This window comes from Oncorhynchus kisutch, linkage group LG3, assembly GCF_002021735.2.
Source record: "Oncorhynchus kisutch isolate 150728-3 linkage group LG3, Okis_V2, whole genome shotgun sequence".
In the NCBI taxonomy this organism is placed as follows: Eukaryota; Metazoa; Chordata; class Actinopteri; order Salmoniformes; family Salmonidae; genus Oncorhynchus; species Oncorhynchus kisutch.
In genome coordinates this window covers 53,991,851-54,131,651 of record NC_034176.2, presented here as the reverse complement: position 1 = coordinate 54,131,651, position 139,801 = coordinate 53,991,851, and the positions used below count along the sequence as shown (strand labels likewise).

Genomic DNA, 139,801 nt, shown 5'->3' with positions numbered 1-139,801 from the left:
GAGCTGGAATGTGATCTCGAACACGGTGGTGGGGTCCGGGAGACCACCGATTGTGATCAGGGTCTTTACAGCAAAGTAGTAACACCGGATATAACTGGGCACACAGACAGACAGAGGTACAGTATACACACAGATGTCAGACAGATACATGCACACACACATCTGGGATAAATACACATTTTAAAGGTGATAGCAGAAGAGGACTTAGAAAAAGCTGTTTTATATTGTGGTAATGTGGTTGGTATGAGGTTTTGGGCTGTTTAGTGACTGTTTAGCGGTATTCTCCTCACCTGTTCCCTCTGCCGTCGTAGACCCACTTAGTGGACCCCAGCCCCTCATAGTCAGAACCCCAATAGAACAGACAGGCGTTGATGTGGAGAGAATACAACAGTTAGGAAGTGGTCAGGATCCCTCTGAGAGAGGGAGAGAGCGAGAGGAGGGGGAATGAGAAAAAGTTATTTGAGCTCAGTAAGGGCTACAGCACCCTCTGCTGGCTAAATATGCGTATTGTGTTTTGAGTGTGTTGGCTTAGTTTTCTCTGCTGAGTGTTTACGTGCTGAGCGAATGTCCCGTGTAGAGTATGTATGTGTGGTTGATGGTCAAAGTGTGTTCTATGTGTCCCTCTCTGGTACCTGTAGATGTAGGCTTTCTTCATTACTGCTTCCAAACGGTCGCTGAACTCAAAGAAAGCCATGTACTGAAACAGAGAGAGAGAGAGAGAGAGAGAGACAACAGAGAGGCATCAATAATCAAACACTAATCACTAAGATCTAAGCACTACAAAGAATGTATGTGTATGTGTGTGTACCTTCAGTGGGCGGGGGAATCTGAGGAGGGAGTTAACGCCAGTAAAGTAGTAAAATATCTCCATGGGGAACATACTGATACAATCCATCTGAAAGACAAATAATTCTAAACCAACACTCCTCACATCCAACTTAGAAATGTAGAGTTACTAGCCTAGTCAACAAGGAGAAACAGTGTAGCTTCAGCCTCACCTTGAATTCGCTCTGTTGTCATGTAGTTGTCTCTCATGTCCTTTTTGTCACTCTGTAGGAAAATATAAGAAATTAGAACATCATTTTGTTCCTTGTATTTATAAATATGTACATGTATGTGTGTTTTCAAATTTTTTTCTGACTCTGTGTGTATGACTGTCTGTGTTGGCATGCATTTTCTAGTAATACTTGCCATAGAGGGCCTGTTTGTGTGAGGGCCTGTTTGTGTATATGTGAATCTCTGTATACGCATGTGCATATGTGGTCGCCTACAGGATACATGAGTATCCAGATCCCCTTACCACAATATCTCCTCTGCGTACAAACTCCAGGCGGGGCTGAAAGACCAGGATGTCGTTGATGTAAATAAGGTCACAGGTATAGTCCATTAACAGCCACCAGTAGATGTTGTCTGCAGTCTGGTAGGGGAAGGCCCGGCGCACAGGGATCAGCCACACGTTCCAGTTCCACGCCATCATCACAAAGAACAGCCACACCACGTAGACCAGGTCTACAGGGAGACAATAGGCACAAACAGAGCAGAGCAGAGTCAACTACAACGTGAATATAAAAACTCAGTAGGGGATAAAAGGCATATTATGATTTCATTACATTAGTATCAGGGCCGAAGATCAGGTTGGTAAAGATAGTTCATATTTTATTGTCAAGATCCAGTTGTGATGTGAGACTGTAACAGGCGCACTCATTCGCCAGTTGGTCATGTCGGTAAAGTATTGTGTTGTATAGGAATGTATAATGGTACAGGGGTATATGGTAGTCAAATTGGTGAGGGATACTATCCACTATTATATAGTTTGGGTCCTGGATACTGATTGGCTGAAAGCCGTGCTATATTAGATTGTATTCCACGGGTATGACGGCAAATTATTTGTTTACCGTTCTAATTATGTTTATAATTGCGAAAAGGCACCTCTTGGGTTTGTAGCATATGGCTAATATACCATGGCTAAGGGCTGTATGCAGGCAATCTGCGTTGCGTCGTGCCTAAGAACAGTCCATAAACGTGGTATATTGGCAATACACCACACCCCCTAGTGCCTCATCGCTTAAATACAAAATTACTTGTTCACTGTATAATTACAGTGCCTTGTGAAAGTATTCACCCCCTTGGCATTTTTCCTATTTTGTTTCCTTACAACCTGGAATTAAAATAGATTTGTTGGGGGTTTGTATCATTTGATTTACACAACATGCCTACCATTTTGAAGATGCAAAAATATATTTTTTTATTGTGAAACAAACAAGAAATAAGACAAAAAAATTGAAAACTTGAGCATGCATAACTATTCACCCCCCAAAAGTCAATACTTTGTAGAGACACCATTCTATAGGCTTGGCACATCTAGCCACTGGGATTTTTGCCCATTCTTCAAGGCAAAACTCCCAGTCCCTGCCGATGAAAAACATCTCCACACCACCATGCTTCACTGTGGGGATGTTGTTCTCGGGGTGATGAGAGGTGTTGGGTTTGTGCCAGACATAGTGCTTGCCTTGATGGCCAAAAAGCTCCATTTTAGTCTCATCTGACCAGAGTACCTTCTTTCATATGTTTGGGGAGTCTCCCACATGCCTTTTGGCGAACACCAAACATGTTTGTTCTTTTTTTCTTTAAGCTATGGCTTTTTTTCTGGCCACCTCCATAAAGCCCAGCTCTGTAGAGTGTACGGCTTAATGTGGTCCTATGGACAGATACTCCAATCTCCTCTGTGGAGCTTTGCAGCTCCTTCAGGGTTATCTTTGGTCACTTTGTTGCCTCTCTGATTAATGCCCTCCTTGCCTGGTCCATGAGTTTTGGTGAGCGGCCCTCTCTTGGCAGGTTTGTTGTGGTGCCATATTCTTTCCATTTTTTAATAATGGATTTAATGGTGCTCAGTAGGATGTTAAATGTTTCGGATATTTTTTATAACCCATCCCCGATCTGTACTTCTCCACAACTTTGTCCCTGTCCTGTTTAGAGAGCTCCTTGGTCGTCATTTATTGAATGAATTATGTGACTTCTGAAGGTAATTGGTTGCAGCAGATCTTATTTAGGGTCTTCGTAGCAAAGGGGGTGAATACATATGCATGCACCACTTTCCGTTGTAATTTTATTATAATTTATTTTTTTCATTTCACTTCACCATTCTGGACTATTTTGTGAATGTCCATTACATGAAATTTAAATTACAGGTTGTAATGCAACAAAATAGGAAAAATGGCAAGGGGGGTGAATACTTTTGCAAGGCACTGCAACTTTAAACATCTGCTATCTGAGCAGCTAACCGATCGCTGCAGCTGTACATAGTCCATCGGTAAATAGCCCACCCAATCTACCTACCTCATCCCCATACTGTTTTTATTTATTTACTTTTCTGCTCTTTTGCACACCAGTATCTCTACCTGCACGTGACCATTTGATAATTTATCACTCCAGTGTTAATCTGCTAAATTGTAATTATTCGCCTACCTCCTCATGCCTTTTGCACACAATGTATATAGACTTTTTTTTTCTTTTTTTTCTACTGTGTTATTGACTTGTTTATTGTCTACTCCATGTGTAACTTTGTGGTGTGGTCTGTTCACACTGCTATGCTTTATCTTGGCCAGGTCGCAGTTGTAAATGAGAACTTGTTCTCAACTAGCCTACCTGGTTAAATAAAGGTGAAATAAAAAAAGTATTTAAAAAAAATAAAAACGTTGATAACCAGTTCATAATAGCAGTAATGCACCTCAGTCATTTGTGGTATATGGCCAATATACCACGGCTAAGGGGTGTACAAAGGCACTCATTGCGATGAGCATAAGAACAGCCCTTTGCCGTGGAATTTTGGCCATACACAGTACCACACCTCCTCGGGCCTTAGTGTATAAGTATAATATGTTATAACTCACCAGTATAGAGGTCGATGCTGGATGGGAAACGATAGTCCACTATGGTTTGAAGCCAACTAGGAAGTGGGAGCATTTTGGGAAGTTTGAGGATTTTGATTCGGTATCCATACAAGTCCCAGTACTCCTCCACCTCTTCCTCCTCCACCGGGCCTGGGATGTCCTTCATATCCTCTTCTGTGGGCAGGGGAGGAGGGTGCCTTGGCCGGGGCCGGGAGTCAAAAGTTATAGGTTATGTGAAAAAGGATGTGGGTCAGGCTTGCATTTGTGTATTTTAGAAAATCGTATGGCAATTGTCTATTTTGCTTGTTGTAAGGTCAAGGGTCAGGGTCACAAGTTAAAGGTCATGTTTAGTGGTAACCTACAGGCTTGGGGGCTGTCTTCCTCAGAGTCATCAGGGTCCATCAGTTTTTCCTTCTTGTGTACCGTCCTCGCCTTAAACAGCTTGACCAGTGTAGTCCCTCCCTCTTGGATATTCACACTGCCATAGCTGGCCACTGATGCTGGACGATCCCTGCAGTGCATGACATCATCAGTGAGTGAGCGAGTGTGTGTGCAAGTGTAAATGCGTGTTTGCATCACAGGAGTTTGGTGGCACCTTAATTGGGGAGGATGGGCTCATAGTAATGGTATCAAATACATCAAATGCGTGGCTTCCATAACGAGGGGTGGCAGGTAGCCTAGTGGTTAGAGTGTTGGTCCAGTAACTGCAAGGTTGGTGAATCGAATCCCTGAGCTGACAAGGTATAACTTGTTCTGCCACTGAACAAGGTAGTTAACCCACTGTCATTGTAAATAATAATTTGTTCTTAACTGACTTCCTAGTTTTAAAAAATTGAAAATATATATGATTGATTCCATTTACTCCGTTCCAGCCATTGTTAAGAGCTGTCCTCTGCTCAGCAGCCTCCACTGGTTTTGCATGCATGTTGTGCATTTGCCTGTGTGGCATCACTCACTCATCTTCCACAGTCAGGAGGCTGGTCTGCATCTCCAAGTCATCAACAACACAAACATCATCCTCTTCAGCACTTCTCTCTTCTACCAGGAGGAGCAAGCCACTGAGGGGAAGGCGAAACAAGGTTAGGCAATAGGAGACAAAGAGAAAAGGGCAGAATAGCTGCACAAACAAAGCTGTCATAACTTACTCTGTAGCCAAAGCTTTGCTGAATGTGTGAGAAAAAGAGAGAGAGTAATATTAGGGTCATCCTAGGAAAATCACTACAGAGCAAGTCTGTACAGCTAGACTCAGCAAAAAAGAAAAGTCCCTTTTTCAGGACCCTGTCTTTCAAAGATAATTCATAAAAATCTAAATAACTTCACAGATCCTCATTGTAAAGGGTTTAAACACGGTTTCCCATGCTTGCTCAATGAACTATAAACAATTAATGAACATGCACCTGTGGAACGGTCATTACGACACTAACAGCTTACAGACGGTAGGCAATTAAGGTCACAGTTATGAAAACTTAGGACACTAAAGAGGCCTTTCTACGGACTCTGGAAAACACACAAAAGAAAGATTCCCAGGATCCCTGCTCATCTGTGTGAACGTGCCTTAGGCATGTTGCAAGGAGGCATGAGCACTGCAGATGTGGCCAGGGCAATAAATTGCAATGTCCATACTTTGAGACGCCTAAGACAGCGCTACAGGGAGACAGGACAGACAACTGATCGTCAACACCTGCACAGGATCAGTACACCCGAACATCCGAACATCACATCTGCGGGACAGGTACAGGACGGCAACAACAACTGCCCGAGTTACACCAGGAATGCACAATCCCTCCATCAGTGCTCAGACTGTCGGCAATAGGCTGAGAGAGGCTGGACTGAGGGCTTGTAGGCCTGTTGTAAGGCAGATCCTCACCAGACATCACCGGCAACAACATCGCCTATAGGCACAAACCCACCGTCTCTGGACCAGACAAGACTGGCAAAAAGTGCTCTTCACTGACGAGTCGAGGTTTTGTCTCACCAGGGGTGACGGTCGGACTGACGTTTATCGTCGAAGGAATGTACTCTGGAGCGGGATCGATGTGTAGGTGGAGGGTCCGTCATGGTCTGGGGCGGTGTGTCACAGCACCATTGGACTGAGCTTGTTGTCATTGCAGGCAATCTCAACACTGTGCGTTACAGGGAAGACATCCTCCTCCCTCATGTGATACCCTTCCTGCAGGCTCATCCTGACATGACCCTCCAGCATGACAATGCCACCAGCCATACTGCTCGTTCTGTGCGTGATTTCCTGAAAGACAGGAATGTCAGTGTTCTGCCATGGCCAGTGAAGAGCCCGGATCTCAATCCCATTGAGCACGTCTGGGACCTGTTGGATTGGAGGGTGAGGGCTAGGGCCATTCCCCCCAGAAATGTCTGGGAAATTGCAGGTGCCTTGGTGGAAGAGTGGGGTAACATCTCACAGCAAGAACTGGCAAATCTGGTGCAGTCCATGAGGAGGAGATGCACTGCTGTACTTAATGCAGCTGGTGGCCACACCAGATACGAACTTACTTTTGATTTTGACCCCCCCATTATTCCATTCCTGTCGATGGCACGTCTGTGGAACTTGTTCAGTTTATGTCTCCGTTTTTGAATCTTGTTGCATTCATACAAATATTTCCACATGTTAAGTGTGCTGAAAATAAACGCAGTTGACAGTGAGTGGACGTTTATTTTTTTGCTAAGTTTACCTATAATCATCAGATAGACTTTTGAAGCAGCAGAGTGTATAGTCAGTTTACCTGAAGCTTGGTCATGGGGACGAGAGGCACGGTCAGAGAGATGGACAGGGGGTCCTGGGAGGTGATGATCTGGGGGATGTTGCAACTCCCTCCCATCACTACGTCTCTGTCCACATCCTCTACTTTAACTGCTAGCAGCACATTCCCTCTGTCCCTACCAACGTTCTCTGAAGAACACAAAGTAGGATTCTAGAACTTTGATACACATCAACATTCCAGAACTCTCTGAGGAATCCCCGACAGATTATTCTAGAACTCTAGACAACCCAGAACTATCAGATTAAAATTCTAGAAACAACCCTTGAAAGTGTCCTAGAACTTTTGTAGGAAGTCGAAAACATTCTAGAAACCAAGGGGTTTGCTTAGCCCAGGGATAACTTGGGTACAACAGTAAAGAGGCTATTATCAATTAACAGATGACTTCTTCATGAGTGTGTTTTGATTTGTTTGGCACTTTTTTGGTTGCTACATGATTCCATATTTGTTATTTCATAGTTTTGATGTCTTCCCTATTATTCTATAATGTAGAAAAAGGTTTTTTTTAAATAAAGAGGCTATTGTCATCGATGTGAAAGAACGACACAACACAGCACGGCATGGCACAACACGACACAGCATTGCACAACACAGAACAGAACAGCACGGCACAGGACATTTCACCCTTTAGAGGGTTCGGTTCACCTTAGCAGTGGGTGGATGGCTGCTGCTCTTCCCGATGAAGCAGGGGGGATTGTAGAGAGCATGATGGCAGAGATGTGGAGGTCGGGGGTCAAGGGGTGAGGATGGGGTCAGGAAGTCTCAGGATAGGTGAAACTTGATTTGGTGCTCTGAGGAGAAGGTTGATCTAATTTGACACTCATTTTATGAATCTAACTACAGGTCTGCAGGGAGGGAAAGGCGTTGGGATAGAGGAAGGGAGTGCTACTCCTTGGAGGCATCCTCCTGGGGTTGGGGTTGGGACACTGTGTTTGGGTTAAGTCTGTTGAGGATAATTTGGCAGTACTGTTGTGCCTGCTTGGGTAGCTTGGACATGTCATGTTTTAGCAGGGTTAGCTTTTCTGTCAGGGCGAGCATGGACAGTCTAGGAGGGGTCAGGTTGTCATAGCGTAGCAACTGGGTGAGACTGTCTAGGTACTGGCAGACGTGGGGGATATGCACAAGCAGGCTCCTGATTGGAGAGCAACTGGAGGGCACTGGGTGGAGACACCGTCAGACAGCCAATCAGATCAAAACAATCGAGCAAAACTGGAAGTCATGATTAGATGGAAAATGTTAGAGTAGTAGTTAGTAGTAGTAGTTTTAATGTCTGGTAGTTGTGCCGTCATATAAACTATAAATACAAAAGTATGTGGACACCCTTTTAAATTAGTCGATTCAGCTCTTTCAGCCATACCCGTTGCTGACAGGTGTATAAAATCAAGCACACAGCCATGTAATTTTAAGATTCATAGACAAACATTGGCAGTAGAATGGCCTTAATAAAGGGCTTAGTGACCTTCAACGTGGCACCATCATACAGTAGGATGTCACCTTTCCAACAATTCAGTTCGTCAGATTTCTGCCCTGCTAGAGCTGCACCGGTCAACTGTCAACTATTGTGAAGTGGAAATGTCAAGGAGCAATAACAGCTCAACCGCAAAGTTTTAGGCAACACAAGCTCACAGAGCGGGACCGTTGAGTGCTGAAGCGCGTAGCGTGCCTGTCCTCGGTTGCAACACTCACTACCGAGTTCCAAACTGCCTCTGGAAGCAACGTCAACACAAGAACTGTTCGTCGGGAGCTTAATGAAATGGGTTTCCATGGTCGAGCAGCCTCACACAAGCCTAATATCACCATGTGCAATGCCAAGCATCGCCTGGAGTGGTGTAAAGCTCACCGCCATTGGACTCCGTAGCAGTGGAAACACGTTCCCTGGAGTGATGTATCACGCTTCACCATCTGGCATACCAGGAGAACGCTACCTGCCCCAATGCATAGTGCCAACTGTAAAGTTTGGTGGAGGAGGAATAATGGTTTGGGCTGTTTTTCATTGTTCGAGCTACGCCCCTTAGTTCCGGTGAAGAAAATTTTAGCGCTACAGCATACAATGACATTCTATATGATTCTTTGCTTCCAACAATGTGGCAACAGTTTGGGGAAGGCTTTTTCCTGTTTCAGCATGACAATGCCCCCGTGCACAAAGCGAAGTCAATACAGAAATAATTTGTTGAGATTGGTGTGGAAGAACTTGACAGGCCTGTACAGAGTCCTGACCTCAACCCCATTGAATACCTTTGGGATGAATTACAACGCAGACTGTGAGCCAGACCTAATCGCCCAACATCAGTGCCCGACCTCACTAATGCTCTTGTGGCTAAATGGAAGCAAGTCCCTGCAGCAATGTTCCAACATCTAGTGGAAATCCAGGGTTGAGGTCAAGCCCCATATACTACCCACCACTGCGACCTGTACGCTCTCGTTGGCTGGCCCTCGATACATATTTGTTGCCAGACCCACTGGCTCCAGGTCATCTATAAGTCGTTTCTAGGTAAAGCCCCGCCTTATCTCAGCTCACTGGTCACCATAGCAACACCCACCCATAGCACAGACTCGAGCAGGTATATTTCACTGCTCATCCACAAAGCCAACACCCCATTTGGCTGCCTTTCCTTCCAGTTCTCTGCTGCCAATGACTGGAACCAATTGCAAAAATCACTGAAGCTGGAGACTTCTATCTCCCTCTCTAACTTTAAGCATCAGCTGTCAGAGCAGCTTACCAATCACTGTACCTGTACACAGCCCATCTGTAAATAGTACACCCAACTATGTCATCCCCATATTGTAATTTTTTTGGTTGTTGCTCTTTTGCACCCCAGTATCTCTTCTTGCACATCATCATCTGCACATCTATCACTCCAGTGTTAATGCTAAATTGTAATTATTTCGCCACTATGGCCTATTTATTGCCTTACCTCCCTAATCTTACTACATCTTACTACATTTGTACACACTGAACAGAGATTTTTCTATTGTGTTATTGACTGTACGTTTGTTTATCCCATGTGTAACTCTGTGTTGTTGTTTTTGTCGCACTGCTTTGCTTTATCTTGGCCAGGTAGCAGTTGTAAATGAGAACTTGTTCTGAACTGGCCTACCTGGTTAAATAAAGGTGAAATAAAAATAAATATATAAAAAGCCTTCCCAGAAGAGTGGAGACTGTCATAGCGGCAAAGGGGAGACCAACTCCATATTAGTGCCCATGATTTTTGGAATGAGATGTTCGATGAGCAGGTGTCCATAAACTTTTGTCCATGTAGCATATGTGCACTACTGTTCAGCATTGATAAATATTCTCATATTACATGAAGCAGAAAGACTCACCTTCACACCCTCCTTCGTCGACACCTTCCTCTTCCTGTAATGAGAGCAGTGAACAGAAAAAAACATTCTCCAAAGTAATAGCATTGGTAACACACATGTAACTACAGTGTAATAACAATGTTACCTGTTGACAGTTAAAATGTTCCCTACCTGAGGAGTGGCAGTAGGCGGAGCCTTCTGGTTGGCTGGTTCTGGCTGGTCGGTCAATGCCGGGGCCTATGTCGCTGGGGGAGACTGTTTCTTTGTCGGTTCTGGCTCTGGTTCTGGCTCTGGTTCAGGGGAAGACTCTCTGGGGGTAGACACTGGGAGGCTTGGATCGACTGGCTCTGCCTCTGCCTCAACCTCAGGCAACTCCTCAGCTGGACATACTTCCACCAGGCACCTGGAGAGGGAGTGTGGTCCAATCAGTGCAGCTTTACTGTGTGAGATAGCCAATAGGAGTAGCGTTAAACACTGAGAAAACCTATCAATACAGTCTTAGTGCTGGAAGTGAAGCAGAGAAAATAATCAGGACAAACACACATCCACCTAGCTCTGGTTCAGGGCGTTAGAGCTGCTTGCTAGAAGGATCAGCGTTAACATAGGCATATGCACTCTGGGCATCCAGAGTAAGAAAATGTCTCACAATTGCAGATAATTAATTATTTCACTGGTAAGGAAATGATTTATATCTGTCACTGAAACAGATACAGCCATAATTCAACAACAATGTCGACAGATTGTTCCCTGTTACACAACTCACTCTGAACCCATTGGAAAATCTCTCTGAAGTTCTCTAAAGCCTATGTGGTCTCCTTCTTCCGTGACTGTTTGCCACTTAATTGTGGCAAACACAATGTAATATACAGTGCGTGGTCTCACCTTCACAACAAATAATCCTTAACTCTCATTCTGGAGATTAACGGTTGGTTTGGAGGAAAACCGTCTGAGTTTGATATGAACTATGACTGCCCAGACAATCACAAACTCAGGATAAATTGTCAAGACAACCATCGACAACAAGATTAGACAGATATGAATGGAAGGATTTAGAACAATGTTGCCATAGCAGCATTGAATTATCAAGATAATATTTGTCAATCGGGAGTGTGAGGATGTATACTGGGGAGAGGAATATATTGTTGTTTGTTTTTGAATTGGTCTGTTTGACATTGGGTTAGATCTCCACTATGTTTACATGAATTAAACAATTGTTTTGTGTAGAAAAAAAAGGACTAAATTAAACATATCCCTAGTCATCCTTAGCCTCGCTGTCGACCCTCCAATGAGAATCCAGTATCTGGCTCGCGGGACTAAGTCATTCTTAATGGTCTAAATTTGATTTTAGAACCTACCTTTTCAGGTCCGCTCTGATTCAATGAGGAATTGGTGGCACAAGACAATACAAGAGACATGTCCAACTGAAGCTGTAATAGTGTAAACAATATTGTACATACAGTGCCTTTAGAAAGTATTCACACCCCTTGACTTTTTCAATTTGTTTTGTGTTACAGCCTGAATTCAAAATATATTAAAATGAGATGTTGTGTCACTGGCCTAAACACAATACCCCATAATGTCAAAGTGGAATTCTGTTTTTTATTTTATTTTTTACAAATTAATAAAAAATGAAAAGCTGATATGTCTAGCGACGATAGGTATTCAACCTGTTTGTTAACTAATTTCAGGAGTAAAACATTTATACTAAGCTAACATATGGAATATATTTTGAATCTTAGGACCCCGTCATATAAATATATGTATTTTATTACAAATTATTTGATAAAATATTACTACTATAGCTCATAGAAAAGCATTGAATACACATTCATAAATGGCAAAAAAGATAGTTAATTTTTTTAATGATAAGGGATAAGGTTTTGAAGTGTGTGTCCTATATCTAGGAGATATAAGAAATCTTAGGAAATCTTAAATATTTTTGGGATACATATACTGTATAACAGCTTATTTTGGTTGGCACAAAGCTACCTTCCATTAATTTGTGTGGGTTACCTTCATTCGAGTCCTGAGATACTTGTGGGGATCATAGAGCATAAACGGAGCATCGTGTTCATGAGAGTTTCCCCTTTCCACAGGTTGTAGCCCAAATTGTTCAGATTTGGCACATCACCATTACAGACTTCAAATGCGTCCCTTCATATTTTCAAGCATGGTGGTGGCTGCATCATGTTATGGGTATGCTTGTCATCGGCAAGGACTAGAGATTTTTTTTTTTATAAAAAGAAACAGAATAGAGCTAAGCACAGGCACAATCCTAGAGGAAAACCATGTTAAGTCTGCTTTCCAACAGACACTGGGAGACAAAGTTTCCTTTCAGCAGGACAATAAAATAAAACACAAGGCCAAATATACACTAAAGCTGTTTACAAAGACGACATTGAATGTTCCTGAGTGGCCTAGTTACGGTTTTGACTTAAATCGACTTGAAAATGGCTGTCTAGCAATGATCAACAACCAACTTGACAGAGCTTGAAGAATTTTAAAAAGAATAATGTGCTTCACCGTATGAATGGTGCCAGGTTTCCTCCAGACGTGACGCTTGGCATTCAGGCCAAAGAGTTCAATATTGGTTTCATCAGACCAGAGACTCTTGTTTCTCATGGTTTGAGAGTCCTTCAGGTGACTTTTGGCAAACTCCAAGCGGACTATCATGTGCCTTTTACTGAGGAGTGGCTTCTGCCTGGCCACTCTACCATAAAGGCCTGATTGGTGGAGTGCTGCAGAGATGGTTGTCCTTCTGGAAGGTTCTCCTATCTCCACAGGGGAACTCTGGAGTCTAGGTTGCGAAGAGTCCGTGCAAGATAGTTTGGGTACCATGAGTTGACTATTTAGCAGTCTGGCTATTTAGCAGTCTTATGGCTTGGGGGTAGAAGTTGTCTCGGAGCCTGTTTGTCCGAGAGCCGATGCTCCCGGATGGTAGCAGGGTGGAACAGTCTATGAATTGGATGGCTGGAGTCCTTGGCAATTTTTCAGGTATTCCTCTGCCACTCTGATATAGAGGTCCTGGATAGCAGGGAGCTCGGCCCCAGAGATGTACCGGGCTGTCCGCACCACCCTATGTAGAGCTTTACGGTCAAGGTGGTGCAATTGCCATACCAAGCGGTTATGTAGCCAGTCAAGATGTTCTCGATGGTGCAGCTGTAGAACTTTTTGGTGTAGCCTAATCACGAGGCAAGCCTAAAGTTGGGATCACGCTGCAAATCTGTCAGTGAACATCATACAACGAAAACAGGTATTTCGCAGTATTTAAAATACAATCCTGGGTAAACACAGATTGGAAAGCCAGTGACTCCTGCTGAAAAGAGAAGACGAATCTGCCTGTAGGCTACTAAATATGTTATCAACTTCCAACCAGGCCCATTGAGCGACCAATATTGTTTTACAAAGTAAAACAAGATAGTTGTTTTTGACATGGGCATCAGCCATCACCGGTGAGTGAGCTGCAGGTGAGTCAGTGAAACTGGAAAGCTTTTTTAGGACTATAATTTCCCCTAATATTGTACAATATTTACATCTCCACTCACCTAGACTATTAATGGATTCAAGACACGGCCCAAATGTTTCATCTCAGATTCTCCGTTTGCCAGTGTCAAAGTAGTCATTTAGATCATCTGCTATATAGAATCCAGCCCAGGACCTCCACATCCGGCTTCCTCACTAATTTGCACATGCGCACGCACACGCACACGCACACACACACACACACACACACACACACACACACACACACACACACACACACACACACACACACACACACACACACACACACACACACACACACACACACACACACACACACAGTAGTTCTGTACCTGATACCTGGTCCTGTTTGGTGGAGGGGGGAAGGATAAGGATGAACAGAGTCACAAACGGCACTGTGAGATTGAACTTAACACGATCTTGCAGTAACGTTCACACAAATCTGTAGTGGATCTTACCTCAGTGTTGGCTCTGCCTAGCCGGCGTGTCCCAGCAGGCTGGGGAAGAGAATGATCAAAATCATGGGTGATCCATGTCAACACTCCAGCCTCACCACTACACAGAGACGGAGAGAGGGGGTGGTAAAACAGTTGAAGACAATACAAAACATTAAATTACATAGACTGACCAAGTGAATGGAGGTGAAAGCAATGATTCCTTATTGATGTCACTTGTTACATCCAGTGTAGATTAAGGGGAGGAGAGATTATTACAGAAGGATTGAGCCTTGAGACAATTGAGACATGGATTGTTTATGTGTGCCATTCAGAGGGTGAATGGGTGAGACTAAATATTTATGTGCCTTTGAACGGGGTATGGTAGTAGTTGCCACCAGTTTGTTTCAAGAACTGCAACGCTGCTGCGTTTTTCACGCTCAACAGATTCCCGTGTGTATCAAGAATGGTCTACCACCCAAAGGACATCCAGCCAACTTGACACAACTGTGGGAAGCTTTGGAGTCAACATGGGCCCGCATCCCTATGGAAAGCTTTCTACACCTTGTAGAATCCATGCCCTGACAAGTTGAGGCTACTCTGAGGCTAAAAGGGAGGGGTGCTGACATTATGTAGCACCCCTGAAAATGCATATCTCGAAATTCATAACATTGTCATGACTGACCACGAGTATCCAAATAAGACAGAACCGGTTTGCAACGAATAACTTCAATCGGACCCCCTTTCCCCCGTAGAGGGGGAAGGAAAGAACTAGTGGGGATTGACACTCACATCCTGTTGTAAATCAAGGGAGGAGATCCAGGCCTGTGCTTGCCAAATTCACCAAAGGAATGTGTTTTGTCTCAACAGACCTTTTCCCGCTGAAGCTCTAACATGTTAGAAAGCGAATACTGGAACAATATTTTGAACATAGAACTTGGGGAATGGTCAGAGGTGGTACATAGAACACTAATGTAATTTTGCTTGTTATCATATAGCCTCGGCACCTACATACAGCTGAGTGACTCACTCATTCATGGCTTTGGATCAAAATATATAAGTACCAACATTCTTTCTGATAGTCTAGAAGTGAAAAATAGAAAATAGAAGTGATTATAAAAAGTCACGACTCTACAAGTGATCGCTAGTTTTGGTCTCAAATAAGCACGGTCTGTGAAGAGCGTTTAAAACCTCTTAAGCATCTCTACAGATCGGTGTCCCAACCTCAGGACGGTTGAGCTAATGTGCGCTAATGTGATTAGCATGATGTTGTACGTAACAAGAACATTTCCCAGGACATAGACATATTCGATATTGGCAGAAAGCTTAAATTCTTGTTATTCTAACTGCACTGTCCAATTTACAGTAGCTATTACAGTGAAAGAATACCATGCTATTGTTTGTGGAGAATGCACAGTTATTGTCACATCCTGACCATAGTTTGCTTTGTATGTTTCTATGTTTTGGTTGGTCAGGGTGTGATCTGAGTGGGCATTCTATGTTGGATGTCTTGTTTGTCTATTTCTATGTCTGGCCTGATATGGTTCTCAATCAGAGGCAGGTGTTAGTCATTGTCTCTGATTGGGAACCATATTTAGGTCGTCTGGGTTTCACTGTGTGTTTGTGGGTGATTGTTCCTGTCTCTGTGTTTTGCACCAGATAGGACTGTTTTGAGTTTTCACATTTTATTGTTTTTGTAGTTTATTCATGTATAGTTTTCCTTTATTAAACAAACATGAATCATCATCATGCTGCATTTTGTTCCGCCTCTCCTTCAACTAAAGAGAACCGTTACAGTTATGAACTTGAAAATATATTATTAAACCAATTAGGCACAATTGGGCCGTCTTGATACAACATTTTCAACAGAAATGCAATGGTTCATTGGATCAGTCTAAAACTTTGCACATATGCTGCTGCCATCTAGTTGCCAAAATCTAAATTGTGCCTGGGCTGGAATAATACATTATGCGCTTTCTCTTGCATTTCAAAGATGATTGTACAAAGAAAAATACAAAAAAATGGTTGTTTTTCTTTGTATGATCTTTTACCAGATATAAGATGTTATATTCTCCTACATTCATCTCACATTCCCACGAACTTCAAAGTGTTTCCTTTCAAATGGTGTCAATAATATGCATATCCTTGCTTCAGGTCCTGAGCTACAGGCAGTTAAAATTGGGTGTGTCATTTTAGGTGAAAATTGGGTGTGTCATTTTAGGTGAAAATTGATCTTTTTAACTAAAATAAGGAATGTTTGCTAAAAAAAAGACACCAGGAATATATAGACCTAGAACTATGAACACTTAAAAAACGAGAGTCGGGGTTAGTGCTTTGTGTATATTATTGGTTATCCTGACCTGGATGCATGTATTATTGTCTCAAAAAGGATTAAAAAATATATTTTTATTTCCCCTTTATTTAACCAGGTAGGCATATGACCACCTTTTCTTGCGCATGTCATTTTCCTTTCATAATGCATCCTTTTAGAGAGAAAATTTAAACAGCGACAGTTTAAACAGTTTAAATTATGAGCAAAAAATATTCCATTTTATTTGGAATGGCAAGCCAGAGAAAATGAAAATGGCCTATTGTCTCACCCCATGTTCAAGAATGGCCTTTTTCCCTTGATTCAGATTACAACCGTTCACCTTCTGATATTTGAAAACGAAATCATCTCCAAAATATCATTATTTTTTAAACAAGGACTTGAAAATGAGATTGTGAACTCTGCAAACAATGTTTCCAGTCCGAGAATGAGAATGGTAAATTACTCTAATTAATACATTCATTCAATACATTGGAATACAAAATAAGTAATCCATCCACCCATTGTGGGCTATTAGCAGGACAATGGACTCTTGCAAAGAAGGAGGGTAGGGAGGGAATTGTATCGTCAATTTCTCAAGACAAAACATCTTGATGGCCGTCACCAGTTCATCTTTGCTTGTAACTGTAGGCTTGGCAGAGTTAGGGATGAATGTTTTCAGTTGATGCCAAACAAGTTCGATGGGGTTTAAATCAGGAGATCTACAAGTAGAGATTTTAGATATACTGTAGGTGTTGTAGGTCTTTTATTTATTTTATTTAACCTTTATTTTACTAAATAAAGGTCTACTTACTCTGCTGGAGTCTTGACCCAGTTTATGCCCTGATTTGCAATGAGGACCCTTATTTAGGCCCTTTTCCGGCTTACAGACATCATTTTCATCAAGCCAGCTTCTTTCTATGGTGTTACCCGTTCCAGGGTTAGGACTGTAACCACCAGAGGACTTGAAAATTAGCCGGAGCTGAGAGGATCACCAAAACTAAAAGTATTTGCGTTTCCTTGCTTTAAAAAAAAGTTTATATAGCCTATCAATGTGTAGGTATACAGTACTGTGTAATAAAACAGATCATTGTGTACTAAACACGTGAATGTGTTTTTGCAGAGCATACAACCGTGCGCACATCCATCCGTGGAGATCAGTGGACGAAGGGCTGAGCCGCACCGAAAAAATACATGGTTCCACGGAATACCAACGGGGATGAATCCCGATTCAAATGTGGCTTCTTCATCAACATCTTTATGCTTTCGTTAATAAAATAATGATAAAAATACTGTTTCAAAATGAAGATGTTTATTTCGTTATGGATCCATGGAATATGACTGTATGACACAAAGGCAACCTGCCTAAATGACTACAGACCCGTAGCACTCAACGTCCGTAGCCATGAAGTGCTTTGAAAGGCTGGTAATGGCTCACATCAACACCATTATCCCAGAAACCCCAGACCCACTCCAATTTGCATACCGCCCAAACAGATCCACAGATGATGCAATCTCTATTGCACTCCACACTGCTCTTTCCCACCTGGACAAAAGGAACACCTACAGTGGGGCAAAATATTATTTAGTCAGCCACCAATTGTGCAAGTTCTCCCACTTAAAAAGATGAGAGAGGCCTGTAATTTTCATCATAGGTACACTTCAACGATGACAGACAAAACGAGAAAAAAAATCCTGAAAATCACATTGTAGGATTTTAATGAATTTATTTGCAAATGATGGTGGAAAATAAGTATTTGGTCACCTACAAACAAACAAGATTTCTGGCTCTCACAGACCTGTAACTTCTTCTTTATGAGGCTCCCCTGTCCTCCACTCGTTACCTGTATTAATGTCACCTGATTGAACTTGTTATCAGTATAAAAGACACCTGTCCACAACCTCAAACAGTCACACTCCAAACCCCACTATGGCCAAGATCAAAGAGCTGTCAAAGGACACCAGAAACAAAATTGTAGACCTGCACCAGGCTGGGAAGACTGAATCTGCAATAGGTAAGCAGCTTGGTTTGAAGAAATTATCTGTGGGAGCAATTATTAGGAAATGGAAGACATACAAGACCACTGATAATCTCCCTCGATCTGGGGCTCCACGCAAGATCTCACCCTGTGGGGTCAAAATGATCACAAGAACGGTGAGCAAAAATCCCAGAACCACACGGGGGGACCTAGTGAATGACCTGCAGAGAGCTGGGACCAAAGTAACAAAGCCTACCATCAGTAACACACTACGCCGCCAGGGATTCAAATCCTGCAGTGCCAGACGCGTCCCCCTGCTTAAGCCAGTACATGTCCAGGCCCGTCTGAAGTTTGCTAGAGAGCATTTGGATGATCCAGAAGAAGATTGGGAGAATTTCATATGGTCAGATTAAACCAAAATACAACCTTTTGGTAAAAACTCAACTCGTCGTGTTTGGAGGACAAAGAATGCTGAGTTGCATCCAAAGAACACCATACCTACTGTGAAGCATGGGGGTGGAAACATCATGCTTTGGGGCTGTTTTTCTGCAAATGGACCAGGACGACTGATCCGTGTAAAGGAAAGAATGAATGGGGCCATGTATCGTGAGATTTTGAGTGATAACCTCCTTCCATCAGCAAGGGCATTGAAGATGAAACGTGGCTGGGTCTTTCAGCATGACAATGATCCCAAAAACACCGCCCGGGCAACGAAGGAGTGGCTTCGTAAGAAGCATTTCAAGGTCTTGGAGTGGCCTAGCCAGTCTCCAGATCTCAACCCCCATAGAAAATCTTTGGAGGGAGTTGAAAGTCCGTGTTGCACAGCAACAGCCCCAAAACATCATCTGCATGGAGAAATGGGCCAAAATACCAGCAACAGTGTGTGAAAACCTTGTGAAGACTTACAGAAAACGTTTGACTTCTGTCATTGCCAACAAAGGGTATATAGCAAAGTATTGAAATAAACTTTTGTTATTGACCAAATACTTATTTTCCACCATAATTTGCAAATAAATTCATAAAATTTTTTACAATGTGATTTTCTGGATTTTTGGGGGGAATTTTGACTGTCATAGTTGAAGTGTACCTATGATGAAAATTACAGGCCTCTCTCATCTTTTTAAGTGGGAGAACTTGCACAATTGGTGGCTGACTAAATACTTTTTTGCCCCACTGTATGTGAGAATGCTGTTCATTGACTACAGCTCATCGTTCAACACCATAGTACCCTCAAAGCTCATCACCAAGCTAAGGACCCTGGGACTAAACACCTCCCTCTGCAACTGGATCCTGGACTTCCTGACAGGCTGCCCCCAGGTGGTGAGGGTAGGTAGCAACACATCTGCCACGCTGATCCTCAACACTGGAGCTCCCCAGGGGTGCGTGCGCAGTCCCCTCCTGTACTCCCTGTTCACCCACGACTGCATGGCCAGGCACGACCCTATTAACATCATTAAGTTTGCTGACGACACAACAGGGGCAGGCCTGATCACCGACAATGACGAGACAGCCTATAGGGAGGAGGTCAGAGACCTGGCTGGGTGGTGCCAGAATAACAACCTATCCCTCAACGTAACCAGGACTAAGGAGATGATTGTGGACTACAGGAAAAGGAACACCGAGCATGTCCCCATTCTCATCGACGGGGCTGTAGTGGAACAGGTTGAGAGCTTCTTATTCCTTGGTGTCCACATCAACAACAAAACTAGATTGGTCCAAACACACCAAGACAGTCGTGAAGAGGGCACGACAAAGCCTATTCCCCCTCAAGAAACTAAAAATATTTGATATGGGTCCTGAGATCCTCAAAAGGTTCTACAGCTGCAACATCGAGAGCATCCTGACCGGTTGCATCACTGCCTGGTACGGTATTTGCCTGGCCTGCAACCGCATGGCACTCAAGAGGGTAGTGCGTACAGCCTAGTACATCACTGGTGCAAAGCTGCCTGCCATCCAGGACCTCTACACCAGGCAGTGTCAGAGGAAGGCCCTAAAAATTGTCAAAGACCCCAGCCACCCCAAGTGATACCGGAGTGCCAAGTCTAGGACCAAAAGGCTTCTCAACAGTTTTTAACCCCAAGCCATAAGACTCTTGAACAGGTAACCAAAACCAGAGTGCCCTCCCTTCTGACCTTCTCCACCAATGTGTACAATCAAATGCTTGAAACGGTACTGCTGAGAGTTGAACTCAAGATCTCCTGTTTACTAGACAGGAGCTTTAACCAACTAAGACACAGCACCCGTTTGTTTGTATGACATCTATTGCAGATAAGAACTCCCACACCTATTTGAATCAAACCAGTCTCATTCATTTAACCCATATCTCTGTCTAGCAAAAACACGTCACAAAAAAAAATTCATTTACTTATATTGGAATCGATACGGACACCTTCAATTGTCAAGCAACAGGGTTTCTTAAGCTATGTTTTGGGACCTCCCTTCTGAACTTATCCACCATTGTGTACAATCAAATGCTTGAAAAGGTACTGCTGAGAGTTGAACTCTGGATCTCCTGTTCACTAGACAGAGGCTTTAACCAACTAAGCCACAGCACCCATTAATATAATATCTATTGCAGATATGAATTCCCACACCAATTTAATCAAACCAGTCATTCAGTTAATCCATATCTCTGTCTAGCAAAAACACGTCACAAAACAAATGTCATTTACTAATATTGGAATCGATACGGACACCTTCAATTGTCAAGCAACAGGGTTTCTTAACCTATGTTCTGGGTCCCAAAGTGGGCCTGAGCATGTGAAAGGTGGGTAGCGAGATATCAGTAAACATTTGTAATCGCATACTATTTCTTCTTAATTATGGTCATTCGAGGACAGTACCATTTTCACTTGGGTCTCGAGATGAATAAACTCAAGAACTTCTGGCATGGATTCTTAAACAACGATTTTGGACCCAAAGCGGTTATTAACATGTGATAGGTGGGTCGCAAGATATCAGTAAACATTCAGAATCATACATTATGTCATTATTATGTTGGTTGTTCGAGGACACTACAATTCACATTTGGGTGTCGAGCTTGAAAATGGTAAACTCCTCTAACACAGGAGATAATGTGATAATGTAAGTAATTAACCTACCATGAAATGGGGTCTTGGTCGAATAGCACAGTTGTTGAGTTTCTTCGTTTACACAGTAAGTTTAATCTCGTTCAAAATACTACCCTTTTGAAATGACATTGCAGTGCGCTGATCCGGATTTGGACTGGGGTTGCTGAGGCCACAACTCAGAGTAGTAACCGCTATACGATCACTGCTGGCTTCAAGAGCTGGCGTGTAGAGCCTACTCATCCTTTGAAAGTGACGTGTCACAAGCTGGCTGAACTCTTTTCATTTGGGCCTCGGTAATGAATAAACTGAAGACCCAGTTGCTTTCCACAGTCGGTACGTTTAACTCATTCAAAAAGAGCCCTTTTTCCATAACATTGGAATATCTCAATTGCATCCTCACTTGCCTAATTCTCTAAACCCATTGGTGAGAAAACCAGAATTCCCTCCCCTCTGACCTTCTCCACCAATGTGTACAATCAAATGCTTGAAGAGGTACTGCTGAGATTTCAACTCAGGATCTCCTGTTTACTAGACAGGCACTTTAACCAACTAAGCCACAGCACCCATTTATATGACCTCCTATTGCAGATAAGAACTACCACACTTATTTGAATCCAACCAGTCTCATTCATTTAACCCATATCTCTGTCTAGCAAAAACACGTCACAAAAAAAATGTCATTTACTATTATTGGAATCGATACGGACACCTTCAATTGTCAAGCAACAGGGATTCTTAAGATATGTTTTGGGACCTCCCCTCTGACCTTCTCCACCAATGTGTACAATCAAATGCTTGAAAAGGTACCGCTGAGAGTTGAACTCAGGATCGCCTGTTTACTAGACAGGCGCTTTAACCAACTAAGCCACAGCACCCATTAATATAATATCTATTGCAGATAAGAATTCCCACACCAATTTAATCAAACCAGTCATTCAGTTAACCCATATCTCTGTCTAGCAAAAACACGTCACAAAACAAATGTCATTTACTAATATTGGAATCGATACGGACACCTTCAATTGTCAAGCAACAGGGTTTCTTAACCTATGTTCTGGGTCCCAAAGTGGGCCTGAGCATGTGAAAGGTGGGTAGCGAGATATCAGTAAACATTTGTAATCGCATACTATTTCTTCTTAATTATGGTCATTCGAGGACAGTACCATTTTCACTTGGGTCTCGAGATGAATAAACTCAAGAACTTCTGGCATGGATTCTTAAACAACGATTTTGGACCCAAAGCGGTTATTAACATGTGATAGGTGGGTCGCAAGATATCAGTAAACATTCAGAATCATACATTATGTCATTATTATTTTGGTTGTTCGAGGACACTACAATTCACATTTGGGTGTCGAGCTTGAAAATGGTAAACTCCTCTAACACAGGAGATAATGTAATAATGTAAGTAATTAACCTACCATGAAATGGGGTCTTGGTCAAATAGCACAGTTGTTGAGTTTCTTCGCTTACACAGTAAGTTTAATCTCGTTCAAAATACAACCCTTTTGAAATGACATTGCAGTGCGCTGATCCGGATTTGGACCGGGGTTGCTGAGGCCACAACTCAGAGTACTAACCGCTATACGATCACTGCTGGCTTCAAGAGCTGGCGTGTAGAGCCTACTCATCCTTTGAAAGTGACGTGTACAAGCTGGCTGAACTCTTTTCATTTGGGCCTCGGTAATGAATAAACTGAAGACCCAGTTGCGCTTTCCACAGTCAGTTGCGCTTTCCTGTTTAACTCATTCAAAAAGAGCCCTTTTTCCGTAACATTGGAATAGCTCAATTGCATCCTCCTCACTTGCCTAATTCTCTAAACCCATTGGTGAGACAATCAGAGTTCCCTCCCCTCTGACCTTCTCCACCAATGTGTACAATCAAATGCTTGAAGAGGTACTGCTGAGATTTGAACTAAGGATCTCCTGTTTACTAGACAGGCGTTTTAACCAACTAAGCCACAGCACCCATTTATATGACCTCCTATTGCAGATAAGAACTACCACACTTATTTGAATCCAACCAGTCTCATTCATTTAACCCATATCTCTGTCTAGCAAAAACACGTCACAAAAAAAATGTCATTTACTAATATTGGAATCGATACGGACACCTTCAATTGTCAAGCAACAGGGATTCTTAAGATATGTTTTGGGACCTCCCCTCTGACCTTCTCCACCAATGTGTACAATCAAATGCTTGAAAAGGTACTGCTGAGAGTTGAACTCAGGATCGCCTGTTTACTAGACAGGCGCTTTAACCAACTAAGCCCCAGCACCCATTAATATAATATCTATTGCAGATAAGAATTCCCACACCAATTTAATCAAACCAGTCATTCAGTTAACCCATATCTCTGTCTAGCAAAAACACATCACAAAACAAATGTCATTTACTAATATTGGAATCGATACGGACACCTTCAATTGTCAAGCAACAGGGTTTCTTAACCTATGTTCTGGGTCCCAAAGTGGGCCTGAGCATGTGAAAGGTGGGTAGCGAGATATCAGTAAACATTTGTAATCGCATACTATTTCTTCTTAATTATGGTCATTCGAGGACAGTACCATTTTCACTTGGGTCTCGAGATGAATAAACTCAAGAACTTCTGGCATGGATTCTTAAACAACGATTTTGGACCCAAAGCGGTTATTAACATGTGATAGGTGGGTCGCAAGATATCAGTAAACATTCAGAATCATACATTATGTCATTATTATTTTGGTTGTTCGAGGACACTACAATTCACATTTGGGTGTCGAGCTTGAAAATGGTAAACTCCTCTAACACAGGAGATAATGTAATAATGTAAGTAATTAACCTACCATGAAATGGGGTCTTGGTCAAATAGCACAGTTGTTGAGTTTCTTCGCTTACACAGTAAATTTAATCTCGTTCAAAATACAACCCTTTTGAAATGACATTGCAGTGCGCTGATCCGGATTTGGACCGGGGTTGCTGAGGCCACAACTCAGAGTACTAACCGCTATACGATCACTGCTGGCTTCAAGAGCTGGCGTGTAGAGCCTACTCATCCTTTGAAAGTGACGTGTACAAGCTGGCTGAACTCTTTTCATTTGGGCCTCGGTAATGAATAAACTGAAGACCCAGTTGCGCTTTCCACAGTCAGTTGCGCTTTCCTGTTTAACTCATTCAAAAAGAGCCCTTTTTCCGTAACATTGGAATATCTCAATTGCATCCTCCTCACATCTTCACTTGCCTAATTCTCTAAACCCATTGGTGAGAAAATCAGAGTTCCCTCCCCTCTGACCTTCTCCACCAATGTGTACAATCAAATGCTTGAAGAGGTACTGCTGAGATTTGAACTCAGGATCTCCTGTTTACTAGACAGGCGCTTTAACCAACTAAGCCACAGCAACCATTTATATGACCTCCTATTGCAGATAAGAACTACCACACCTATTTGAATCCAACCAGTCTCATTCATTTAACCCATATCTCTGTCTAGCAAAAACACGTCACAAAAAAATGTCATTTCCTAATATTGGAATAGATACGGACACCTTCAATTGTCAAGCAACAGGGTTTCTTAAGATATGTTTTGGGACCTCCCCTCTGACCTTCTCCACCAATGTGTACAATCAAATGCTTGAAAAGGTACTGCTGAGAGTTGAACTCATGATCACCTGTTTACTAGACAGGCGCTTTAACCAACTAAGCCACAGCACCCATTAATATAATGTCTATTGCAGATAAGAATTCCCACACCAATTTAATCAAACCAGTCATTCAGGTAACCCATATCTCTGTCTAGCAAAAACACGTCACAAAACAAATGTAATTTACTAATATTGGAATCGATACGGACACCTTCAATTGTCAAGCAACAGGGTTTCTTAACCTATGTTCTGGGTCCCAAAGTGGGCCTGAGCATGTGAAAGGTGGGTAGCGAGATATCAGTAAACATTTGTAATCGCATACTATTTCTTCTTAATTATGGTCATTCGAGGACAGTACCATTTTCACTTGGGTCTCGAGATGAATAAACTCAAGAACTTCTGGCATGGATTCTTAAACAACGATTTTGGAACCAAAGCGGTTATTAACATATGATAGGTGGGTCGCAAGATATCAGTAAACATTCAGAATCATACATTATGTCATTATTATTTTGGTTGTTCGAGGACACTACAATTCACATTTGGGTGTCGAGCTTGAAAATGGTAAACTCCTCTAACACAGGAGATAATGTAATAATGTAAGTAATTAACCTACCATGAAATGGGGTCTTGGTCAAATAGCACAGTTGTTGAGTTTCTTCGCTTACACAGTAAGTTTAATCTCGTTCAAAATACAACCCTTTTGAAATGACATTGCAGTGCGCTGATCCGGATTTGGACCGGGGTTGCTGAGGCCACAACTCAGCGTACTAACCGCTATACGATCACTGCTGGCTTCAAGAGCTGGCGTGTAGAGCCTACTCATCCTTTGAAAGTGACGTGTACAAGCTGGCTGAACTCTTTTCATTTGGGCCTCGGTAATGAATAAACTGAAGACCCAGTTGCGCTTTCCACAGTCGGTACTTTTAACTCATTCAAAAAGAGCCCTTTTTCCGTAACATTGGAATATCTCAATTGCGTCCTCCTCACATCTTCACTTGCCTAATTCTCTAAACCCATTGGTGAGAAAATCAGAGTTCCCTCCCATCTCCACCAATGTGTACAATGAAATGCTTGAAGAGGTACTGCTGAGATTTGAACTCAGGATCTCCTGTTTACTAGACAGGAGCTTTAACCAACTAAGTCACAGCACCCATTTATGTGACCTCCTATTGCAGATAAGAACTACCACACCTATTTGAATCCAACCAGTCTCATTCATTTAAGCCATATCTCTGTCTAGCAAAAACACGTCACAAAAAAAATGTAATTGACTAATATTGGAATAGATACGGACACCTTCAATTGTCAAGCAACAGGGTTTCTTAAGATATGTTTTGGGACCTCCCCTCGGACCTTCTCCACCAATGTGTACAATCAAATGCTTGAAAAGGTACTGCTGAGAGTTGAACTCAGGATCGCCTGTTTACTAGACAGGCGCTTTAACCAACTAAGCCACAGCACCCATTAATATAATATCTATTGCAGATAAGAATTCCCACACCAATTTAATCAAACCAGTCATTCAGTTAACCCATATCTCTGTCTAGCAAAAACACGTCACAAAACAAATGTCATTTACTAATATTGGAATCGATACGGACACCTTCAATTGTCAAGCAACAGGGTTTCTTAACCTATGTTCTGGGTCCCAAAGTGGGCCTGAGCATGTGAAAGGTGGGTAGCGAGATATCAGTAAACATTTGTAATCGCATACTATTTCTTCTTAATTATGGTCATTCGAGGACAGTACCATTTTCACTTGGGTCTCGAGATGAATAAACTCAAGAACTTCTGGCATGGATTCTTAAACAACGATTTTGGACCCAAAGCGGTTATTAACATGTGATAGGTGGGTCGCAAGATATCAGTAAACATTCAGAATCATACATTATGTCATTATTATTTTGGTTGTTCGAGGACACTACAATTCACATTTGGGTGTCGAGCTTGAAAATGGTAAACTCCTCTAACACAGGAGATAATGTAATAATGTAAGTAATTAACCTACCATGAAATGGGGTCTTGGTCAAATAGCACAGTTGTTGAGTTTCTTCGCTTACACAGTAAGTTTAATCTCGTTCAAAATACAACCCTTTTGAAATGACATTGCAGTGCGCTGATCCGGATTTGGACCGGGGTTGCTGAGGCCACAACTCAGAGTACTAACCGCTATACGATCACTGCTGGCTTCAAGAGCTGGCGTGTAGAGCCTACTCATCCTTTGAAAGTGACGTGTACAAGCTGGCTGAACTCTTTTCATTTGGGCCTCGGTAATGAATAAACTGAAGACCCAGTTGCGCTTTCCACAGTCGGTACTTTTAACTCATTCAAAAAGAGCCCTTTTTCCGTAACATTGGAATATCTCAATTGCGTCCTCCTCACATCTTCACTTGCCTAATTCTCTAAACCCATTGGTGAGAAAATCAGAGTTCCCTCCCATCTCCACCAATGTGTACAATGAAATGCTTGAAGAGGTACTGCTGAGATTTGAACTCAGGATCTCCTGTTTACTAGACAGGAGCTTTAACCAACTAAGTCACAGCACCCATTTATGTGACCTCCTATTGCAGATAAGAACTACCACACCTATTTGAATCCAACCAGTCTCATTCATTTAAGCCATATCTCTGTCTAGCAAAAACACGTCACAAAAAAAATGTAATTGACTAATATTGGAATAGATACGGACACCTTCAATTGTCAAGCAACATGGTTTCTTAAGATATGTTTTGGGACCTCCCCTCGGACCTTCTCCACCAATGTGTACAATCAAATGCTTGAAAAGGTACTGCTGAGAGTTGAACTCAGGATCGCCTGTTTACTAGACAGGCGCTTTAACCAACTAAGCCACAGCACCCATTAATATAATATCTATTGCAGATAAGAATTCCCACACCAATTTAATCAAACCAGTCATTCAGTTAACCCATATCTCTGTCTAGCAAAAACACGTCACAAAACAAATGTCATTTACTAATATTGGAATCGATACGGACACCTTCAATTGTCAAGCAACAGGGTTTCTTAACCTATGTTCTGGGTCCCAAAGTGGGCCTGAGCATGTGAAAGGTGGGTAGCGAGATATCAGTAAACATTTGTAATCGCATACTATTTCTTCTTAATTATGGTCATTCGAGGACAGTACCATTTTCACTTGGGTCTCGAGATGAATAAACTCAAGAACTTCTGGCATGGATTCTTAAACAACGATTTTGGACCCAAAGCGGTTATTAACATGTGATAGGTGGGTCGCAAGATATCAGTAAACATTCAGAATCATACATTATGTCATTATTATTTTGGTTGTTCGAGGACACTACAATTCACATTTGGGTGTCGAGCTTGAAAATGGTAAACTCCTCTAACACAGGAGATAATGTAATAATGTAAGTAATTAACCTACCATGAAATGGGGTCTTGGTCAAATAGCACAGTTGTTGAGTTTCTTCGCTTACACAGTAAGTTTAATCTCGTTCAAAATACAACCCTTTTGAAATGACATTGCAGTGCGCTGATCCGGATTTGGACCGGGGTTGCTGAGGCCACAACTCAGCGTACTAACCGCTATACGATCACTGCTGGCTTCAAGAGCTGGCGTGTAGAGCCTACTCATCCTTTGAAAGTGACGTGTACAAGCTGGCTGAACTCTTTTCATTTGGGCCTCGGTAATGAATAAACTGAAGACCCAGTTGCGCTTTCCACAGTCGGTACTTTTAACTCATTCAAAAAGAGCCCTTTTTCCGTAACATTGGAATATCTCAATTGCGTCCTCCTCACATCTTCACTTGCCTAATTCTCTAAACCCATTGGTGAGAAAATCAGAGTTCCCTCCCATCTCCACCAATGTGTACAATGAAATGCTTGAAGAGGTACTGCTGAGATTTGAACTCAGGATCTCCTGTTTACTAGACAGGAGCTTTAACCAACTAAGTCACAGCACCCATTTATGTGACCTCCTATTGCAGATAAGAACTACCACACCTATTTGAATCCAACCAGTCTCATTCATTTAAGCCATATCTCTGTCTAGCAAAAACACGTCACAAAAAAAATGTAATTGACTAATATTGGAATAGATACGGACACCTTCAATTGTCAAGCAACAGGGTTTCTTAAGATATGTTTTGGGACCTCCCCTCGGACCTTCTCCACCAATGTGTACAATCAAATGCTTGAAAAGGTACTGCTGAGAGTTGAACTCAGGATCGCCTGTTTACTAGACAGGCGCTTTAACCAACTAAGCCACAGCACCCATTAATATAATATCTATTGCAGATAAGAATTCCCACACCAATTTAATCAAACCAGTCATTCAGTTAACCCATATCTCTGTCTAGCAAAAACACGTCACAAAACAAATGTCATTTACTAATATTGGAATCGATACGGACACCTTCAATTGTCAAGCAACAGGGTTTCTTAACCTATGTTCTGGGTCCCAAAGTGGGCCTGAGCATGTGAAAGGTGGGTAGCGAGATATCAGTAAACATTTGTAATCGCATACTATTTCTTCTTAATTATGGTCATTCGAGGACAGTACCATTTTCACTTGGGTCTCGAGATGAATAAACTCAAGAACTTCTGGCATGGATTCTTAAACAACGATTTTGGACCCAAAGCGGTTATTAACATGTGATAGGTGGGTCGCAAGATATCAGTAAACATTCAGAATCATACATTATGTCATTATTATTTTGGTTGTTCGAGGACACTACAATTCACATTTGGGTGTCGAGCTTGAAAATGGTAAACTCCTCTAACACAGGAGATAATGTAATAATGTAAGTAATTAACCTACCATGAAATGGGGTCTTGGTCAAATAGCACAGTTGTTGAGTTTCTTCGCTTACACAGTAAGTTTAATCTCGTTCAAAATACAACCCTTTTGAAATGACATTGCAGTGCGCTGATCCGGATTTGGACCGGGGTTGCTGAGGCCACAACTCAGCGTACTAACCGCTATACGATCACTGCTGGCTTCAAGAGCTGGCGTGTAGAGCCTACTCATCCTTTGAAAGTGACGTGTACAAGCTGGCTGAACTCTTTTCATTTGGGCCTCGGTAATGAATAAACTGAAGACCCAGTTGCGCTTTCCACAGTCGGTACTTTTAACTCATTCAAAAAGAGCCCTTTTTCCGTAACATTGGAATATCTCAATTGCGTCCTCCTCACATCTTCACTTGCCTAATTCTCTAAACCCATTGGTGAGAAAATCAGAGTTCCCTCCCATCTCCACCAATGTGTACAATCAAATGCTTGAAGAGGTACTGCTGAGATTTGAACTCAGGATCTCCTGTTTACTAGACAGGAGCTTTAACCAACTAAGTCACAGCACCCATTTATGTGACCTCCTATTGCAGATAAGAACTACCACACCTATTTGAATCCAACCAGTCTCATTCATTTAAGCCATATCTCTGTCTAGCAAAAACACGTCACAAAAAAAATGTAATTGACTAATATTGGAATAGATACGGACACCTTCAATTGTCAAGCAACAGGGTTTCTTAAGATATGTTTTGGGACCTCCCCTCGACCTTCTCCACCAATGTGTACAATCAAATGCTTGAAAAGGTACTGCTGAGAGTTGAACTCAGGATCGCCTGTTTACTAGACAGGCGCTTTAACCAACTAAGCCACAGCACCCATTAATATAATATCTATTGCAGATAAGAATTCCCACACCAATTTAATCAAACCAGTCATTCAGTTAACCCATATCTCTGTCTAGCAAAAACACGTCACAAAACAAATGTCATTTACTAATATTGGAATCGATACGGACACCTTCAATTGTCAAGCAACAGGGTTTCTTAACCTATGTTCTGGGTCCCAAAGTGGGCCTGAGCATGTGAAAGGTGGGTAGCGAGATATCAGTAAACATTTGTAATCGCATACTATTTCTTCTTAATTATGGTCATTCGAGGACAGTACCATTTTCACTTGGGTCTCGAGATGAATAAACTCAAGAACTTCTGGCATGGATTCTTAAACAACGATTTTGGACCCAAAGCGGTTATTAACATGTGATAGGTGGGTCGCAAGATATCAGTAAACATTCAGAATCATACATTATGTCATTATTATTTTGGTTGTTCGAGGACACTACAATTCACATTTGGGTGTCGAGCTTGAAAATGGTAAACTCCTCTAACACAGGAGATAATGTAATAATGTAAGTAATTAACCTACCATGAAATGGGGTCTTGGTCAAATAGCACAGTTGTTGAGTTTCTTCGCTTACACAGTAAGTTTAATCTCGTTCAAAATACAACCCTTTTGAAATGACATTGCAGTGCGCTGATCCGGATTTGGACCGGGGTTGCTGAGGCCACAACTCAGAGTACTAACCGCTATACGATCACTGCTGGCTTCAAGAGCTGGCGTGTAGAGCCTACTCATCCTTTGAAAGTGACGTGTACAAGCTGGCTGAACTCTTTTCATTTGGGCCTCGGTAATGAATAAACTGAAGACCCAGTTGCGCTTTCCACAGTCGGTACGTTTAACTCATTCAAAAAGAGCCCTTTTTCCGTAACATTGGAATATCTCAATTGCATCCTCCTCACATCTTCACTTGCCTAATTCTCTAAACCCATTGGTGAGAAAATCAGAGTTCCCTCCCCTCTGACCTTCTCCACCAATGTGTACAATCAAATGCTTGAAGAGGTACTGCTGAGATTTGAACTCAGGATCTCCTGTTTACTAGACAGGCGCTTTAACCAACTAAGTCACAGCACCCATTTATGTGACCTCCTATTGCAGATAAGAACTACCACACCTATTTGAATCCAACCAGTCTCATTCATTTAACCCATATCTCTGTCTAGCAAAAACACGTCACAAAAAAAATGTAATTGACTAATATTGGAATAGATACGGACACCTTCAATTGTCAAGCAACAGGGTTTCTTAAGATATGTTTTGGGACCTCCCCTCTGACCTTCTCCACCAATGTGTACAATCAAATGCTTGAAAAGGTACTGCTGAGAGTTGAACTCAGGATCGCCTGTTTACTAGACAGGCGCTTTAACCAACTAAGCCACAGCACCCATTAATATAATATCTATTGCAGATAAGAATTCCCACACCAATTTAATCAAACCAGTCATTCAGTTAACCCATATCTCTGTCTAGCAAAAACACGTCACAAAACAAATGTCATTTACTAATATTGGAATCGATACGGACACCTTCAATTGTCAAGCAACAGGGTTTCTTAACCTATGTTCTGGGTCCCAAAGTGGGCCTGAGCATGTGAAAGGTGGGTAGCGAGATATCAGTAAACATTTGTAATCGCATACTATTTCTTCTTAATTATGGTCATTCGAGGACAGTACCATTTTCACTTGGGTCTCGAGATGAATAAACTCAAGAACTTCTGGCATGGATTCTTAAACAACGATTTTGGACCCAAAGCGGTTATTAACATGTGATAGGTGGGTCGCAAGATATCAGTAAACATTCAGAATCATACATTATGTCATTATTATTTTGGTTGTTCGAGGACACTACAATTCACATTTGGGTGTCGAGCTTGAAAATGGTAAACTCCTCTAACACAGGAGATAATGTAATAATGTAAGTAATTAACCTACCATGAAATGGGGTCTTGGTCAAATAGCACAGTTGTTGAGTTTCTTCGCTTACACAGTAAGTTTAATCTCGTTCAAAATACAACCCTTTTGAAATGACATTGCAGTGCGCTGATCCGGATTTGGACCGGGGTTGCTGAGGCCACAACTCAGAGTACTAACCGCTATACGATCACTGCTGGCTTCAAGAGCTGGCGTGTAGAGCCTACTCATCCTTTGAAAGTGACGTGTACAAGCTGGCTGAACTCTTTTCATTTGGGCCTCGGTAATGAATAAACTGAAGACCCAGTTGCGCTTTCCACAGTCGGTACGTTTAACTCATTCAAAAAGAGCCCTTTTTCCGTAACATTGGAATATCTCAATTGCATCCTCCTCACATCTTCACTTGCCTAATTCTCTAAACCCATTGGTGAGAAAATCAGAGTTCCCTCCCCTCTGACCTTCTCCACCAATGTGTACAATCAAATGCTTGAAGAGGTACTGCTGAGATTTGAACTCAGGATCTCCTGTTTACTAGACAGGCGCTTTAACCAACTAAGCCACAGCACCCATTTATATGACCTCCTATTGCAGATAAGAACTACCACACCTATTTGAATCCAACCAGTCTCATTCATTTAACCCATATCTCTGTCTAGCAAAAACACGTCACAAAAAAAATGTAATTTACTAATATTGGAATAGATACGGACACCTTCAATTGTCAAGCAACAGGGTTTCTTAAGATATGTTTTGGGACCTCCCCTCTGACCTTCTCCACCAATGTGTACAATCAAATGCTTGAAAAGGTACTGCTGAGAGTTGAACTCAGGATCGCCTGTTTACTAGACAGGCGCTTTAACCAACTAAGCCACAGCACCCATTAATATAATATCTATTGCAGATAAGAATTCCCACACCAATTTAATCAAACCAGTCATTCAGTTAACCCATATCTCTGTCTAGCAAAAACACGTCACAAAACAAATGTCATTTACTAATATTGGAATCGATACGGACACCTTCAATTGTCAAGCAACAGGGTTTCTTAACCTATGTTCTGGGTCCCAAAGTGGGCCTGAGCATGTGAAAGGTGGGTAGCGAGATATCAGTAAACATTTGTAATCGCATACTATTTCTTCTTAATTATGGTCATTCGAGGACAGTACCATTTTCACTTGGGTCTCGAGATGAATAAACTCAAGAACTTCTGGCATGGATTCTTAAACAACGATTTTGGACCCAAAGCGGTTATTAACATGTGATAGGTGGGTCGCAAGATATCAGTAAACATTCAGAATCATACATTATGTCATTATTATTTTGGTTGTTCGAGGACACTACAATTCACATTTGGGTGTCGAGCTTGAAAATGGTAAACTCCTCTAACACAGGAGATAATGTAATAATGTAAGTAATTAACCTACCATGAAATGGGGTCTTGGTCAAATAGCACAGTTGTTGAGTTTCTTCGCTTACACAGTAAGTTTAATCTCGTTCAAAATACAACCCTTTTGAAATGACATTGCAGTGCGCTGATCCGGATTTGGACCGGGGTTGCTGAGGCCACAACTCAGAGTACTAACCGCTATACGATCACTGCTGGCTTCAAGAGCTGGCGTGTAGAGCCTACTCATCCTTTGAAAGTGACGTGTACAAGCTGGCTGAACTCTTTTCATTTGGGCCTCGGTAATGAATAAACTGAAGACCCAGTTGCGCTTTCCACAGTCGGTACGTTTAACTCATTCAAAAAGAGCCCTTTTTCCGTAACATTGGAATATCTCAATTGCATCCTCCTCACATCTTCACTTGCCTAATTCTCTAAACCCATTGGTGAGAAAATCAGAGTTCCCTCCCCTCTGACCTTCTCCACCAATGTGTACAATCAAATGCTTGAAGAGGTACTGCTGAGATTTGAACTCAGGATCTCCTGTTTACTAGACAGGCGCTTTAACCAACTAAGCCACAGCACCCATTTATATGACCTCCTATTGCAGATAAGAACTACCACACCTATTTGAATCCAACCAGTCTCATTCATTTAACCCATATCTCTGTCTAGCAAAAACACGTCACAAAAAAAATGTCATTTACTAATATTGGAATAGATACGGACACCTTCAATTGTCAAGCAACAGGGTTTCTTAAGATATGTTTTGGGACCTCCCCTCTGACCTTCTCCACCAATGTGTACAATCAAATGCTTGAAAAGGTACTGCTGAGAGTTGAACTCAGGATCGCCTGTTTACTAGACAGGCGCTTTAACCAACTAAGCCACAGCACCCATTAATATAATATCTATTGCAGATAAGAATTCCCACACCAATTTAATCAAACCAGTCATTCAGTTAACCCATATCTCTGTCTAGCAAAAACACGTCACAAAACAAATGTCATTTACTAATATTGGAATCGATACGGACACCTTCAATTGTCAAGCAACAGGGTTTCTTAACCTATGTTCTGGGTCCCAAAGTGGGCCTGAGCATGTGAAAGGTGGGTAGCGAGATATCAGTAAACATTTGTAATCGCATACTATTTCTTCTTAATTATGGTCATTCGAGGACAGTACCATTTTCACTTGGGTCTCGAGATGAATAAACTCAAGAACTTCTGGCATGGATTCTTAAACAACGATTTTGGACCCAAAGCGGTTATTAACATGTGATAGGTGGGTCGCAAGATATCAGTAAACATTCAGAATCATACATTATGTCATTATTATTTTGGTTGTTCGAGGACACTACAATTCACATTTGGGTGTCGAGCTTGAAAATGGTAAACTCCTCTAACACAGGAGATAATGTAATAATGTAAGTAATTAACCTACCATGAAATGGGGTCTTGGTCAAATAGCACAGTTGTTGAGTTTCTTCGCTTACACAGTAAGTTTAATCTCGTTCAAAATACAACCCTTTTGAAATGACATTGCAGTGCGCTGATCCGGATTTGGACCGGGGTTGCTGAGGCCACAACTCAGAGTACTAACCGCTATACGATCACTGCTGGCTTCAAGAGCTGGCGTGTAGAGCCTACTCATCCTTTGAAAGTGACGTGTACAAGCTGGCTGAACTCTTTTCATTTGGGCCTCGGTAATGAATAAACTGAAGACCCAGTTGCGCTTTCCACAGTCGGTACGTTTAACTCATTCAAAAAGAGCCCTTTTTCCGTAACATTGGAATATCTCAATTGCATCCTCCTCACATCTTCACTTGCCTAATTCTCTAAACCCATTGGTGAGAAAATCAGAGTTCCCTCCCCTCTGACCTTCTCCACCAATGTGTACAATCAAATGCTTGAAGAGGTACTGCTGAGATTTGAACTCAGGATCTCCTGTTTACTAGACAGGCGCTTTAACCAACTAAGCCACAGCACCCATTTATATGACCTCCTATTGCAGATAAGAACTACCACACCTATTTGAATCCAACCAGTCTCATTCATTTAACCCATATCTCTGTCTAGCAAAAACACGTCACAAAAAAAATGTCATTTACTAATATTGGAATAGATACGGACACCTTCAATTGTCAAGCAACAGGGTTTCTTAAGATATGTTTTGGGACCTCCCCTCTGACCTTCTCCACCAATGTGTACAATCAAATGCTTGAAAAGGTACTGCTGAGAGTTGAACTCAGGATCGCCTGTTTACTAGACAGGCGCTTTAACCAACTAAGCCACAGCACCCATTAATATAATATCTATTGCAGATAAGAATTCCCACACCAATTTAATCAAACCAGTCATTCAGTTAACCCATATCTCTGTCTAGCAAAAACACGTCACAAAACAAATGTCATTTACTAATATTGGAATCGATACGGACACCTTCAATTGTCAAGCAACAGGGTTTCTTAACCTATGTTCTGGGTCCCAAAGTGGGCCTGAGCATGTGAAAGGTGGGTAGCGAGATATCAGTAAACATTTGTAATCGCATACTATTTCTTCTTAATTATGGTCATTCGAGGACAGTACCATTTTCACTTGGGTCTCGAGATGAATAAACTCAAGAACTTCTGGCATGGATTCTTAAACAACGATTTTGGACCCAAAGCGGTTATTAACATGTGATAGGTGGGTCGCAAGATATCAGTAAACATTCAGAATCATACATTATGTCATTATTATTTTGGTTGTTCGAGGACACTACAATTCACATTTGGGTGTCGAGCTTGAAAATGGTAAACTCCTCTAACACAGGAGATAATGTAATAATGTAAGTAATTAACCTACCATGAAATGGGGTCTTGGTCAAATAGCACAGTTGTTGAGTTTCTTCGCTTACACAGTAAGTTTAATCTCGTTCAAAATACAACCCTTTTGAAATGACATTGCAGTGCGCTGATCCGGATTTGGACCGGGGTTGCTGAGGCCACAACTCAGAGTACTAACCGCTATACGATCACTGCTGGCTTCAAGAGCTGGCGTGTAGAGCCTACTCATCCTTTGAAAGTGACGTGTACAAGCTGGCTGAACTCTTTTCATTTGGGCCTCGGTAATGAATAAACTGAAGACCCAGTTGCGCTTTCCACAGTCGGTACGTTTAACTCATTCAAAAAGAGCCCTTTTTCCGTAACATTGGAATATCTCAATTGCATCCTCCTCACATCTTCACTTGCCTAATTCTCTAAACCCATTGGTGAGAAAATCAGAGTTCCCTCCCCTCTGACCTTCTCCACCAATGTGTACAATCAAATGCTTGAAGAGGTACTGCTGAGATTTGAACTCAGGATCTCCTGTTTACTAGACAGGCGCTTTAACCAACTAAGCCACAGCACCCATTTATATGACCTCCTATTGCAGATAAGAACTACCACACCTATTTGAATCCAACCAGTCTCATTCATTTAACCCATATCTCTGTCTAGCAAAAACACGTCACAAAAAAAATGTCATTTACTAATATTGGAATAGATACGGACACCTTCAATTGTCAAGCAACAGGGTTTCTTAAGATATGTTTTGGGACCTCCCCTCTGACCTTCTCCACCAATGTGTACAATCAAATGCTTGAAAAGGTACTGCTGAGAGTTGAACTCAGGATCGCCTGTTTACTAGACAGGCGCTTTAACCAACTAAGCCACAGCACCCATTAATATAATATCTATTGCAGATAAGAATTCCCACACCAATTTAATCAAACCAGTCATTCAGTTAACCCATATCTCTGTCTAGCAAAAACACGTCACAAAACAAATGTCATTTACTAATATTGGAATCGATACGGACACCTTCAATTGTCAAGCAACAGGGTTTCTTAACCTATGTTCTGGGTCCCAAAGTGGGCCTGAGCATGTGAAAGGTGGGTAGCGAGATATCAGTAAACATTTGTAATCGCATACTATTTCTTCTTAATTATGGTCATTCGAGGACAGTACCATTTTCACTTGGGTCTCGAGATGAATAAACTCAAGAACTTCTGGCATGGATTCTTAAACAACGATTTTGGACCCAAAGCGGTTATTAACATGTGATAGGTGGGTCGCAAGATATCAGTAAACATTCAGAATCATACATTATGTCATTATTATTTTGGTTGTTCGAGGACACTACAATTCACATTTGGGTGTCGAGCTTGAAAATGGTAAACTCCTCTAACACAGGAGATAATGTAATAATGTAAGTAATTAACCTACCATGAAATGGGGTCTTGGTCAAATAGCACAGTTGTTGAGTTTCTTCGCTTACACAGTAAGTTTAATCTCGTTCAAAATACAACCCTTTTGAAATGACATTGCAGTGCGCTGATCCGGATTTGGACCGGGGTTGCTGAGGCCACAACTCAGAGTACTAACCGCTATACGATCACTGCTGGCTTCAAGAGCTGGCGTGTAGAGCCTACTCATCCTTTGAAAGTGACGTGTACAAGCTGGCTGAACTCTTTTCATTTGGGCCTCGGTAATGAATAAACTGAAGACCCAGTTGCGCTTTCCACAGTCGGTACGTTTAACTCATTCAAAAAGAGCCCTTTTTCCGTAACATTGGAATATCTCAATTGCATCCTCCTCACATCTTCACTTGCCTAATTCTCTAAACCCATTGGTGAGAAAATCAGAGTTCCCTCCCCTCTGACCTTCTCCACCAATGTGTACAATCAAATGCTTGAAGAGGTACTGCTGAGATTTGAACTCAGGATCTCCTGTTTACTAGACAGGCGCTTTAACCAACTAAGCCACAGCACCCATTTATATGACCTCCTATTGCAGATAAGAACTACCACACCTATTTGAATCCAACCAGTCTCATTCATTTAACCCATATCTCTGTCTAGCAAAAACACGTCACAAAAAAAATGTAATTTACTAATATTGGAATAGATACGGACACCTTCAATTGTCAAGCAACAGGGTTTCTTAAGATATGTTTTGGGACCTCCCCTCTGACCTTCTCCACCAATGTGTACAATCAAATGCTTGAAAAGGTACTGCTGAGAGTTGAACTCAGGATCGCCTGTTTACTAGACAGGCGCTTTAACCAACTAAGCCACAGCACCCATTAATATAATATCTATTGCAGATAAGAATTCCCACACCAATTTAATCAAACCAGTCATTCAGTTAACCCATATCTCTGTCTAGCAAAAACACGTCACAAAACAAATGTCATTTACTAATATTGGAATCGATACGGACACCTTCAATTGTCAAGCAACAGGGTTTCTTAACCTATGTTCTGGGTCCCAAAGTGGGCCTGAGCATGTGAAAGGTGGGTAGCGAGATATCAGTAAACATTTGTAATCGCATACTATTTCTTCTTAATTATGGTCATTCGAGGACAGTACCATTTTCACTTGGGTCTCGAGATGAATAAACTCAAGAACTTCTGGCATGGATTCTTAAACAACGATTTTGGACCCAAAGCGGTTATTAACATGTGATAGGTGGGTCGCAAGATATCAGTAAACATTCAGAATCATACATTATGTCATTATTATTTTGGTTGTTCGAGGACACTACAATTCACATTTGGGTGTCGAGCTTGAAAATGGTAAACTCCTCTAACACAGGAGATAATGTAATAATGTAAGTAATAACCTACCATGAAATGGGGTCTTGGTCAAATAGCACAGTTGTTGAGTTTCTTCGCTTACACAGTAAGTTTAATCTCGTTCAAAATACAACCCTTTTGAAATGACATTGCAGTGCGCTGATCCGGATTTGGACCGGGGTTGCTGAGGCCACAACTCAGAGTACTAACCGCTATACGATCACTGCTGGCTTCAAGAGCTGGCGTGTAGAGCCTACTCATCCTTTGAAAGTGACGTGTACAAGCTGGCTGAACTCTTTTCATTTGGGCCTCGGTAATGAATAAACTGAAGACCCAGTTGCGCTTTCCACAGTCGGTACGTTTAACTCATTCAAAAAGAGCCCCTTTTCCGTAACATTGGAATAACTCAATTGCATCCTCCTCACATCTTCACTTGCCTAATTCTCTAAACCCATTGGTGAGAAAATCAGAGTTCCCTCCCCTCTGACCTTCTCCACCAATGTGTACAATCAAATGCTTGAAGAGGTACTGCTGAGATTTGAACTCAGGATCTCCTGTTTACTAGACAGGCGCTTTAACCAACTAAGCCACAGCACCCATTTATATGACCTCCTATTGCAGATAAGAACTACCACACCTATTTGAATCCAACCAGTCTCATTCATTTAACCCATATCTCTGTCTAGCAAAAACACGTCACAAAAAAAATGTAATTTACTAATATTGGAATAGATACGGACACCTTCAATTGTCAAGCAACAGGGTTTCTTAAGATATGTTTTGGGACCTCCCCTCTGACCTTCTCCACCAATGTGTACAATCAAATGCTTGAAAAGGTACTGCTGAGAGTTGAACTCAGGATCGCCTGTTTACTAGACAGGCGCTTTAACCAACTAAGCCACAGCACCCATTAATATAATATCTATTGCAGATAAGAATTCCCACACCAATTTAATCAAACCAGTCATTCAGTTAACCCATATCTCTGTCTAGCAAAAACACGTCACAAAACAAATGTCATTTACTAATATTGGAATCGATACGGACACCTTCAATTGTCAAGCAACAGGGTTTCTTAACCTATGTTCTGGGTCCCAAAGTGGGCCTGAGCATGTGAAAGGTGGGTAGCGAGATATCAGTAAACATTTGTAATCGCATACTATTTCTTCTTAATTATGGTCATTCGAGGACAGTACCATTTTCACTTGGGTCTCGAGATGAATAAACTCAAGAACTTCTGGCATGGATTCTTAAACAACGATTTTGGACCCAAAGCGGTTATTAACATGTGATAGGTGGGTCGCAAGATATCAGTAAACATTCAGAATCATACATTATGTCATTATTATTTTGGTTGTTCGAGGACACTACAATTCACATTTGGGTGTCGAGCTTGAAAATGGTAAACTCCTCTAACACAGGAGATAATGTAATAATGTAAGTAATTAACCTACCATGAAATGGGGTCTTGGTCAAATAGCACAGTTGTTGAGTTTCTTCGCTTACACAGTAAGTTTAATCTCGTTCAAAATACAACCCTTTTGAAATGACATTGCAGTGCGCTGATCCGGATTTGGACCGGGGTTGCTGAGGCCACAACTCAGAGTACTAACCGCTATACGATCACTGCTGGCTTCAAGAGCTGGCGTGTAGAGCCTACTCATCCTTTGAAAGTGACGTGTACAAGCTGGCTGAACTCTTTTCATTTGGGCCTCGGTAATGAATAAACTGAAGACCCAGTTGCGCTTTCCACAGTCGGTACGTTTAACTCATTCAAAAAGAGCCCTTTTTCCGTAACATTGGAATATCTCAATTGCATCCTCCTCACATCTTCACTTGCCTAATTCTCTAAACCCATTGGTGAGAAAATCAGAGTTCCCTCCCCTCTGACCTTCTCCACCAATGTGTACAATCAAATGCTTGAAGAGGTACTGCTGAGATTTGAACTCAGGATCTCCTGTTTACTAGACAGGCGCTTTAACCAACTAAGCCACAGCACCCATTTATATGACCTCCTATTGCAGATAAGAACTACCACACCTATTTGAATCCAACCAGTCTCATTCATTTAACCCATATCTCTGTCTAGCAAAAACACGTCACAAAAAAAATGTAATTTACTAATATTGGAATAGATACGGACACCTTCAATTGTCAAGCAACAGGGTTTCTTAAGATATGTTTTGGGACCTCCCCTCTGACCTTCTCCACCAATGTGTACAATCAAATGCTTGAAAAGGTACTGCTGAGAGTTGAACTCAGGATCGCCTGTTTACTAGACAGGCGCTTTAACCAACTAAGCCACAGCACCCATTAATATAATATCTATTGCAGATAAGAATTCCCACACCAATTTAATCAAACCAGTCATTCAGTTAACCCATATCTCTGTCTAGCAAAAACACGTCACAAAACAAATGTCATTTACTAATATTGGAATCGATACGGACACCTTCAATTGTCAAGCAACAGGGTTTCTTAACCTATGTTCTGGGTCCCAAAGTGGGCCTGAGCATGTGAAAGGTGGGTAGCGAGATATCAGTAAACATTTGTAATCGCATACTATTTCTTCTTAATTATGGTCATTCGAGGACAGTACCATTTTCACTTGGGTCTCGAGATGAATAAACTCAAGAACTTCTGGCATGGATTCTTAAACAACGATTTTGGACCCAAAGCGGTTATTAACATGTGATAGGTGGGTCGCAAGATATCAGTAAACATTCAGAATCATACATTATGTCATTATTATTTTGGTTGTTCGAGGACACTACAATTCACATTTGGGTGTCGAGCTTGAAAATGGTAAACTCCTCTAACACAGGAGATAATGTAATAATGTAAGTAATTAACCTACCATGAAATGGGGTCTTGGTCAAATAGCACAGTTGTTGAGTTTCTTCGCTTACACAGTAAGTTTAATCTCGTTCAAAATACAACCCTTTTGAAATGACATTGCAGTGCGCTGATCCGGATTTGGACCGGGGTTGCTGAGGCCACAACTCAGAGTACTAACTGCTATACGATCACTGCTGGCTTCAAGAGCTGGCGTGTAGAGCCTACTCATCCTTTGAAAGTGACGTGTACAAGTTGGCTGAACTCTTTTCATTTGGGCCTCGGTAATGAATAAACTGAAGACCCAGTTGCGCTTTCCACAGTCGGTAGGTTTAACTCATTCAAAAAGAGCCCTTTTTCCGTAACATTGGAATATCTCAATTGCATCCTCCTCACATCTTCACTTGCCTAATTCTCTAAACACATTGGTGAGAAAATCAGAGTTCCCTCCCCTCTGACCTTCTCCACCAATGTGTACAATCAAATGCTTGAAAAGGTACTGCTGAGATTTGAACTCAGGATCTCCTGTTTACTAGACAGGCGCTTTAACCAACTAAGCCACAGCACCCATTTATATGACCTCCTATTGCAGATAAGAACTACCACACCTATTTGAATCCAACCAGTCTCATTCATTTAACCCATATCTCTGTCTAGCAAAAACACGTCACAAAAAAAATGTAATTTACTAATATTGGAATAGATACGGACACCTTCAATTGTCAAGCAACAGGGTTTCTTAAGATATGTTTTGGGACCTCCCCTCTGACCTTCTCCACCAATGTGTACAATCAAATGCTTGAAAAGGTACTGCTGAGAGTTGAACTCAGGATCGCCTGTTTACTAGACAGGCGCTTTAACCAACTAAGCCACAGCACCCATTAATATAATATCTATTGCAGATAAGAATTCCCACACCAATTTAATCAAACCAGTCATTCAGTTAACCCATATCTCTGTCTAGCAAAAACACGTCACAAAACAAATGTCATTTACTAATATTGGAATCGATACGGACACCTTCAATTGTCAAGCAACAGGGTTTCTTAACCTATGTTCTGGGTCCCAAAGTGGGCCTGAGCATGTGAAAGGTGGGTAGCGAGATATCAGTAAACATTTGTAATCGCATACTATTTCTTCTTAATTATGGTCATTCGAGGACAGTACCATTTTCACTTGGGTCTCGAGATGAATAAACTCAAGAACTTCTGGCATGGATTCTTAAACAACGATTTTGGACCCAAAGCGGTTATTAACATGTGATAGGTGGGTCGCAAGATATCAGTAAACATTCAGAATCATACATTATGTCATTATTATTTTGGTTGTTCGAGGACACTACAATTCACATTTGGGTGTCGAGCTTGAAAATGGTAAACTCCTCTAACACAGGAGATAATGTAATAATGTAAGTAATTAACCTACCATGAAATGGGGTCTTGGTCAAATAGCACAGTTGTTGAGTTTCTTCGCTTACACAGTAAGTTTAATCTCGTTCAAAATACAACCCTTTTGAAATGACATTGCAGTGCGCTGATCCGGATTTGGACCGGGGTTGCTGAGGCCACAACTCAGAGTACTAACTGCTATACGATCACTGCTGGCTTCAAGAGCTGGCGTGTAGAGCCTACTCATCCTTTGAAAGTGACGTGTACAAGTTGGCTGAACTCTTTTCATTTGGGCCTCGGTAATGAATAAACTGAAGACCCAGTTGCGCTTTCCACAGTCGGTAGGTTTAACTCATTCAAAAAGAGCCCTTTTTCCGTAACATTGGAATATCTCAATTGCATCCTCCTCACATCTTCACTTGCCTAATTCTCTAAACACATTGGTGAGAAAATCAGAGTTCCCTCCCCTCTGACCTTCTCCACCAATGTGTACAATCAAATGCTTGAAAAGGTACTGCTGAGATTTGAACTCAGGATCTCCTGTTTACTAGACAGGCGCTTTAACCAACTAAGCCACAGCACCCATTTATATGACCTCCTATTGCAGATAAGAACTACCACACCTATTTGAATCCAACCAGTCTCATTCATTTAACCCATATCTCTGTCTAGCAAAAACACGTCACAAAAAAAATGTAATTTACTAATATTGGAATAGATACGGACACCTTCAATTGTCAAGCAACAGGGTTTCTTAAGATATGTTTTGGGACCTCCCCTCTGACCTTCTCCACCAATGTGTACAATCAAATGCATTGAAAAGGTACTGCTGAGAGTTGAACTCAGGATCGCCTGTTTACTAGACAGGCGCTTTAACCAACTAAGCCACAGCACCCATTAATATAATATCTATTGCAGATAAGAATTCCCACACCAATTTAATCAAACCAGTCATTCAGTTAACCCATATCTCTGTCTAGCAAAAACACGTCACAAAACAAATGTCATTTACTAATATTGGAATCGATACGGACACCTTCAATTGTCAAGCAACAGGGTTTCTTAACCTATGTTCTGGGTCCCAAAGTGGGCCTGAGCATGTGAAAGGTGGGTAGCGAGATATCAGTAAACATTTGTAATCGCATACTATTTCTTCTTAATTATGGTCATTCGAGGACAGTACCATTTTCACTTGGGTCTCGAGATGAATAAACTCAAGAACTTCTGGCATGGATTCTTAAACAACGATTTTGGACCCAAAGCGGTTATTAACATGTGATAGGTGGGTCGCAAGATATCAGTAAACATTCAGAATCATACATTATGTCATTATTATTTTGGTTGTTCGAGGACACTACAATTCACATTTGGGTGTCGAGCTTGAAAATGGTAAACTCCTCTAACACAGGAGATAATGTAATAATGTAAGTAAATAACCTACCATGAAATGGGGTCTTGGTCAAATAGCACAGTTGTTGAGTTTCTTCGCTTACACAGTAAGTTTAATCTCGTTCAAAATACAACCCTTTTGAAATGACATTGCAGTGCGCTGATCCGGATTTGGACCGGGGTTGCTGAGGCCACAACTCAGAGTACTAACTGCTATACGATCACTGCTGGCTTCAAGAGCTGGCGTGTAGAGCCTACTCATCCTTTGAAAGTGACGTGTACAAGCTGGCTGAACTCTTTTCATTTGGGCCTCGGTAATGAATAAACTGAAGACCCAGTTGCGCTTTCCACAGTCGGTACGTTTAACTCATTCAAAAAGAGCCCTTTTTCCGTAACATTGGAATATCTCAATTGCATCCTCCTCACATCTTCACTTGCCTAATTCTCTAAACACATTGGTGAGAAAATCAGAGTTCCCTCCCCTCTGACCTTCTCCACCAATGTGTACAATCAAATGCTTGAAGAGGTACTGCTGAGATTTGAACTCAGGATCTCCTGTTTACTAGACAGGCGCTTTAACCAACTAAGCCACAGCACCCATTTATATGACCTCCTATTGCAGATAAGAACTACCACACCTATTTGAATCCAACCAGTCTCATTCATTTAACCCATATCTCTGTCTAGCAAAAACACGTCACAAAAAAAATGTAATTTACTAATATTGGAATAGATACGGACACCTTCAATTGTCAAGCAACAGGGTTTCTTAAGATATGTTTTGGGACCTCCCCTCTGACCTTCTCCACCAATGTGTACAATCAAATGCTTGAAAAGGTACTGCTGAGAGTTGAACTCAGGATCGCCTGTTTACTAGACAGGCGCTTTAACCAACTAAGCCACAGCACCCATTAATATAATATCTATTGCAGATAAGAATTCCCACACCAATTTAATCAAACCAGTCATTCAGTTAACCCATATCTCTGTCTAGCAAAAACACGTCACAAAACAAATGTCATTTACTAATATTGGAATCGATACGGACACCTTCAATTGTCAAGCAACAGGGTTTCTTAACCTATGTTCTGGGTCCCAAAGTGGGCCTGAGCATGTGAAAGGTGGGTAGCGAGATATCAGTAAACATTTGTAATCGCATACTATTTCTTCTTAATTATGGTCATTCGAGGACAGTACCATTTTCACTTGGGTCTCGAGATGAATAAACTCAAGAACTTCTGGCATGGATTCTTAAACAACGATTTTGGACCCAAAGCGGTTATTAACATGTGATAGGTGGGTCGCAAGATATCAGTAAACATTCAGAATCATACATTATGTCATTATTATTTTGGTTGTTCGAGGACACTACAATTCACATTTGGGTGTCGAGCTTGAAAATGGTAAACTCCTCTAACACAGGAGATAATGTAATAATGTAAGTAACCTACCATGAAATGGGGTCTTGGTCAAATAGCACAGTTGTTGAGTTTCTTCGCTTACACAGTAAGTTTAATCTCGTTCAAAATACAACCCTTTTGAAATGACATTGCAGTGCGCTGATCCGGATTTGGACCGGGGTTGCTGAGGCCACAACTCAGAGTACTAACTGCTATACGATCACTGCTGGCTTCAAGAGCTGGCGTGTAGAGCCTACTCATCCTTTGAAAGTGACGTGTACAAGCTGGCTGAACTCTTTTCATTTGGGCCTCGGTAATGAATAAACTGAAGCCCCAGTTGCGCTTTCCACAGTCGGTACGTTTAACTCATTCAAAAAGAGCCCTTTTTCCGTAACATTGGAATATCTCAATTGCATCCTCCTCACATCTTCACTTGCCTAATTCTCTAAACACATTGGTGAGAAAATCAGAGTTCCCTCCCCTCTGACCTTCTCCACCAATGTGTACAATCAAATGCTTGAAGAGGTACTGCTGAGATTTGAACTCAGGATCTCCTGTTTACTAGACAGGCGCTTTAACCAACTAAGCCACAGCACCCATTTATATGACCTCCTATTGCAGATAAGAACTACCACACCTATTTGAATCCAACCAGTCTCATTCATTTAACCCATATCTCTGTCTAGCAAAAACACGTCACAAAAAAAATGTAATTTACTAATATTGGAATAGATACGGACACCTTCAATTGTCAAGCAACAGGGTTTCTTAAGATATGTTTTGGGACCTCCCCTCTGACCTTCTCCACCAATGTGTACAATCAAATGCTTGAAAAGGTACTGCTGAGAGTTGAACTCAGGATCGCCTGTTTACTAGACAGGCGCTTTAACCAACTAAGCCACAGCACCCATTAATATAATATCTATTGCAGATAAGAATTCCCACACCAATTTAATCAAACCAGTCATTCAGTTAACTCATATCTCTGTCTAGCAAAAACACGTCACAAAACAAATGTCATTTACTAATATTGGAATCGATACGGACACCTTCAATTGTCAAGCAACAGGGTTTCTTAACCTATGTTCTGGGTCCCAAAGTGGGCCTGAGCATGTGAAAGGTGGGTAGCGAGATATCAGTAAACATTTGTAATCGCATACTATTTCTTCTTAATTATGGTCATTCGAGGACAGTACCATTTTCACTTGGGTCTCGAGATGAATAAACTCAAGAACTTCTGGCATGGATTCTTAAACAACGATTTTGGACCCAAAGCGGTTATTAACATGTGATAGGTGGGTCGCAAGATATCAGTAAACATTCAGAATCATACATTATGTCATTATTATTTTGGTTGTTCGAGGACACTACAATTCACATTTGGGTGTCGAGCTTGAAAATGGTAAACTCCTCTAACACAGGAGATAATGTAATAATGTAAGTAAATAACCTACCATGAAATGGGGTCTTGGTCAAATAGCACAGTTGTTGAGTTTCTTCGCTTACACAGTAAGTTTAATCTCGTTCAAAATACAACCCTTTTGAAATGACATTGCAGTGCGCTGATCCGGATTTGGACCGGGGTTGCTGAGGCCACAACTCAGAGTACTAACCGCTATACGATCACTGCTGGCTTCAAGAGCTGGCGTGTAGAGCCTACTCATCCTTTGAAAGTGACGTGTACAAGCTGGCTGAACTCTTTTCATTTGGGCCTCGGTAATGAATAAACTGAAGACCCAGTTGCGCTTTCCACAGTCGGTACGTTTAACTCATTCAAAAAGAGCCCTTTTTCCGTAACATTGGAATATCTCAATTGCATCCTCCTCACATCTTCACTTGCCTAATTCTCTAAACACATTGGTGAGAAAATCAGAGTTCCCTCCCCTCTGACCTTCTCCACCAATGTGTACAATCAAATGCTTGAAGAGGTACTGCTGAGATTTGAACTCAGGATCTCCTGTTTACTAGACAGGCGCTTTAACCAACTAAGCCACAGCACCCATTTATATGACCTCCTATTGCAGATAAGAACTACCACACCTATTTGAATCCAACCAGTCTCATTCATTTAACCCATATCTCTGTCTAGCAAAAACACGTCACAAAAAAAATGTAATTTACTAATATTGGAATAGATACGGACACCTTCAATTGTCAAGCAACAGGGTTTCTTAAGATATGTTTTGGGAACTCCCCTCTGACCTTCTCCACCAATGTGTACAATCAAATGCTTGAAAAGGTACTGCTGAGAGTTGAACTCAGGATCGCCTGTTTACTAGACAGGGGCTTTAACCAACTAAGCCACAGCACCCATTAATATAATATCTATTGCAGATAAGAATTCCCACACCAATTTAATCAAACCAGTCATTCAGTTAACCCATATCTCTGTCTAGCAAAAACACGTCACAAAACAAATGTCATTTACTAATATTGGAATCGATACGGACACCTTCAATTGTCAAGCAACAGGGTTTCTTAACCTATGTTCTGGGTCCCAAAGTGGGCCTGAGCATGTGAAAGGTGGGTAGCGAGATATCAGTAAACATTTGTAATCGCATACTATTTCTTCTTAATTATGGTCATTCGAGGACAGTACCATTTTCACTTGGGTCTCGAGATGAATAAACTCAAGAACTTCTGGCATGGATTCTTAAACAACGATTTTGGACCCAAAGCGGTTATTAACATGTGATAGGTGGGTCGCAAGATATCAGTAAACATTCAGAATCATACATTATGTCATTATTATTTTGGTTGTTCGAGGACACTACAATTCACATTTGGGTGTCGAGCTTGAAAATGGTAAACTCCTCTAACACAGGAGATAATGTAATAATGTAAGTAACCTACCATGAAATGGGGTCTTGGTCAAATAGCACAGTTGTTGAGTTTCTTCGCTTACACAGTAAGTTTAATCTCGTTCAAAATACAACCCTTTTGAAATGACATTGCAGTGCGCTGATCCGGATTTGGACCGGGGTTGCTGAGGCCACAACTCAGAGTACTAACTGCTATACGATCACTGCTGGCTTCAAGAGCTGGCGTGTAGAGCCTACTCATCCTTTGAAAGTGACGTGTACAAGCTGGCTGAACTCTTTTCATTTGGGCCTCGGTAATGAATAAACTGAAGCCCCAGTTGCGCTTTCCACAGTCGGTACGTTTAACTCATTCAAAAAGAGGCCTTTTTCCGTAACATTGGAATATCTCAATTGCATCCTCCTCACATCTTCACTTGCCTAATTCTCTAAACACATTGGTGAGAAAATCAGAGTTCCCTCCCCTCTGACCTTCTCCACCAATGTGTACAATCAAATGCTTGAAGAGGTACTGCTGAGATTTGAACTTAGGATCTCCTATTTACTAGACAGGCGCTTTAACCAACTAAGCCACAGCACCCATTTATATGACCTCCTATTGCAGATAAGAACTACCACACCTATTTGAATCCAACCAGTCTCATTCATTTAACCCATATCTCTGTCTAGCAAAAACACGTCACAAAAAAAATGTAATTTACTAATATTGGAATAGATACGGACACCTTCAATTGTCAAGCAACAGGGTTTCTTAAGATATGTTTTGGGACCTCCCCTCTGACCTTCTCCACCAATGTGTACAATCAAATGCTTGAAAAGGTACTGCTGAGAGTTGAACTCAGGATCGCCTATTTACTAGACAGGCGCTTTAACCAACTAAGCCACAGCACCCATTAATATAATATCTATTGCAGATAAGAATTCCCACACCATTTTAATCAAACCAGTCATTCAGTTAACCCATATCTCTGTCTAGCAAAAACACGTCACAAAAAAAATGTTATTTACTAATATTGGAATAGATACGGAGACCTTCAATTGTCAAGCAACAGGGTTTCTTAAGATATGTTTTGGGACCTCCCCTCTGACCTTCTCCACCAATGTGTACAATCAAATGCTTGAAAAGGTACTGCTGAGAGTTGAACTCAGGATCGCCTATTTACTAGACAGGCGCTTTAACCAACTAAGCCACAGCACCCATTAATATAATATCTATTGCAGATAAGAATTCCCACACCATTTTAATCAAACCAGTCATTCAGTTAACCCATATCTCTGTCTAGCAAAAACACGTCACAAAACAAATGTCATTTACTAATATTGGAATCGATACGGACACCTTCAATTGTCAAGCAACAGGGTTTCTTAACCTATGTTCTGGGTCCCAAAGTGGGCCTGAGCATGTGAAAGGTGGGTAGCGAGATATCAGTAAACATTTGTAATCGCATACTATTTCTTCTTAATTATGGTCATTCGAGGACAGTACCATTTTCACTTGGGTCTCGAGATGAATAAACTCAAGAACTTCTGGCATGGATTCTTAAACAACGATTTTGGACCCAAAGCGGTTATTAACATGTGATAGGTGGGTCGCAAGATATCAGTAAACATTCAGAATCATACATTATGTCATTATTATTTTGGTTGTTCGAGGACACTACAATTCACATTTGGGTGTCGAGCTTGAAAATGGTAAACTCCTCTAACACAGGAGATAATGTAATAATGTAAGTAAATAACCTACCATGAAATGGGGTCTTGGTCAAATAGCACAGTTGTTGAGTTTCTTCGCTTACACAGTAAGTTTAATCTCGTTCAAAATACAACCCTTTTGAAATGACATTGCAGTGCGCTGATCCGGATTTGGACCGGGGTTGCTGAGGCCACAACTCAGAGTACTAACCGCTATACGATCACTGCTGGCTTCAAGAGCTGGCGTGTAGAGCCTACTCATCCTTTGAAAGTGACGTGTACAAGCTGGCTGAACTCTTTTCATTTGGGCCTCGGTAATGAATAAACTGAAGACCCAGTTGCGCTTTCCACAGTCGGTACGTTTAACTCATTCAAAAAGAGCCCTTTTTCCGTAACATTGGAATATCTCAATTGCATCCTCCTCACATCTTCACTTGCCTAATTCTCTAAACACATTGGTGAGAAAATCAGAGTTCCCTCCCCTCTGACCTTCTCCACCAATGTGTACAATCAAATGCTTGAAGAGGTACTGCTGAGATTTGAACTCAGGATCTCCTGTTTACTAGACAGGAGCTTTAACCAACTAAGCCACAGCACCCATTTATATGACCTCCTATTGCAGATAAGAACTACCACACCTATTTGAATCCAACCAGTCTCATTCATTTAACCCATATCTCTGTCTAGCAAAAACACGTCACAAAAAAAATGTAATTTACTAATATTGGAATAGATACGGACACCTTCAATTGTCAAGCAACAGGGTTTCTTAAGATATGTTTTGGGACCTCCCCTCTGACCTTCTCCACCAATGTGTACAATCAAATGCTTGAAAAGGTACTGCTGAGAGTTGAACTCAGGATCGCCTGTTTACTAGACAGGCGCTTTAACCAACTAAGCCACAGCACCCATTAATATAATATCTATTGCAGATAAGAATTCCCACACCAATTTAATCAAACCAGTCATTCAGTTAACCCATATCTCTGTCTAGCAAAAACACGTCACAAAACAAATGTCATTTACTAATATTGGAATCGATACGGACACCTTCAATTGTCAAGCAACAGGGTTTCTTAACCTATGTTCTGGGTCCCAAAGTGGGCCTGAGCATGTGAAAGGTGGGTAGCGAGATATCAGTAAACATTTGTAATCGCATACTATTTCTTCTTAATTATGGTCATTCGAGGACAGTACCATTTTCACTTGGGTCTCGAGATGAATAAACTCAAGAACTTCTGGCATGGATTCTTAAACAACGATTTTGGACCCAAAGCGGTTATTAACATGTGATAGGTGGGTCGCAAGATATCAGTAAACATTCAGAATCATACATTATGTCATTATTATTTTGGTTGTTCGAGGACACTACAATTCACATTTGGGTGTCGAGCTTGAAAATGGTAAACTCCTCTAACACAGGAGATAATGTAATAATGTAAGTAAATAACCTACCATGAAATGGGGTCTTGGTCAAATAGCACAGTTGTTGAGTTTCTTCGCTTACACAGTAAGTTTAATCTCGTTCAAAATACAACCCTTTTGAAATGACATTGCAGTGCGCTGATCCGGATTTGGACCGGGGTTGCTGAGGCCACAACTCAGAGTACTAACCGCTATACGATCACTGCTGGCTTCAAGAGCTGGCGTGTAGAGCCTACTCATCCTTTGAAAGTGACGTGTACAAGCTGGCTGAACTCTTTTCATTTGGGCCTCGGTAATGAATAAACCGAAGACCCAGTTGCGCTTTCCACAGTCGGTACGTTTAACTCATTCAAAAAGAGCCCTTTTTCCGTAACATTGGAATATCTCAATTGCATCCTCCTCACATCTTCACTTGCCTAATTCTCTAAACACATTGGTGAGAAAATCAGAGTTCCCTCCCCTCTGACCTTCTCCACCAATGTGTACAATCAAATGCTTGAAGAGGTACTGCTGAGATTTGAACTCAGGATCTCCTGTTTACTAGACAGGCGCTTTAACCAACTAAGCCACAGCACCCATTTATATGACCTCCTATTGCAGATAAAAACTACCACACCTATTTGAATCCAACCAGTCTCATTCATTTAACCCATATCTCTGTCTAGCAAAAACACGTCACAAAAAAAATTTCATTTACTAATATTGGAATAGATACGGACACCTTCAATTGTCAAGCAACAGGGTTTCTTAAGATATGTTTTGGGACCTCCCCTCTGACCTTCTCCACCAATGTGTACAATCAAATGCTTGAAAAGGTACTGCTGAGAGTTGAACTCAGGATCGCCTGTTTACTAGACAGGCGCTTTAACCAACTAAGCCACAGCACCCATTAATATAATATCTATTGCAGATAAGAGTTCCCACACCAATTTAATCAAACCAGTCATTCAGTTAACCCATATCTCTGTCTAGCAAAAACACGTCACAAAACAAATGTAATTTACTAATATTGGAATCGATACGGACACCTTCAATTGTCAAGCAACAGGGTTTCTTAACCTATGTTCTGGGTCCCAAAGTGGGCCTGAGCATGTGAAAGGTGGGTAGCGAGATATCAGTAAACATTTGTAATCGCATACTATTTCTTCTTAATTATGGTCATTCGAGGACAGTACCATTTTCACTTGGGTCTCGAGATGAATAAACTCAAGAACTTCTGGCATGGATTCTTAAACAACGATTTTGGACCCAAAGCGGTTATTAACATGTGATAGGTGGGTCGCAAGATATCAGTAAACATTCAGAATCATACATAATGTCATTATTATTTTGGTTGTTCGAGGACACTACAATTCACATTTGGGTGTCGAGCTTGAAAATGGTAAACTCCTCTAACACAGGAGATAATGTAATAATGTAAGTAATTAACCTACCATGAAATGGGGTCTTGGTCAAATAGCACAGTTGTTGAGTTTCTTCGCTTACACAGTAAGTTTAATCTCGTTCAAAATACAACCCTTTTGAAATGACATTGCAGTGCGCTGATCCGGATTTGGACCGGGGTTGCTGAGGCCACAACTCAGAGTACTAACTGCTATACGATCACTGCTGGCTTCAAGAGCTGGCGTGTAGAGCCTACTCATCCTTTGAAAGTGACGTGTACAAGCTGGCTGAACTCTTTTCATTTGGGCCTCGGTAATGAATAAACTGAAGACCCAGTTGCGCTTTCCACAGTCGGTACGTTTAACTCATTCAAAAAGAGCCCTTTTTCCGTAACATTGGAATATCTCAATTGCATCCTCCTCACATCTTCACTTGCCTAATTCTCTAAACACATTGGTGAGAAAATCAGAGTTCCCTCCCCTCTGACCTTCTCCACCAATGTGTACAATCAAATACTTGAAGAGGTACTGCTGAGATTTGAACTCAGGATCTCCTGTTTACTAGACAGGCGCTTTAACCAACTAAGCCACAGCACCCATTTATATGACCTCCTATTGCAGATAAGAACTACCACACCTATTTGAATCCAACCAGTCTCATTCATTTAACCCATATCTCTGTCTAGCAAAAACACGTAACAAAAAAAATTTAATTTACTAATATTGGAATAGATACGGACACCTTCAATTGTCAAGCAACAGGGTTTCTTAAGATATGTTTTGGGACCTCCCCTCTGACCTTCTCCACCAATGTGTACAATCAAATGCTTGAAAAGGTACTGCTGAGAGTTGAACTCAGGGTCGCCTGTTTACTAGACAGGCGCTTTAACCAACTAAGCCACAGCACCCATTAATATAATATCTATTGCAGATAAGAATTCCCACACCAATTTAATCAAACCAGTCATTCAGTTAACCCATATCTCTGTCTAGCAAAAACACGTCACAAAACAAATGTCATTTACTAATATTGGAATCGATACGGACACCTTCAATTGTCAAGCAACAGGGTTTCTTAACCTATGTTCTGGGTCCCAAAGTGGGCCTGAGCATGTGAAAGGTGGGTAGCGAGATATCAGTAAACATTTGTAATCGCATACTATTTCTTCTTAATTATGGTCATTCGAGGACAGTACCATTTTCACTTGGGTCTCGAGATGAATAAACTCAAGAACTTCTGGCATGGATTCTTAAACAACGATTTTGGACCCAAAGCAGTTATTAACATGTGATAGGTGGGTCGCAAGATATCAGTAAACATTCAGAATCATACATTATGTCATTATTATTTTGGTTGTTCGAGGACACTACAATTCACATTTGGGTGTCGAGCTTGAAAATGGTAAACTCCTCTAACACAGGAGATAATGTAATAATGTAAGTAAATAACCTACCATGAAATGGGGTCTTGGTCAAATAGCACAGTTGTTGAGTCTCTTCGCTTACACAGTAAGTTTAATCTCGTTCAAAATACAACCCTTTTGAAATGACATTGCAGTGCGCTGATCCGGATTTGGACCGGGGTTGCTGAGGCCACAACTCAGAGCACTAACCGCTATACGATCACTGCTGGCTTCAAGAGCTGGCGTGTAGAGCCTACTCATCCTTTGAAAGTGACCTGTACAAGCTGGCTGAACTCTTTTCATTTGGGCCTCGGTAATGAATAAACCGAAGACCCAGTTGCGCTTTCCACAGTCGGTACGTTTAACTCATTCAAAAAGAGCCCTTTTTCCGTAACATTGGAATATCTCAATTGCATCCTCCTCACATCTTCACTTGCCTAATTCTCTAAACACATTGGTGAGAAAATCAGAGTTCCCTCCCCTCTGACCTTCTCCACCAATGTGTACAATCAAATGCTTGAAGAGGTACTGCTGAGATTTGAACTCAGGATCACCTGTTTACTAGACAGGCGCTTTAACCAACTAAGCCACAGCACCCATTTATATGACCTCCTATTGCAGATAAGAACTACCACACCTATTTGAATCCAACCAGTCTCATTCATTTAACCCATATCTCTGTCTAGCAAAAACACGTCACAAAAAAAATGTTATTTACTAATATTGGAATAGATACGGACACCTTCAATTGTCAAGCAACAGGGTTTCTTAAGATATGTTTTGGGACCTCCCCTCTGACCTTCTCCACCAATGTGTACAATCAAATGCTTGAAAAGGTACTGCTGAGAGTTGAACTCAGGGTCGCCTGTTTACTAGACAGGCGCTTTAACCAACTAAGCCCCAGCACCCATTAATATAATATCTATTGCAGATAAGAATTCCCACACCAATTTAATCAAACCAGTCATTCAGTTAACCCATATCTCTGTCTAGCAAAAACACGTCACAAAACCAATGTCATTTACTAATATTGGAATCGATACGGACACCTTCAATTGTCAAGCAACAGGGTTTCTTAACCTATGTTCTGGGTCCCAAAGTGGGCCTGAGCATGTGAAAGGTGGGTAGCGAGATATCAGTAAACATTTGTAATCGCATACTATTTCTTCTTAATTATGGTCATTCGAGGACAGTACCATTTTCACTTGGGTCTCGAGATGAATAAACTCAAGAACTTCTGGCATGGATTCTTAAACAACGATTTTGGACCCAAAGCGGTTATTAACATGTGATAGGTGGGTCGCAAGATATCAGTAAACATTCAGAATCATACATAATGTCATTATTATTTTGGTTGTTCGAGGACACTACAATTCACATTTGGGTGTCGAGCTTGAAAATGGTAAACTCCTCTAACACAGGAGATAATGTAATAATGTAAGTAACCTACCATGAAATGGGGTCTTGGTCAAATAGCACAGTTGTTGAGTTTCTCTTCGCTTACACAGTAAGTTTAATCTCGTTCAAAATACAACCCTTTTGAAATGACATTGCAGTGCGCTGATCCGGATTTGGACCGGGGTTGCTGAGGCCACAACTCAGAGTACTAACTGCTATACGATCACTGCTGGCTTCAAGAGCTGGCGTGTAGAGCCTACTCATCCTTTGAAAGTGACGTGTACAAGCTGGCTGAACTCTTTTCATTTGGGCCTCGGTAATGAATAAACTGAAGCCCCAGTTGCGCTTTCCACAGTCGGTACGTTTAACTCATTCAAAAAGAGCCCTTTTTCCGTAACATTGGAATATCTCAATTGCATCCTCCTCACATCTTCACTTGCCTAATTCTCTAAACACATTGGTGAGAAAATCAGAGTTCCCTCCCCTCTGACCTTCTCCACCAATGTGTACAATCAAATGCTTGAAGAGGTACTGCTGAGATTTGAACTCAGGATCTCCTGTTTACTAGACAGGCGCTTTAACCAACTAAGCCACAGCACCCATTTATCTGACCTCCTATTGCAGATAAGAACTACCACACCTATTTGAATCCAACCAGTCTCATTCATTTAACCCATATCTCTGTCTAGCAAAAACACGTCACAAAAAAAATGTAATTTACTAATATTGGAATAGATACGGACACCTTCAATTGTCAAGCAACAGGGTTTCTTAAGATATGTTTTGGGACCTCCCCTCTGACCTTCTCCACCAATGTGTACAATCAAATGCTTGAAAAGGTACTGCTGAGAGTTGAACTCAGGATCGCCTGTTTACTAGACAGGCGCTTTAACCAACTAAGCCACAGCACCCATTAATATAATATCTATTGCAGATAAGAATTCCCACACCAATTTAATCAAACCAGTCATTCAGTTAACCCATATCTCTGTCTAGCAAAAAACACGTCACAAAACAAATGTAATTACTAATATTGGAATCGATACGGACACCTTCAATTGTCAAGCAACAGGGTTTCTTAACCTATGTTCTGGGTCCCAAAGTGGGCCTGAGCATGTGAAAGGTGGGTAGCGAGATATCAGTAAACATTTGTAATCGCATACTATTTCTTCTTAATTATGGTCATTCGAGGACAGTACCATTTTCACTTGGGTCTCGAGATGAATAAACTCAAGAACTTCTGGCATGGATTCTTAACAACGATTTTGGACCCAAAGCAGTTATTAACATGTGATAGGTGGGTCGCAAGATATCAGTAAACATTCAGAATCATACATTATGTCATTATTATTTTGGTTGTTCGAGGACACTACAATTCACATTGGGTGTCGAGCTTGAAAATGGTAAACTCCTCTAACACAGGAGATAATGTAATAATGTAAGTAAATAACCTACCATGAAATGGGGTCTTGGTCAAATAGAACAGTTGTTGAGTTTCTTCGCTTACACAGTAAGTTTAATCTCGTTCAAAATACAACCCTTTTGAAATGACATTGCAGTGCGCTGATCCGGATTTGGACCGGGGTTGCTGAGGCCACAACTCAGAGTACTAACCGCTATACGATCACTGCTGGCGTCAAGAGCTGGCGTGTAGAGCCTACTCATCCTTTGAAAGTGACGTGTACAAGCTGGCTGAACTCTTTTCATTTGGGCCTCGGTAATGAATAAACCGAAGACCCAGTTGCGCTTTCCACAGTCGGTACGTTTAACTCATTCAAAAAGAGCCCTTTTTCCGTAACATTGGAATATCTCAATTGCATCCTCCTCACATCTTCACTTGCCTAATTCTCTAAACACATTGGTGAGAAATCAGAGTTCCCTCCCTTCTGACCTTCTCCACCAATGTGTACACATCAAATGCTTGAAGAGGTACTGCTGAGATTTGAACTCAGGATCTCCTGTTTACTAGACAGGCGCTTTAACCAACTAAGCCACAGCACCCATTTATATGACCTCCTATTGGAGATAAGAACTACCACACCTATTTGAATCCAACCAGTCTCATTTCATTTAACCCATATCTCTGTCTAGCAAAAACAACGTCACAAAAAAATGTCATTTACTAATATTGGAATCGATACGGACACGTTCAATTGTCAAGCAACAGGGTTTCTTAACCTATGTTCTGGGTCCCAAAGTAAGGGACCTCCTATTGCAGATAAGAACTACCACACCCCATTTTAGATTCCAACCAGTCTCATTCATTTAACCCATATCTCTGTCTAGCAAAAACACGTCACAAAAAAAATGTCATTTATTAATATTGGAATAGATACGGACACCTTCAATTGTCAAGCAACAGGGTTTCTTAAGATATGTTTTGGGACCTCCCCTCTGACCTTCTCCACCAATGTGTACAATCAAATGCTTGAAAAGGTACTGCTGAGAGTTGAACTCAGGATCGCCTGTTTACTAGACAGGCGCTTTAACCAACTAAGCCACAGCACCCATTAATATAATATCTATTGCAGATAAGAATTCCCACGCCAATTTAATCAAACCAGTCATTCAGTTAACCCATATCTCTGTCTAGCAAAAACACGTCACAAAACAAATGTCATTTACTAATATTGGAATCGATACGGACACCTTCAATTGTCAAGCAACAGGGTTTCTTAACCTATGTTCTGGGTCCCAAAGTGGGCCTGAGCATGTGAAAGGTGGGTAGCGAGATATCAGTAAACATTTGTAATCGCATACTATTTCTTCTTAATTATGGTCATTCGAGGACAGTACCATTTTCACTTGGGTCTCGAGATGAATAAACTCAAGAACTTCTGGCATGGATTCTTAACAACGATTTTGGACCCAAAGCGGTTATTAACATGTGATAGGTGGGTCGCAAGATATCAGTAAACATTCAGAATCATACATTATGTCATTATTATTTTGGTTGTTCGAGGACACTACAATTCACATTTGGGTGTCGAGCTTGAAAAATGGTAAACTCCTCTAACACAGGAGATAATGTAATAATGTAAGTAATTAACCTACCATGAAATGGGGTCTTGGTCAAATAGCACAGTTGTTGAGTTTCTTCGCTTACACAGTATGTTTAATCTCGTTCAAAATACAACCCTTTTGAAATGATATTGCAGTGCGCTGATCCGGATTTGGACCGGGGTTGCTGAGGCCACAACTCAGAGTACTAACCGCTATACGATCACTGCTGGCTTCAAGAGCTGGCGTGTAGAGCCTACTCATCCTTTGAAAGTGACGTGTACAAGCTGGCTGAACTCTTTTCATTTGGGCCTCGGTAATGAATAAACTGAAGACCCAGTAGCGCTTTCCACAGTCGGTACGTTTAACTCATTCAAAAAGAGCCCTTTTTCCGTAACATTGGAATATCTCAATTGCATCCTCCTCACATCTTCACTTGCCTAATTCTCTAAACCATTGGTGAGAAAATCAGAGTTCCCTCCCCTCTGACCTTCTCCACCAATGTGTACAATCAAATGCTTGAAGAGGTACTGCTGAGATTTGAACTCAGGATCTCCTGTTTACTAGACAGGCACTTTAACCAACTAAGCCACAGCACCCATTTATATGACCTCCTATTGCAGATAAGAACTACCACACCTATTTGAATCCAACCAGTCCTCATTCATTTAACCCATATCTCTGTCTAGCAAAAACACGTCACAAAAAAAAATGTCATTTACTAATATTGGAATAGATACGGACACCTTCAATTGTCAAGCAACAGGGTTTCTTAAGATATGTTTTGGGACCTCCCCTCTGACCTTCTCCACCAATGTGTACAATCAAATGCTTGAAAGGTACTGCTGAGAGTTGAACTCAGGATCGCCTGTTTACTAGACAGGCGCTTTAACCAACTAAGCCACAGCACCCATTAATATAATATCTATTGCAGATAGAATTCCCACGCCAATTTAATCAAACCAGTCATTCAGTTAACCCATATCTCTGTCTAGCAAAAACACGTCACAAAACAAATGTCATTTACTAATATTGGAATCGATACGGACACCTTCAATTGTCAAGCAACAGGGTTTCTTACCTATGTTCTGGGTCCCAAAGTGGGCCTGAGCTGTGAAAGGTGGGTAGCGAGATATCAGTAAACATTTGTAATCGCATACTATTTCTTCTTAATTATGGTCATTCGAGGACAGTACCATTTTCACTTGGGTCTCGAGATGAATAAACTCAAGAACTTCTGGCATGGATTCTTAAACAACGATTTTGGACCCAAAGCGGTTATTAACATGTGATAGGTGGGTCGCAAGATATCAGTAAACATTCAGAATCATACATTATGTCATTATTATTTTGGTTGTTCGAGGACACTACAATTCACATTTGGGTGTCGAGCTTGAAAATGGTAAACTCCTCTAACACAGGAGATAATGTATAATGTAAGTAATAACCTACCATGAAATGGGGTCTTGGTCAAATAGCACAGTTGTTGAGTTTCTTCGCTTACACAGTAAGTTTAATCTCGTTCAAAATACAACCCTTTTGAAATGATATTGCAGTGCGCTGATCCGGATTTGGACCGGGGTTGCTGAGGCCACAACTCAGAGTACTAACCGCTATACGATCACTGCTGGCTTCAAGAGCTGGCGTGTAGAGCCTACTCATCCTTTGAAAGTGACGTGTACAAGCTGGCTGAACTCTTTTCATTTGGGCCTCGGTAATGAATAAACTGAAGACCCTAAGTTGCGCTTTCCACAGTCGGTACGTTTAACTCATTCAAAAAGAGCCCTTTTTCCGTAACATTGGAATATCTCAATTGCATCCTCCTCACATCTTCACTTGCCGAATTCTCTAAACCCATTGGTGAGAAAATCAGAGTTCCCTCCCCTCTGACCTTCTCCACCAATGTGTACAATCAAATGCTTGAAGAGGTACTGCTGAGATTTGAACTCAGGATCTCCTGTTTACTAGACAGGCGCTTTAACCAACTAAGCCACAGCACCCATTTATATGACCTCCTATTGCAGATAAGAACTACCACACCTATTTGAATCCAACCAGTCTCATTCATTTAACCCATATCTCTGTCTAGCAAAAACACTTCACAAAAAAAATGTCATTTACTAATATTGGAATAGATACGGACACCTTCAATTGTCAAGCAACAGGGTTTCTTAAGATATGTTTTGGGACCTCCCCTCTGACCTTCTCCCACCAATGTGTACAATCAAATGCTTGAAAAGGTACTGCTGAGAGTTGAACTCAGGATCGCCTGTTTACTAGACAGGCGCTTTAACCAAACTAGCACAGCACCCATTAATATAATATCTATTGAAGATAAGAATTCCCACGACCCAATTTAATCAAACCAGTCATTCAGTTAACCCATATCTCTGTCTAGCAAAAACACGTCACAAAACAAATGTCATTTACTAATATTGGATCGATACGGACACCTTCAATTGTCAAGCACAGGGTTTCTTAACCTATGTTCTGGGTCCCAAAGTGGGCCTGAGCATGTGAAAGGTGGGTAGCGAGATATCAGTAAACATTTGTAATCGCATACTATTTCTTCTTAATTATGGTCATTCGAGGACAGTACCATTTTCACTTGGGTCTCGAGATGAATAAACTCAAGAACTTCTGGCATGGATTCTTAAACAACGATTTTGGACCCAAAGCGGTTATTAACATGTGATAGGTGGGTCGCAAGATATCAGTAAACATTCAGAATCATACATATGTCATTATTATTTTGGTTGTTCGAGGACACTACAATTCACATTTGGGTGTCGAGCTTGAAAATGGTAAACTCCTCTAACACAGGAGATAATGTAATAATGTAAGTAATTAACCTACCATGAAATGGGGTCTTGGTCAAATAGCACAGTTGTTGAGTTTTCTTCGCTTACACAGTAAGTTTAATCTCGTTCAAAATACAACCCTTTTGAAATGACATTGCAGTGCGCTGATCCGGATTTGGACCGGGGTTGCTGAGGCCACAACTCAGAGTACTAACCGCTATACGATCACTGCTGGCTTCAAGAGCTGGCGTGTAGAGCCTACTCATTCCTTTGAAAGTGACGTGTACAAGCTGGCTGAACTCTTTTCATTTGGGCCTCGGTAATGAATAAACTGAAGACCCAGTTGCGCTTTCCCACAGTCGGTACGTTTAACTCATTCAAAAAGAGCCCTTTTTCCGTAACATTGGAATATCTCAATTGCATCCTTCCTCACATTCTTCACTTGCCTAATTCTCTAAACCCATTGGTGAGAAAAATCAGATTCCTCCCTCCCCTCTGACCTTCTCCCACCAATGTGTACAATCAAATGCTTGAAGAGGTACTGCCTGAGAATTTGAACTCAGGATCTCCTGTGTTACTAGACAGGGCGCTTAACCAACTAAGCCACAGCACCCCATTTAGATGACCTCCTATTGCAGATAAGAACTACCCACACCTATTTGAATCCAACCAGTCTCATTCATTTAACCCATATCTCTGTCTAGCAAAAACACGTCACAAAAAAAATGTAATTTAATTATTGGAATCGATACGGACACCTTCAATTGTCAAGCAACAGGGTTTCTTAAGATATGTTTTGGGACCTCCCCTCTGACCTTCTCCACAATGTGTACAATCAAATGCTTGAAAAGGTACTGCTGAGAGTTGAACTCAGATCGCCTGTTTACTAGACAGCGCTTTTAACCAACTAAGCCACAGCACCCATTATATAATATCTATTGCAGATAAGAATTCCCACACCAATTTAATCAAACCAGTCATTCAGTTAACCCATATCTCTGTCTAGCAAAAACACGTCACAAAACAAAATGTCATTTACTAATATTGGAATCGATACGGACACCTTCAATTGTCAAGCACAGGGTTTCTTGACCTATGTTCTGGGTCCCAAAGTGGGCCTGAGCATGTGAAAGGTGGGTAGCGAGATATCAGTAAACATTTGTAATCGCATACTATTTCTTCTTAATTATGGTCATTCGAGGACAGTACCATTTTCACTTGGGTCTCGAGATGAATAAACTCAAGAACTTCTGGCATGGATTCTTAACAACGATTTTGGACCCAAAGCGGTTATTAACATGTGATAGGTGGGTCGCAAGATATCAGTAACATTCAGAATCATACATTATGTCATTATTATTTTGGTTGTTCGAGGACACTACAATTCACATTTGGGTGTCGAGCTTGAAAAATGGTAAACTCCTCTAACACAGGAGATAATGTAATAATGTAAGTAAATAACCTACCATGAAATGGGGTCTTGGTCAAATAGCACAGTTTGTTGAGTTTCTTCGCTTACACAGTAAGTTTAATCTCGTTCAAAATACAACCCTTTTGAAATGACATTGCAGTGCGCTGATCCGGATTTGGACCGGGGTTGCTGAGGCCACAACTCAGAGTACTAACTGCTATACGATCACTGCTGGCTTCAAGAGCTGGCGTGTAGAGCCTACTCATCCTTTGAAAGTGACGTGTACAAGCTGGCTGAACTCTTTTCATTTGGGCCTCGGTAATGAATAAACTGAAGACCCAGTTGCGCTTTCCACAGTCGGTACGTTTAACTCATTCAAAAAGAGCCCTTTTTCCGTAACATTGGAATATCTCAATTGCATCCTCCTCACATCTTCACTTGCCTAATTCTCTAAACACATTGGTGAGAAAATCAGAGTTCCCTCCCCTCTGACCTTCTCCACCAATGTGTACAATCAAATGCTTGAAGAGGTACTGCCTGAGATTTGAACTCAGGATCTCCTGTTTACTAGACAGGCGCTTTAACCAACTAAGCCACAGCACCCATTTATATGACCTCCTATTGCAGATAAGAACTACCACACCTATTTGAATCCAACCAGTCTCATTCATTTAACCCATATCTCTGTCTAGCAAAAACACGTCACAAAAAAAATGTCATTTACTAATATTGGAATAGATACGGACACCTTCAATTGTCAAGCAACAGGGTTTCTTAAGATATGTTTTGGGACCTCCCCTCTGACCTTCTCCACCAATGTGTACAATCAAATGCTTGAAAAGGTACTGCTGAGAGTTGAACTCAGGATCGCCTGTTTACTAGACAGGCGCTTTAACCAACTAAGCCACAGCACCCATTAATATAATATCTATTGCAGATAAGAATTCCCACACCAATTTAATCAAACCAGTCATTCAGTTAACCCATATCTCTGTCTAGCAAAAACACGTCACAAAACAAATGTCATTTACTAATATTGGAATCGATACGGACACCTTCAATTGTCAAGCAACAGGGTTTCTTAACCTATGTTCTGGGTCCCAAAGTGGGCCTGAGCATGTGAAAGGTGGGTAGCGAGATATCAGTAAACATTTGTAATCGCATACTATTTCTTCTTAATTATGGTCATTCGAGGACAGTACCATTTTCACTTGGGTCTCGAGATGAATAAACTCAAGAACTTCTGGCATGGATTCTTAAACAACGATTTTGGACCCAAAGCGGTTATTAACATGTGATAGGTGGGTCGCAAGATATCAGTAAACATTCAGAATCATACATTATGTCATTATTATTTTGGTTGTTCGAGGACACTACAATTCACATTTGGGTGTCGAGCTTGAAAATGGTAAACTCCTCTAACACAGGAGATAATGTAATAATGTAAGTAATTAACCTACCATGAAATGGGGTCTTGGTCAAATAGCACAGTTGTTGAGTTTCTTCGCTTACACAGTAAGTTTAATCTCGTTCAAAATACAACCCTTTTGAAATGACATTGCAGTGCGCTGATCCGGATTTGGACCGGGGTTGCTGAGGCCACAACTCAGAGTACTAACCGCTATACGATCACTGCTGGCTTCAAGAGCTGGCGTGTAGAGCCTACTCATCCTTTGAAAGTGACGTGTACAAGCTGGCTGAACTCTTTTCATTTGGGCCTCGGTAATGAATAAACCGAAGACCCAGTTGCGCTTTCCACAGTCGGTACGTTTAACTCATTCAAAAAGAGCCCTTTTTCCGTAACATTGGAATATCTCAATTGCATCCTCCTCACATCTTCACTTGCCTAATTCTCTAAACCCATTGGTGAGAAAATCAGAGTTCCCTCCCCTCTGACCTTCTCCACCAATGTGTACAATCAAATGCTTGAAGAGGTACTGCTGAGATTTGAACTCAGGATCTCCTGTTTACTAGACAGGCGCTTTAACCAACTAAGCCACAGCACCCATTTATATGACCTCCTATTGCAGATAAGAACTACCACACCTATTTGAATCCAACCAGTCTCATTCATTTAACCCATATCTCTGTCTAGCAAAAACACGTCACAAAAAAAATGTCATTTACTAATATTGGAATAGATACGGACACCTTCAATTGTCAAGCAACAGGGTTTCTTAAGATATGTTTTGGGACCTCCCCTCTGACCTTCTCCACCAATGTGTACAATCAAATGCTTGAAAAGGTACTGCTGAGAGTTGAACTCAGGATCGCCTGTTTACTAGACAGGCGCTTTAACCAACTAAGCCACAGCACCCATTAATATAATATCTATTGCAGATAAGAATTCCCACACCAATTTAATCAAACCAGTCATTCAGTTAACCCATATCTCTGTCTAGCAAAAACACGTCACAAAACAAATGTCATTTACTAATATTGGAATCGATACGGACACCTTCAATTGTCAAGCAACAGGGTTTCTTAACCTATGTTCTGGGTCCCAAAGTGGGCCTGAGCATGTGAAAGGTGGGTAGCGAGATATCAGTAAACATTTGTAATCGCATACTATTTCTTCTTAATTATGGTCATTCGAGGACAGTACCATTTTCACTTGGGTCTCGAGATGAATAAACTCAAGAACTTCTGGCATGGATTCTTAAACAACGATTTTGGACCCAAAGCGGTTATTAACATGTGATAGGTGGGTCGCAAGATATCAGTAAACATTCAGAATCATACATTATGTCATTATTATTTTGGTTGTTCGAGGACACTACAATTCACATTTGGGTGTCGAGCTTGAAAATGGTAAACTCCTCTAACACAGGAGATAATGTAATAATGTAAGTAATTAACCTACCATGAAATGGGGTCTTGGTCAAATAGCACAGTTGTTGAGTTTCTTCGCTTACACAGTAAGTTTAATCTCGTTCAAAATACAACCCTTTTGAAATGACATTGCAGTGCGCTGATCCGGATTTGGACCGGGGTTGCTGAGGCCACAACTCAGAGTACTAACCGCTATACGATCACTGCTGGCTTCAAGAGCTGGCGTGTAGAGCCTACTCATCCTTTGAAAGTGACGTGTACAAGCTGGCTGAACTCTTTTCATTTGGGCCTCGGTAATGAATAAACTGAAGACCCAGTTGCGCTTTCCACAGTCGGTACGTTTAACTCATTCAAAAAGAGCCCTTTTTCCGTAACATTGGAATATCTCAATTGCATCCTCCTCACATCTTCACTTGCCTAATTCTCTAAACCCATTGGTGAGAAAATCAGAGTTCCCTCCCCTCTGACCTTCTCCACCAATGTGTACAATCAAATGCTTGAAGAGGTACTGCTGAGATTTGAACTCAGGATCTCCTGTTTACTAGACAGGCGCTTTAACCAACTAAGCCACAGCACCCATTTATATGACCTCCTATTGCAGATAAGAACTACCACACCTATTTGAATCCAACCAGTCTCATTCATTTAACCCATATCTCTGTCTAGCAAAAACACGTCACAAAAAAAATGTCATTTACTAATATTGGAATAGATACGGACACCTTCAATTGTCAAGCAACAGGGTTTCTTAAGATATGTTTTGGGACCTCCCCTCTGACCTTCTCCACCAATGTGTACAATCAAATGCTTGAAAAGGTACTGCTGAGAGTTGAACTCAGGATCGCCTGTTTACTAGACAGGCGCTTTAACCAACTAAGCCACAGCACCCATTAATATAATATCTATTGCAGATAAGAATTCCCACACCAATTTAATCAAACCAGTCATTCAGTTAACCCATATCTCTGTCTAGCAAAAACACGTCACAAAACAAATGTCATTTACTAATATTGGAATCGATACGGACACCTTCAATTGTCAAGCAACAGGGTTTCTTAACCTATGTTCTGGGTCCCAAAGTGGGCCTGAGCATGTGAAAGGTGGGTAGCGAGATATCAGTAAACATTTGTAATCGCATACTATTTCTTCTTAATTATGGTCATTCGAGGACAGTACCATTTTCACTTGGGTCTCGAGATGAATAAACTCAAGAACTTCTGGCATGGATTCTTAAACAACGATTTTGGACCCAAAGCGGTTATTAACATGTGATAGGTGGGTCGCAAGATATCAGTAAACATTCAGAATCATACATTATGTCATTATTATTTTGGTTGTTCGAGGACACTACAATTCACATTTGGGTGTCGAGCTTGAAAATGGTAAACTCCTCTAACACAGGAGATAATGTAATAATGTAAGTAATTAACCTACCATGAAATGGGGTCTTGGTCAAATAGCACAGTTGTTGAGTTTCTTCGCTTACACAGTAAGTTTAATCTCGTTCAAAATACAACCCTTTTGAAATGACATTGCAGTGCGCTGATCCGGATTTGGACCGGGGTTGCTGAGGCCACAACTCAGAGTACTAACCGCTATACGATCACTGCTGGCTTCAAGAGCTGGCGTGTAGAGCCTACTCATCCTTTGAAAGTGACGTGTACAAGCTGGCTGAACTCTTTTCATTTGGGCCTCGGTAATGAATAAACTGAAGACCCAGTTGCGCTTTCCACAGTCGGTACGTTTAACTCATTCAAAAAGAGCCCTTTTTCCGTAACATTGGAATATCTCAATTGCATCCTCCTCACATCTTCACTTGCCTAATTCTCTAAACCCATTGGTGAGAAAATCAGAGTTCCCTCCCCTCTGACCTTCTCCACCAATGTGTACAATCAAATGCTTGAAGAGGTACTGCTGAGATTTGAACTCAGGATCTCCTGTTTACTAGACAGGCGCTTTAACCAACTAAGCCACAGCACCCATTTATATGACCTCCTATTGCAGATAAGAACTACCACACCTATTTGAATCCAACCAGTCTCATTCATTTAACCCATATCTCTGTCTAGCAAAAACACGTCACAAAAAAAATGTAATTTACTAATATTGGAATAGATACGGACACCTTCAATTGTCAAGCAACAGGGTTTCTTAAGATATGTTTTGGGACCTCCCCTCTGACCTTCTCCACCAATGTGTACAATCAAATGCTTGAAAAGGTACTGCTGAGAGTTGAACTCAGGATCGCCTGTTTACTAGACAGGCGCTTTAACCAACTAAGCCACAGCACCCATTAATATAATATCTATTGCAGATAAGAATTCCCACACCAATTTAATCAAACCAGTCATTCAGTTAACCCATATCTCTGTCTAGCAAAAACACGTCACAAAACAAATGTCATTTACTAATATTGGAATCGATACGGACACCTTCAATTGTCAAGCAACAGGGTTTCTTAACCTATGTTCTGGGTCCCAAAGTGGGCCTGAGCATGTGAAAGGTGGGTAGCGAGATATCAGTAAACATTTGTAATCGCATACTATTTCTTCTTAATTATGGTCATTCGAGGACAGTACCATTTTCACTTGGGTCTCGAGATGAATAAACTCAAGAACTTCTGGCATGGATTCTTAAACAACGATTTTGGACCCAAAGCGGTTATTAACATGTGATAGGTGGGTCGCAAGATATCAGTAAACATTCAGAATCATACATTATGTCATTATTATTTTGGTTGTTCGAGGACACTACAATTCACATTTGGGTGTCGAGCTTGAAAATGGTAAACTCCTCTAACACAGGAGATAATGTAATAATGTAAGTAAATAACCTACCATGAAATGGGGTCTTGGTCAAATAGCACAGTTGTTGAGTTTCTTCGCTTACACAGTAAGTTTAATCTCGTTCAAAATACAACCCTTTTGAAATGACATTGCAGTGCGCTGATCCGGATTTGGACCGGGGTTGCTGAGGCCACAACTCAGAGTACTAACTGCTATACGATCACTGCTGGCTTCAAGAGCTGGCGTGTAGAGCCTACTCATCCTTTGAAAGTGACGTGTACAAGCTGGCTGAACTCTTTTCATTTGGGCCTCGGTAATGAATAAACTGAAGACCCAGTTGCGCTTTCCACAGTCGGTACGTTTAACTCATTCAAAAAGAGCCCTTTTTCCGTAACATTGGAATATCTCAATTGCATCCTCCTCACATCTTCACTTGCCTAATTCTCTAAACCCATTGGTGAGAAAATCAGAGTTCCCTCCCCTCTGACCTCTCCACCAATGTGTACAATCAAATGCTTGAAGAGGTACTGCTGAGATTTGAACTCAGGATCTCCTGTTTACTAGACAGGCGCTTTAACCAACTAAGCCACAGCACCCATTTATATGACCTCCTATTGCAGATAAGAACTACCACACCTATTTGAATCCAACCAGTCTCATTCATTTAACCCATATCTCTGTCTAGCAAAAACACGTCACAAAAAAAATGTCATTTAATATTATTGGAATCGATACGGACACCTTCAATTGTCAAGCAACAGGGTTTCTTAAGATATGTTTTGGGACCTCCCCTCTGACCTTCTCCACCAATGTGTACAATCAAATGCTTGAAAAGGTACTGCTGAGAGTTGAACTCAGGATCGCCTGTTTACTAGACAGGCGCTTTAACCAACTAAGCCACAGCACCCATTAATATAATATCTATTGCAGATAAGAATTCCCACACCAATTTAATCAAACCAGTCATTCAGTTAACCCATATCTCTGTCTAGCAAAAACACGTCACAAAACAAATGTCATTTACTAATATTGGAATCGATACGGACACCTTCAATTGTCAAGCAACAGGGTTTCTTAACCTATGTTCTGGGTCCCAAAGTGGGCCTGAGCATGTGAAAGGTGGGTAGCGAGATATCAGTAAACATTTGTAATCGCATACTATTTCTTCTTAATTATGGTCATTCGAGGACAGTACCATTTTCACTTGGGTCTCGAGATGAATAAACTCAAGAACTTCTGGCATGGATTCTTAAACAACGATTTTGGACCCAAAGCGGTTATTAACATGTGATAGGTGGGTCGCAAGATATCAGTAAACATTCAGAATCATACATTATGTCATTATTATTTTGGTTGTTCGAGGACACTACAATTCACATTTGGGTGTCGAGCTTGAAAATGGTAAACTCCTCTAACACAGGAGATAATGTAATAATGTAAGTAAATAACCTACCATGAAATGGGGTCTTGGTCAAATAGCACAGTTGTTGAGTTTCTTCGCTTACACAGTAAGTTTAATCTCGTTCAAAATACAACCCTTTTGAAATGACATTGCAGTGCGCTGATCCGGATTTGGACCGGGGTTGCTGAGGCCACAACTCAGAGTACTAACCGCTATACGATCACTGCTGGCTTCAAGAGCTGGCGTGTAGAGCCTACTCATCCTTTGAAAGTGACGTGTACAAGCTGGCTGAACTCTTTTCATTTGGGCCTCGGTAATGAATAAACCGAAGACCCAGTTGCGCTTTCCACAGTCGGTACGTTTAACTCATTCAAAAAGAGCCCTTTTTCCGTAACATTGGAATATCTCAATTGCATCCTTCTCACATCTTCACTTGCCTAATTCTCTAAACCCATTGGTGAGAAAATCAGAGTTCCCTCCCCTCTGACCTTCTCCACCAATGTGTACAATCAAATGCTTGAAGAGGTACTGCTGAGATTTGAACTCAGGATCTCCTGTTTACTAGACAGGCGCTTTAACCAACTAAGCCACAGCACCCATTTATATGACCTCCTATTGCAGATAAGAACTACCACACCTATTTGAATCCAACCAGTCTCATTCATTTAACCCATATCTCTGTCTAGCAAAAACACGTCACAAAAAAAATGTCATTTACTAATATTGGAATAGATACGGACACCTTCAATTGTCAAGCAACAGGGTTTCTTAAGATATGTTTTGGGACCTCCCCTCTGACCTTCTCCACCAATGTGTACAATCAAATGCTTGAAAAGGTACTGCTGAGAGTTGAACTCAGGATCGCCTGTTTACTAGACAGGCGCTTTAACCAACTAAGCCACAGCACCCATTAATATAATATCTATTGCAGATAAGAATTCCCACACCAATTTAATCAAACCAGTCATTCAGTTAACCCATATCTCTGTCTAGCAAAAACACGTCACAAAACAAATGTCATTTACTAATATTGGAATCGATACGGACACCTTCAATTGTCAAGCAACAGGGTTTCTTAACCTATGTTCTGGGTCCCAAAGTGGGCCTGAGCATGTGAAAGGTGGGTAGCGAGATATCAGTAAACATTTGTAATCGCATACTATTTCTTCTTAATTATGGTCATTCGAGGACAGTACCATTTTCACTTGGGTCTCGAGATGAATAAACTCAAGAACTTCTGGCATGGATTCTTAAACAACGATTTTGGACCCAAAGCGGTTATTAACATGTGATAGGTGGGTCGCAAGATATCAGTAAACATTCAGAATCATACATTATGTCATTATTATTTTGGTTGTTCGAGGACACTACAATTCACATTTGGGTGTCGAGCTTGAAAATGGTAAACTCCTCTAACACAGGAGATAATGTAATAATGTAAGTAATTAACCTACCATGAAATGGGGTCTTGGTCAAATAGCACAGTTGTTGAGTTTCTTCGCTTACACAGTAAGTTTAATCTCGTTCAAAATACAACCCTTTTGAAATGACATTGCAGTGCGCTGATCCGGATTTGGACCGGGGTTGCTGAGGCCACAACTCAGAGTACTAACTGCTATACGATCACTGCTGGCTTCAAGAGCTGGCGTGTAGAGCCTACTCATCCTTTGAAAGTGACGTGTACAAGCTGGCTGAACTCTTTTCATTTGGGCCTCGGTAATGAATAAACTGAAGACCCAGTTGCGCTTTCCACAGTCGGTACGTTTAACTCATTCAAAAAGAGCCCTTTTTCCGTAACATTGGAATATCTCAATTGCATCCTCCTCACATCTTCACTTGCCTAATTCTCTAAACCCATTGGTGAGAAAATCAGAGTTCCCTCCCCTCTGACCTTCTCCACCAATGTGTACAATCAAATGCTTGAAGAGGTACTGCTGAGATTTGAACTCAGGATCTCCTGTTTACTAGACAGGCGCTTTAACCAACTAAGCCACAGCACCCATTTATATGACCTCCTATTGCAGATAAGAACTACCACACCTATTTGAATCCAACCAGTCTCATTCATTTAACCCATATCTCTGTCTAGCAAAAACACGTCACAAAAAAAATGTAATTTACTAATATTGGAATAGATACGGACACCTTCAATTGTCAAGCAACAGGGTTTCTTAAGATATGTTTTGGGACCTCCCCTCTGACCTTCTCCACCAATGTGTACAATCAAATGCTTGAAAAGGTACTGCTGAGAGTTGAACTCAGGATCGCCTGTTTACTAGACAGGCGCTTTAACCAACTAAGCCACAGCACCCATTAATATAATATCTATTGCAGATAAGAATTCCCACACCAATTTAATCAAACCAGTCATTCAGTTAACCCATATCTCTGTCTAGCAAAAACACGTCACAAAACAAATGTCATTTACTAATATTGGAATCGATACGGACACCTTCAATTGTCAAGCAACAGGGTTTCTTAACCTATGTTCTGGGTCCCAAAGTGGGCCTGAGCATGTGAAAGGTGGGTAGCGAGATATCAGTAAACATTTGTAATCGCATACTATTTCTTCTTAATTATGGTCATTCGAGGACAGTACCATTTTCACTTGGGTCTCGAGATGAATAAACTCAAGAACTTCTGGCATGGATTCTTAAACAACGATTTTGGACCCAAAGCGGTTATTAACATGTGATAGGTGGGTCGCAAGATATCAGTAAACATTCAGAATCATACATTATGTCATTATTATTTTGGTTGTTCGAGGACACTACAATTCACATTTGGGTGTCGAGCTTGAAAATGGTAAACTCCTCTAACACAGGAGATAATGTAATAATGTAAGTAATTAACCTACCATGAAATGGGGTCTTGGTCAAATAGCACAGTTGTTGAGTTTCTTCGCTTACACAGTAAGTTTAATCTCGTTCAAAATACAACCCTTTTGAAATGACATTGCAGTGCGCTGATCCGGATTTGGACCGGGGTTGCTGAGGCCACAACTCAGAGTACTAACCGCTATACGATCACTGCTGGCTTCAAGAGCTGGCGTGTAGAGCCTACTCATCCTTTGAAAGTGACGTGTACAAGCTGGCTGAACTCTTTTCATTTGGGCCTCGGTAATGAATAAACTGAAGACCCAGTTGCGCTTTCCACAGTCGGTACGTTTAACTCATTCAAAAAGAGCCCTTTTTCCGTAACATTGGAATATCTCAATTGCATCCTCCTCACATCTTCACTTGCCTAATTCTCTAAACCCATTGGTGAGAAAATCAGAGTTCCCTCCCCTCTGACCTTCTCCACCAATGTGTACAATCAAATGCTTGAAGAGGTACTGCTGAGATTTGAACTCAGGATCTCCTGTTTACTAGACAGGCGCTTTAACCAACTAAGCCACAGCACCCATTTATATGACCTCCTATTGCAGATAAGAACTACCACACCTATTTGAATCCAACCAGTCTCATTCATTTAACCCATATCTCTGTCTAGCAAAAACACGTCACAAAAAAAATGTCATTTACTAATATTGGAATAGATACGGACACCTTCAATTGTCAAGCAACAGGGTTTCTTAAGATATGTTTTGGGACCTCCCCTCTGACCTTCTCCACCAATGTGTACAATCAAATGCTTGAAAAGGTACTGCTGAGAGTTGAACTCAGGATCGCCTGTTTACTAGACAGGCGCTTTAACCAACTAAGCCACAGCACCCATTAATATAATATCTATTGCAGATAAGAATTCCCACACCAATTTAATCAAACCAGTCATTCAGTTAACCCATATCTCTGTCTAGCAAAAACACGTCACAAAACAAATGTCATTTACTAATATTGGAATCGATACGGACACCTTCAATTGTCAAGCAACAGGGTTTCTTAACCTATGTTCTGGGTCCCAAAGTGGGCCTGAGCATGTGAAAGGTAGGGTAGCGAGATATCAGTAAACATTTGTAATCGCATACTATTTCTTCTTAATTATGGTCATTCGAGGACAGTACCATTTTCACTTGGGTCTCGAGATGAATAAACTCAAGAACTTCTGGCATGGATTCTTAAACAACGATTTTGGACCCAAAGCGGTTATTAACATGTGATAGGTGGGTCGCAAGATATCAGTAAACATTCAGAATCATACATTATGTCATTATTATTTTGGTTGTTCGAGGACACTACAATTCACATTTGGGTGTCGAGCTTGAAAATGGTAAACTCCTCTAACACAGGAGATAATGTAATAATGTAAGTAATTAACCTACCATGAAATGGGGTCTTGGTCAAATAGCACAGTTGTTGAGTTTCTTCGCTTACACAGTAAGTTTAATCTCGTTCAAAATACAACCCTTTTGAAATGACATTGCAGTGCGCTGATCCGGATTTGGACCGGGGTTGCTGAGGCCACAACTCAGAGTACTAACCGCTATACGATCACTGCTGGCTTCAAGAGCTGGCGTGTAGAGCCTACTCATCCTTTGAAAGTGACGTGTACAAGCTGGCTGAACTCTTTTCATTTGGGCCTCGGTAATGAATAAACTGAAGACCCAGTTGCGCTTTCCACAGTCGGTACGTTTAACTCATTCAAAAAGAACCCCTTTTCCGTAACATTGGAATAACTCAATTGCATCCTCCTCACATCTTCACTTGCCTAATTCTCTAAACCCATTGGTGAGAAAATCAGAGTTCCCTCCCCTCTGACCTTCTACACCAATGTGTACAATCAAATGCTTGAAGAGGTACTGCTGAGATTTGAACTCAGGATCTCCTGTTTACTAGACAGGAGCTTAACCAACTAAGTCACAGCACCCATTTATATGACCTCCTATTGCAGATAAGAACTACCACACCTATTTGAATCCAACCAGTCTCATTCATTTAACCCATATCTCTGTCTAGCAAAAACACGTCATAAAAAAAATGTCATTTACTAATATTGGAATAGATACGGACACCTTCAATTGTCAAGCAACAGGGTTTCTTAAGATATGTTTTGGGACCTCCCCTCTGACCTTCTCCACCAATGTGTACAATCAAATGCTTGAAAAGGTACTGCTGAGAGTTGAACTCAGGATCGCCTGTTTACTAGACAGGCGCTTTAACCAACTAAGCCACAGCACCCATTAATATAATATCTATTGCAGATAAGAATTCCCACACCAATTTAATCAAACCAGTCATTCAGTTAACCCATATCTCTGTCTAGCAAAAACACGTCACAAAACAAATGTCATTTACTAATATTGGAATCGATACGGACACCTTCAATTGTCAAGCAACAGGGTTTCTTAACCTATGTTCTGGGTCCCAAAGTGGGCCTGAGCATGTGAAAGGTGGGTAGCGAGATATCAGTAAACATTTGTAATCGCATACTATTTCTTCTTAATTATGGTCATTCGAGGACAGTACCATTTTCACTTGGGTCTCGAGATGAATAAACTCAAGAACTTCTGGCATGGATTCTTAAACAACGATTTTGGACCCAAAGCGGTTATTAACATGTGATAGGTGGGTCGCAAGATATCAGTAAACATTCAGAATCATACATTATGTCATTATTATTTTGGTTGTTCGAGGACACTACAATTCACATTTGGGTGTCGAGCTTGAAAATGGTAAACTCCTCTAACACAGGAGATAATGTAATAATGTAAGTAATTAACCTACCATGAAATGGGGTCTTGGTCAAATAGCACAGTTGTTGAGTTTCTTCGCTTACACAGTAAGTTTAATCTCGTTCAAAATACAACCCTTTTGAAATGACATTGCAGTGCGCTGATCCGGATTTGGACCGGGGTTGCTGAGGCCACAACTCAGAGTACTAACCGCTATACGATCACTGCTGGCTTCAAGAGCTGGCGTGTAGAGCCTACTCATCCTTTGAAAGTGACGTGTACAAGCTGGCTGAACTCTTTTCATTTGGGCCTCGGTAATGAATAAACTGAAGACCCAGTTGCCCTTTCCACAGTCGGTACGTTTAACTCATTCAAAAAGACCCCCTTTTCCGTAACATTGGAATAACTCAATTGCATCCTCCTCACATCTTCACTTGCCTAATTCTCTAAACCCATTGGTGAGAAAATCAGAGTTCCCTCCCCTTTGACCTTCTCCACCAATGTGTACAATCAAATGCTTGAAGAGGTACTGCTGAGATTTGAAATCAGGATCGCCTGTTTACTAGACAGGGGCTTTAACCAACTAAGCCACAGCACCCATTAATATAATATCTATTGCAGATAAGAATTCCCACACCAATTTAATCAAACCAGTCATTCAGTTAACCCATATCTCTGTCTAGCAAAAACACGTCACAAGACAAATGTCATTTACTAATATTGGAATCGATACGGACACCTTCAATTGTCAAGCAACAGGGTTTCTTAACCTATGTTCTGGGTCCCAAAGTGGGCCTGAGCATGTGAAAGGTGGGTAGCGAGATATCAGTAAACATTTGTAATCGCATACTATTTCTTCTTAATTATGGTCATTCGAGGACAGTACCATTTTCACTTGGGTCTCGAGATGAATAAACTCAAGAACTTCTGGCATGGATTCTTAAACAACGATTTTGGACCCAAAGCGGTTATTAACATGTGATAGGTGGGTCGCAAGATATCAGTAAACATTCAGAATCATACATAATGTCATTATTATTTTGGTTGTTCGAGGACACTACAATTCACATTTGGGTGTCGAGCTTGAAAATGGTAAACTCCTCTAACACAGGAGATAATGTAATAATGTAAGTAATTAACCTACCATGAAATGGGGTCTTGGTCAAATAGCACAGTTGTTGAGTTTCTTCGCTTACACAGTAAGTTTAATCTCGTTCAAAATACAACCCTTTTGAAATGACATTGCAGTGCGCTGATCCGGATTTGGACCGGGGTTGCTGAGGCCACAACTCAGAGTACTAACCGCTATACGATCACTGCTGGCTTCAAGAGCTGGCGTGTAGAGCCTACTCATCCTTTGAAAGTGACGTGTACAAGCTGGCTGAACTCTATTCATTTGGGCCTCGGTAATGAATAAACTGAAGACCCAGTTGCGCTTTCCACAGTCGGTACGTTTAACTCATTCAAAAAGAACCCCTTTTCCGTAACATTGGAATAACTCAATTGCATCCTCCTCACATCTTCACTTGCCTAATTCTCTAAACCCATTGGTGAGAAAATCAGAGTTCCCTCCCCTCTGACCTTCTCCACCAATGTGTACAATCAAATGCTTGAAGAGGTACTGCTGAGATTTGAACTCAGGATCTCCTGTTTACTAGACAGGTGCTTTAACCAACTAAGCAACAGCACCCATTTATATGACCTCCTATTGCAGATAAGAACTACCACACCTATTTGAATCCAACCAGTCTCATTCATTTAACCCATATCTCTGTCTAGCAAAAACACGTCACAAAAAAAATGTCATTTACTAATATTGGAATAGATACGGACACCTTCAATTGTCAAGCAACAGGGTTTCTTAAGATATGTTTTGGGACCTCCCCTCTGACCTTCTCCACCAATGTGTACAATCAAATGCTTGAAAAGGTACTGCTGAGAGTTGAACTCAGGATCGCCTGTTTACTAGACAGGCGCTTTAACCAACTAAGCCACAGCACCCATTAATATAATATCTATTGCAGATAAGAATTCCCACACCAATTTAATCAAACCAGTCATTCAGTTAACCCATATCTCTGTCTAGCAAAAACACGTCACAAAACAAATGTCATTTACTAATATTGGAATCGATACGGACACCTTCAATTGTCAAGCAACAGGGTTTCTTAACCTATGTTCTGGGTCCCAAAGTGGGCCTGAGCATGTGAAAGGTGGGTAGCGAGATATCAGTAAACATTTGTAATCGCATACTATTTCTTCTTAATTATGGTCATTCGAGGACAGTACCATTTTCACTTGGGTCTCGAGATGAATAAACTCAAGAACTTCTGGCATGGATTCTTAAACAACGATTTTGGACCCAAAGCGGTTATTAACATGTGATAGGTGGGTCGCAAGATATCAGTAAACATTCAGAATCATACATATGTCATTATTATTTTGGTTGTTCGAGGACACTACAATTCACATTTGGGTGTCGAGCTTGAAAATGGTAAACTCCTCTAACACAGGAGATAATGTAATAATGTAAGTAAATAACCTACCATGAAATGGGGTCTTGGTCAAATAGCACAGTTGTTGAGTTTCTTCGCTTACACAGTAAGTTTAATCTCGTTCAAAATACAACCCTTTTGAAATGACATTGCAGTGCGCTGATCCGGATTTGGACCGGGGTTGCTGAGGCCACAACTCAGAGTACTAACCGCTATACGATCACTGCTGGCTTCAAGAGCTGGTGTGTAGAGCCTACTCATCCTTTGAAAGTGACGTGTACAAGCTGGCTGAACTCTTTTCATTTGGGCCTCGGTAATGAATAAACTGAAGACCCAGTTGCGCTTTCCACAGTCGGTACGTTTAACTCATTCAAAAAAGACCCCTTTTTCCGTAACATTGGAATATCTCAATTGCATCCTCCTCACATCTTCACTTGCCTAATTCTCTAAACCCATTGGTGAGAAAATCAGAGTTCCCTCCCCTCTGACCTTCTCCACCAATGTGTACAATCAAATGCTTGAAGAGGTACTGCTGAGATTTGAACTCAGGATCTCCTGTTTACTAGACAGGCGCTTAACCAACTAAGCCACAGCACCCATTTATATGACCTCCTATTGCAGATAAGAACTACCACACCTATTTGAATCCAACCAGTCTCATTCATTTAACCCATATCTCTGTCTAGCAAAAACACGTCACAAAAAAAATGTAATTTACTAATATTGGAATAGATACGGACACCTTCAATTGTCAAGCAACAGGGTTTCTTAAGATATGTTTTGGGACCTCCCCTCTGACCTTCTCCACCAATGTGTACAATCAAATGCTTGAAAAGGTACTGCTGAGAGTTGAACTCAGGATCGCCTGTTTACTAGACAGGCGCTTTAACCAACTAAGCCACAGCACCCATTAATATAATATCTATTGCAGATAAGAATTCCCACACCAATTTAATCAAACCAGTCATTCAGTTAACCCATATCTCTGTCTAGCAAAAACACGTCACAAAACAAATGTCATTTACTAATATTGGAATCGATACGGACACCTTCAATTGTCAAGCAACAGGGTTTCTTAACCTATGTTCTGGGTCCCAAAGTGGGCCTGAGCATGTGAAAGGTGGGTAGCGAGATATCAGTAAACATTTGTAATCGCATACTATTTCTTCTTAATTATGGTCATTCGAGGACAGTACCATTTTCACTTGGGTCTCGAGATGAATAAACTCAAGAACTTCTGGCATGGATTCTTAAACAACGATTTTGGACCCAAAGCGGTTATTAACATGTGATAGGTGGGTCGCAAGATATCAGTAAACATTCAGAATCATACATAATGTCATTATTATTTTGGTTGTTCGAGGACACTACAATTCACATTTGGGTGTCGAGCTTGAAAATGGTAAACTCCTCTAACACAGGAGATAATGTAATAATGTAAGTAATTAACCTACCATGAAATGGGGTCTTGGTCAAATAGCACAGTTGTTGAGTTTCTTCGCTTACACAGTAAGTTTAATCTCGTTCAAAATACAACCCTTTTGAAATGACATTGCAGTGCGCTGATCCGGATTTGGACCGGGGTTGCTGAGGCCACAACTCAGAGTACTAACCGCTATACGATCACTGCTGGCTTCAAGAGCTGGCGTGTAGAGCCTACTCATCCTTTGAAAGTGACGTGTACAAGCTGGCTGAACTCTTTTCATTTGGGCCTCGGTAATGAATAAACTGAAGACCCAGTTGCGCTTTCCACAGTCGGTACGTTTAACTCATTCAAAAAAGAACCCTTTTCCGTAACATTGGAATAACTCAATTGCATCCTCCTCACATCTTCACTTGCCTAATTCTCTAAACCCATTGGTGAGAAAATCAGAGTTCCCTCCCCTCTGACCTTCTCCACCAATGTGTACAATCAAATGCTTGAAGAGGTACTGCTGAGATTTGAACTCAGGATCTCCTGTTTACTAGACAGGCGCTTAAACCAACTAAGTCACAGCACCCATTTATATGACCTCCTATTGCAGATAAGAACTACCACACCTATTTGAATCCAACCAGTCTCATTCATTTAACCCATATCTCTGTCTAGCAAAAACACGTCACAAAAAAAATGTCATTTACTAATATTGGAATAGATACGGACACCTTCAATTGTCAAGCAACAGGGTTTCTTAAGATATGTTTTGGGACCTCCCCTCTGACCTTCTCCACCAATGTGTACAATCAAATGCTTGAAAAGGTACTGCTGAGAGTTGAACTCAGGATCGCCTGTTTACTAGACAGGCGCTTTAACCAACTAAGCCACAGCACCCATTAATATAATATCTATTGCAGATAAGAATTCCCACACCAATTTAATCAAACCAGTCATTCAGTTAACCCATATCTCTGTCTAGCAAAAACACGTCACAAAACAAATGTCATTTACTAATATTGGAATCGATACGGACACCTTCAATTGTCAAGCAACAGGGTTTCTTAACCTATGTTCTGGGTCCCAAAGTGGGCCTGAGCATGTGAAAGGTGGGTAGCGAGATATCAGTAAACATTTGTAATCGCATACTATTTCTTCTTAATTATGGTCATTCGAGGACAGTACCATTTTCACTTGGGTCTCGAGATGAATAAACTCAAGAACTTCTGGCATGGATTCTTAAACAACGATTTTGGACCCAAAGCGGTTATTAACATGTGATAGGTGGGTCGCAAGATATCAGTAAACATTCAGAATCATACATAATGTCATTATTATTTTGGTTGTTCGAGGACACTACAATTCACATTTGGGTGTCGAGCTTGAAAATGGTAAACTCCTCTAACACAGGAGATAATGTAATAATGTAAGTAATTAACCTACCATGAAATGGGGTCTTGGTCAAATAGCACAGTTGTTGAGTTTCTTCGCTTACACAGTAAGTTTAATCTCGTTCAAAATACAACCCTTTTGAAATGACATTGCAGTGCGCTGATCCGGATTTGGACCGGGGTTGCTGAGGCCACAACTCAGAGTACTAACCGCTATACGATCACTGCTGGCTTCAAGAGCTGGCGTGTAGAGCCTACTCATCCTTTGAAAGTGACGTGTACAAGCTGGCTGAACTCTTTTCATTTGGGCCTCGGTAATGAATAAACTGAAGACCCAGTTGCGCTTTCCACAGTCGGTACGTTTAACTCATTCAAAAAGACCCCTTTTCCGTAACATTGGAATAACTCAATTGCATCCTCCTCACATCTTCACTTGCCTAATTCTCTAAACCCATTGGTGAGAAAATCAGAGTTCCCTCCCCTCTGACCTTCTCCACCAATGTGTACAATCAAATGCTTGAAGAGGTACTGCTGAGATTTGAACTCAGGATCTCCTGTTTACTAGACAGGCGCTTTAACCAACTAAGCCACAGCACCCATTTATATGACCTCCTATTGCAGATAAGAACTACCACACCTATTTGAATCCAACCAGTCTCATTCATTTAACCCATATCTCTGTCTAGCAAAAACACGTCACAAAAAAAATGTCATTTACTAATATTGGAATAGATACGGACACCTTCAATTGTCAAGCAACAGGGTTTCTTAAGATATGTTTTGGGACCTCCCCTCTGACCTTCTCCACCAATGTGTACAATCAAATGCTTGAAAAGGTACTGCTGAGAGTTGAATTCAGGATCGCCTGTTTACTAGACAGGCGCTTTAACCAACTAAGCCACAGCACCCATTAATATAATATCTATTGCAGATAAGAATTCCCACACCAATTTAATCAAACCAGTCATTCAGTTAACCCATATCTCTGTCTAGCAAAAACACGTCACAAAACAAATGTCATTTACTAATATTGGAATCGATACGGACACCTTCAATTGTCAAGCAACAGGGTTTCTTAACCTATGTTCTGGGTCCCAAAGTGGGCCTGAGCATGTGAAAGGTGGGTAGCGAGATATCAGTAAACATTTGTAATCGCATACTATTTCTTCTTAATTATGGTCATTCGAGGACAGTACCATTTTCACTTGGGTCTCGAGATGAATAAACTCAAGAACTTCTGGCATGGATTCTTAAACAACGATTTTGGACCCAAAGCGGTTATTAACATGTGATAGGTGGGTCGCAAGATATCAGTAAACATTCAGAATCATACATTATGTCATTATTATTTTGGTTGTTCGAGGACACTACAATTCACATTTGGGTGTCGAGCTTGAAAATGGTAAACTCCTCTAACACAGGAGATAATGTAATAATGTAAGTAATTAACCTACCATGAAATGGGGTCTTGGTCAAATAGCACAGTTGTTGAGTTTCTTCGCTTACACAGTAAGTTTAATCTCGTTCAAAATACAACCCTTTTGAAATGACATTGCAGTGCGCTGATCCGGATTTGGACCGGGGTTGCTGAGGCCACAACTCAGAGTACTAACCGCTATACGATCACTGCTGGCTTCAAGAGCTGGCGTGTAGAGCCTACTCATCCTTTGAAAGTGACGTGTACAAGCTGGCTGAACTCTTTTCATTTGGGCCTCGGTAATGAATAAACTGAAGACCCAGTTGCGCTTTCCACAGTCGGTACGTTTAACTCATTCAAAAAGACCCCTTTTTCCGTAACATTGGAATATCTCAATTGCATCCTCCTCACATCTTCACTTGCCTAATTCTCTAAACCCATTGGTGAGAAAATCAGAGTTCCCTCCCCTCTGACCTTCTCCACCAATGTGTACAATCAAATGCTTGAAGAGGTACTGCTGAGATTTGAACTCAGGATCTCCTGTTTACTAGACAGGCGCTTTAACCAACTAAGCCACAGCACCCATTTATATGACCTCCTATTGCAGATAAGAACTACCACACCTATTTGAATCCAACCAGTCTCATTCATTTAACCCATATCTCTGTCTAGCAAAAACACGTCACAAAAAAAATGTCATTTACTAATATTGGAATAGATACGGACACCTTCAATTGTCAAGCAACAGGGTTTCTTAAGATATGTTTTGGGACCTCCCCTCTGACCTTCTCCACCAATGTGTACAATCAAATGCTTGAAAAGGTACTGCTGAGAGTTGAATTCAGGATCGCCTGTTTACTAGACAGGCGCTTTAACCAACTAAGCCACAGCACCCATTAATATAATATCTATTGCAGATAAGAATTCCCACACCAATTTAATCAAACCAGTCATTCAGTTAACCCATATCTCTGTCTAGCAAAAACACGTCACAAAACAAATGTCATTTACTAATATTGGAATCGATACGGACACCTTCAATTGTCAAGCAACAGGGTTTCTTAACCTATGTTCTGGGTCCCAAAGTGGGCCTGAGCATGTGAAAGGTGGGTAGCGAGATATCAGTAAACATTTGTAATCGCATACTATTTCTTCTTAATTATGGTCATTCGAGGACAGTACCATTTTCACTTGGGTCTCGAGATGAATAAACTCAAGAACTTCTGGCATGGATTCTTAAACAACGATTTTGGACCCAAAGCGGTTATTAACATGTGATAGGTGGGTCGCAAGATATCAGTAAACATTCAGAATCATACATTATGTCATTATTATTTTGGTTGTTCGAGGACACTACAATTCACATTTGCGTGTCGAGCTTGAAAATGGTAAACTCCTCTAACACAGGAGATAATGTAATATTGTAAGTAAATAACCTACCATGAAATGGGGTCTTGGTCAAATAGCACAGTTGTTGAGTTTCTTCGCTTACACAGTAAGTTTAATCTCGTTCAAAATACAACCCTTTTGAAATGACATTGCAGTGCGCTGATCCGGATTTGGACCGGGGTTGCTGAGGCCACAACTCAGAGCACTAACCGCTATACGATCACTGCTGGCTTCAAGAGCTGGCGTGTAGAGCCTACTCATCCTTTGAAAGTGACGTGTACAAGCTGGCTGAACTCTTTTCATTTGGGCCTCGGTAATGAATAAACTGAAGACCCAGTTGCGCTTTCCACAGTCGGTACGTTTAACTCATTCAAAAAGAGTCCTTTTTCCGTAACATTGGAATATCTCAATTGCATCCTCCTCACATCTTCACTTGCCTAATTCTCTAAACCCATTGGTGAGAAAATCAGAGTTCCCTCCCCTCTGACCTTCTCCACCAATGTGTACAATCAAATGCTTGAAGAGGTACTGCTGAGATTTGAACTCAGGATCTCCTGTTTACTAGAAAGCCGCTTTAACCAACTAAGCCACAGCACCCATTTATATGACCTCCTATTGCAGATAAGAACTACCACACCTATTTGAATCCAACCAGTCTCATTCATTTAACCCATATCTCTGTCTAGCAAAAACACGTCACAAAAAAAATGTCATTTACTAATATTGGAATAGATACGGACACCTTCAATTGTCAAGCAACAGGGTTTCTTAAGATATGTTTTGGGACCTCCCCTCTGACCTTCTCCACCAATGTGTACAATCAAATGCTTGAAAAGGTACTGCTGAGAGTTGAACTCAGGATCGCCTGTTTACTAGACAGGCGCTTTAACCAACTAAGCCACAGCACCCATTAATATAATATCTATTGCAGATAAGAATTCCCACACCAATTTAATCAAACCAGTCATTCAGTTAACCCATATCTCTGTCTAGCAAAAACACGTCACAAAACAAATGTCATTTACTAATATTGGAATCGATACGGACACCTTCAATTGTCAAGCAACAGGGTTTCTTAACCTATGTTCTGGGTACCAAAGTGGGCCTGAGCATGTGAAAGGTGGGTAGCGAGATATCAGTAAACATTTGTAATCGCATACTATTTCTTCTTAATTATGGTCATTCGAGGACAGTACCATTTTCACTTGGGTCTTGAGATGAATAAACTCAAGAACTTCTGGCATGGATTCTTAAACAACGATTTTGGACCCAAAGCGGTTATTAACATGTGATAGGTGGGTCGCAAGATATCAGTAAACATTCAGAATCATACATTATGTCATTATTATTTTGGTTGTTCGAGGACACTACAATTCACATTTGGGTGTCGAGCTTGAAAATGGTAAACTCCTCTAACACAGGAGATAATGTAATAATGTAAGTAATTAACCTACCATGAAATGGGGTCTTGGTCAAATAGCACAGTTGTTGAGTTTCTTCGCTTACACAGTAAGTTTAATCTCGTTCAAAATACAACCCTTTTGAAATGACATTGCAGTGCGCTGATCCGGATTTGGACCGGGGTTGCTGAGGCCACAACTCAGAGTACTAACCGCTATACGATCACTGCTGGCTTCAAGAGCTGGCATGTAGAGCCTACTCATCCTTTGAAAGTGACGTGTACAAGCTGGCTGAACTCTTTTCATTTGGGCCTCGGTAATGAATAAACTGAAGACCCAGTTGCGCTTTCCACAGTCGGTACGTTTAACTCATTCAAAAAGAGCCCTTTTTCCGTAACATTGGAATATCTCAATTGCATCCTCCTCACATCTTCACTTGCCTAATTCTCTAAACCCATTGGTGAGAAAATCAGAGTTCCCTCCCCTCTGACCTTCTCCACCAATGTGTACAATCAAATGCTTGAAGAGGTACTGCTGAGATTTGAACTCAGGATCTCCTGTTTACTAGACAGGAGCTTTTACCAACTAAGCCACAGCACCCATTTATATGACCTCCTATTGCAGATAAGAACTACCACACCTATTTGAATCCAACCAGTCTCATTAATTTAACCCATATCTCTGTCTAGCAAAAACACGTCACAAAAAAAATGTCATTTACTAACATTGGAATCGATACGGACACCTTCAATTGTCAAGCAACAGGGTTTCTTAAGATATGTTTTGGGACCTCCCCTCTGACCTTCTCCACCAATGTGTACAATCAAATGCTTGAAAAGGTACTGCTGAGAGTTGAACTCAGGATCGCCTGTTTACTAGACAGGCACTTTAACCAACTAAGCCACAGCACCCATTAATATAATATCTATTGCAGATAAGAATTCCCACACCAATTTAATCAAACCAGTCATTCAGTTAACCCATATCTCTGTCTAGCAAAAACACGTCACAAAACAAATGTCATTTACTAATATTGGAATCGATACGGACACCTTCAATTGTCAAGCAACAGGGTTTCTTAACCTATGTTCTGGGTCCCAAAGTGGGCCTGAGCATGTGAAAGGTGGGTAGCGAGATATCAGTAAACATTTGTAATCGCATACTATTTCTTCTTAATTATGGTCATTCGAGGACAGTACCATTTTCACTTGGGTCTCGAGATGAATAAACTCAAGAACTTCTGGCATGGATTCTTAAACAACGATTTTGGACCCAAAGCGGTTATTAACATGTGATAGGTGGGTCGCAAGATATCAGTAAACATTCAGAATCATACATTATGTCATTATTATTTTGGTTGTTCGAGGACACTACAATTCACATTTGGGTGTCGAGCTTGAAAATGGTAAACTCCTCTAACACAGGAGATAATGTAATAATGTAAGTAATTAACCTACCATGAAATGGGGTCTTGGTCAAATAGCACAGTTGTTGAGTTTCTTCGCTTACACAGTAAGTTTAATCTCGTTCAAAATACAACCCTTTTGAAATGACATTGCAGTGCGCTGATCCGGATTTGGACCGGGGTTGCTGAGGCCACAACTCAGAGTACTAACCGCTATACGATCACTGCTGGCTTCAAGAGCTGGCGTGTAGAGCCTACTCATCCTTTGAAAGTGACGTGTACAAGCTGGCTGAACTCTTTTCATTTGGGCCTCGGTAATGAATAAACTGAAGACCCAGTTGCGCTTTCCACAGTCGGTACGTTTAACTCATTCAAAAAGAGCCCTTTTTCCGTAACATTGGAATATCTCAATTGCATCCTCCTCACATCTTCACTTGCCTAATTCTCTAAACCCATTGGTGAGAAAATCAGAGTTCCCTCCCCTCTGACCTTCTCCACCAATGTGTATAATCAAATGCTTGAAGAGGTACTGCTGAGATTTGAACTCAGGATCTCCTGTTTACTAGACAGGCTCTTTAACCAACTAAGCCACAGCACCCATTTATATGACCTCCTATTGCAGATAAGAACTACCACACCTATTTGAATCCAACCAGTCTCATTCATTTAACCCATATCTCTGTCTAGCAAAACACGTCACAAAAAAAATGTCATTTACTAATATTGGAATCGATACGGACACCTTCAATTGTCAAGCAACAGGGTTTCTTAAGATATGTTTTGGGACCTCCCCTCTGACCTTCTCCACCAATGTGTACAATCAAATGCTTGAAAAGGTACTGCTGAGAGTTGAACTCAGGATCGCCTGTTTACTAGACAGGCACTTTAACCAACTAAGCCACAGCACCCACTAATATAATATCTATTGCAGATAAGAATTCCCACACCAATTTAATCAAACCAGTCATTCAGTTAACCCATATCTCTGTCTAACAAAAACACGTCACAAAACAAATGTCATTTACTAATATTGGAATCGATACGGACACCTTCAATTGTCAAGCAACAGGGTTTCTTAACCTATGTTCTGGGTCCCAAAGTGGGCCTGAGCATGTGAAAGGTGGGTAGCGAGATATCAGTAAACATTTGTAATCGCATACTATTTCTTCTTAATTATGGTCATTCGAGGACAGTACCATTTTCACTTGGATCTCGAGATGAATAAACTCAAGAACTTCTGGCATGGATTCTTAAACAACGATTTTGGACCCAAAGCGGTTATTAACATGTGATAGGTGGGTCGCAAGATATCAGTAAACATTCAGAATCATACATTATGTCATTATTATTTTGGTTGTTCGAGGACACTACAATTCACATTTGGGTGTCGAGCTTGAAAATGGTAAACTCCTCTAACACAGGAGATAATGTAATAATGTAAGTAATTAACCTACCATGAAATGGGGTCTTGGTCAAATAGCACAGTTGTTGAGTTTCTTCGCTTACACAGTAAGTTTAATCTCGTTCAAAATACAACCCTTTTGAAATGACATTGCAGTGCGCTGATCCGGATTTGGACCGGGGTTGCTGAGGCCACAACTCAGAGTACTAACCGCTATACGATCACTGCTGGCTTCAAGAGCTGGCGTGTAGAGCCTACTCATCCTTTGAAAGTGACCTGTACAAGCTGGCTGAACTCTTTTCATTTGGGCCTTGGTAATGAATAAACTGAAGACCCAGTTGCGCTTTCCACAGTCGGTACGTTTAACTCATTCAAAAAGAGCCCTTTTTCCGTAACATTGGAATATCTCAATTGCATCCTCCTCACATCTTCACTTGCCTAATTCTCTAAACCCATTGGTGAGAAAATCAGAGTTCCCTCCCCTCTGACCTTCTCCACCAATGTGTACAATCAAATGCTTGAAGAGGTACTGCTGAGATTTGAACTCAGATTGCCTGTTCACTAGACAGGCGCTTTAACCAACTAAGCCACAGCACCCACTAATATAATATCTATTGCAGATAAGAATTCCCACACCAATTTAATCAAACCAGTCATTCAGTTAACCCATATCTCTGTCTAACAAAAACACGTCACAAAACAAATGTAATTTACTAATATTGGAATCGATACGGACACCTTCAATTGTCAAGCAACAGGGTTTCTTAACCTATGTTCTGGTTCCCAAAGTGGGCCTGAGCATGTGATAGGTGGGTCGCAAGATATCAGTAAACATTCAGAATCATACATTATGTCATTATTATTTTGGTTGTTCGAGGACACTACAATTCACATTTGGGTGTCGAGCTTGAAAATGGTAAACTCCTCTAACACAGGAGATAATGTAATAATGTAAGTAATTAACCTACCATGAAATGGGGTCTTGGTCAAATAGCACAGTTGTTGAGTTTCTTCGCTTACACAGTAAGTTTAATCTCGTTCAAAATACAACCCCTTTTGAAATGACATTGCAGTGCGCTGATCCGGATTTGGACCGGGGTTTGCTGAGGCCACAACTCAGAGTACTAACCGCTATACGATCACTGCTGGCTTCAAGAGCTGGCGTGTAGAGCCTACTCATCCTTTGAAAGTGACGTGTACAAGCTGGCTGAACTCTTTTCATTTGGGCCTCGGTAATGAATAAACTGAAGACCCAGTTGAGCTTTCCACAGTCGGTACGTTTAACTCATTCAAAAAGAGCCCTTTTTCCGTAACATTGGAATATCTCAATTGCATCCTCCTCACATCTTCACTTGCCTAATTCTCTAAACCCATTGGTGAGAAAACCAGAGTGCCCTCCCCTCTGACCTTCTCCACCAATGTGTACAGTCAAATGCATGAAAAGGTACTTCTGAGATTTGAACTCAAGATCTCCTGTTTACTAGACAGTTGCTTTAACCAACTAAACCACAGCACCCATTTATATGACCTCCTATTGCAGATAAGAACTCCCACACCTATTTGAATCAAACCAGTCTCATTAATTTAACCCATATCTCTGTCTAGCAAAAACATGTCACAAAACAAATGTCATTTACTAATATTGGAATCGATATGGACACCTTCAATTGTCAAGCAACAGGGTTTCTTAAGCTATGTTTTGAGTCCCATAGTGGGCCTGAGCATGTGAAAGGTGGGTAGCGAGATATCATTAAACATTTGTAATCGCATACTATTTCTTCTTAATTTTGGTCATTCGAGGACAGTACAATTTCCAGTTGGGTCTCGAGATGAATAAACTCAAGAACCTCTGACATGGATTCTTAAACAACGATTTTGGACCCAAAGTGGTTATCAACATGTGATAGGTGGGTCGCAACATATCAGTAAACATTCAGAATCATACATTATTTAATTATATTTTTGTTTGTTCGAGGACACTACAATTCACATTTGGGTGTCGAGCTTGAAAATGGTAAACTTCTCTAACACAGGAGATAATGCAATTATGTAAGTAAATAACCTACCATGAAATGGGGTCTTGGTCAAATAGCACAGTTGTTGAGTTTCTTCGCTTACACAGTAAGTTTGATCTCGTTCAAAATACAACCCTTTTGAAATGACATTGCAGTGCGCTGATCCGGATTTGGACCGGGGTTGCTGAGGGGTTGCTGGCGTGTAGAGCCTACTCATCCTTTGAAAGTGACGTGTACAAGCTGGCTGAACTCTTTTCATTTGGGCCTCGGTAATGAATAAACTGAAGACCCAGTTGAGCTTTCCACAGTCGGTACGTTTAACTCATTCAAAAAGAGCCCTTTTTCCGTAACATTAGAATATCTCAATTGCATCCTCCTCACATCTTCACTTGCCTAATTCTCTAAACCCATTGGTGAGAAAACTAGAGTGAGCTCCCCTCTGACCTTCTCCACCAATGTGTACCATCAAATGCTTGAAGAGGTACTGCTGAGATTTGAACTCAGGATCTCCTGTTTACTAGACAGGCGCTTTAACCAACTAAGCCACAGCACCCACTAATATAATATCTATTGCAGATAAGAATTCCCACACCAATTTAATCAAACCAGTCATTCAGTTAACCCATATCTCTGTCTAACAAAAACACGTCACAAAACAAATGTCATTTACTAATATTGGAATCGATACGGACACCTTCAATTGTCAAGCAACAGGGTTTCTTAACCTATGTTCTGGTTCCCAAAGTGGGCCTGAGCATGTGATAGGTGGGTCGCAAGATATCAGTAAACATTCAGAATCATACATTATGTCATTATTATTTTGGTTGTTCGAGGACACTACAATTCACATTTGGGTGTCGAGCTTGAAAATGGTAAACTCCTCTAACACAGGAGATAATGTAATAATGTAAGTAATTAACCTACCATGAAATGGGACCTTGGTCAAATAGCACAGTTGTTGAGTTTCTTCGCTTACACAGTACGTTTGATCTCGTTCAAAATACAACCCTTTTGAAATGACATTGCAGTGCGCTGATCCGGATTTGGACCGGGGTTGCTGAGGCCACAACTCAGAGTACTAACCGCTATACGATCACTGCTGGCTTCAAGAGCTGGTGTGTAGAGCCTACTCATCCTTTGAAAGTGACGTGTACAAGCTGGCTGAACTCTTTTCATTTGGGCCTACTGCTGAGATTTGAACTCAGGATCAGGTATAATCTTTCTAAATGATATCATAAATATGACTGGTGGAGTTATGTCACACATGCAGCTAACACAACTATATGGAAATGTCTGCTTTACCCAAAATGGAGGAAGCAAGTGGAAGGGGGAAAAAGTTTCAAACACTTATTTTTCGCAAGGGCTATTAGCAGGAAAATAGACACGACGTGGTCCCTAAAACATCTCTCTGACATATTGTCCAGCATATCTCTTGATGACATCATTGAATGTCTCGCCAGCTTTTATCCATGCCTAGGCCTGCAGAATGTGAAGTTCCTATTGAATAATACAATGTGTGTTGCAAGCTTTATTTTTCCTTATTTTATGGCTGACAAATTCTGGCATTCTGATGAATAGGGGCTCTATCATATCAGCTTCTATATTGTTAGCTCTATGTGTAACAACTGGATGGTTTGTATGATCTGAATGGTGACCTAAATATTGGAATAAAGTAGGCTAATGAAAGCAACTAATTGTTGCTTACGGAAAGTCCCAAAGTCATACAATTGTTATAATAGGATTTGAAGCAATAGCCTACCCACCGGTGGTCAACTATTTCAGTACCGTTTTGTGCTGCTCTGAGACAAACATGGGGACTGGTCTTGATAAATCAATGACATTTTTACTTTCAATTAATCTCCATTTGAGTATTGGTTAGCCTACAATTAAGGTGTGGAAATGTTAGGATTATTTTGCTCTTCGCTCGTCAGTAGCCCCAAGGCTCTCATTCCGATGCACTTTATCATATGCTATATGATCAGCCATACATACAAATACTGTACATGCGTTTGTCCCCAGAGAATCTAGAACAGACCCACTCTGTTTTACCATGGGATTTCATGAGCTATGTCAAATGTAGACAACAGTTCGCAATGACTAAAACGGTTGCACGTTGATAGTCATAGTCATATGTAAAACATTTTTATGCAGTGTTTGGTGACGTGCATCTCCGACATCTAATAAAGATTCATTCCTCAACTGAATAATGAGGAAATGAGCAAATGGTGCACTGCATTATTGTTTCATGTTAAAGACATGGCAGCTTATTGTAATGGAGTGAATGTATTGTAATATGGTGAATTACAATACAATGGTCATGTTGTACAGCGCCATATTTTCCTAATGGAAAACCAGATTTCTTCTTGGAATAAAACCCCCATAATATTAATCAAATTAATTAAGCAACATTTCTTAAAATCAATCCCATATACTATGTTCTTACAAGAAAAAATGTTTAAAATTCTCTAGTACAGCCTGTATTAAAGACTGTCAAATTCTTCTTAAAGATGCCCTCTGATGGTCAAACTAGCACTAACTAGCATTAATGACAACAATGGCTGACACTTAAATAACGTGCCATATAATTCTGCGGCAGCCCGCAAGGTGTGCTCCAGTATGACACAACTTTTAAAGGAAGAACCACTGTACGCACTACATAGATGAAGTTTCCATACATACGGATTGTGCATGTAATATGGATAATGATGAAAGTGCTTTTGTTAAGAGAAGGATGTGATTTGAGAAGTTATAGGAGATGCATGTTTTCCATAACTTTTCACAGTGAGTGATCCCCTCCCCTAAGTGAGGTCAGGGAGCGTGCCAGCCTGCCGGGACCGCCCCTTTCGAGCAAAAGGTATAAATGATGGATTAAGAAATTAACACATGGGACCAGAAAAAACGTGAAGCGGCAGCTGCGTGTTTAAAATAGTTAGAACTTTGAATCTCAACAGGTGGAGACGATAAACTCACCTCCTGGACAATCACTGGTATGGCTGATTAGCTGTCCTTAGTAAAGTATCTCCGAAAGCAATTTTAAGTAGGACCATCCTGTTACTCAGCTCAAACAATCCTATTATGCTACTTCCATCATCCGACTGGGGAACCATTGATACAGCTGGCTAGCCTATCTCCAAAGAACCATCTTCAAGAGCTAGCGGAAGGGTAATCAACTCTGTAGTTCTCTTCAGGACTACACTACAAGTCACCAGACAACTAAGAAGAAGGACAACAGGAGAAGGGTTGTTGGAACCATTTCGGACAATCAGAGCCTTATAAGCGTGCCGCGAAAAGGTCCAACCCCCTTTCCAAGGCTGCCCTGTTCACCGAGAGATCCCCGGCGGACCCAGGCATTTCACATAAATACATTCATGATTTCTTGCTCAAATTCAGCCGCGGTTTGTGTGCAAAGTATTTGGTTATTGTAGGTGAGAGTAGTTTCTGAATGTGGCAATGTTAAGTGTCTCTGTCCCTCTTTCTCCCTCTCTTCTTCAACAAATATCCATGTTGTTGTCATTCCGCTATGGACCTGTCTCCAGTCAATAACCAGTGTAGTGTGTTTATCCTGTTTTCCCATTTAATTAACTAGTAAATAAATAATGAAACCAATTTATGTAGTACTGAATCATAAGTAAGGCTCTGGTCTTTGCAGATGCAATGACTGTTCAGAATGGTGATATGATACGTGGTTATGATTAATAAAGTGACTGTTTATAGATGTAATAGGAGAAGACCTTTTAGATTTTCATACGAAAGATGGCAACTCTTTAAATAACCGCTCTCGTGGTGCTCCAGATCCTAATGAGTTAGTTGTTACATGATTGATTTAATTGGGTAACAATTAAACATAGTTTGTTAATTAGATAAATAACAGTCTTCAGATTAATGTTAAAGTCCAGTCAGACAACATACTAGCTGCCTTTAAAACTGGCTGCAATCCCACTAACGGGATAAGTGTCATCAACAACCGCTGAATAGCATACAATAAATATTACTAAAGATATTTATATTCATGAAATCACAAGTGCAATATAGGAAACACAGTTTAGCCTTTTGTTAATCCACCTGTCGTGTCAGATTTTGAAATTATGCTTTACAGTGAAAGCAATTCAAGCGTTTGTGTAAATTTATCGATCGCACGACAAAACATTAAGTACACTTAGCATCAGGTAGCTTGGTCATGAAAATCAGAAAAGCAATCAAATTAATTGTTTACCTTTGATGATCTTCGGATGTTTTCACTTACGAGACTCCCAGTTACACAACAAATGTTCCTTTTGTTCCATAAATATTATTTTTATATCCAAAATGCCTCTGTTTGTTTGGCGCGTTATGTTCAGAAATCCACAGGAAAGAGCGGTCACAACAACGCAGATGAAAATTCCAAATAGTTTCCATAATGTCCACAGAAACATGTCAAACGTTTTTTATAATCAATTGTCAGGTTGTTTTTAAAATATATAATCGATAATATGTCAACCGCAAATGTCTTTCATAGTAGGAGAGGGAAAAGCAATACCTATCAAAACTCTTTTGCGCGAGCAAAACTCATGTGACCACTTGACGCGATGTTATCGTTCTGGCTCATTTTTCAAAATAAAAGCCTGAAACTATGTCTGAAGACTGTTGACACCTTGAGGAAGCGATAGGAAAAGGAATCTGGTTAATATCCCTTTAAATCCAGCAAAGGGAGGCTATGGAACAAAGGGAGGCTATGTAGTTTTCAAAATAGAAGCCACTTTCTGTTTTGATTTTCCTCAGGAATATTTTCTAGTTTTCACAGACAATATTTTGACAGGTTTGGAAACTTTAGAGTGTTTTCTATCCAATACTAATAATAATATGCATATATTAGCAACTGAGACTGAGGAGCTGGCCGTTTACAATGGGCACCTTTTCATCCAAGCTACTCAATACTGCCCCTGCAGCCATAAAAAGTTAAAGGGAAATTTCAACATTTTTCAACTTCATATTCATGATCTCCAGTACCACCCCAACATCAATGTACCGTATGTGAAAATGAGATGTTTCTATGTTTTGTAGGAAAAAAAGATAGAGGAAGATAAGTCTTTCCAATTACATAATCAGTGTGCATCATGTGATTTTAACCAATTATGAGTTGGCATTGCGTACTAAAGGTCTACTGATTGGTTGATAATGTCATTAGAAACACTTATCTTGGGGAGCATGTGATGCTGCGGAGCTGAGCAGACGTTGACAAACCGAGCTCTTCAAAGTTATTCTATTTTTACCTAAATAACAACGTTGAAACAACATTCTAACATCGGCTGATAAATTGTCAAGTACTTACCTTCCCAAAGAGCCATGGACCTCCGACCGAGAGGCAAGAAGGACGACCAAAACGTTGTTGATTCCCAAGATAACGATAACGCTACAGCTAGCAAGATTCGCATTAGCCCTCATAACCCAGAGGACAGTTCCAGACTGTTGCTCTCAGCAGACTCGTGCGAGCCTGCCGACATGCTGGCTACTCTCCTCCGGGAAATTCATGATGGTAATAAAGGTCTTTCTATGAAAATTGATAAGAAATTGGCTGAACTCCATTCTTCCATTGACGACCTGAAATCCTCCATGAATGATCTCCTTTTGAAAACGACTGAGGCAGAGTTGCGCATTAGCACAGTTGAAGATACCATCGCTAGACATGACCAAGTCTTGATACAACTGCAAAAGGACAATGCCTACCTCAAAAACAAGGTAGATCAGATAGAGAACCAGAGTAGATGTAGTAATATCCGTGTGGTGGGCTTGAAAGAGGTCAGCGAGGGCCGTGACCCGGTCCGTTTCTTCACTCAATGGATCCCGGAGGTCCTAGGCATAATCCACTTCACCAAGCCGTTGGAAATCGAACACGCCCACAGAACATCAGCACCGAAACCCCGGCCAGATGAGCCTCCACGGGCCGTCCTGATCAGGTTCCTCCGTTTCCAAGACAGAGAGAAGATACTGCAACTCGCAAGAGCCAAAGGGGACATCACCATCGATGGAAAGAGGGTCAGCCATTTCCCAGATATGAGCGCGGATCTCGCCAGACTTCGCAAGCCGTTCAGACCTGCCGCCAAAGCACTGAAGGAGAAGAACACCGCCGGCTACCTCATCCACCCTGCGTGGATGAAAGTTCAGTACAAAGGCCGAAGCCATCTCTTCAACACACCTAGAGAAGTGCACACTTTTCTCAAAGAACTGAGCAACGTCTGAGCCAGGGACGGTCTCTCTGGGGGATAAAATGCAGTTCGTTTGTTTTCTCTTATCCGGATTGAACTGTTGGTATCTCCCGGTCACTATAATTGATTTGTACATTTTCAACTAACCGTATCTTTCCGGGGTGAGTTCTATTACATTTACAGGAGAGTATATTTTGGTTTAGTCCATATCTACTGGGCGAAGCAATAAGTGGGCCTAGGCCCTTTTATTGACTATATGGAGAATCTCCCCCCACATCTCATTGATTGAATCTACATATAATCTACATATAATCCTCACATAATGTGTCACACGTAATGTATAATATGTAGCCTACGGCAGTGGATCCAATGTCTCGTTATTTTTTTTTTCTTATTGTATGTTTGTATATAGAATTATAATTATTTTATTATTTTTTGTTACGCTCGCCTGTTACTGTCACTTTGTCCTATCGTTGTCTAAAATCTTTTCACTTTTGTTTTGAATGTTCTTAATTGGAAAATGCAAAAAAAAATATTCCCAAAAAAAGAAACACTTATCTTCTTCTATCTTTTTTTTTTACTACGAACATAGAAACACGCCATTTTCAGATACAGTATGTTGATGTTTATGCTGGAGATGATGAATATGAAGTTGAAAAATTGTGACATTTCCCTTAAAATTTTTGAGCATAGGCATATTTATTTCTACAACAACACACTAACTCATCACAAATTGTAAACAAGGTATACTGAAAAAAATACAAACCAACATGTAAAGTGTTGGTCCCATGTTTCATGAGCTGAAATAAAAGATCCCAGGAATGTTCCATTTGCACAAAACGCGTATATTTCTTTCCAACTGTATGCACAAATGTGTTTACATCCCTGTTACTGAGCATTTCTCCTTTGCCAAGATAACTCATCCAGAGCTGATTAAACTGCATGATCATTACACATGTGCACCTTGTGCTGGGAACAACAAAAAGCCACTCTAAAATGTGCAGTTTTGTCACACAACACAATACCACAAATGTCTCAAGTTTTGAGGGAGCAGGGGCAATGATCACAATACAGTGATAACGTGGCTAATAAGCTAGCATATCTATTTATGTAGCTATTTATTTAGCAAGCTAAAAACACAGAGCCTAACGTTAGCTAGCTAGCTAGCTGCTTGGAAGATGTCATGTCATTGGACGAGTGGGTGAGCGGCCGACTTTATCTCCTTGTATCGTATTTTGTTGGCTACAACTAGAGAATGCAGGTGTCATTTGGTTAAGCTAGCAAGAAGTGTGAATTGCTTTGCTAACTAGTTAAATATGCTGAACTTGAATAACTGTTAAACAGAGTTAGCATACATATTTCTTAGTTGTCAATCCAATGCAATCCGTGACGCGGTTAGCCATTGTGGCTGGGACTGTGGATTGTCCCAGGTTTGTGGCTGTCTAGATCCCTGCTGTTTGTTGTTTTCAATCTTCCCTGTGACCTGCCCTGTCTAGATCTTCGAGGTCTGCAATAACAGCGTAACCGACGTTGCTAGCTACCATGACAAAGACCAAAGCTGGAGGGAGTACCATTGAGGACAGTGATGTCTCTCTATCACAGGTGAAGGATCGTTTTTAATAAACAAACACAAACAGTCCTACAAGCATTTGTTTAACCTTTATTTAACTAGGCAATTCAGTTAAGAAAACTATTCTTATTTACAATGATGGCCAAACCCTAACAACGAAGCTGTGCGCCAGAAGAGGAAAAAACTTATCCCAGCCACGAAAGCTGCCAGAGCACTTGAGGACATTGATTGCATCCGCTATAGCAGGCTCATTGTCCACCCCCCCCCCCCCCCCCCCCCCCCCAGAAGCTTGGAAGGGATGAGTGAGCCAAGTCTCTGGGTTCGTAGCTTCAACCCCGCAGCACACACACACCAATGGATTAATGGACCGCTGAATGCATATTTTTTTGTTTGCTCTTTTCCATATTATGTCTATCTCTGATAAGCTACCTTGTAAAGGGCTGAAAATAGTCCATATTAATATATATAACCTAATATATATAACCTAATATATATAATCATCAAGCTGTCCACTCAAGATGAAGCTTCTCACTGTAACCAGTGCCTGTAATCTGGTTCAGGTTATTAGAACTTTGTTCTAAAGATGTATCCGTACCCATTTAATGCAGGGATCAGAGTATAGTGGCTATATCCAGGAAAGCCAAAGTTCCAAAAGCTGGGCCTAAAATATTGTATAAGAGATCATATAAAATATTTTGCTGTGACTCTTATGTGGATGATGTTACAAATATTTACTGGTTTGATGTGATTAATAAGGAGCATCAAGATGCTGCACTTGATGAATTTCTGAAATTGCTTCTTCCAATTATTGATAAACATGCACGTGCTAAGAAACTGACAGTTAGAACTGTTATTAAGGCTCCATGGCTTGATGAGGAATTGAAAAACTGTATAGTTGAAATTCGCCACTGGCGCCCTGTGCTCTTCACAGATGAAAGCAGGTTCACACTGAGCACATGTGACAGACGTGACAGTCTGGAGATGCCGTGAAGAACGTTCTGCTGCCTGCAACATCCTCCAGCATGACCGGTTTGGCGGTGGGTCAGTCATGGTGTGGGGTGGCATTTCTTTGGGGGGCCGCACAGCCCTCCATGTGCTCGCCAGAGGTAGCCTGCCTGCCATTAGGTACCAAGATGAGATCATCAGACCCCTTGTGAGACCATATGCTGGTGCGGTTGGCCCTGGGTTCCTCCTAATGCAAGACAATGGTAGACCTCATGTGGCTGGAGTGCGTCAGAAGTTCCTGCAAGAGGAAGGCATTGATGCTACGGACTGGACCGCCCGTTCCCCAGACCTGAATCCAATTGAGCACATCTGGGACATCATGTCTCGCTCCATCCACCAACGCCACGTTGCACCACAGACTGTCCAGGAGTTGGCGGACGCTTTAGTCCAGGTCTTGGAGGAGATCCCACAGGAGAACATCCGCCACCTCATCAGGAGCATGCCCAGGCGTTGTAGTGGAGGCCACACACGCCACTGAGCCTCATTTAGACTTGTTTTAAGGACATTACATCAAAGTTGGATCAGACTGTAGTATAGTTTTCCACTTTAATTTTGAGTGTGACTCCAAATCCAGACATCCATGGGTTGATAAATTTGATTTCCATTGATAATTTTTGTGTGATTTTGTTGTCAGCACATTCAACTATGTGAAGAAAAAAGTATTTAATACAAATATTTCATTCATTCAGACCTAGGATGTGTTATTTTAGTGTTCCCTTTATTCTTTTGAGAAGTGTATATTTATGCCCAGAGTGTAGTCGTGATCTCTGTTGGAATCGTCAGTCCTTCTGTTGGAGAGTTGGTTCATCATCGTCTCTCCCTCTGCTTCCCTGAAGATCAGTCTTTCTGTGGTTAGGATGGATACTTCAGAGTACCATTCAGAAATGATCTCATAGAATAGATGTTTCGGGCGGTTGTTGGCATTCGCAATCCCACCGACACCATTTTGTATCGGTGGTAACACTGTCACCACCGATAAATCCATGATTATCGAAAACTTCAACAAGCATTTCTCAACAGCTGGCCATGCCTTCCTCCTGGCTACTCCAAACTCGGCCAACAGCTCCGCCCCCCCCGCAGCTACTCACCCAAGCCTCTCCAGGTTCTCCTTTACCCAAATCCAGATAGCAGATGTTCTGAAAGAGCTGCAAAACCTGGACCCGTACAAATCAGCTGGGCTTGACAATCTGGACCCTCTATTTCTGAAACTATCCGCCGCCATTGTCGCAACCCCTATTATCAGCCTGTTTAACCTCTCTTTCATATCGTCTGAGATCCCCAAGGATTGGAAAGCTGCCGCAGTCATCCCCCTCTTCAAAGGGGGAGACACCCTGGACCCAAACTGTTACAGACCTATATCCATCCTGCCCTGCCTATCTAAGGTCTTCGAAATACAAGTCAACAAACAGGTCACTGACCATCTCGAATCCCACCGTACCTTCTCCGCTGTGCAATCTGGTTTCCGAGCCGGTCATGGGTGCACCTCAGCCATGCTCAAGGTACTAAACGATATCATAACTGCCATCGAAAAAAGACAGTACTGTGCAGCCGTCTTCATCGACCTGGCCAAGGCTTTTGACTCTGTCAATCACCATATTCTTATCGGCAGACTCAGTAGCCTCGGTTTTTCTAATGACTGCCTTGCCTGGTTCACCAACTACTTTGCAGACAGAGTTCAGTGTGTCAAATCGGAGGGCATGTTGTCCGGTCCACTGGCAGTCTCTATGGGGGTGCCACAGGGTTCAATTCTCGGGCCGACTCTATTCTCTGTATATATCAATGATGTTGCTCTTGCTGCGGGAGAATCCCTGATCCACCTCTACGCAGACGACACCATTCTGTATACTTCCGGCCCTTCCTTGGACACTGTGCTATTTAACCTCCAAACGAGCTTCAATGCCATTAAACACTCCTTCCGTGGCCTCCAACTGCTCTTAAACGCTAGTACCAAATGCATGCTTTTCAACCGTTTGCTGTCTGCACCCGCACGCCCGACTAGCATCACCACCCTGGATGGTTCCGACCTAGAATATGGTGACATCTATAAGTACCTAGGTGTCTGGCTAGACTGTAAACTCTCCTTCCAGACTCATATCAAACATCTCCAATCTAAAATCAAATATAGAGTCGGCTTTCTATTCCGCAACAAAGCCTCCTTCACTCACGCCGCCAAACTTAGTAAAACTGACTATCCTACCGATCCTCGACTTTGGCGATGTCATCTACTAAATAGCTTCCAATACTCTACTCAGCAAACTGGATGCAGTTTATCACAGTGCCATCCGTTTTGTTACTAAAGCACCTTATACCACCCACCACTGCGACCTGTATGCTCTAGTTGGCTGGCCCTCACTACATATTCGTCGCCAGACCCACTGGCTCCAGGTCATCTACAAGTCCATGCTAGGTAAAGCTCTGCCTTATCTCAGTTCACTGGTCACGATGGCAACACCCACCCGTAGCACGCGCTCCAGCAGGTGTATCTCACTGATCATCCCTAAAGCCAAAACCTACTTTGGCCGCCTTTCGTTCCAGTTCTCTGCTGCCTGTGACTGGAACGAATTGCAAAATCTCTAAAGTTGGAGACTTTTATCTCCCTCACCAACTTCAAACATCTGCTATCTGAGCAGCTAACCGATCACTGCAGCTACATAGTCTATCGGTAAATAGCCCACCCAATTTACCTACCTCCTCCCCATACTGTTTATATTTATTTACTTTTCTGCTCTTTTGCACACCAGTATCTCTACCTGTACATGACCATCTGATCATTTATCACTCCAGTGTTAATCTGCTAAATTGTAATTATTGGCCTACCTCCTCATGCCTTTTGCACACAATGTATATAGACTTCTTTTTTTTCTCCTGTGTTATTGACTTGTTTATTGTTTACTCCATGTGTAACTCTGTGTTGTTGTCTGTTCACACTGCTATGCTTTATCTTGGCCAGGTCGCAGTTGTAAATGAGAACTTGTTCTCAACTAGCCTACCTGGTTAAATAAAGGTGAAATAAAATAAAAATAAAAAGTATCTAAGATTTGCTCTTATTCTGTAGGGATTGATAGTCTGAGAGTTGAACCATTTCCAGCCGTGTAGCCAATGCTCCACGTGGTATGGTTAGGAATTCAATAACTATTCACAATCTTAGCTCACGCTGTGGGTTTGCTTAGTCTCTACGCAAACCTTTGCCCCCTCACCTGACCGAGATATGTGTGTTCTGAAGAGGATTTCCTCAGAAGGGGGTTTTATTCGTATAGAAAGTGCTGTTCCATGACGCCAGATCATGTCTGTGCTCACGGGGGCATGCCAATGACTTAGTTGAACTTGAAAGGGAATACAATTCTCTTTCATTAAAGGTTTAACATCACCTTACATCATTTCACAAATAGTCTCATTCATTTTATTCACGAATTAGATGCAAACCCCATAATTGAGAAATGCACATATTCAGAGATATGTCATGTGTGTTTTCTGTCCTCTCTGCGGTCACAAAATGAAACGCACTTGTCATACACATCCCTTAAGTGTCCACGGTCCATTCCCACCTTCTCACAAGTGGACATGTTGTATCAAATCCTAATTTTTTATGCCATGTGAAATCCTTTGTTCTCGCTGTGCCTCTTTCTGCATGGCCAGGGGGAGATAGTCTCCTCCAGGAATTTACGACCTGAGAGAGAGAGAGAGAGAGAGAGAGAGAGAGAGAGAGAGAGAGAGAGAGAGAGAGAGAGAGAGAGAGAGAGAGAGAGAGAGAGAGAGAGAGAGAGGAGAGGGAAGCCACTAGCTATACCCAAAAAGGGCCACATCATGAAACCCGTCCCAGCTTATAGGCAGAAAATCAAACAGGTTGTACCAGTGACGAGATCCATTCATTGCTGGTCTGACCAATCAGAAGCCACGCTCCAAGATTGTTTTGATCACGCGGACTGGCGGCCGCAAATATATACTTTCTGCAAATATATCAATACCACAGGAGTCCTCTTCATTTGGAAACTTTACAGTTCTATTGATTAAAAAGAATGAACAGGTAGGTTCTACCTAAGATCAACAACTAATGTTAGCCAGAGTGAGATAAGCTAAAATCTAACCAGGCAAGAGCAAATAAACACTCTCAAACTTTTTCAGCTTGTAGTTGACTGTCAAAATTGCACTGATAAATGATGGGGAATAGTAGCCTGCTCGTCCTTCTGCAGCTTACCAATCTATGTATGCTTGTCACAACCCACGTTGTGTTATGTGGGCTCAATGGCATTCCGCTATAGGATACCCGAAGTCCAGCCTTAGTGATGTCACTGCCTACGTCATTATCTTTTACTCATGAGACCAACACCATGCCGACTCAACACTAAAACTCTTGTTTATATAGCTATCTAAAAGCTTAGCAGTAAATGTCCAAGTTGATTTATAGTGGAATGTCTGACTAATCTCTTATCTCTTACACTCCCCTGCAGAGTTCTGTCTTCACAGTCACATATTTCTCAAAGTGGTCTCTTTATAAGAGGCAAAGAGACCAGAACACAACTGTGGAACAATACTAAACCTCTACAATGAATATATAAATTGTTCATCTGTAGTCTGGGACCCTATAAATGTAAGGAGGGCGAGGTCTTGTAACCCCTACCCTTCTATAATACAACATAAGCTTAATCAATTATTATACTACATCAAACATTTGGAACAGCCCCTATCATAACCCCTAGGTGAACCCCTTTCAGAGTACTTTAGGTGCCATTTGGCAAACTCCAAGTGGGCTGTCATGTGCCTTTTACTGAGGAGTGGCTTCCGTCTGGCCACTCTACCATAAAGACTTGATTGGTGGAGTGCTGCAGAGATTGTTGTCCTTCTGGAATGTCCCGCATATTCACATAGGAACTCTGGAGCTCTGTCACCTCCCTGACCAAGGGCCTTCTCCCCTGATTGCTCAGTTTAATGGAGCGGCTAGCTCTAGGAAGAGTCTTGGTGGTTCCAAACTTCTTCCATTTAAGAATGATGGAGGCCACTGTGTTCTTGTGGACCTTCAATACTGCAGACATTTTTTGGTACCCTTCCACAGATACACTGTATGTGCCTCGACACAATCCTGTCTCTGAGCTCTATGGTCAATTCCTTCAATCTTGGTATTTGCTCTCACATTCACTGTCAACTGTGGGACCTTATATGGACAGGTGTGTGCCTTTCCAACTCATGTCCAATCAACTGAATTTACCACAGGTGGACTCCAATCAAGTTGTAGAGACATTTCAAGGATGATCAATGGAAACAGGATGCACCTGAGCTCAATTTCGAGACTCATAGCAAAGGGTTTGAATACTCATGAAAATAAGGTACTTCTGTATTTGATTTTTTTCTCTCACAAATGTCTTAAAACCCATTTTCACTTTGTCATGATGGGGTATTGTGTGTAGATTGATGAGGACGTTTTTTTATTTAACCCATTTTAGAACAAGGAACGCATCAAAATGTGGAAAAAGCCAAGGGGTCTGAATACTTTCCAACCGCACTGCAACTTATAAATTGCCTCAAGAGCTTAGTTCAACTGTTGTACGCCATCAGAACCCCAAATATGAAAATGTTTGTAATTGTTTCAACAGCTGATTGCCACTTTAAAGTATTTGAGTATATGCGAGTCAATCTGGGCACGCAGCCAGACACCTGCTGTGCTGCCCGTCTATTTTTCTAACCCATCTCCTTACCCTACCTCTGCTATTCCTCTCTACCCTGCTATTAGCTTGTTAACCTGCCTGTCCCTGTCCTGCTGGACTGTTTGTCTCTCCATCTAACCCTACCTTATCTCTTTGCTGTACTTCTCCTGTAATTTCCTCCCCTCCTTTCTTAGCTTGTTAACATTTCTGTCTAATCTACTGTATGTCCTGGATAGGGTCCTGCCACCTGAGCATGGTAGGATAGAGGGGTGTTTGCAGCCATATTTGGTAAGGAGCTCTTAACACAGTACTCTAAATGGCTCACAAGACAGTCTTGATGTTTACTTTCAGAAAACACCCACCCTCCAAGAACCACATAATGTAAAAAAATTGCCATAATACAGTAGTTACACCAAATACTGTTTCCAATCATAGCTTTATTGATTTAATATGCAGATGAATCTGTCGTAGGCATACAAGTATTGTAGAGTTTGTGAAGACATTTCTCTACATAATGGAGGCCCGTGAGAGTACAATTCCCTACATATGGTGGTGCCCCATGCGAGGAGATAATCCCCTACAGCAGTGCTTCTTAACCTTTTCACACCGTAAATTCCAAATATTTTTAATGGTTCCCCCAGCGTGAGAAAAAAAAAAAAAGTGCGTTATGTCAGAATGCGCTCACTGTTCAAAAATGTGATTGTTATGCAACAGGACAGTTAACCTGCACTGCCCTCACACATGGCAATTATTTATAGGCTGTGTTTCAGTTTGTACATTTCAAATGAGCTAGATTAACTAGATGAGCCTGACAAACTTCTCTTGTCGATGAGAGCTCAAGCACTCCCCTGGTGTCTCCCCAGGTCAAGTATGCAGACATTTGTGCATCTCCAGTCAGAACAGAACCTTCCCAAACTCCCCTGCACCTGGCACATTTTCCTGCTGGCACCTGCATTGCCTTCATTGTTGTTTTCCTTACAAATAATTACTTTAGACATGTGTGAGTTCCTATCAAAGTAATTGCCTTATTACGTTATCATAATAGTTTCTGTACATTGTGTTGGGTCATTTCTACTGTAGTGCACCGTATGTAGCTGTGTATGAAGCATCATGTATTCTGTGTGTATTCCTGTATAACTGCAGACACGCAAGGTACTCATTTCATAACCTGTGCTTATGTAGCTACACTCTTCTATTAGCTTTGTAAAACAATGCTAATGGCATCAGATAAGTATTTGCTTGTGTTGTGTCTTTTTAAGCTGCCCTGGTCTTATCATGAGCATGGCCTGTGGATTCATTTGGCCTGTTAACATAGCTCTCTGCTCTGCCTCCTTGTGGAGCTCTTCAGTTACTGCTTCTTAATATTTATTGTGTAGGGCCTATACCATTCATAATTGTGATGTTGTCAATGCAACTTATAATTTTTTATTTGCAATATTGTTTTAGTGCTTTATCTGTCACGCCCTGGACCTTAGAGAGCTTTTTATGTCTCTATTTTGGTTTGGTCAGGGTGTGATTTGGGTGGGCATTCTATGTTCTTTTCTCTGTGTTCTGTATTTCTTTGTTTTGGCCGGGTTCTCAATCAGGGACAGCTGACTATCGTTGTCTCTGATTGGGAACCATACTTAGGTAACTTCTTCCCACCTATGTTTTGTGGGTAGTTGTTTTCTGTTTAGTGTTCTTCACCTGACAGGACTGTTTCGGTTTCATTTATTCACCTTGTTATTTTGTCTCAGTGTTCAGTCCAATAAAAGTCATGAACACTTACCACGTTGGTCCGATTTCTCCTCATCCGACGACGACACCCGTTACATTATCCTGATATTGTATTCTAATGATTCATGATTATTTTCTTCTTTTTTCTGTACTTTCAGAAATCACACACATAAACAGTACTGAACATTATTTGCCAACATCATAACTGGACATCTTTCTTGCGGCCAGTATTTGTATGCTAGCAACATCCCACTGGGCGTGGTGTTGAAATGACGTACTTGATGGAAAAAACAGCAAGAAAAGACATATATGTAATGGTTGTCTATTTTATTACAGTTGTAGTAGTGGTTGAGGAACAAAAATGAGTTTTAATAGAGGAAGAAAACAACAAGACTGACAATTGACATTTCATTTCAACATTCACGTAGTGATTGAACAACAAACACTGCATTCCCACCCTTCACCCCTAAAGGCATAGTGTCGTGACAGGTCACCCGTCAAGTCAGTCACTCAGTAGTTGCTGCAGATGTGCACAATAGTGCTTGAGCGTGTGCTACTCCCCAAAGCGTGGCGCAACACACAGGGGTGTGTCACAAGCTAAACACATGCATTTTGACAACTTCCTCAGCTTCCTGCTCCTGGTGCTGGACAGGCAGACGTTGCAGTGCCTCCATATGTGACTCGATTCAGGAAACTAGGCATGTGTCGTGGGTCACGACTTCACAGGAGAGGCGGTTTTTGGCAGAAATGCCTTTCTCGAACATGTGAACATTCATGTGCCTTAATATCAAACTTGTATGCCATCTGTAAATATTAATACAATTGTCAACTTTTTAGGGATAGGATGCAACATTTTCACTTTGGATGAATTGCGTGCCCATAGTGAACTGCCTCCTACTCTGTCCCAGATGCCAATATATGCATATTATTATTACTATTGGATAGAAAACACTGTTTGAATTATGTCTGTGAATATAACAGAACTCATATGGCAGGCAAACTTCCAAACAGGAAGTGGAAATTCTGGGGCTGGTTGATTTTCAACTCATCGCTTATTCACATCCCAGTAAGATATGGATCTGTTCGCACTTCCCATGCCTTCCACTAGATGTCAACAGTCAGTAGAACGTGGAATGAGGCTTCTAGTTATAACGGGATTCTTCCGTCGAAGGCGTACCAAAACGCAGCGTGGACCAAAACGCAGCGTGGTAAGTGTCCATGGTTTTAATAGGAAAACTCAACATGAACACAACTACAAAACAAGAAACGTGAAAACCCGAAACAGTCCCGTGTGGCACAAACACTGACACAGGAATCAACCACCCACAAACTTTTATTTCATCAAAGTTTATGATGAGTATTTCTGTTATATGACGAGGCTCTCTGTAATTACTCCGGATATTTTGGAGGCATTTCTGAACATGGCGCCAATGTAAACCGAGATTTGTGGATATAAATATGCACATTATCGAACAAAACACAGGTTAGTGATGAATTTTATCTCTACTTCTGCTTTTGTGACTCTATCTTTGGCTGGGAAAAATGTCTGTGTGTTTTTTGGGATTTGGTGGTGATCTAATATAAATTTATGTTGTGTTTATGTTTATGTTTTCGCTGAAAAACATTTTAAAAAATCGGACACGATGGGTAGATTAACAAGATGTTTATCTTTCATTTGCTGTATTGGACTTGTCAATGTGTGAAGGTTAAATATTTCACAAAAATAAATTGTAATATCCCGCGCTGCCTTTTCAGCGGAATGTTGGGGGGGGGCGGGGGGATTCCGCTAGCAGAACGTGTGTCCTAGACAGGTTAAATTATGAGCCTAGTTGGTTTAGCCACAGAAAAAGTCAGCAACCTTCCCGCTAGCCATGATTGGCTGAGATAATGAGTGTGCTGGACATGCCGGGAGATGGGTTTGGATTGGTCTGCGGTGTAGTATCTTGTGTCTATAAAATGAGCTGATCGTAATGCGTAGACAATCCTTTCTACTGCAGTTTTTTTGAAAGATATAACGTTAGCCATGGAGAACTGGAAATATGTTGCTACTCTGAAATTATCAGGCGCTATCGACAAAGGTCCGTGGGAAAAATATGTGATGGACTACTTTCTGGAGGACGATCGTGCCATGCTTACTCTCTCTGACTCTGAAAATGAATCAGACGATGAGGAAATCCCTGATTTAGGTTTAAACATTTTCATTGAAGACGACATTGTAGAGTCTTCTGATGACAGTGATGGAGAAGAAACGGTGAAAATCAACAGTGTTATTGTCACGGAAGAAGTTGACCGAGTTTTGAAATCAGTTTAATGTCTGGTAGATAAGGAGATGAATAGAATTTGGGCGTTTGATTGCAAATGCATAGGGAGTCGAAAAGGCTGTTGTATAAAACACATGTCTCTAGATTACATCTTCAAACTAAGGGCAACCATGGCTTCGGTGACAGAGAGGGAGAGGGAGAAAGATCTGATGATTCTTATGGCAATGCACACTGTCAGTGTGAACCAGAGTGACTTGACACAACGGGTCAAACAAGCTGATCAAACTATATGGAAATTACATAGTACGTCTTATTTAATAAAAGGGGTTGCAGTCTGCAACAGAATCTAACATTGAACCTATTTGCTTAACTTTATCTAGCTATGTCAATCGGTTTGTATTGCTAGTTAAAGCTTGCCAGCTGGAGTTCGATGGCTGGCTTGCTAACGTTACTCTATGGATTGGGATCTCAAGTTAACCCTTGCTGTTAGCAAAGTTAGCGGAGGTGAGATGGCTGGCTTGCTAGCTAACAATAACTTACATGTATGAAGCAGTGGTGGGCCGTCAGGACCAGCAAGGCCTTCTCTGCTGGCCTAAACATCATCAGAAGATACATTTAAAAAAATATATATTTTCCCACAAATATGTATGAAATTATTCCCCAGAGTAAGAGTTATACTCTTCATTTTATAGCTTTCCTCTTGGTTGCACTGCTTCCAGCCCCATGTTGAGATTTGGAGGGCTGTCTTTATGTTAGATCTTTTATCCAATCATATTCAGCCATCATGTGTTGCCAGGGGTCTAAAATCTGCCCTCAATCTGCCCTCAGGAAATTAAAATTTATTGTCAACAAGTTGGCTATTGTGCGCCTGCTGGCTGGCTCCAGTGTTACACAGGAGCCAGCCAGCAGGTGTAGTGCGTGCACGTCTTTTGATTGGATTAACAATATTTAGAGGCAGGTCCTATATGGGCAGGTCTATGCAGAACCTCAGAACTAGGAAATTGAATTTGATAAACAAATTAATTCGCATACTACTAAGCTGTTTTTTCAACCCACAATGGCGGAAGGAGAAGATATCGATTTGGTCGAGGATATAATTATAACACCATTCTCAAGACAAACTTTTCAAGAAAAGTTAGACATTGTCAGGAGAGGTCGACGCTGACGCTACAAAGCCTGTCACAGGCGGGAAAGGGGTTCGTTCGCCACTTTCAAAGTTCCAACTACGAGCGCTATCAATGGCTCACAGGCTCCGAGAAGCACTGCAAACTGTACTGCTGGGAATGCCTATTATTTGCAAGTGATCGATTTGGTGTTTGGAGCCACACTGGCTTTGCAAACTTGAGTTGTCTAACCAAGGCAGCAACGAGACACCAAAGTACGGCTGGGCACTTACAAGCAATGGTGCTTTTGAAAACTTTTGGGGACACCCGAGTGGATCTACAGCTCAACGAACAAGCGCGCAGGGCAACGAAGCTGCACAATGAAAAGGTATTGTACTCTTCCCCTGCAATTCTCTGAATAAAAATGCCAATTTCAAGGTGACGCAACGCCTGGTTATACTGCATTTCTGTCTAAATGTATAGTGTCTAGAGCCATGGCATCATAATGATGGTAATAAGAGGTGGATTAATTCGGGTGGGACTATTCAGGACTTGACTGAAGGCCCAGGCCCCAGGCCCACGGTAACGTCAGTATCTGGAATTTGTTTATCAGCATCAGTAGAACATGCCTGACTCTCCTCCACCAGTCATACATGGAGAATGGTCTAATGCCTCCCATCAAAAAGAAGGCTGACTTGGTGGAAAGCTATGGCTGGCAAAAACACCTGACTCCATACTTCAGGCTGCTGTCACAGGTCTAGCAGTACCAGCACTTCAGGTGAATATCATTTTCATTGCATTGTATGAGGTTATTCTTCTTATCTAAACTTGGGAGATGAATTGATGTTGTGCAAGGCTGTAAGGTCTTTATTTGTTATTTCCTGTTTTCCAGCTTCAATGCTCTGGAGTCTGAGTGTTCGGACTCAGTCGGGACCAGGTTTCAGCTGCTGCGCAAAGCTGACATCCTTCCACCCATAAAAGCACCACCTGGACTGGACACAGCTAGACAAACAAATATTTTTAAGAAGATCAGGGAGTTTTGCGACTAAGAGGCTATGGACATCACATGCCAATGTCAAGGACAGGACAGAATCATGCTCTCCGTATATAGATTCCCTTGTCCATGCGTGGTTCAGATGGACCAGTCATCGGCACTATATGCAGTGCCTCTTTTCAAATGACTCTCTCAAATGATTCTCTCATGCTGCTACTATTTCTAGGTGGACCCTGTGTAGGCTCTAATGTCCTGGACAAATCCTGTATTCACATCACCTTGTGGAGGGAATGTATTGACGGAACGGCGGTCTACCTTGCCCTAACACCAGGGACTCATCAATACATAAGTCCTTGTATGGCACAAAGACCTGACAAAATGCTGATGTCTGGCTAGTAAGAATATGTCTTATTTTGTGTAAGGGGTCATTTAGGTTGACAGTTGATGAAACGCAGGCATCGCCGCAGAACTAAGAGTGGTCTTTGGAAAAGAGAGTGGCAAAGAAGGGACTTGCCGACATAGGATCTGTGCTCCAGTATTCCCTTAGGGAGGTCATCTTCACTATTCCCCTGAGAAAAACTGTCAGCAGGAAGGTATACATTTCACTAATTGCGGTTGTCACCCATTTAGCGAGCTTCCCTCTCACTCCTGTCTCTTTCTTCTCCTGTATTTCCAAGGCGTAGCGATTGATCTCCTCCACTATCTCCCACCAGCTCCTATGTCAGCAACAGCTTGAAGCACTCTGCCTCAGAGGGAGATGGAAAGGGTCTTTGCAATCCAGACGAGGACTCATCAAAACCAACAGCAGAGCCAGGAGGGGTGAAATGGCTGGTAGCCTTCCAGCAACTGCAGACCTCTCGTACTTCACCCACTATTGAGTACTCTCGTACTTCACCACCAGTATTTTCTAAGGGGCCTGGGACTTCGTCGGTGGGCAAGCGGTCCTCAGTTTCAGGGTTCTCAATGACCACAAGGTTGGGTGGCAGCTGCTCACGGTCACTGTCAGAATCTGATTCCTCACTTTCATACTCCAGACTCATTGTCAGAATTGACAAAAATCTCCAGATTTTCTGCATTTATGAGTTGTCTACTTTTGAAAGTCATTTCTAATCAATCAAATGTATTTATAAAGCACTTTTTACATCAGCAGATGCCACAAAGTGCTATACAGAAACCCAGCCTAAAGCCCCAAACCGCAAGCAATACAGATGCAGAAGCACGGTGGCTTGGAAAAACTCCCTAGAAAAGCAGGAACCTAGAAAGAAACCTAGAGAGGAACCAGGCTCTGAGGGGTGGCCAATCCTCTTCTGGATGTGCTGGGTGGAGATTATAACAGTACATGGCCAAGATGCTACAGCTTTGCCCACTAGCTACATACACAAACAATAACACTGAATGGCTCCAAGTGAGAGTCAGAGGTTACATGATTGATTGCTGGCACACGCCATTTGTATCAATAAATCATTATCAGAAAATGGTTTGTGTAGTAATCATTTATTTATTTAATCTTTTATTCACATTTTCAAGTACTGATGACAAATCATGCAGTCCCATTCTTGCAATAGATTGTAATGGACAAATATGATGTGTGAAATAATTTTTTGATTGCCAGCTATGTGTGGAGCCATGTTAGTTGACATCATACAGTGCATTATGGGTGTCACGTAAACATCTGTCAGACCAAAGATCTTATAACAAAACGAAGTGAAGGGATGGTTCACTTGTTTTTCTGAGTGAACTTCACCTTTTCTTATTTTTGGTTGACTCGGAAAAAACAAAAATGACTGCGTGCACGAGCTTAGACTTTAAGAAAGTATTTTACTCAATTATTTCCATCACTGGTGAGCTGACCTGTGATGTGATGAATTGTAAATAGTCATTGCTATCAGCTACTTCATATTATGGTTTCTGTCAGCCGAGAGTTAGCTAAATATGACGGCCTGCGTTAGCTCACTCTTTCCTCAGGGCTAGGACTAATGTAGCCTACATTTTCTGATTACGATGGGAACTATTTTTGTGAATGTCTGAAAATAACATTGTAAAGACTCTGTTTGTGCAAATTGTTTCTGTGAAAAAACAGTGCAGCCAGCTCAAACGCTGACTGTTGCATCAATTGTAACTAGTGCTCTAATCACACCCGTTTGAACGTACGCCGCAGTGGCCACATTAACTGATGAGTTAATCATTTAAATCAGCTGTGTAGTGCTAGGGCAAACACAAAAATATGCACCCCTTTGTGATCAGGACCAGGATTAAGAGACTCTGACCTACAGTTTTGATAAAGAAAATGTGCCTGCAAATGTTGCCAACCAGTGATACTCGTTTCTTACATCAACTCGTCTTCCATTACAAAGACGCACAATTCAGTTCCAAAGCTACGTCTATGTCTCTCCCTAAAACAAAAACAGAGCTACACTGTGGGCCTATACCACAGAGACACAACAGCCACAAACCACTGAGGGGACACCCACCAAGTACTAGGAGATACTATTTGGAAGACATGTATACATTTCGCAAACATATAACAAAGACTATTCTAGTTAATAGTCTCTTTTTAGCGGTAGTCTCTTGTTAGCGGTATGGTGTGCTACAGATAAAGTCTACACCTGTGGTCACCAACCCTTGGCCTCAATTCCTTGATTAGCAGAATCAGGTGTGCTAGCGCTGCCCTGGAACAAAACTCTGCTGACCCAGGGTTTTCTCACACTGGTTTACCTGGGGTTTGTAAGGAGTCTAACAACAGTTTGAGGACACATAGGGGGACTTCTGTAAGGGTGAGGGTGCTAGGACTTACCTGAGGGTCTTAATAGTGGCCCGTCATCCCAGAAGCGGTTGGAGTGTGTAGGACAGCACTCGCTGCTTCGCTGAAAGCGTGAGGCTGGGATTAGCCTGCAGAACCCGCAGAAACCTAGAGAAATTTTCTCAGGAAGCAGAGAAGACCGAAAGGGTCAAAACAAGGGCCTGAATGAAGAACTGAAGATCAAGGTTCGACGAGACAACCTTTCTCCTGTCAAATAATATTTATTACCTTGAGAACCTTAGAGAACCCAGAATCAAGAACCTGTATTCCGGATCCCATAACCAATCCAACAGAACCAGTGAAGCTGCAGAAGCCCACTTAGGCTTTAATATTATTGATTATATGTATTCTGATATGCTATTTGGGGGGAAGAAAACGATGAAATCATTACACACTTTCGCCGGCCTCTGGTGTTGACAGGTGAACTGACCCAATGACTCGGTATCGTCACAGAGTCAGAATGATTATCACATTCCTGTCCAACCCCCTCTCTCTATTCTTTGTTTAACCCTTGCCCACCCACACTCTATCCATCACTTTCTCTCTATCTACCTCTGTTTGTCCTTACTTTCTTTCATTCAGTCATTGACTGCGAATGCAAGAACTGCGAAAGTCTAACATTTTCTCAACTAGATTATGATAAAATCTTGAAGCAAAAGAGTGCACTTTCTTTGCCCCTCCCCCTGCAATGTGTCACTTCCAATCATAGCGTTAGCAGGATGATGGAAAGGTCAGCGTAAAAAAACAACAACAACCTGTCATCCGCTCAACGAACCCTGACGCTGAGTTATACCACTTCCTGTGTCGTAAGACCCTGTTTACGCCAACACACAGCCAATCATTACAGGGTGAGAGAGCAAGAGCAAGAGAAAGAGAGAGAGAGAGAGAGAGCGAGAGAGAGAGAGAGAGAGAGAGAAAGAGATAGGGTACCCCACATGCGGGGTATGTGGGATTGCAGGGGATATATAGTATGGTGTTTTGTGGTAGGGGGTTGGGGTAGGTATTCTGCCATGGTTACATTTGGCCAGTTCCTGCTACAGTCCATAACATTTGATTTTGTGTGTGACTTTGTAATAACCTATTTGAGTTTCAGTTAACTAGGACATAGATCTTCATGCCAACTGGGGTAGAACCTATGCTACAGTTGTATTCTATGACAGTGCCAGGTATAGACTACAGCACAGGTGTATCTCTATCTCAGGTAACTGTGGGGACAGGGCCAAAGTTGTTAATATGGTCCGAAGAGGATTAGTCACATCCAGCATCCAGCGAAAGAACGGATAGAGTCTTCTGTGCCTGAGCTCCCTTGACACTAACTGGACACACACACACACACACACACACACACACACAGTGATCGATCCCATAAGGAGAGAAAGTCGATAATCCAACTGGGTTTTACTGTTTTTTAAATCGCTTTGGTACTATTTTCACAAGTACGTGGGGAATTATCTAAACTCTTAGTTCAAAACTAAAAACAGGTAACACTTGTTACGCAGATGGTCGTACATGAAAGATGTCTACAAACAAAATTCATGCAAATTAAAGGTTTTGCAACTCAACCATTGATCCAAAATATAAGTTTACTAATATTTTTTTTTACTAATATTTTTTAATATAATGAGTACATTGGTTTAATCACCAAAACACAACATCCTGATATCTTCTCAATTTAGTTATTTTAACAACCAATTAATAGCAAAAAACGCAAGATACTGTATTTGCCCTTTGAATGTAGTATGCTACAGTACTGTAAATTACAGTACATTACACCGTTTCACATAGGCAATACAGTTGCCACCCATTAAAATGTCCATAATTTCTACCCCATGTGATCACTGAAGACATCTTTCACAATGGAATCAAATAAAATAAATGAAAGAAACAATGTTTAGCAGGCACTCGTTTGCATCAAGCCTGTCTTGAGCATTTAGCCATAGGTTCTCATCGAAATCGCAATAAATATCCTCATTGCACCTGGGAAAAAAACCTTTTGGCATGGTGAATCCAAGCCTGACATAGGTCTGGGTTGAAAAATAATTTCATGCCTCATCCATGGCCTGAAGGAGGGTGGTACACTTATGGGGATGACAATCATATATCTTCCACCTGTATTCATTTTTGATACATGTTTACTGTAAAGGGGATGCATTTCTTTTTTGTTTTGGACTTTCTGAGTTGTTTATGTATTGGTATTTTGTATTGAGCTAGAACTAATTCACGACTGTGAAGTGAAATCATGATAGTCCATCATAGTAGTACATTCAAGTAGGTGTCATACTTTTTATGTTTGTACTTTACAGACATTCATTTTCATTGTGTAGTTCTCAAAATCTGCAGTAGACAAACCAGTTTACATGTTAAATATATGGGTTCACCAAACGTTTAAAATCTAATACGTTGAGGAAGAGTAGGATGAGATGGATGAGAATGCAGAGCAGGCTAAGGCTCGTGACCTGCTATGACCTCTGCAGGAAGGATGTACCCAAAGATTATCTACTATATGACAAGATAGCCGAGTGACCTCTCTAACAATGGAAATACATGTCATCAATGATCGAAGGCAGATAAGAGTAAATGGGACCATTCTAGCCAATGAGAAGGCAGATATGCATTTAAACAACAGGCAGAACTAAATAGTTTTTTCTCAATGTTGCCAGAATGCCAGGTGCATCCACTTAAATCAGTACATCAGTAACAGCCTAAGCATTACAAAACTTATATTCGATAAATTAAGCCTCACGTATTTCGACACACTCTCATAGACCTCCAGACAAAAAAAAGGCTAATCTCACGCAGACAGATTTTGGGCGGAGTAATCTATCCTATCACATGATTGGATGAGGAGAGGAGCAAAGCAACCAACTAGGACAGAGACACGAAGAGATGAGTATAGCAGAGAAGAGAAGAGGGAGAGATAAGAACACAAGAACAAGAGAGGAGAGGAGCGATGATGATAGTAGAGGAGAAAAAGAGAAGAGTGGGGAAGCGTTAGAAGATGGCAGGTGTTAGACAAAAAGACAAGTAAGACATCATAGAGATTTCAAAGCAATAGATTCTATTCAGACAGAAACTGATCAGAAATTGCAATCATATGAGCTGTGGACTACTGTCAAGGTAAATTATTGTACAATGTAGAAGTTGTTTTAATGGCGAGCATCCACCAATAGGTGGCGACAGACTCCTACTGTTCACTGCTTTTGGCACACACACACACACACACACACACACACACACACACACACACACACACACACACACACACACACACACACAGAGAGAGAGAAAACTACAGTCGACTGACAGGCGTGAAATTCAGCATCTTCCGATATGACCGTTGATGGTGAATATTACTATGTGTTTCCTTCTCTGAATAATTTATCCCCTGCATCTCCCTTACTGTTACACCTCTCTTCTCTTAGTTTTTTCCTTTGGCCTTTCACCTCCTCCTCCCTCTCTTTCCCTACTCCCCATCCTCCTCTTCCTTCTCAAGAGTATCTCTCGATCCTCTCCCTCCATAAAATAACTGTGCTGCTGTTGCTTTTCAGACCTTTATTCTCTCCCTCCCTTTCCACTTTCTCGCATCCTATCATCCCCCCCCCCCCCGTAACCGCCACAGCTCAATGCGTGCAACAGCTCAACACCTCTCAGATTTCTGCACTTTTCCCCTCTTATCCCCCTCTCCCTCCTCTCCCTCCATCTCTCATTCGTATTCTCCTCTACCCCATGTCGCCCAGCCATAGAGGCGTGATGGAGTACAAGGAACAATCTATCTTTAATGGAACAATTATCCATCAGTGGAAGAGAGATAGGAAGACACAGGGTCCAAATATAGTTCCACATCCAGACTAGTTCCATGTTAAGCTTGATGAAATCACTGAGGGAGAAGAGGAGAAGAAAAACAGAACATGTGGTTGAGAGTGTAAAGCCTGAGAGTGTTATGATCCTGCAGTGAAAATGTCCATGTCACAACAGGTGACATGTTGTTATGCCTGGCCCCTGAATGCCTGTATGTAGTATAAGAGGTTCTACTGAGGGCATGAGTTCTACTGAGGGCATGGGTTCTACTGAGGGCATGGGTTCCACTGAGGGCATGGGTTTGAGACAATAGGTCTTCTTTCTATGGAAAATAGAGAGAGAGACCGGGAGAGGGAGATAAAGGGAGAGAGAGGGAGAGAGAGAGAGAGAGAGAGAGAGGGAGGGGAGGGAGGGGAGGGAGGGGAGGGAGGGGAGGGAGAGAGAGAGAGAGAGGGAGGGGAGGGAGAGAGAGAGAGAGAGATAAAGGGAGAGAGAGGGAGAGAGAGAGAGAGAGAGAGAGAGAGGGAGGGGAGGGAGAGAGAGAGAGAGAGAGAGAGAGAGATAAAGGGAGAGAGAGGGAGAGAGAGAGAGAGAGAGAGGGAGGGGAGGGAGAGAGAGAGAGAGAGAGAGATAGAGAGAGAATGAGAATGAGAATGAGAAAGATAAACAATAAAGGAATGAGAAATACAGACAATGACCAAAATAAGTGGTCGAGAATGCGGTTTGATTCCCTTGGAAAGAGAAGACTTGGTACATCCAAATGAGCAATCTACACACCGAATGTCATCTGTACCATAAGAACCCTTGTGATCACACAGTGGTGAAATAGAAAAGAGAGTGGTAGGAAGTGAAAGCGGAGAAAAAGAGGAGGAGAGCAGGAGGGGATTGTTGTGTGATAAAGTTATCTCCCAGTAATGGGAATTCCTTTGGCAAATTAGCCTAGCGATAATGAACAAGCTTCAGAAACAGTAATAGGGCTTTAATGAAAGAGGGAGTTAGAAACAGACCGTGCTAACACCAGAACATAGAGTTAATGCACTACTCATCTTATCCTCATTACTGACTGTTTAGAAGCCCATTTAGACCTGAACATGAGAATTCAAGTAAGTTGATCAAACGCTTAATGAATCAACCACATTTATTTGTAGGCTATAGACTATTTCCTTACAAATAGCGTCTGACAAAACATCGGCATTAATACTAAAAGCAAATCAATGCAACGGTAGGTAGAAAGGTCAGGTAGAAAAACCCACAACCTAGCAGCTATGCAGATTAACAACTTGTAGTAGTTGAGAAAAGAATAAAAAACATCTCAAAGTGAACGTAGAGTTAGGAACGTGGAGATGGTTAAAGTTATAGACCACTCGGCTACAGAGCAGCGGTTCAACGGTGTCCATTCAATCCAGTGCTCTCATTCATGGTTTCAACACGTAATGTTTAGCAGCTGTCAGTGTACCCCTAATGATCAGTCTCTGTCCCAATCCTAGCCTTACCTGGCCTGAGACAATTCCTATTAAACAACACTCTCCAAAGGAGTCTGATTAAACCAGCCAGGGAAATACACCTCAGCCAGCAACGCAAAGCAAAGCAGGGCCATCCATCAGCATCACAGATGTAATAGCTACATCGCCTCTCTGTCTACCTCATAACACCTTCGTCTCCCCCATTTCCTAAAAATCATTTCACCCCGCTACATCCACCTATCCTTCCCTCCATCCTTCCATCTCTGATTATCTGGCCACACGGCCCACCTGAAAAAATGAAGTCATTATTATAATATAAAAGGCTTTGTTAAATAACATTAAAATGTGACACTTAATTCATGGGTCGTATGGCAAATACAGACATTAAAAACTATAGTATTCACTGTAGTGTTTTTGCTAAAGTCTAAAGTCTGCAGAAACACTACAATGAATACTGTAGTATTTACTCTAGTTTTGTGGACATGACAGTAGTATAATGTAGTATTTAAAGTTTACTATAGTACAAATATTGTAGTATGAAAAAAAACTGTAGTATACTCTATAGTAATTACCATAGTGATTTTGAGGACTGTAGTATACTGTATTACTGTAGTGTTTTTGCTGATATTACTGTACTATTTACTATAGCATTTTTGTTTTATTATCTTTGACATCGCAGTGGGGGCTTTGTCCTTGGAAAAGGGCTGTTCTTGGGCACGGTGCAACACGGAGTTCCTGGATACAGCCCTTAGCCGTGGTATATTGGCCACATACCACAAACCCCAGAGGTGCCTTATTGCTATTAGAAACTGGTTACCAACGTATCTAATTAGAACAGTAAAAATAAATGTTTTGTCAAACGGTCTGATATACCACGGCTGTCAGCAAATCAGCATTCAGGGCTTGAACCAATCAGTTTATAATGTTGTATTTACTATATTATTCTACAGTATACTATAACACTCTATAGTAAGTACCAGGGGTTGGAACCCAAATTATTTTCCAATCGTTTCGTTCTGAACAGAACCATTATTTGTTTTTATTCCATTCCACTGCTCTGACCAGCCAAATAAAGTCCTGAACTGTTTGTTTCTGTTCCTTTTTAAACCTCTGAAATCGGTTTTCAATCCCTGGTAAGAACTATACATGAACGAGATATACTGTATTACAGTGTGCAGTATAGTATTCTACAATATACTGCAGTTTACTACAGAATTCCATAGTAAGTGCTGTAGTATTCTATAGTAAACTGTAGTATTATTTCATGTGGGAGTTAGGTGTCAGGAGAGATGGAGCTAGGGATTGGGTGGAAGGCAGGATAGATAGACAGGGAAGATCTGGAGGGAAGTGTGTTTGAGTTAATGAGATGAATGAGAGTTGGCAGGCAGTTGGCGTTGGCACCAGGCTGGAGAGATTGGCGCCTCAATCTCCTCGGCTCTAATGAGTGAAGTGCGCTAAAACCAAACAAGGCCCAGGCGCCCACTTTGGCTCCAACAATGTGAATAACTAACCAGGGCTTTATCCTAGAACACTGCCTTAGATGTTCTACAGCATTCTAAATGACTCAAGGTCTGTTCTATAACATTCTTGAATGCTGAGGTTCATTCAAGACAATTTTAATTGACTGGGCTATATTCTAGACAACTGCCATGTCCCTGAATGTTCTACAGTATTCTATATTACCAGAGGTCTATTCTAGAACATTGTTAAAACTCTGAAGAGATTCATTCCAGAATGTTCTTAATGACCAGAGGTGTATTCTAGAACACTCCAAATATCCAACTATCAATTTAGGACTCAATCTTTGAGTTATTGTCTCTGAGTACAATCTTGTGATGATTTACTGTAATACAAGAGAGCTGGAAGGTGCAATGAGCAATCTGTCTGGTTCTGACCTTTTCCCCCACCCAACTCCTGTCTAACTACCACATAACAAGCAGAAGGTGCAGTTTGGGGCATACTATGTAAATGAGAGAGAGAGAGAGAGAGAGAGAGGTGGGTGAGCTGATTGATAGGAGAGAGAGCTGATTGCTCTAGGACAGGGACCCCCAGGCTGTTGTTTGCCACTGGGATGCATCCCCTCTCATCCCTCCATCAACCCCATACTCACCTATCTATAGCCTGAGGCCCAAATTCTTCCACTCATTCAAACTCAGACTATGCAGACACACACATATGCACGCACGCACACACAAAGACACACAAAGACACACACACACACACACACTCAAACACACTCAAACACACTCGCACACGCTCACATACACACACACACAACACTCAACATTTCTGCCATATCAAGACAATTAACATTCCTCCTTTCCATCAAAATTCAACATATTCCCTGCCAGACCCTTAGATACCTGCCTTGCCATGGCAACATCAGAACCCATCAGAGGGTAATGATATGACCCAGTGGGTTCTGGGATTGTCTGAAGGACTCAGATCAGCGGTGCTTTCTGATGACATGCTGCAGGCCAAAACGATCCGTGTTCATCACAGAGTGGTCATGGGTATTTTACCAATGTCCTTGCCGGACGTTTATTAACATTATTGTTTTATTCACAGGTTGTGGTGGTTTAGTTTTGTTCAATTTGGTTCTTGTTTTGAAACTTTAAGATAGTAGGTTGTAGGCCCAGAATGACCTCACTCCCGGTCTAATGAATTGAATGACATCCTACACCCATGGAGAGATGATGAACAAATGGATTCTGATCTAATTTCATACTACCTCTAGTCAGTAGGCACAGAGAGATTAGATAATAGTTCAATGCATTGGTTCATATCTCTATCCTGCTTCGCTAGGAACATGCATGCATGCAGCACGCACTCACGCACACACGCCCACACGCCAATGCATGCATGTACGCACACACACTACAAACGGACAAAGGTTTGCGTGGGAAATGAACAAAACACATATTTTCACATTAATGTACTTTAATTGACCCATGATCAATTTACACACTACTCTATAGTACAGTTTTGACATATCAGATCCACATCCTATATTTTCATCCATTTCTAAAATAACATTTACATGACTCGACCCAACCCATCTTTAACCCCATCTCCTTACGTTAACTACACATTTCTCTCTCTCTCTCTCTCTCTCTCTCTCTCTCTCTCTCTCTCTCTCTCTCTCTCTCTCTCTCTCTCTCTCTCTGTACATCTCTACTGTATGTTGCTCTGGATAAGAACGTCTGCTAAATGGCTAGAATGTCACGTAAATCTCTCTCACTCAAACACTCTCTCTCTAGATCTGTCTCTGCTCTTGACAATTTCTCTCTCTCTCTTCTACCTTCTCGCTATCTAATCTTGCTCCCCCCTTGTCATATCTACCTTCCCCTACCTTTCCCTTTCTCCATCCTCTCTCCATTTCCATCTCTCTCAGTGTAAATTAGATCAGTGCCCAGCGGTGTTATTCCATATCTTCCATTACCTGCATGTCAGATTACACATCACCTCTGGGCCATCTCCCACTTAACTCCTAACCTCTCTCTCTCTCGCACGCGCGATCTCTCTCTCCTTCCATGGCTAATCTGCCATTAGCTAAGCCCATTCAGTAATAACTGCTGGTTAGAGTGAGTAATGGTACATCAGTTTCTGCTACACATGGGCGTAAAGCCGTAACAGCGAAAGTGAGTTTGACATTATATACACTCACTGACTCACTCACTGACTCACTCACTCACTCTATTTTCTTTCAGTTTGTATGTCTGTATGTCAGTTAGTCAGTCTCTTTCACTATCCTATTCACACAGTCCTGTTGCTGTTTCTCTCTCCACGTCTCCCCTTCTCTCACTCAAGCCACTTGTTTTGTCAAATTTTCACTACTTCTGTCACGCCCTGACCTTAGAGAGACGTTTTATTTCTCTATTTGGTTAGGTCAGGGTGTGATGTGGGGTGGAGATTCTATGTTTTGTTTTCTATGTTTCTTTATTTCTATGTTTTGGCCGGGTATGGTTCTCAATCAGGGACAGCTGTCTATCGTTGTCTCTGATTGGGAATCATACTTAGGTAGCCCTTTTTCCCTCCTTTCAGTGTGGGTAGTTGACTTTTGTTAGTGGCACTATAGCCCTGTAAGCTTCACGGTTGTTTCTTTGTTTGCTGTTTTGTTGGCAACATTTTAAATAAAAGGAAAATACACGCCCACCACGCTGCACTTTGGTCTACTTCTTTCGACGGCCGTGACAACTTCTCTCTATTTTTGTTTCTTTTTATCTTTCTCTATCCCCTTCTGCTTTTCTCTCACTTTTCCTCTCTCTCTGCAGTTGAGCTGTATTGATGTACAAGTGAGGTCGATGTGGAGGCGTGGTGGGGAGGGACACAGTGCTGGTAGAGTGATGTTGTATTAATGCTTAAAAAATAGGATGTGAAAAGGATGATATCTGACGCTGTGATGATCAGTGTCTTTGGCCTTCATTAAACGCATGCAAAACACCTCATATCATTCTACTTATGGGAATCGACTGATCTAACGTGATTGGATAAATGTAATTTTGAGAATCCTGACCTCACCAATCTCAATTATGTTAGATAAGAGATCATTTCAAAGGAGATAGTATTTGGGATATTATTACCATTTTCTCAATGGAGTAATTCACAAAAGAATCACTGTTGTGAAGCAGTGCTGGACATGGACCGATTTGAAACTCATCTTCAGTCATATCCACTCTCTCCTTGTCCTTCACTTCCTCTTAAGGTGTCAGGATACATAGGTTTGGGTAGACGAAGTGAACGTCTGCACTCGCATACTCCCTAAAGACCTTTGCTTGAAAAACTTGAAACAAAAGGGGCAATATTACTGTTTTTTTGTCTCTCTTGAGCCATCGTAGCAACAACATAGCCAGAACACTTCTTCAAAATAGTCTGAATTAATCTAAGATAAATCAAGAAATCTTTAATCAGGAGGTCTTAGTCGGACAATTGTACATCTAAGATATTTGGTGCAGTATAAGTGAAAAAATGTGCATAAAAACTAGTTGTTGCTCGTTAAATGACAAAAAAACACTTAATTGAAGAACTCTTGACAAACCACCAACGTAGGGGTGTAGACTTCGGCTACCGAACTTTGACTTGCCTCAAGAAAAAAGGTTGTGTGAGCAAACAGCGGAATGCCGAAAGCTGCCGAACACCAAAACAAACAAAAAATGTCACAAAATGTTGTCATAATATATGCATAAACTGTTTCAACTGGGAAGCATACGGTACAATGTATACCTCCTCTTCCTCTCTCTCTACCACACCCTAACATGTTGCATGTCGTAATGTGTAAAACTTTGTCATCTGAGTTAATCCAGTGTTGTGTTTAGGGTATGCCAGGGAATCGTCCAGGACATGGCGGGATTCAGCCCAGTCTTTAACTCTTCTTGTCCTGGTAAATGTTTGTCTGGTTTCATTCATACCGGTTGATGAATCTTTTACCTGTGTTAAATGTATGTGTGTGCACACAAAGTCCAATAGGAGGGATGGTGGAAAGGGAGCCAGTCCAGGTGCATGTACAGTGCCTGCAAAAGTAGGAAACAATCTTATTTGGTATTTAGAAATTTTTTCTGTGATCGCTAAATATGTAATGAGACATTGCTAATGTGTGCTCTCTTCCTGTATAGCATGTAGAAGACACTGTTACCTGTAGTGTATTCATAGCATAGATAAAAATAGTTAGTTGTGTTAAAACCTCTTGCCGCTCAAATCCCGTTAGCGGGACCATTTTCGTCTACATCCGGTGAATTGCAGAGCGCCAAATTCAAATTAAATTACAAAAAAGATAACATTTTCATGAAATCACAAGTGCAATACACCAAAACACAGTTTAATTTGTTGTTAATCCAGCCGGTATGTCAGATTTCAAAAAGGCTTTACGGTGAAAGCAAACCATGAGATTATGTGAGGACAGCTCTCAGCAGACAAAACATTACAAACAGCTAGCAGCAAAGTAGATTGGTCACGAAAGTCAGAAAGCAATAAAATAAATCACTTACCTTTGATGATCTTCGTATGTTTGCACTTACGAGACTCCCAGTTATACAATAAATGTTTGTTTTGTTCGATAAAGATTTTCTTTATATAAAAAAAACTCTATTTGGTTGGAGCGTTTTGTTCAGTAATCCACAGGCTCGTGCGGTGACGACAGGCAGACGAAAAATCCAAATAGTATCCGTACAGTTCGTAGAAACATGTCAAACGTTTTTTATAATCAATCCTCAGGTTGTTTTTACAATAAATAATCGATAATATTTCAACCGGACGGTAGCCTTTTCAATAGAAGAGAGTCTCGCTCCCGACTCGCGCATGCACAAATCTGAGGACATCTGGCTATCCACTGACGTGATGTGATCATTCTCGCTCATTTTTCAGAATAAAAGCCTGTAACTCTGTCTAAAGACTGTTCACACCTTGTGGAAGCCACAGGGAAAGGAATCTGGAGGATAGGCTGCAAATGGAAAAGAGTAGTTTCAGAAAAACAGCACTTTCTGCCATATCAGTTCTGTTATACTCACAGACAATATTTTGACAGTTTTGGAAACTGTACAGTGTTTTCTATCCAAATCTGCCAATTATATGCATATTATAGCTTCTGGGCCTGAGAAATAGGCACTTTTTCATCCAAACATCAAAATACTGCCCCTAGCCTAAAGAGGTTTTAACAGCACTTCCCAGATTATTAGCTATGGGAGAGGCAACAAATATTATAGCTAGCTCTTATCTACTGGAGCTTTCACTCCTCTGCCTTAATCTTGTGGAAGTGTCTGGCCATGTGCGAATACCCCTTCTTGTGTCCTAAATAGTAGGCCATTTGAGTATGTGAAAAATGTACTTTTTATAGTATGTGACATTTCGAATCTTATAGAATACTTTTTTATTATTATAATTTTTATGTAATGGAGACAAGTCAGTTAAGAACAAATTCTTATTTACAATGATGGCCTACCTCGGCCAAACCCTAACCTGGACAACACTGGGCCAATTGTGCGCCACCCTATGGGAATCCCAATCACGGCTAGTTGTGATACAGCCTGGAAGCAAACCAGGGTCTGTAGTGACACCTCTAGCACTGAGATGCAGCCCCTTTAATTGCCCTGATGACATAGTCATTTCAGCTTTGACAACAGTTGATCAATTAGATATGGGAATGTGCTACCGAAATCCATGAATCATTCTCAGTATGCGAGAATACACAGCTTTATAGTATGTGAATTTTCGAAAATCAAGAATGCTTTAAATGCCACAATGTTACACTCATTTGGTATTTTCGTCTAGTAGAATTCACTGCACACTTCACAGGAATTTCACAGGCACAATGCATTGGAAGAGGGGGGCTGCAAGTTTAGATAGCTACAGTTGAAGTCGGAAGTTTACATACACCCAAAGCAAGTACTCTGTTTTTCACAATTCCTGACATTTAATCCTAGTAAATGTTCCCTGTTTTAGGTCAGTTAGGATCCCCACTTTATCTTACGAATGTGAAATGTCAGAATAACAGTATCTATTTTGTGAAGTGCACCAGCCTCTCCTGCAGCTAAGCATCCCCACAACATGGTGCTGCCATCCCCGTGCCTCATCGTTGGGATGGTGTTCTTCGGCTTGCAAGCATCCCCCTTTTTCCTCCAAACATAACAATGGTAATTATGGCCAAACTGTTCTTTTTTTGTTTCATTAGACCAGAGGAAATTTCTCCAAAAAGTACGATTCTTGTCCCTATGTGCAGTTGCAAACCGTAGCCTGGCTTTTTTATGCCAGTTTTGGAGCAGTGGCTTCTTCTTTGCTGAGCGGCCTTTCAGGTTATGTCGATATTGGACTCGTTTTGCTGTGGATATAGACACTTTGTACCCATTTCCTCCAGCATTTTCTCAAGGTTCTTTGCTGTTGTTCTGGGATTGATTTGCACTTTTCGCACCAAAGTACTCTCACCTCTAGGAGACAGAACGAGTCTCCTTCCTGAGCGGTGTGACAGCTGCGTGGTCCCATTGTGCTTATACTTGTGTACTATTGTTTGTACAGAAGAATGTGGTACCTTCAGGCATTTGGAAATTGCTCCCAAGGATGAACCAGACTTGTGGAGGTCTACAATTTTTTTTCTGAGGTCTTGGCTGATTTCTTCTGATTTTCCCTTGATGTCAAGCAAACAGACACTGAGTTTGAAGGTAGGCCTTGAAATACATCCACAGGTACACCTCCAATTGCCTCAAATTATGTCAATTAGCCTATCAGAAGCTTCTAAAGCCATGACATAATTTTCTGGAATTTTGCAAGCTATTTAAAGGAACAGTCAACTTAGTGTTTGTTAACTTCTGACCCACTGGAATTGTGATACAGTGAATTCTAAGTGAAATAATCTGTCTGTAAACAATTGTTGGAAAAATGACTTGTGTCATGCACAAAGTACATGTCCTAACCGACTTGCCAAAACTATAGTTTGTTAACAAGAAATGTGTGGAGTGGTTGAAAAACAAGTAATGACTCCAACCTAAGTGTATGTAAACTTTCGACTTCAACTGTAGATCTCTTCAAGTAAACAACCAAAACAACTTGGAAGATGGCAAATATCGAAGCTTCTGTGGTGGTGTTCACATGTAAGTAGTAAGTAGTTTTTGTTCTCCTTAAAATGATCATGGCTATTTCATTGTAACATCTTTGAAAACAGATCCTTTAACGAGCTATGTGCTTTTGTAGGACTATAAGTTATAACTCTTCGAACAATAACGTTAGCTACAAGGTTAGTTCCTTGCTGTTGAATGACAACTTCACGTTTAACATGAGCCTAGTTAGTTAGCTAGCTAGCTATTTGTTGTAAACACCAGGGCATGTGTCCAAACTGTTGCAGGGTCTGATGACAATACCAGGCATTTAAGATAGTGTAGAAATTCCGCAAGAAAGGTTTTGAGTAAATCATGTGGACATAGCTCTCTTACCATCGCACAATGCATTGCCACTAGCTATAGCTCATGCTAGTAACGCAGTAGCCTGCATTCCTATTTTCCACAGTGGTGCTGGTCCAAACACTTCTCTTTTATTCCAGTGCTCCTGATTTGTCACGCCATTTTATCTGTGTTGAGCTGATTGTAATGTTCATGCTATGCAATATTAGTTTCTACCTGAATGGTTACATTCTGAATGGGTCTAGCTAGCTATTTTCATTGAACATAACCTGCTACGATGAAAGTACTGCACTCATTACTGTTTCACCTTGGCACTCCAATTTGATCAAGTATGTGGTAGTCTAGCTATCTCCAGAAAGTTCACACAACTCTACTTTGCTCATGTTTTAGTAAATAATGTACTTCATCTTGTGTCTTTTAAGGATATACATCAAGGAGTGTGAGCTGGAGGCTCTCATCTGCATGGGTGGAAAAGAAGTGGGAACACTATAAGCAAATATACATGGTATGCTACTTTATGTTATCTTGACATTTGTTGCTGTACTTGTGCTTAGTACCCACAAAACACCAGTCTCAACGGCAACAGTGAGGTGACTCTGGAATGTTGGCCTTATCTCAGGCTGGCCAAAAAAATAAAAGATTGAGATGGGCAAAAGAACACAGACACTGGACAGAGGAACTCTGCCTAGAATCCTGGAGTCGCCTCTTCACTGTTGACGTTGAGACTGTTGTTTTGCGCGTACTATTTAATACAGCTGCCAATTGAGAACTTGTGAGGCATCTGTTTCTCAGACTAGACAGTCTATTGTACTTGTCCTCTTGCTCAGTTGTGCACCGGGGCCTTCCACTCCTCTTTCTATTCTTATGAGAGCCCGTTTGTGCTGGTCTGTGAAGGGAGTAGTACACAGCAGTGTACGAGATCTTCAGTTTCTTGGCAATTTCTGGCAATGGAATAGTCTTCATTTCTCAGAACAAGAATAGGCTGATGAGTTTCATAAGAAATGTCTTTGTTTCTGGACATTTTGAGCCTGTAATCGAACCCACTTATGCTGATGCTCCAGATATTCAACTAGTCTGAAGAAGTCCAGTTCTATTGCTTATTTAATCAGCACAACAAATGTCAGCTGTGCTAACATAATTGCAAAAGGGTTTTCTAATGATCACTTAGCCATTTAAAATGATCAACTTGGATTAGCTAACACAACGTGCCATTGTAACGCAGGAGTGACGGATGCTGATAATGGGCCTCTGTACACCGATGTAGACATTCCCATAAAAAACAGCCGTTTCCAGCTACAATAGTCATTTACAACATTAACAATGTCTACACTGTATTTCTGATCAATTTGATGTTCTTTTCATGGATAAAATGTCCTTGTCTTTCAAAACAAGGACATTTCTAAGTGACCCCAAACTTTAGAACGGTAGTGTATATATGTTATGAGTAATGCGAGATTTGTAAACATTCTTAAAGTGGCAATATTAAAGTGACTACTGTTCCATTTATTAAAGTGGCCAATGATATCAAGTCTGTAGGTAGGCTGCCGGCTCTCTGTGCTAATGCCGGCTGTTTAAAATCTGATGGCCTTGTGATAGAAGCTGTTTTTCAATCTCTCAGTTACAGCTTTGATGCACCTGTACTGACCTCACCTTCTGGATGGAAGCGGGGTGAACAGGCAGTGGCTTTGGTGGTTATTGTCCTTGATGCTCTTTTTTGACTTCCCGTGACATTGGGTGTTGTAGGTTTCCTGAAGGGTAGGTAGTTTGCCCCCGGTGATGCGTTGTGAAGACCGCACCACCCTCTGGAGAGCCCTGCGGTTGTGGGTGGTGCAGTTGCCGTACCAGGCGGTGATACAGCCCGACAGGATTCTCTCAATTGTGCACCTGTAAAAGTTAGTGAGGGTTTTTGAGTGACAAGCCACATTTTATCAGCCTCCTGAGGTTGAAGAGGCGCTGTTGCGCCTTCTTCACCACACTGTCTGTGTGGGTGGACCATTTCAGTTTGTCTTTGATGTGTACGCTGAAGAACTTAAAACTTTCCACCTTCTCCACTACTGTCCCTTCGATGTGGATAGGGGGTGCTCCCTCTGCTGTTTCCTGAAGTCCACAATCATCTTCTTAGTTTTGTTGACGTTGAGTGTGAGGTTATTTTCCTGACACCACACTCAGAGGGCCCTCACCTCCTCCCTGTAGGCCGTCTCATAGTTGTTGGTAATCAAGCCTACCACTGTTGTGTCGTCCGCAGACTTGATGATTGAGTTGGAGGCGTGCGTGGCCACACAGTCGTGTGTGGACAGGGAGTACAGGAGAGGGCTCAGAACGCACCCCTGTGGGGCCCCAGTGTTGAGGATCAGCGGGGTGTTACCTACCCTCACCACCTGGGGGCGGCCCGTCAGGAAGTCCAGTACCCAGTTGCACAGGGCGGGGTCGAGACCCAGGGTCTCGAGCTTGATGACGAGCTTGGAGGGCACTATGGTGTTAAATGATAAGCTGTAGTCGATGAACAGCATTCCCACATAGGTATTCTTCTTGTCCAGATGGGTTAGGGCAGTGTGCAGTGTGGTTGAGATTGCATCGTCTGTGGACCTATTTGGGCGGTAAGCAAATTGGAGTGGGTCTAGGGTGTCAGGTAGGGTGGAGGTGATATGGTCCTTAACTAGTCTCTCAAAGCACTTCATGATGACGGAAGTGAGTGCTATGGGGCGGTAGTCGTAGCTCAGTTACCTTAGCTTTCTTGGGAACAGGAACAATGGTGGCCCTCTTGAAGCATGTGGGAACAGCAGACTGGGATAAGGATTGATTGAATATGTCCGTAAACACACCAGCCAGCTGGTCTGCACATGCTCTGAGGGCGCGGCTGGGGATTCCGTCTGGGCCTGCAGCCTTGCGAGGGTTAACACGTTTAAATGTTTTACTCACCTCGGCTGCAGTGAAGGAGAGTCCGCATGTTTTGGTTGCGGGCCGTGTCAGTGGCACTGTATTGTCCTCAAAGTGGGCAAAAAAGTTATTTAGTCTGCCTGGGAGCAAGACATCCTGGTCCGTGACTGGGCTGGTTTTCTTTTTGTAATCCATGATTGACTGTAGACCCTGCCACATACCTCTTATGTCTGAGCCGTTGAATTGCGATTCTACTTTGTCTCTATACTGATGCTTAGCTTGTTTGATTGCCTTGCGGAGGGAATAGCTACACTGTTTGTATTCGGTCATGTTTCCGGTCACCTTGCCCTGATTAAAAGCAGTGGTTCGCGCTTTTTGTTTCACGCGAATGCTGCCATCAATCCATGGTTTCTGGTTTGGGAACGTTTTAATCGTTGCTATGGGAACTACATCTTCATGTTCTAATGAACTCGCTCACCGAATCAGCGTATTCGTCAATGTTGTTGTCTGACGCAATACGAAACATATCCCAGTCCACGTGATGGAAGCAGTCTTGGAGCGTGGAATTAGATTGGTCGGACCAGCGTTGAACAGACCTCAGCGCGGGAGCTTCTTGTTTTAGCTTCTGTCTGAAGGCAGGGAGCAACAAAATGGAGTCGTGGTCAGCTTTTCTGAAAGGAGGGCAGGGGAGGCCCTTATATGCGTCGCGGAAGTTAGAATAGCAATGATCCAAGGTTTTACCAGCCCTGGTTGCACAATCGATATGCCGATACAATTTTGGGAGTCTTGTTTTCAGATTAGCCTTGTTAAAATCCCCAGCTACAATGAATGCAGCCTCAGGATATGTGGATTCCAGTTTGCAAAGAGTCAAATAAAGTTTGTTCAGAGCCATCGATGTGTCTGCTTGGGGGGGAATATATACGGCTGTGATTATAATCAAAGAGAATTCCCTTGGTAGATAATGCGGTCGACATTTGATTGTGAGGAATTCTAAATCAGGTGAACAGAAGGACTTGAGTTCCTGTATGTTGTTGTGACCACACCACGTCTCGTTAACCATAAAGTATACGCCCCCGCCCCTCTTCTACCAGAAAGATGTTTGTTTCTGTCGGCGCGATGCGTGGAGAAACCAGCTGGCTGCACTGACTCCGATAGCGTCTCTCGAGTGAGCCATGTTTCCGCGAAGCAAAGAACGTTACAGTCTCTGATGTCCCTCTGGAATGCTACCCTTGCTCGGATTTCATCAACCTTGTTGTCAAGAGACTGGACATTGGCGAGAAGTATGCTAGGGAGTGGTGCGCGATGTGCCCGTCTCCGGAGTCTGACCAGAAGACCGCTTCGTTTCCCTCTTTTACGAAGTAGTTTTTTGGGGTCGCCGGCTGGGATCCATTCCATTGTCCTGGGTGAAAGGCAGAACACAGGATCCGCTTCGCGAAAGTAATATTCTTGGTCGTACTGATGGTGAGTTGACGCTGCTCTTATATTCAGTAGTTCTTCTCGACTGTATGTAATGAAACCTAAGATGACCTGGGGTACCAATGTAAGAAATAACATGTAAAAAAACAAAAAACTGCATAGTTTCCTAGGAACGCGAAGCGAGGTGGCCATCTCTGTCTCCTCTGTATGTAATAACACTTAAGGTTTTCTGGGAGACACTGTTGTAAGAAATAATACATAAAAGAACGAAATACTGCACACTTTCCTAAAGACTAGAAGTGAAGCTGCCATCTCTATCAGGACCATCTTGCTTTTTAAAATTTAAGGTTGAGGTCCTTCCCCTCATTAAACATAAAGTCGACGTAGTCTATTTAGTGGACCTATAGAGTTAGGTTACCACAATAGTACAGGACCATTCAACCACGTAGGGCACTCATGATTAGTCCAGACATACGTATAACCAACGTGACAACTCTCTCTCTCCCCCCTCTTTCCTTACTTCTCTCTGAAGTCATAATCTTCACACAACATCCTTTGTAAGTCTCAGTGTATCAGTCATAATGACTATATATTGCAATGTTGTCCTTTCTCTGTATGTGTGTAATATTCCTGCTAGGATGTTCGTTCAACCATTACATTACAATAATGCTCATGGAGAACTGTTGTCTTGGCAGGTAATGGAGGCGTACTGCATTTGCCTCGAACCTAATTGTCTGATCTTATTCCTTGATTATGATAATGACGCTAATAGTGAGTGAGTAATGGACAGAGTCATCTACAGAGAATGAGACAGATTGGAGAGAAAGATAGAGTTGGTTAGAGCTGGAGTGACTGTGTTGTAGATTTAGTGGGGTAATTCGGGAATATTAGCAATGCCGCGCTTGGTGGGATCCTCTGCCTAATGCCTGAAGATTTGCACGGGCTCGTAGGAAGAATGCCAGGGCTTTAGCTCATGAAGTTAATATGGTATTGTGTATGCAATGCTTGAGAAATAGAACTCAGCAACACAGATAAGTGCAGAAAGGTCTGTCCATGTCACCGGGTTCTGTGATGTATTTCACGGTGATCACTGGGTAGCAAGTGTTGAATTCCATGTTGCATAACTAAACAAAATTGGAATAGTTCCCGTGCCTGATATTACTGTACATTCCATTTGTTGTTGTGGGTGCTGTTTTCAATGTCACACACTTCCTTCTCCTTGTTTATTGCCCCTCATAAACATCCCCTGCCCCCTTATCTCTTCCCTTTCTACTGTAACAATGTGGAATAGGTAGGGTACTTTAAAATGTTTATCAATCTAACATGTTAAACCACAGTTATGGCTTTGCAATATCATTTTATTCAACATTCTGGGACAAAGTAGTTATTTACTGAGATTACAGCACACATTTCACCCAATTCGGTGCTTCCTAGTTCCTTGTATCAAACACTTAACTATCTCAGTTATATTAAAACCTGGAAAATCTGGAGAGTCCCCTGCAGATTGCTGACCTATAAGTTTTGTAAATTACAACAATAAAGTAATAACAACACATATAAGCAACAGAATGGCAAAAGTATTACCAGACTTGATAATATGAATCAAACATGATTTATTTAAAATAGAGACAAACAAATACAATAATATGTTTCAGTATAATGCAATCAGTGATGTAGTGGTACACAAATTGATGGGTAAAGCTCTAATCATGGGTTGCGGTGAAAAATGTGACGCTCTCTATACTTTCAATGCACTTGCAAACAGCAGGCGGGCACGCACTCACTCACGCACACACCTCACAATTCAAATACTTCATGAGGTCGCTCTAACATTTCCGGGTTGAACATTAAGAAGAAATGTAAAGCCCTTCAGCTATTCTTGACCAAATACTCTCTCTCACAAAAATGATAAGGACAATGAAAGTAGCACTTAACAGTAATAGACCTTACTGATTTTCTGGAAGCTGCTCCTTCTCACAGATACAATGGAAGGAAGAGAAGAGGGAGATGGGGAGAGAGGAAGAAAATAAGAGAGAGGGGGAGAGGGGAAGAAAATAAGAGAGAGGGGGAGAGGGGAAGCAACAGGAAGGGAGAGATTTATTTGACACTAGTAGGCAATGGGGATCAAAAGGGCCTCCACTGTCAAAGAAACAGAGAGAAAGAAGGAGAGAAAAACAGTCAGTAAATCACTCTTTCAAAAGAGCAGGTGGAGGTGAATAAAACTATTTATCAATTAGGGGGCAATTTTGATGCCAATTAATTCCACTATTTTGCCCCCACATCTGTCTCTCTTATCTCTCTCTCATTACTCTCTCTCTCTCCCTAGCTGCAGTCTTAACAACCTAAAGAGACATGCAGATGACTAAGTTTCTCACCGCTCCTTAAATGTATAATTTTGTGTGGATTGATGCCACAATAGACTGAGTAATCAGTAAGCTCCCGCCCCGTGGAGGGGGATGGACCAATCACAGAGGAGGTCAGACCCCGGAGAAGTTGCATTCAACAACCTGTAAGAAGGAGAAGGAGAGACAGAGCGAAAGAGAGAGAGAGAGGCCCTGGAGGTGTCACTGTGCAAACCCTACACTAATTATGACCAGCTTACCTCCACTCTACACTCTAAATACAATCTACACTCCAGATTGAGCATGACAGTAACAATAGAACTTAAGGGAACTCTCCTCCTCTCGGTTTTTAATGATTCATCCAACATCGCGTTAAGGACTTCAACGCAACAACGAAGTTACTTCAACGTTTTTTTTACTCGACTAAGATAGATTGAACATGAGGTCGGTACAGTTGGCTTACTATGCACAAGATACAAATGGAATGCAGTACACTCATTGACGTGTGAAACTCCACGCTTCAAAATGACAACACTTTAACAGGATATTGGAGAATTGGACATTCTTATTCATGAAAACAGGATTGACAGAGGCCACATTCGTAAAGGCTTCATCAGTAAGGTTACACAGCTGTGAAACTATTAGGCTCCCTAACCAGGGGTATACGGGCCAGGTTATTATTAATGTCTACTGTGGACTGTGTCAGGACAATATTGGTTATATAGATGTAACGTTGAATAACAGTAACAATAATCAGTCATTGACACCACTTTTACACAGTCACAGCGTCACCCAAAAGGAAATGAAATACAATGATGTATTTACGTGTTTATTAGCTGACTGTCGCCTGGTTAAGTTGGATTTCCGTTATGATGAAGATGAAGCACGGAAAAGGTCAGTGGTCCTGGCGTTGGAGCGTGCAGCCGAATACGTTTCTTCCCTCGTCGGAGCTCACATGCAGGGGAGCTTTTTGTTCTCAACTCCGTTCAGTCCAAAGAGATCAAGTTTTTAAAGGCCCTATGGTGCAGTGGAATGTTTGGGTCCCCTTAGGAAGAGATAGAACTCAACAGTTCTTTGTGAGTGAGTAGAGTGTGTTGTTCAGGCAAAGTTCCTCTCAGGTGCTTCTTCTGAGTTGGATCAAGCTGCCTCGACCAGTGTTTTGAATTTCGAAGGTGATGGGGAAAATCCCTTGCAGAACTTGATCTGATTTCTGGATCGTAAGTCCTCTTATTTATAGGGAGACTCACAGAAGGCAGGCTCTAATGACCGGGCAGTCTGACATGGGAACGCCCCGTTGATTCAGAGAACAAAACACATTTAACGTTCATATGAGAGAAACCTGAGATTTCCCCATAAGTGTTCAGAAGAATGTAAAAAATGTGTTTTGAATAAAAAAATAGTACACAGTCTTTAGAGTCCAACATGACCGTGGTCAAATCCATACATTATCATTTCCAGAAAAATCCCCATTATACCTTTATTATGACTTAGGAAAATCAGAGGAAAGATATACAAAAGAAATGCAGGTTATATCAACATGTAATGAGTTCAACAGTTTAATACAGTGATAAGAAAACGTGTTTAAACGTCCTTTTTCACTCTTGGCGTCCTTTCCTGTTTACTTGCAGAGGGTCTGGTTTCTGTCTGCCATTCAAAGGTGTAAAGTGAGAAACGGAGAGCCGTTTTCCTTTGGGTCTCGTGATGGGTTGAAAGGGGGCGCTGTCAATTACAGACCTGTACATCTTGGCCTGAAATGTGGTACTCTGTCCACTCGTGGGCTCACATTAAAACACCCTGCTCTCTCTTGCCAGGGATGCTTTCTCTCCACATCTCAAAGCCCGGAGCAGATTAAATGCAAACAGCAGGAAATGATTAGGATTCAAAGGCGGGCTTTCAGACTGATTGATTGATATTATTATAATTTTCCTCTTTTGAAAAAGTCTCTCTCTGCTTTGATTCGAGACCAGGGCACATTGTTTGCTCTCTGCCTTCATTACAACGTCTTAGATTGATAACCAGGAAGCATTTATTTCCCAGAAAATACAGACGTTCTTGTATCCTGTGTAAAGATATCTTTGTGTTTAAAGCTTCCTTCAGTGAACAGCAGGACATCCTATGTGTCATTGCTTTCTGCACCACAGGAGACCAAACGCTCCCTCTCTAAACCCCAGGTGGGCTGTCGGATTGTTTAGTAAGGTTAACACCAGTGGGTGCACGAATCAGGTCTTACCAGAGTCATAGTACTGCCATTTTCCTTTCGCCCAGGCACTTCATTGATTTACTGTACATTACTGACAGGAGAGTGAGGCCACATATCTGGTTACCCAGGGGTTTGTTGTATTTGGGATCGCGGCTGATTAGGGGTGTTGTATAGGCTTGGCTGCCTGAGGCGGTTCTCAATCAGCTGTCAGGTGATTCTCGTTGCCTCTGATTGGGAACCGTATTTAGGTAGCCTGAGTTTCGCTTTGTCTTTTGTGGGTGATTGTTCCTGTCTCTGTGTAGTGTTCACAAGATAGGCTGAAATAAGTTTCACGTTCCGTTTGTTGTTTTTGTATTTATTAAGTTATTTCATGTATCGTCACTTTTCATTCATTAAAGACATGAGTAACCACCACGCTGCATTTCGGTCCGACTCTCTCTCAACAAACGAAGAACGCCGTTACAGTTACCCTTGTAGAAATCACAGAAACACAGCACCCCTTGAGCTATGCACTCCTGTTCTAAAGCCTTAGCTATCTCTCCTGTTCAGCCTCGGGGTGTCTACACTCATACATCAAACTTCCTCAGCCTGCACCTCTAAACTCAGGTCGCATAGCAACCGTCCCTGTGGTGACATGCAGCCCATTAGGTCCCCCACTAAGAGTCTTTTACTGGGGGTGACAGGGCGGTTGTTGTTTTGCGGTTGTTTTGACAGTGACAAGCGTTTGTCACTTCTGTTTCTCTCATCCTACAGATTGAGATGGCCACCCCACTATGCCTCCCTAAACGTACATTTGTCAGTGTGCGTGGTTGTGTGTTTCTTGACTGTGTCATGGGACCTGCGCCTATGCTTGGCACACTCCATTGAAGCAGCATCAGCTCTCACGACTCCTCTCTGATTTCTCCAGTGTCACCAAAGTGCTGTCAAGCCACAATTTGTTCATCACATTTCTTATAGCAGTGGATCCCTCATTGAACGTGGCTACTGCCATACTGGCTGCTCCGTCAATGCGGCTTTTGCCCACGAAGACAGTTTTGGGGCATCGCGATCATATTACAGAGTACAGACATTCATTTGCATTCTGGGTTCCTCCGTGCTCCATTCTTTTGAGGACGTTATCATTTGACATCCTATGATATACAGCTACCATGTTCTGTGCAACCTCTCTATTAAAAAACTGTATGGCCTCTAAGGTTTTTCTGACAGGGTGGATCTTCAGCATTTTCTATGGCTCGCTGGTACAAGCGCTAATGCACACACCTATCCGGTAGTTTGAAGTGAATCCTCTCTTGTGCCAAGTGCCATCGAAGGATACATGAATGTCTATGATGGCATCCTAATCCTCCTTCAGCAACTCTACTATGTCCGGGTCTATATCTGCCTATGCTCTTCTAACTATCTTTGCAGCACTCCTCATTGACTGTAGCCCTCTCTGAATCTCTGCAACGAAAGTGTGTGGGGGGGGGGGGGGGGGGGTACTTATTATGTCTGTTGACATTACAGACTTAACTGCAGGACTAAATGTCAGCATGTTACCCTATGTAAATATTAGTATGTCAGCGTGTATTTACTTTAAGTAAAGCTAATTTCTCACTAATCACATTAGGCTACAGCCCTATGACGCTGTAGGCCTATGTAACAGTGTCATTGAATAGTTATGTTTTCCTATCACTCAATTTTGTTAACTTTGAATACTTGCAAGGAAGGAAATACAAGCAAGGAAATACATATTATTTATACACAGCAAGTCACCTAACAGTAATGGGCTACTCTGTCACGTTCTGACCTTAGTTCCTTTTTTATGTCTCTGTTTTAGTTTGGTCAAGGCGTGAGTTGAGGTGGGCATTCTAGGTTTTGTATTTCTATGTGTTTGGCCTGGTATGGTTCCCAATCAGAGGCAGCTGGCAATCGTTGTCTCTGATTGAGAACCATACTTAGGCAGCCTGTTTTCCCACTATGGGTGTGGGTAGTTGTTTTCTGTCTTTGTGTGTCGGCACCAGACAGAACTGTTTCATTTGTTCCGCTTTGTAGTTTTTTTGTTCTAGTGTTCAGTTTCTTTATTAAATCTACCATGAACACGTACAATGCTGCACCTTGGTCCTCTTCACCTTCTTCCACCTACGGCAACCGTTACATACTCTCCCTTTTTATTTACCTGTCATTCTCCTGTCATGTCTCTGATATGAGCTGAGAAGCATGGAAGGAATCCCTAGGACTTTGCTTATTTTCTTTAGAGCTGCATAACCAAGTCCAAGTACGTGGGCTAGAGGAACCATCCTCACATTTATATCAAATGCCACATCTACCCTGGAGCACTCCTGCAGCCTGGAGGAAGTGTAATCCTCCTAAATGCTTCATGATTGTAGCGGTTTTTGTTGTCGGATGAGGAAGAGTAGTCAGACCAAAGCGCAGCGTGGTAAGTGTTCATGATTTTTTATTAAAACTGAACACTAAATAACAAAACAACAAAGAGAATGAACGAAACCGAAACAGTCCTGTCAGGTGCAGAAAACACAAAACAGAAAATAACTACCCACAAAACCCCTGACCCTGATTGAGAACCATATCCGGCCAAAACAAAAACATAGAATGCCCACTCAACTAACACCCTGACCAAACCAAAATAGAGACATAAAAAGCTCTAAGGTCAGGGCGTGACAACGATCACCTTCACAGTCTGCACATTCTATTATGACAGAATTACAGAATCACTGGTTGGTGAAGTCTATGGTGATTTTCAGTCCAGTGTTTAGTTTTTGTTTGAGACATGTGGAATAAAAGCCACTGTTAGCTGGTTGCTGTCTGGT

General features: G+C 41.5%; 74 non-coding genes and 1 pseudogene across 74 annotated transcripts; all 75 read right to left on the bottom strand.

The window, feature by feature from the left end:
• LOC109874253 (cyclic nucleotide-gated cation channel beta-1-like) overlaps positions 1 to 14,036 on the bottom strand; it is a 17,592-nt pseudogene extending 3,556 nt beyond the window's left edge.
• Positions 14,037 to 22,064: 8,028 nt separating this feature from the next.
• On the bottom strand, positions 22,065 to 22,138 carry trnat-agu (transfer RNA threonine (anticodon AGU)). The gene has a single exon. It is a non-coding gene; the product is annotated as a tRNA-Thr (tRNA).
• Positions 22,139 to 24,569: 2,431 nt separating this feature from the next.
• trnat-agu (transfer RNA threonine (anticodon AGU)) lies at positions 24,570 to 24,643 on the bottom strand. Its single transcript has one exon. It is a non-coding gene; the product is annotated as a tRNA-Thr (tRNA).
• A 1,631-nt stretch (positions 24,644 to 26,274) lies between these two features.
• On the bottom strand, positions 26,275 to 26,348 carry trnat-agu (transfer RNA threonine (anticodon AGU)). Its single transcript has one exon. It is a non-coding gene; the product is annotated as a tRNA-Thr (tRNA).
• Positions 26,349 to 27,669: 1,321 nt separating this feature from the next.
• trnat-agu (transfer RNA threonine (anticodon AGU)) lies at positions 27,670 to 27,743 on the bottom strand. Its single transcript has one exon. It is a non-coding gene; the product is annotated as a tRNA-Thr (tRNA).
• Positions 27,744 to 29,064: 1,321 nt separating this feature from the next.
• trnat-agu (transfer RNA threonine (anticodon AGU)) lies at positions 29,065 to 29,138 on the bottom strand. Its single transcript has one exon. It is a non-coding gene; the product is annotated as a tRNA-Thr (tRNA).
• A 1,320-nt stretch (positions 29,139 to 30,458) lies between these two features.
• trnat-agu (transfer RNA threonine (anticodon AGU)) lies at positions 30,459 to 30,532 on the bottom strand. Its single transcript has one exon. It is a non-coding gene; the product is annotated as a tRNA-Thr (tRNA).
• Positions 30,533 to 31,550: 1,018 nt separating this feature from the next.
• trnat-agu (transfer RNA threonine (anticodon AGU)) lies at positions 31,551 to 31,624 on the bottom strand. Its single transcript has one exon. It is a non-coding gene; the product is annotated as a tRNA-Thr (tRNA).
• A 237-nt stretch (positions 31,625 to 31,861) lies between these two features.
• Positions 31,862 to 31,935, bottom strand: trnat-agu (transfer RNA threonine (anticodon AGU)). The gene has a single exon. It is a non-coding gene; the product is annotated as a tRNA-Thr (tRNA).
• A 1,018-nt stretch (positions 31,936 to 32,953) lies between these two features.
• trnat-agu (transfer RNA threonine (anticodon AGU)) lies at positions 32,954 to 33,027 on the bottom strand. The gene has a single exon. It is a non-coding gene; the product is annotated as a tRNA-Thr (tRNA).
• A 237-nt stretch (positions 33,028 to 33,264) lies between these two features.
• On the bottom strand, positions 33,265 to 33,338 carry trnat-agu (transfer RNA threonine (anticodon AGU)). The gene has a single exon. It is a non-coding gene; the product is annotated as a tRNA-Thr (tRNA).
• Positions 33,339 to 34,356: 1,018 nt separating this feature from the next.
• On the bottom strand, positions 34,357 to 34,430 carry trnat-agu (transfer RNA threonine (anticodon AGU)). Its single transcript has one exon. It is a non-coding gene; the product is annotated as a tRNA-Thr (tRNA).
• Positions 34,431 to 34,667: 237 nt separating this feature from the next.
• Positions 34,668 to 34,741, bottom strand: trnat-agu (transfer RNA threonine (anticodon AGU)). Its single transcript has one exon. It is a non-coding gene; the product is annotated as a tRNA-Thr (tRNA).
• A 1,018-nt stretch (positions 34,742 to 35,759) lies between these two features.
• Positions 35,760 to 35,833, bottom strand: trnat-agu (transfer RNA threonine (anticodon AGU)). The gene has a single exon. It is a non-coding gene; the product is annotated as a tRNA-Thr (tRNA).
• A 237-nt stretch (positions 35,834 to 36,070) lies between these two features.
• trnat-agu (transfer RNA threonine (anticodon AGU)) lies at positions 36,071 to 36,144 on the bottom strand. Its single transcript has one exon. It is a non-coding gene; the product is annotated as a tRNA-Thr (tRNA).
• Positions 36,145 to 37,162: 1,018 nt separating this feature from the next.
• On the bottom strand, positions 37,163 to 37,236 carry trnat-agu (transfer RNA threonine (anticodon AGU)). Its single transcript has one exon. It is a non-coding gene; the product is annotated as a tRNA-Thr (tRNA).
• Positions 37,237 to 37,473: 237 nt separating this feature from the next.
• Positions 37,474 to 37,547, bottom strand: trnat-agu (transfer RNA threonine (anticodon AGU)). The gene has a single exon. It is a non-coding gene; the product is annotated as a tRNA-Thr (tRNA).
• Positions 37,548 to 38,565: 1,018 nt separating this feature from the next.
• On the bottom strand, positions 38,566 to 38,639 carry trnat-agu (transfer RNA threonine (anticodon AGU)). Its single transcript has one exon. It is a non-coding gene; the product is annotated as a tRNA-Thr (tRNA).
• A 237-nt stretch (positions 38,640 to 38,876) lies between these two features.
• Positions 38,877 to 38,950, bottom strand: trnat-agu (transfer RNA threonine (anticodon AGU)). Its single transcript has one exon. It is a non-coding gene; the product is annotated as a tRNA-Thr (tRNA).
• A 1,017-nt stretch (positions 38,951 to 39,967) lies between these two features.
• On the bottom strand, positions 39,968 to 40,041 carry trnat-agu (transfer RNA threonine (anticodon AGU)). Its single transcript has one exon. It is a non-coding gene; the product is annotated as a tRNA-Thr (tRNA).
• A 237-nt stretch (positions 40,042 to 40,278) lies between these two features.
• Positions 40,279 to 40,352, bottom strand: trnat-agu (transfer RNA threonine (anticodon AGU)). Its single transcript has one exon. It is a non-coding gene; the product is annotated as a tRNA-Thr (tRNA).
• A 1,018-nt stretch (positions 40,353 to 41,370) lies between these two features.
• trnat-agu (transfer RNA threonine (anticodon AGU)) lies at positions 41,371 to 41,444 on the bottom strand. The gene has a single exon. It is a non-coding gene; the product is annotated as a tRNA-Thr (tRNA).
• A 237-nt stretch (positions 41,445 to 41,681) lies between these two features.
• trnat-agu (transfer RNA threonine (anticodon AGU)) lies at positions 41,682 to 41,755 on the bottom strand. Its single transcript has one exon. It is a non-coding gene; the product is annotated as a tRNA-Thr (tRNA).
• A 1,018-nt stretch (positions 41,756 to 42,773) lies between these two features.
• Positions 42,774 to 42,847, bottom strand: trnat-agu (transfer RNA threonine (anticodon AGU)). The gene has a single exon. It is a non-coding gene; the product is annotated as a tRNA-Thr (tRNA).
• A 237-nt stretch (positions 42,848 to 43,084) lies between these two features.
• On the bottom strand, positions 43,085 to 43,158 carry trnat-agu (transfer RNA threonine (anticodon AGU)). Its single transcript has one exon. It is a non-coding gene; the product is annotated as a tRNA-Thr (tRNA).
• Positions 43,159 to 44,176: 1,018 nt separating this feature from the next.
• Positions 44,177 to 44,250, bottom strand: trnat-agu (transfer RNA threonine (anticodon AGU)). Its single transcript has one exon. It is a non-coding gene; the product is annotated as a tRNA-Thr (tRNA).
• A 238-nt stretch (positions 44,251 to 44,488) lies between these two features.
• trnat-agu (transfer RNA threonine (anticodon AGU)) lies at positions 44,489 to 44,562 on the bottom strand. The gene has a single exon. It is a non-coding gene; the product is annotated as a tRNA-Thr (tRNA).
• A 1,018-nt stretch (positions 44,563 to 45,580) lies between these two features.
• On the bottom strand, positions 45,581 to 45,654 carry trnat-agu (transfer RNA threonine (anticodon AGU)). Its single transcript has one exon. It is a non-coding gene; the product is annotated as a tRNA-Thr (tRNA).
• A 237-nt stretch (positions 45,655 to 45,891) lies between these two features.
• Positions 45,892 to 45,965, bottom strand: trnat-agu (transfer RNA threonine (anticodon AGU)). Its single transcript has one exon. It is a non-coding gene; the product is annotated as a tRNA-Thr (tRNA).
• Positions 45,966 to 46,979: 1,014 nt separating this feature from the next.
• Positions 46,980 to 47,053, bottom strand: trnat-agu (transfer RNA threonine (anticodon AGU)). Its single transcript has one exon. It is a non-coding gene; the product is annotated as a tRNA-Thr (tRNA).
• Positions 47,054 to 47,290: 237 nt separating this feature from the next.
• trnat-agu (transfer RNA threonine (anticodon AGU)) lies at positions 47,291 to 47,364 on the bottom strand. The gene has a single exon. It is a non-coding gene; the product is annotated as a tRNA-Thr (tRNA).
• A 1,018-nt stretch (positions 47,365 to 48,382) lies between these two features.
• trnat-agu (transfer RNA threonine (anticodon AGU)) lies at positions 48,383 to 48,456 on the bottom strand. Its single transcript has one exon. It is a non-coding gene; the product is annotated as a tRNA-Thr (tRNA).
• Positions 48,457 to 51,491: 3,035 nt separating this feature from the next.
• On the bottom strand, positions 51,492 to 51,565 carry trnat-agu (transfer RNA threonine (anticodon AGU)). Its single transcript has one exon. It is a non-coding gene; the product is annotated as a tRNA-Thr (tRNA).
• Positions 51,566 to 51,802: 237 nt separating this feature from the next.
• trnat-agu (transfer RNA threonine (anticodon AGU)) lies at positions 51,803 to 51,876 on the bottom strand. Its single transcript has one exon. It is a non-coding gene; the product is annotated as a tRNA-Thr (tRNA).
• Positions 51,877 to 52,894: 1,018 nt separating this feature from the next.
• trnat-agu (transfer RNA threonine (anticodon AGU)) lies at positions 52,895 to 52,968 on the bottom strand. The gene has a single exon. It is a non-coding gene; the product is annotated as a tRNA-Thr (tRNA).
• Positions 52,969 to 53,205: 237 nt separating this feature from the next.
• trnat-agu (transfer RNA threonine (anticodon AGU)) lies at positions 53,206 to 53,279 on the bottom strand. Its single transcript has one exon. It is a non-coding gene; the product is annotated as a tRNA-Thr (tRNA).
• A 1,018-nt stretch (positions 53,280 to 54,297) lies between these two features.
• Positions 54,298 to 54,371, bottom strand: trnat-agu (transfer RNA threonine (anticodon AGU)). Its single transcript has one exon. It is a non-coding gene; the product is annotated as a tRNA-Thr (tRNA).
• Positions 54,372 to 55,700: 1,329 nt separating this feature from the next.
• trnat-agu (transfer RNA threonine (anticodon AGU)) lies at positions 55,701 to 55,774 on the bottom strand. The gene has a single exon. It is a non-coding gene; the product is annotated as a tRNA-Thr (tRNA).
• A 1,327-nt stretch (positions 55,775 to 57,101) lies between these two features.
• Positions 57,102 to 57,175, bottom strand: trnat-agu (transfer RNA threonine (anticodon AGU)). The gene has a single exon. It is a non-coding gene; the product is annotated as a tRNA-Thr (tRNA).
• Positions 57,176 to 57,412: 237 nt separating this feature from the next.
• Positions 57,413 to 57,486, bottom strand: trnat-agu (transfer RNA threonine (anticodon AGU)). Its single transcript has one exon. It is a non-coding gene; the product is annotated as a tRNA-Thr (tRNA).
• Positions 57,487 to 58,502: 1,016 nt separating this feature from the next.
• Positions 58,503 to 58,576, bottom strand: trnat-agu (transfer RNA threonine (anticodon AGU)). Its single transcript has one exon. It is a non-coding gene; the product is annotated as a tRNA-Thr (tRNA).
• Positions 58,577 to 59,009: 433 nt separating this feature from the next.
• On the bottom strand, positions 59,010 to 59,083 carry trnat-agu (transfer RNA threonine (anticodon AGU)). Its single transcript has one exon. It is a non-coding gene; the product is annotated as a tRNA-Thr (tRNA).
• A 1,017-nt stretch (positions 59,084 to 60,100) lies between these two features.
• On the bottom strand, positions 60,101 to 60,174 carry trnat-agu (transfer RNA threonine (anticodon AGU)). The gene has a single exon. It is a non-coding gene; the product is annotated as a tRNA-Thr (tRNA).
• Positions 60,175 to 60,412: 238 nt separating this feature from the next.
• trnat-agu (transfer RNA threonine (anticodon AGU)) lies at positions 60,413 to 60,486 on the bottom strand. Its single transcript has one exon. It is a non-coding gene; the product is annotated as a tRNA-Thr (tRNA).
• A 1,015-nt stretch (positions 60,487 to 61,501) lies between these two features.
• On the bottom strand, positions 61,502 to 61,575 carry trnat-agu (transfer RNA threonine (anticodon AGU)). Its single transcript has one exon. It is a non-coding gene; the product is annotated as a tRNA-Thr (tRNA).
• Positions 61,576 to 64,315: 2,740 nt separating this feature from the next.
• trnat-agu (transfer RNA threonine (anticodon AGU)) lies at positions 64,316 to 64,390 on the bottom strand. Its single transcript has one exon. It is a non-coding gene; the product is annotated as a tRNA-Thr (tRNA).
• Positions 64,391 to 64,627: 237 nt separating this feature from the next.
• trnat-agu (transfer RNA threonine (anticodon AGU)) lies at positions 64,628 to 64,701 on the bottom strand. Its single transcript has one exon. It is a non-coding gene; the product is annotated as a tRNA-Thr (tRNA).
• A 1,018-nt stretch (positions 64,702 to 65,719) lies between these two features.
• Positions 65,720 to 65,793, bottom strand: trnat-agu (transfer RNA threonine (anticodon AGU)). Its single transcript has one exon. It is a non-coding gene; the product is annotated as a tRNA-Thr (tRNA).
• Positions 65,794 to 66,030: 237 nt separating this feature from the next.
• On the bottom strand, positions 66,031 to 66,104 carry trnat-agu (transfer RNA threonine (anticodon AGU)). The gene has a single exon. It is a non-coding gene; the product is annotated as a tRNA-Thr (tRNA).
• Positions 66,105 to 67,122: 1,018 nt separating this feature from the next.
• Positions 67,123 to 67,196, bottom strand: trnat-agu (transfer RNA threonine (anticodon AGU)). Its single transcript has one exon. It is a non-coding gene; the product is annotated as a tRNA-Thr (tRNA).
• A 237-nt stretch (positions 67,197 to 67,433) lies between these two features.
• trnat-agu (transfer RNA threonine (anticodon AGU)) lies at positions 67,434 to 67,507 on the bottom strand. Its single transcript has one exon. It is a non-coding gene; the product is annotated as a tRNA-Thr (tRNA).
• A 1,018-nt stretch (positions 67,508 to 68,525) lies between these two features.
• Positions 68,526 to 68,599, bottom strand: trnat-agu (transfer RNA threonine (anticodon AGU)). The gene has a single exon. It is a non-coding gene; the product is annotated as a tRNA-Thr (tRNA).
• A 237-nt stretch (positions 68,600 to 68,836) lies between these two features.
• On the bottom strand, positions 68,837 to 68,910 carry trnat-agu (transfer RNA threonine (anticodon AGU)). Its single transcript has one exon. It is a non-coding gene; the product is annotated as a tRNA-Thr (tRNA).
• Positions 68,911 to 69,927: 1,017 nt separating this feature from the next.
• Positions 69,928 to 70,001, bottom strand: trnat-agu (transfer RNA threonine (anticodon AGU)). The gene has a single exon. It is a non-coding gene; the product is annotated as a tRNA-Thr (tRNA).
• Positions 70,002 to 70,238: 237 nt separating this feature from the next.
• Positions 70,239 to 70,312, bottom strand: trnat-agu (transfer RNA threonine (anticodon AGU)). Its single transcript has one exon. It is a non-coding gene; the product is annotated as a tRNA-Thr (tRNA).
• A 1,018-nt stretch (positions 70,313 to 71,330) lies between these two features.
• trnat-agu (transfer RNA threonine (anticodon AGU)) lies at positions 71,331 to 71,404 on the bottom strand. Its single transcript has one exon. It is a non-coding gene; the product is annotated as a tRNA-Thr (tRNA).
• Positions 71,405 to 71,641: 237 nt separating this feature from the next.
• trnat-agu (transfer RNA threonine (anticodon AGU)) lies at positions 71,642 to 71,715 on the bottom strand. Its single transcript has one exon. It is a non-coding gene; the product is annotated as a tRNA-Thr (tRNA).
• A 1,018-nt stretch (positions 71,716 to 72,733) lies between these two features.
• On the bottom strand, positions 72,734 to 72,807 carry trnat-agu (transfer RNA threonine (anticodon AGU)). Its single transcript has one exon. It is a non-coding gene; the product is annotated as a tRNA-Thr (tRNA).
• A 237-nt stretch (positions 72,808 to 73,044) lies between these two features.
• trnat-agu (transfer RNA threonine (anticodon AGU)) lies at positions 73,045 to 73,118 on the bottom strand. Its single transcript has one exon. It is a non-coding gene; the product is annotated as a tRNA-Thr (tRNA).
• A 1,018-nt stretch (positions 73,119 to 74,136) lies between these two features.
• Positions 74,137 to 74,210, bottom strand: trnat-agu (transfer RNA threonine (anticodon AGU)). The gene has a single exon. It is a non-coding gene; the product is annotated as a tRNA-Thr (tRNA).
• A 237-nt stretch (positions 74,211 to 74,447) lies between these two features.
• Positions 74,448 to 74,521, bottom strand: trnat-agu (transfer RNA threonine (anticodon AGU)). The gene has a single exon. It is a non-coding gene; the product is annotated as a tRNA-Thr (tRNA).
• A 1,329-nt stretch (positions 74,522 to 75,850) lies between these two features.
• Positions 75,851 to 75,924, bottom strand: trnat-agu (transfer RNA threonine (anticodon AGU)). The gene has a single exon. It is a non-coding gene; the product is annotated as a tRNA-Thr (tRNA).
• Positions 75,925 to 78,034: 2,110 nt separating this feature from the next.
• trnat-agu (transfer RNA threonine (anticodon AGU)) lies at positions 78,035 to 78,108 on the bottom strand. Its single transcript has one exon. It is a non-coding gene; the product is annotated as a tRNA-Thr (tRNA).
• A 237-nt stretch (positions 78,109 to 78,345) lies between these two features.
• On the bottom strand, positions 78,346 to 78,419 carry trnat-agu (transfer RNA threonine (anticodon AGU)). The gene has a single exon. It is a non-coding gene; the product is annotated as a tRNA-Thr (tRNA).
• Positions 78,420 to 79,437: 1,018 nt separating this feature from the next.
• trnat-agu (transfer RNA threonine (anticodon AGU)) lies at positions 79,438 to 79,510 on the bottom strand. The gene has a single exon. It is a non-coding gene; the product is annotated as a tRNA-Thr (tRNA).
• Positions 79,511 to 79,747: 237 nt separating this feature from the next.
• On the bottom strand, positions 79,748 to 79,821 carry trnat-agu (transfer RNA threonine (anticodon AGU)). The gene has a single exon. It is a non-coding gene; the product is annotated as a tRNA-Thr (tRNA).
• Positions 79,822 to 81,150: 1,329 nt separating this feature from the next.
• trnat-agu (transfer RNA threonine (anticodon AGU)) lies at positions 81,151 to 81,224 on the bottom strand. The gene has a single exon. It is a non-coding gene; the product is annotated as a tRNA-Thr (tRNA).
• A 1,017-nt stretch (positions 81,225 to 82,241) lies between these two features.
• On the bottom strand, positions 82,242 to 82,315 carry trnat-agu (transfer RNA threonine (anticodon AGU)). Its single transcript has one exon. It is a non-coding gene; the product is annotated as a tRNA-Thr (tRNA).
• A 1,329-nt stretch (positions 82,316 to 83,644) lies between these two features.
• trnat-agu (transfer RNA threonine (anticodon AGU)) lies at positions 83,645 to 83,718 on the bottom strand. Its single transcript has one exon. It is a non-coding gene; the product is annotated as a tRNA-Thr (tRNA).
• Positions 83,719 to 85,358: 1,640 nt separating this feature from the next.
• On the bottom strand, positions 85,359 to 85,432 carry trnat-agu (transfer RNA threonine (anticodon AGU)). The gene has a single exon. It is a non-coding gene; the product is annotated as a tRNA-Thr (tRNA).
• A 1,018-nt stretch (positions 85,433 to 86,450) lies between these two features.
• trnat-agu (transfer RNA threonine (anticodon AGU)) lies at positions 86,451 to 86,524 on the bottom strand. Its single transcript has one exon. It is a non-coding gene; the product is annotated as a tRNA-Thr (tRNA).
• Positions 86,525 to 86,761: 237 nt separating this feature from the next.
• On the bottom strand, positions 86,762 to 86,835 carry trnat-agu (transfer RNA threonine (anticodon AGU)). Its single transcript has one exon. It is a non-coding gene; the product is annotated as a tRNA-Thr (tRNA).
• Positions 86,836 to 87,853: 1,018 nt separating this feature from the next.
• trnat-agu (transfer RNA threonine (anticodon AGU)) lies at positions 87,854 to 87,927 on the bottom strand. The gene has a single exon. It is a non-coding gene; the product is annotated as a tRNA-Thr (tRNA).
• Positions 87,928 to 88,163: 236 nt separating this feature from the next.
• Positions 88,164 to 88,237, bottom strand: trnat-agu (transfer RNA threonine (anticodon AGU)). The gene has a single exon. It is a non-coding gene; the product is annotated as a tRNA-Thr (tRNA).
• Positions 88,238 to 91,225: 2,988 nt separating this feature from the next.
• Positions 91,226 to 91,299, bottom strand: trnat-agu (transfer RNA threonine (anticodon AGU)). The gene has a single exon. It is a non-coding gene; the product is annotated as a tRNA-Thr (tRNA).
• Between the last annotated feature and the right edge of the window lie 48,502 nt (positions 91,300 to 139,801).